The 144179-nt window shown below is 45.1% G+C and overlaps 1 protein-coding gene across 1 annotated transcript; it reads left to right on the top strand.

The window, feature by feature from the left end:
* The first annotated feature begins 25295 nt into the window (after nucleotides 1-25295).
* PWWP2B (PWWP domain containing 2B) lies at nucleotides 25296-139074 on the top strand. Its single transcript, XM_078643464.1, has 3 exons — nucleotides 25296-26199; nucleotides 108525-110174; nucleotides 138571-139074. The coding sequence occupies exons 1-2, from the start codon at nucleotides 26033-26035 to the stop codon at nucleotides 110152-110154; spliced, it is 1797 nt and encodes a 598-aa protein (XP_078499590.1). The 5' UTR covers nucleotides 25296-26032; the 3' UTR covers nucleotides 110155-110174; nucleotides 138571-139074.
* Nucleotides 139075-144179: the final 5105 nt, after the last annotated feature.

The raw sequence follows: 144179 nt of genomic DNA, 5'->3' as shown, positions 1-144179 counted from the left end.
CGGGTCTGTCTAAAAGAGTTGGTTGAGGGTAATTGGGGGGCTATTATTGGCAATGTTAAACAATCACTAGAGAGATGGGAGTGCTTACACCTTTCATTGGTGGGCAGATCTAATGTCCTTAAAATTAATATATTGCCTAGAGTTCTGTACTTTTTTAGATCGGTTCCATTGGACTTATCCAGTGGATAACTTCAATATTCACAATCACTTTGTGCCAGATTCCTGTGTGCCCCGGAGAAACCACGTAGAGCTGCACACTTTATGACTCTTCCTCGGGATAGAGGTGGGTGGTCGGTTCCCGACTTTGCACTCTAATATTATGAGTGTATTTTATCAAATATACGTCTATTACTGACCGGCGAAGAAGGGAATAATCTAGCCAAGGCTCCTTCAATATATCAGATGGTCTTGGGGACCGGTGTTAAAAACTGTGTGTTTAAAAGAATAGATGCCAGTTATAAAAAACTTGCTTTAAAACTTTGGGTGCAGTTTTTAAAGTCTGGAAAATATTGCAGAAAAACTTGCAGATTCCAGGGCTAGCATTTTATACACCCACCTCCGCAGTAGGGCTACTTCCATAGATTTTCTGGGATCACATGGTTGGTAATTGGAGACTCAAGGGCATCACGCAAATTGGTGATTTTTATCAGGCTGGGGGCTATGCTCTTTTACAAATACGGGATGTCTTAGCTAAACAGTCAACTATGATGACACCGCACAAGATAGTTGAAGTTATTAGACTCAGGAAAACATAGGGTGTCATTATAAAGTATTACTAGCTTCTAGGGTGGATGATTTAGACAAGCATAATTCTAAATAAGTAAATTGTCTGGGAGAACAGTCTTTGTCTCTAGAGAAGTTGATCGATATTGCAGGGAATATTTTCCATGCAGCAAACCTAAAAGCCCAGCACTATAAAACCCTGTTTAATCTCTACCACACCCCTGCAAAGATGATGAAATGGGGGGGAGGAAACGATGGGAAATGTTTTCGGTGTAGTGCAGACAATGCTGACCTCCTCCATATATTCTATTCTTGTGCTAAATTGACTCTTTTTATAGGATATATAGAAAGGTTTTTATCAGAGTGTCAGGGGCTTGGTGACGCTGACGGACAGGGTGTGGACTTTAACATCTGTTCATTTCCACCCCATCCACAGGACTCCTACGGCCCCTTTAACTCCGCTTGGATTTCCCCTGAGACACTGCCCACAAACCTGACGTCACCCGCCGGGAGCCAATCAGCTGTGGAGGAGGCGGATAAGGAAGCTCGGCCAGGATCTGAGAGCGCGAAAGCCGGAGGAGGACCGGAAATAGAGGATCCGAAGACGACCCGCATTGCTGACTTGGAACCCAAGAAGAGGAAGGACGAAGACTCGGAAGACGGCCAGACCAGCGAAACCAACACGCCAGGAGGCCACCGTCACCACGAGTCGCCCCGCCGCACTTCTGGAGAAGTGTGGCTGGACACGGTACGGAGCCGGATATGGGGATTTGTCTTTTCACGGGGTGGGACGGGGTAGGGGTGGTTGAGGGTGGTCACGGGACTGCTTGTGTATATCGTTTTCACTTTACACACTCCTGAGCACTTCTTGAGTGTTTACATTGTGACGGTTCGTCAATACGGGTGATAGTCCCTGGTGATCCACTCACTCCCCTGCCCTCCTCGTCCTTATTTAGAACCCAGAAACAAGCCAGTAACCCTGGGGTATTTTTTTTCTTTCTTTTCTTTATTCCTGGCTCGGTGGAGAGTTATCCGGAACCCCAGCGGAAAGCACTGAAGTTGAGAGAAGAATCCAGGAAGGACTCTGACTACGCTGGTCCTGACCGGTCTTGTTAAAAACACCTAGGATGTGGGTGTTAATTCTTTTTATTGGCATTACCTTAAAATAAATAAGCACGTAAGACGCTCCATATGTGGTCACCTCCTTATTCATCCTAGCCCCCCATTACAACGGTCACAAGTGGCGAGCCAGATAGGAGCGAAGGAGTGAACCACTATCCGATACAGAATGGAAAACTTAATCCATCAGATGAAGGCGGAGCAAGCAAAATTAGAGTGGGCCATAGAACAGAATGCTACACAGGCAGAAGTTGATCAAACAGCCTTCACCCAGGCTATTCAGAACCAAGCTGATAACCTCTTCAAGTTGGCGGAGGGACAGACCCAGCTTATGACGGTCCTGGGACAGGGAAGGACCAATGCTCCACCCCCTGGTACAGTGGTCCCCCTACAGGAATTCACCTCCGGAGAGGATCCCTTGGTTTTTTCCTGAATTTTGAAAGGGCTGCTAGGGCCAGCGCATGGCTCGGGGAAAGATGGCCATTCTATCTAGCCTCCCTCCTAACAGGGGAGGCTCAAGCAGCCTATCAGATGGTAAACAGGGATGGAACAACCGCCTACGCCTTAGTCAAACAATATGTTCTGGATCGACTAGGGGTGGACGAAGAAACACTTAGATTAAGGTTCCGCCAGGAACGAGGGACCCACGGAGATCTCCCCAAGACTTTATTCTACAAACTAAAGGAAGCGGCTGATCTCTGGCTTAAACCCCAAGACGGTAACATGGAAGAAGTCATGAATAAAATGTATCTAGAACAATTCCTAGAGGCTCTTCCTTATGGCACACAACGCTGGCTAAAACAACATGCAGGCTTAACATTAGAGCATGCTATAGAGATGGCCACCTCATATGCCCGGGCGCAGGGTAGGCCCTATATGAGGGAACCCGAGAAAACAACCAAGATTACGACATCCCTGAAGTCAGACAAAAAACGCAGAAAGGGACAGCAGAAACACCACATCTTTGCTTCCATCGACCAGAAGTTCTCAGCGTCTCTGGACCTCAATGTTACGACTGCGGAGAAAGAAGATGAGCTCAGGATGTAAGCTATGCTCCCCGCTCTATTCTGTATGCCCAAGAAACGGGGACAGTGTTTTACGTAAGTGTGACCTTAAACGGGACTTCCATTAAAGCTTTATTGGACTCTGGATGCAAGCACTCAGTGGTAAGACAGGAACTGGTTACACCCTCTTGTCTTATACCTGGAAGAACTGTCCACATCCGGTGTGTCCACGGAGACGTCAAGGAGTACCCCGTAGCTAGGATCACACTCTATAGTGCTTCAGGGAAGGGAACTGAAATAGTAGTTGGGGTTTTGTCCGCCTCCCCGAGCCTGTCATCATAGGGATTGACAATCCATCTTTTAATTCCTTTATGCTAGAAGCACTCCAACACCTAAGGAACCCACATGATTCCCTCCTTTCATCTGAACCCTGGGCAAGAGACACACACTTCAGAACTGCCCAATTGAATGATGCTAGTCTTACAAATGCATGGCAAAAAGCCCGTGATGGTCAGGATCCCCTATCCCGAGTATACCCCACTTTCCTCGAAAAAACGGTCTTCTCTATAGGTTGGCAAAACAAGATGCAGACCCTCAGTTGTTGGTTCCAACTGGCTTTCGAGATCAGATCCTGTTCTTTGCTCATGCTCATTTGCTGGCTGGCCATTCCGGGGCGGAGAAGACAGGACAGGCCATATTACAACACTTCTTCTGGCCAGGGGTCTATGCACAAGTCCAAAAGTATTGTCAGGAATGTCGAATATGCCAAAAACGCAATCCATACACTCCCCACCCTGTACCCTTGAATCCCTTACCTATCATAGGCACTCCCTTGGATAGGTTGGGGATGGACCTCATTGGGCCCTTGCCCAAATCAGGAAGGGGGCACCAGTACGCCCTAGTATTGGTGGATTACGCCACCCGCTATCCAGAGGCCTTTCCCCTCAGAGCAGCCACCTCCTCAGCTATGGCACAGAGACTGGTAGAAGTTTTTTCACGTATGGGGTTCCCTAGGGAGATCGTCACCGATCAGGGTACCCCGTTCGTTTCTCGGTTGATGCAACAGGGATGTGGAAAACTAAAGATTAAACATATAAAGACGTCTGTTTACCATCCCCAGACAGACGGGTTGGTTGAGCGTTACAACGGCACCCTACAATTGACCCTAAAGAAGCTATTGTCTGGGGATGGTAAAAACTGGGACCAGCTTTTGCCTCTAGCCCTTTTTGTTCTCCGTAGCCAGACCAAGCTAGTTGAGGTACTTCCCCGTTCGAGCTGTTTGGACGGAAGCCGAGAACCCTGCTAGAGATAACAAAGGATAGTTTGGAGACCGAGGGGGCGCAAGAAGCTGAGGCCCTTTTGGACTATACCCGCCAATTGCAAACGCAACTCCACAAACTAAGAACCCTCGCTCATGACCATCTGGCCATTGCCCAAGCAAAACAAAAGACCTTTTATGACAGAGGGAAAAAGTGGAGGGAACTAAGCGTAGGGGATTGGGTTTTAGTCCTCCTACCCACCTCTACCCACAAATGAAAAAAAGAATGGCAGAGACCCTTCAAAATCATACAGAAGATAGGGTGTACTACTTACCTACTGCAATTAGGAGGGAGTAAAACCCAAATGTATCATATAAACATCCTGAAAAAGTGGCTTGGGAAACCCCCACAAACAATCAACGCAGTGTCTACAACCCTAACCCCTCCTCACACAGTTCGAGATACCCCGATCAACTCAGACCTCTCAACAGATCAGAAAGAAGAGATCCTTTCTCTCCTCCTCCGTTTTTCCGAAGTATTCTTGGATCAACCCGGGAGACTCACCTAGCTGAACACTTTATTCCCACCCCTCCAGGGGTTGTAGTAAAGCAAAAACCTTATCGCATCCCCGAGGCCCGACGCTTAGCCTTTCAGAACGAAGTGCAAAGCATGTTACGATCTGGGATAATAGTTCCCTCGCATAGTAACTGGTGCTCGCCGGTGGTCCTTGTCAGGGACTGTCCGGGACTATGTGGGGAACAGTCAGGGACTTGGACAAGGACTGGGAACTGGGTAGAAGACGTACACAGAAAGGAGGAGTACAGTGCTGCCCAGGATCATACAGGGAGTCAGAGGAGAAAAAGGGATGCAAAGGGGAAGCCTGTACAAGTGCACAAGATGGGTAAGACTCAGAAAGGAAGGGCACTCACAAGGCAATTTAGCATTCAGAATAACTACACCCAGGACGAATGTGCAAGACATATATATGAAACAACATTAACAATAAAGGGGGTGTGGGGTAAAGCACTCAGAAGCTCCACACGGTAAGACTGAAGCTCAGTAAGTTTCTTACCCACAATTGCTGTTACAGATACTGACTGCAAATATCCACATGTAGGAAATGCATCCAAAAGCAGGGTCTGTGGAGCTTATACCTATGGTGATGTTATAAATGTAACTCAAAGACAAAACTCACAGTGAACAAGAAACACCACCTGGGTAGTCAGCTGAGCCCACGGATCCTGGCGATCAAACAGGAACTCGCAAGGCAGTAACAGCAAGGAGGTAAAACTAAACACAAGCACAGTAGACAAGGAGCTAGCAAGGAGGAGTGCTTAACAGGAAAGGAAGGAAATCACAGGGCACACTTGGCAGAAAGCAGGTAACAAACATACAAGGCAACAGAAGCAAGACAGCAGAAAAGAAAGACAGCAAACTAGGAACTGGAACCAAGGAATTGGGAAGAAAGGCAGGGACTGGAAAGGGATATACAGAAGGGGAGACTACAAGGGTATACTAGAATAGTGCAGGTTACCGAATCAAGAAAACAAAGTAGCATAGAAGGCAGAGTTGGGGCAGGAACAAGAATGGAGTTAAGGTTCAGGAGTCAAGGTCAGGGAAATACTAAAGGTTCAGGAGTCAAGGTAGCACTGCAGGCAGTGCTAGTTCATGGAGAGGGAAATTACTATAGCTCAGGGGTCAAGGTAGCACTGCAGGCAGTGCTAGTTCAAGGAAACAGGGAATAGCTACAGCTCCGGAAACAAGGAGTCAAGAGAGCACTGCAAGCAGTGCAAATCAGGAACAATAACCAGCTGAAGCCCAGGAACAAAGAATAACTATAGCGCAGGAGCTCAGGAACTTAGGAAACAAGAGCACTGCAAGCAGTGCTAATTCAGGAGAAGGGAAACTGCTGCAGTTCAGGAACTAGGAATACTAAGGATATGGGGTCAGGGTAGCACTGCAGGCAGTGCTAATTCAGGAACAGGGAAAACAGCAGCAGGTCAGGAACAAGGCATAACTAAAGCTCAGGAAACACTGGAAACAAGAATAGCAAAAGCTCAGGGAACTCTGGAAACAAGGATTGGTCTCACCGGTAACCAGCTACAATGACCAACCTTTGCCTGAAGGGAGCTGGAGCTTAAAAGAGCTCACAGTAATCACATGCAGCTGGTGTGAGCAGGCTAGCAGCAGCCAGCCACAGGTGAGCTGAATTCCTCCACCCATCCTTGGCCTGCAGGGGTGGAGACAAAGCAGTGAGCAGGAAATTCTGGGTAATGGAGTTTCAGGCATGAGTAGGCTGGCTTTAAGTCTAAGCAGGCTGGCTTTCACAAAACCCGGCATGGATTGGGAATGGATGTCAATTCCCAAATAGTGTCCAAATGGCTGGAAGTCAAGATATGCATGCAGGGCAGTGTCAGGAAGCATATTAGAACACTGGAGAGTCCCACAGTTCAGCCCCCTGGTGGTGGACACGAGAACACAAGGAGGGAGCGAATCGTGACAGTCCTTGTGCCAAAACCGGATGGTAGCATCCGGTTTTGCATAGACTTCCGAGCCGTCAATCGAGTTTCTAAACAGAATGCCTATCCTTTACCTAGGGTGGACGAGTTGCTAGAACGCCATGGTGAGGCCAGGTACATCACAACAATCGACCTCACCAAAGGATATTGGCAGATACCTCTAGCCCCCGCTGATAGGGAAAAGACAGCATTCTCTACTCCATCTGGCCAGTTTCACTTTACAGCCCTCCCCTTTGGGTTGCATGGGGCCCCAGCAACTTTCCAAAGGGCAATGGACACTCTGTTATCCCCTCATCTGAACTACACTTAGGCTTATCTAGACGACATTGTCGTTTTTAGCAAAACCTGGGAGGACCACCTTATTCATTTAGACAAAATACTCTCCAGTCTGTGGTCTGCCAATCTACATATCAATGCCAAAAAATCCCGAGTTGCCTTTCGAAAGGTTAAATATCTCGGCTATCTTTTGGGGGAGGGTCTTATAGAACCTCAAACCGAGAAGGTGTAGGCCATCCAAGCTGTACCCTATCCTACCACGAAAAAAGACCTCCGGGCTTTCTTAGGCCTGGTAGGTTATTACCGCCGATTTATAGTCCGGTTTGCAGACCTGGCCGGACCCCTCACTGATCTACTACATAAATCACACACCTCTCCCAAACTGCCTACACCCTCTGAAAAATAAATCGCCGCCTTTCAGGCATTAAAAACCGCCCTCACCTCCTCCCCTGTACTCATCTCTCGTGATTTCCAAAAACCTTTCATACTGCAAACAGACGCCTTGGGGTGGGAATAGGGGCAGTTCTCTCTCAACAGGATGAAAAGGGGGCAGAAAGGCCCATTCTATACATCAGCAGAAAGCATTTTCCCCGAGAACAGGCCTATTCAACCATCGAGAAGGAATGCCTTGCTGTCAGGTGGGGGGTGGAGAAACTCCGTTACCACTTGGAAGGCAGGTCCTTCATTTTGTGTACCGATCACGATCCCCTGTCCTGGCTCCAATGTAACCGGGGTCACAATGGACGCATCCTACGCTGGTTCTTGGCCTTACAACCTTATCAGATTGATGTCCGACATCGAAAGGGTATGGATCAGGGGAATGTGGACTTTCTTTCCCGCTTTCCGATTTCCCCCGATCAAGAAAATCCCGGGGGTGGGATGTGTCAGGGGCTCGGTGACGCTGACGGACGGGGTGTGGACTTTAACATCTGTTCATTTCGACCCCGTCCGCAGGACTCCTACGGCCCATTTAACTTCGCTTGAATTTCCCCTGAGACACTGCCCACAAACGGAAATAGAGGATCCGAAGACGACCAGCGTTGCTGACTTGGAACCCAAGAAGAGGAAGGACGAAGACTCGGAAGACAGCCAGACCAGCGAAACCAGCTCACCAGGAGGCCACCTTCACCACGAGTCGCTCCGCCGCACTTCTGGAGAAGTGTGGCTGGACAAGTTACGGAGCCGGATACAGGGACTCGTCTTTTCACGGGGTGGGACGGGGTAGGGGTGGTTAAGGGTGGCACGGGACTGCTTGTGTATATCGTTTTCACTTTACACACTCCCGAGCACTTCTTGAGTGTTTACATTGTGACGGTTCGTCAATACGGGTGATAGTCCCTGGCGATCCACTCACTCCCCTGCCCACCTCGTCCTTATTTAGAACCCAGAAACAAGCCAGTAACCCTGGGGTATTTTTTTCTTTTTTTTCTTTATTTCTGGCTCGGTGGAGAGTTATCCGGAACCCCAGTGGAAAGCACTGAAGTTGAGAGAAGAATCCAGGAAGGACTGTGACTACGCTGGTCCTGACCGGTCTTGTTAAAAACACCTAGGATACGGGTGTTAATTCTTTTGATTGACATTACCTTAAAATAAATAAGCACGTAAGACGCTCCATATGTGGTCACCTCCTTATTCATCCTAGTCCCCCCCCCCCCATTACACAGAGGTCACTGGAGTGTCTATAAAAATCTCAGCCTCCATGATGTTGCTAGGGAGTGGGGAAGATCTACGCCAAGGGATGTGATACATACATTTTGTTATTTAATTTTTATTGCCATGGCAGTAGCACGGTGTGTTCAACGTCCACTTGGTTACAGCCCGATGCACCATCTTTCGAAATGTGGCATGCCAGTTTCTACAGTACCTTCAATCTGGAGTTTAGTCTGTATTCTGTTAAAAGGCCCAGACAGCGAAAATGTGGTCTGTATGTATGGGGTGCAATGATTGGTCAAATGACGGGCTGACATTAGCGTTTGGACGGGGGAATGAATTAAATTGCTACTGTGCTCTGACTTAAGATTTGTTTGTACTTATTTATTTTTGATATTTTGGGGGAATTGATTGATCATATGATGGACTGACATTAATGTTTGCACAGGGGAATTATTTGAATTGTTATTGTGCTCTGATTCAAGATATTTGTACTTATTTATTTTTGGTACTATGGATTTTTAATTTAAAAAAAGCAACATTTCCAGATTAACCTTTTGTTGGAAATCTGCACTTTCTGCAGGGTCATCCCAAATATTTTTGCCTTTCTGCTGAACCCTAATTTGCCTTCCTATAGAACTCTCTGTGCTTTACCCCTGCTAACAAGTAGTAAAGTGCTCAAATGATATACTCCTGATTGGCATCTTTCTCTTACCTATTGGTCCCTATTATATGATGGCAAGGGAAACTCAGAGCATGTAAGTTTAAAGTTACAAATGGACTGTAGCACCTATTGTGCCATCCATTATGGTGACAATATAAAGATGTCTGCAGGCTTTCTACCAGTAGGCTGGCTGTGCAGGTTTTTACTGCAAATTTGACCTGTCAAAAAAACTCATTTGACAGGCCTAAACCTTCCATTTAAATATTTAAAGGTCGAGGGGTGTGGCTAGCTTGGCAACCAAGATGACAGCATTGCACAGGGCTCGTCTTTCCCACTGCAGCAACACATCAGCCCTTAGCAGTAGAGACTGCAATGCAACATCTGTAGCAACCCACGGAGGATCTCAGCAGTTTGGTGAGCCAGTAGAATGGCAAGTGGAGCAGGTTGTTCCACCCACAGCTATGTGCATGGCCTTGCTGCCTACCCGCCGATAAGTACACAGGCAAGACTCTGAGGCCCGGCCATTACGGGGGCCTCTGGTGAGTCTGAGACCATCGGCATAGCTGGCCGCCTTGACGGGCAGCCCCAGATAGCCTGGCTGTGCTGAACATCTTCCTCCAGGACTGTCAATCGGATGTCTGCGTTGGGCCGTTGTGTGACATCTGTGGGGTGGACAACCCTTGAAATGAATCTGAGAGTGCAGGAACCATCCTGGATGCTGGCCTGAGGGGTTTGTGTTGGTGTGTGGCCTTTGGGTGGGGCAAAGGCTGGTCAGTTGTGCTCTGCTCTGAGCAGAAGGGAGTTCAGACTCTGTTGTGCACTGACGTCTCCTCACATGCGGATCAGCCGAGCGGTGGGGGGATAGGCTTTGGCCTTTTCCCTGCCTGGTAGTGTTCACTTCTCTGGGACTATTGGTAAAAACCAATCCAAAAAAAAGAAAGCTGGCATTCAATCAAAGCCATAATGCCACTCGGCACTCAGTTTACCTGCATCAACGATGGAAAGGAGTGACAGGGGCCCTTTGTGGACAAACTTATGCATGGATTCTATTCTCCAGGACCTCAAAGGTAGCCTATAGTTGATTGGCCGCAAAATAGATTCAGTTAATACCTGCTTGGACAGGCTAGTGGAGAGGGATCGATAACCAAAATGTCAGGACTGACGGTAACACAATGCGAATTTAGGACTTGGAGGAGGGCTGCACCACAACTGTGGGGAAATGACTTTAAATGGAGAAGCTGGTCAGTGCGATTGCAGCAAAACATTAGGACTTCAAGGCCCGCTCATGCTTCAACAATATTCAAATCCTAGGAGTGGCAGGGTCGACAAATATGGTGAAACCAGAGGAATATTTTTAATCTCTACTGACAAGGCTTTATTGGAAAGGCACTCTCCCACACCTCTTCTGTGGAGCACACCCATCGATCCATGGGCCCCAGACCTCCATTGAGGGCCCCACCATGACCAATAGTGGCCCAATTCCATAATGTTCAATATTTGTGAAATTATACTTAGTTTGCTTGTGAAGAGTGTCAGCTGCAGCTTCAGGGTGTGAACATTTCAGCCTAAGTGAACTTTACCTTTGCAGTGCAAGAGGCAGGCATAACTTCATTCAACGAAAGCAATTTCTGCACACCCAGGGATATAAATATGCAATGCTACATCCTGCCAGGCTATGTGTCAAGCTGGTAGAAAAGCCCACGTCTTCTTGTACATGTCTGAAGCATCTAGGATCTGTTGGAGATTCTTTAAGGAGGACGCATCATAGCAGCAGCATCAACGATACAAGTCATCCATACGATGAGTGATGTGGAGAACAGTTGACACCATGAACTTTTTTACTATTTTGACTTCTTGGTCAGTTGATTCATGATAGAACTTCTGATGCAGTGACTCAGCTCAGTGAATCATCTCAAACTATGGGTGGCTGACTGAGTATAACAATGTACATTACTGGTTCTCGGCTTATGCTCTAACTCATAATGTTTGGTCCCCTGGGACCCATTTGCTGTCCTAGTGCATATGTAGGAGGGGCTTGGCTGCTGTATGTTCATACCCTTAGATGTGTATCACTGCTTTGTTCTTGACTATGGTAGATTACTACATGGAAGGGATCTATGGTACTGGTGGTTGAGTGTCCCAGTGTGGGTGGGGGGGGCTGGGAGTGGTATTTTCAATTGCACCTGTTTTTGTGATGGTACAGGATATAATATGCAGTTGGAAGTAAAGAACTATCGTCCAGCTTTATAACCGTTAACTCATTCTGGCAAAGGACAAAAATACATATAAGTCCTTGTTGACTATTCCACTTGTTATCCTCAGGACCTCCTCCTCAGAGAAATCGATACCACAAAAATAGCTGAGGCCATGATTGAGATTTATTTCCCTTATGGGTTTCCTTTAAAGCCTCGTGGTATAATGTTCACCATTATCGCCGGCTAGATGTTGCTTTTGCTTTATCGTGTAGACAGTATGTTAACGGACAATTGTTTTGGTTTCCCTTTACTGATTTCTTAGATCTCTTGGGTAGAAATCAGGTTCATTCTGCACGTTTGGAAAATTTTAAACCACTGTGAATTGTATTTATTTTTTTATCTCTGTTTTTCTTGACTAAACGTATTTATTCTTTATATCACGTGTATATTTTACATTTGAGATGTTTGATTAAGTAATGCATATTGCTACGAGATCTTCAATTGTTATTATCTCTTCCTTGTTCCCCCTCCTTCCTTTCCCTACCCCTCCCATTCTCTCTTCCCTATAACTTTAACTAAAATTGTAAAAAGCTTCATCTTTTTTGTAATTTATTTTTTGATATTGATGACTTTACATTTATATCTGATGTCCTTATTACCTATGCTTATATTTCTTCGTTTTTAATAAAAATGCCTACACTAAAAACAAACATTCTTAAGTGTGAAATATTCATCTATACAGTTCTCTGTTTCTTTCTGAACTAAGGGGTCCATCAGGAGGGACGCATGTAGACACCATCTAATGCGTGGATTTGTACTGGGTCCTTACTCTGCGCTTATGGTAACAGAAGCATGGTGTGAAATTGAAATATAACCAATCACTGATGAGGTGACAAACAAGTTCAGTCCATTTCTTGTTAGAATGTGATCTATTCTGGAGTACCTTTGATGGATGTTAGAAATGGGGGTCTCTAGTTGGCAGTGGTATGCACCCTGTCCAACTAGGGACCCTTCCTTCTAGTCAGGACAAGGGGATTACACACCCATGATAACTCCTGCTCACCCCTTGTTAGCTTGGTACGAGCAGTCAGGCCTATCTCAGAGGTAATGTGTAAAGTATTTGTACATAACGCACACAGTAACTCAGTGAAAACACTACAAATGGACACCACATCAGTTTAGAAAAATAATGTATCTTTATCTAAACCAAATTAGACCAAAACGTCAAAACTCCAACATACAGAACTCAAAATATGACTGTTTAAAGGTTTCAAGCCATTCTTTCAATAGAACTCTATAAATGCTGTGTTTTTTCAGAGAGTACCTTAGATGCGTAAAAATCGACAAGGCAAAACAACCGCAGAGGAGGGAAGCATCAGAAAACACAGCGATGCGTCAGTTCCTGAGTTCACGGGGAGGCGATGCCTCAGTTCTGCTGCACGCAGGAGAAGTGTTGCGTTGAATCTGGACTGTAAGGGGAAGCGATGCATCAAAATCCAAGACGGTTCTTTTCTGCGGGTGATGCGTCGGAAAAACTTGGTGCCCAGGTGCGGGCGTGAAAATCCTGATGCGCAGGAGGTCGATGCGGCGAAGGCAAACAGGCACTGCATCGATGTCTTCGGCCACAGTCATAAGATGCGTCAATTCTTTCAACTGCACAGCGGGGCCTGTGTCGGAGTCAGTGCAGGTGTCTCAGACTTTGGAGACACAGAGCGCTGAACTTGAGCAGTAGCAGTTTCTTCGGCCACTGACAGGTGAGCAGCCTCCAATGGCCCAGAACAGGATTTGGCATCCCAAGGCAGGTCAGAACTCCAAGCAGTGGAGATTAGAGGGGCTGCAGATGAAGTCTTTCATGGCCCTCAGACTTCCAACAGGAGGCAAGCATACACAGGCCCTTTGATAAAATTGGAAAAGCAGGATACAAAGCAAAGCCCAGTCCTTTCACTGCCCACAGACAGAAGCAGCAACTGCAGCCCAATCCAGCAAAGCAACACTCAGCAAAGGGGCAGTACTCCTCCTGATAGCTCTTCGGCTCTTTTTCTTGGCAGAGTCCTCAGTTCCAGAAGTGTTAACTTAAGTCTGGGTCTTTATGTCCAATACGTAGACACGTTCTTGCCTTGATGTAGGCATTCTTCAAAGGTTTGTCCTTGTAGTGCACAAGTTCTTGTCTTGCCTGGTCTTGACTCCAGACACACTCAAGGGGGTGGAGGCAGTATTGTGAGAGGCCAGGCACAGCCATATTTAGGTGCAGGTGACAGCCCCTCCCACCAATCTAGCTCAGGATGGCGCATCAACCTTTTGATGGGCCATTAGGTTATGTAGGGCACAACTTCCTTTGTGTGACTTTCTAGACTGAATGCATAAACAGGCCCCTGTCAGTCTAAACCAGACATTGAATCCATAGGCAGGCAGAGGCACAGGAGGGTTAAACAAGAAAATGCCCACTTTCTAAAAGTAGCATTTTCAAACACACAATTTAAAAAACACCTTTACTGAAAGATGTGTTTTAAAATTCTGAGCTCAGAGTACCCAAACTCCAAATCTCTAGCTGTTCCCAATTAAATGTTACAAGGCAGCTCCAATAATTGCCTATGGGAGAGCTAGTCCTTGCAAAAGTGAAAAACGAAATTGGCAGTATTTCACTATCAGGACATGTAAGACACACCGGTACATTACTACCTTTCACATACACTGCACCCTGCCCAAGTACATACCACCCCTCTTGGTCTTTGAGTGAGTCTTCTATCTGAAAGAGGTTATCTCTATTGAAAATGAGCACCACTCCATTATGTTTTTTAGTAGCTGCGGTATGTAATGCCATAGGATAGAGCCGCTGCTTCCTTGTGTGGTGGTCAAAGCGTGTCAAGTGTGTCTCCTGGAGGCATAATATAGCTGGAAGACTGCACACCAACTATTTCCAGACTCTCTTTTATCTGGCCCTTAACATTGTACGACATGACCAATGCCATGATAAACACAGGGATTTGTAAGATACTGTGGTGTGAATTTCATGAGATATGACTGTGCCCTATATTGGGAACTATTGGGCATTGTCGACCTTGTGTCAAATGCAATGTCAATGCACATGACAGTAATGTATTAACAGTTGGATGGGTAGAACAGATAATAGCCTAGTAAATAATAACAAAGTATAACTATAAAAAAAGTATAACCATTTTATAACTCCTAAGAACAATCATGTAGGTGTTGTACTATTAACCCGGGGGAGATAAATTCCCTGAGTCACAAGCAAGGATCATACCCAAAAGACCACCCTGCATGTGATTAACTCCTTAGGGAGGAGTGGTACAAGTCCTCAAGCTTCCCACATCCTCGTCCGGGCCATCTCAGTCATCCAGCGGAAAAAAGAGAAGAATCATGGCAACCAAGAAGTTGCAAGAAATGGTGTGCAATAGTCATCCCTCATTCTAATGTAGCAAAAAAAGGGAGTCAAGGAGCTCCACATGTAGTATTGATTAGAAAGTACTCAGGCACTCACACTTCCTCAGTTTGGAAATCCAGACTTGAGAAGGTTCCTTTGTAAGGTTCAAATCTATATCTACATAAAAGTAGATGCCAATCAAAAAATGGGCTCACCTCCTTCTAAGCAGTGCCCCTCTGTGACCACTCATTCAATATCTGGTGCTGTTTCTTTGTCTGGTTTGTGAGTTTGTGCTTTTGTTTTGTTCCATTGCAATTCAGCACTACATCTCGGGAGAGAGTAACTCAGCTGGGAGTCTGAGAGAATGCACCTTGAGTCACCCCCTCCTGAAGGACCAATCCCAACACCACTAATTGCGTCCTCTATATTCGTAAAGTGATATGTTTTGTTGCAGAGTATGCTGAGAAGAAAAGTCAATTTGTATTTGATGCTGTCTACTTCGAGTTGGTCTGTTATGGGTCAAAACTCCTGCTCCCATTGCAGTGTCTCTACCAAGATATTATGATAAAGCTGACAGTCATAGCCCTGAAAGACGATATCATTTCTGCCTCATGCAGCTTTCATTATTTCTCCCTTGACTGTAAAATAATGGAGCTGGACTAAAATGTCCCAGGGTCATTTGTCTGTGCTAGGTCTTCTTTGGCCCACTCTGTGCTCCCTATCAATTTTGGTGGCACACTTTTCTCAACCAAGAGGGAAGAGAAAAGGCCTGCAATAAATGCTTCCCGATCAGGCCCCTCCAAACTGCCTTGCAAGCCTCTGACATGGATATTCTCCCTACAAGAGTGATTTTCAAGTACTTCACATTGAGCCACGGCACTGTTATTGCAGTAGACATTTTCTCAAGTTCTTTTGCCATTTCTCCAATGGAAGCTTCTTGGGACTTCATCTGAGCTTCCACGTCTACAGTTCTGGTTCTCAATGTTTCCACATTCATTCGTAACATATCCAGTTTAAGGATCAGATCACCACGCAGATTCGGGAGTCTTTTGTGAAGATCTTCTTTAAATATTCTTTAATATCTTTGTGAAGTGTTGCCAGACTGTAGAGAAGATCAGCTTTCGCGAGTGTCATTGTGTTCCATAGCTAACAGTGTTGTTGGTCTTTCTGCTGCAGTGACTGTGGTGTTCCGCACACAAGATAGTTGTGTCGATCCCTCTGGGCAGTCTTCTTCAGTGGCATTCGTTCTAGAGAAGCACAAAGTATGTCAAAGAGCTGGTTGCAGCCTGAAGATGCTGCCAGTGACTCTCCAAGACAAGATGGTTCTGGCAGTAAGTCGAAGAAGCAGGTCAAACTTCAGCAAAAGTGATTTTAAGGTGTGTAATATGTCAGCAGCTTTCCCCCTCAAACCAAGCACCTGCAAGAGGCAGTAGCAAAGAAGAGGTATGGTTATCCCCGATGTCTCTTGTGCAGCATTCGAACTCTCCTGCATGGGTTTCTAGTATCACTGGAGTCAAGCTATCCTGGCTGAAGACGGCTGATAGCCAGAAACCGGTCCTAGGATGCTTGATTCCGGTCCAAGGAAGACATGGCTTGGCAGTTCGGGCTGGACTGTTCCCATGAGGTACAGGGTCAAGGCTGATTTGCATATGGCCATGTCTGAATTGGGGTGGTGTGGTGAGCAAAAAAACGATGGATTTAGGCCCAGATCTCTGTACTGGGGTGAATGTATGACATTGTTCTGCATTCTGTCCATCAACTGTTGTTTTGCATTTGTCACCCCGAGTGGGACGGGTTTGCTCAGACATGAGTCCCGTGCTCTCCATACCACTGGAGTCAAGCTATCCTGGCTGAAGACGGCTGATAGCCAGAAACCGGTCCAGGATGCTTGATTCCGGTCCAAGGAAGACATGGCTTGGCAGTTCGGGCTGGACTGTTCCCATGAGGTACAGGGTCAAGGCTGATTTGCATATGGCCATGTCTGAATTGGGGTGGTGTGGTGAGCAAAAAAACGATGGATTTAGGCCCAGATCTCTGTACTGGGGTGAATGTATGACATTGTTCTGCATTCTGTCCATCAACTGTTGTTTTGCATTTCTAGTATCATGCCCATGCTCGACGAGTCTCTAATCGGTCCTGTGACAGAGAAATCAACAATGTGCACCCATGTATTCAGTCCAAATTGAAGAGAGGTTTCCAGCTGTACCTCACATGGGACTGTGTTGTATCAGATACAGGTGTATGGAATTGGAGGGCTAGAGACACCTCACCACAGAGTCTGATGATTCAATCTTGGCACCTGATAAACAAAACAAAGGCAGCAACACTTCAACAGAGCGATTGTCCCCATAGAATTTCTCAAAGGGGCTGCTCTGCTGAGAGTGGCAGCTTTTGAGTAGATACAGGGGCCATTGCACAGACGCCAAATGCCACTGCAGTCCGTCTCTATGCCTTCGGTAAAAGATGACACTTGGGGGCCATTTACGATCTCGTTAGGAAGGCCTCCAGACGGGTTCTGTAACGAGCAAATCTGATCTTCCCCTGTTCCGAACGACCAAGTACGATGAGAAGATCTCACCCACGTCGACCAAATCGTTTCCGACCCCGAACCTGTCAGTCCGACTCATTTGCAGCCGAATCGTGCTGCGTAAAGGAAGCCAGCTTCAGAACGAGCGAGTACGATGCACGATTAAGACAGCCGTATCGCCTCAGTCTCAGCAAAACTAAACGGCTGTGGAAATCAGACTTCCGGAGGCTGTAGCAGGCCCGCCTTCACTCGGGGCCCTCCGAATCGGTTCCGTGGGGGTACCCATGGGTCCCCCTTTCCATGCATGCACAGGGTGTAAGCTTTTCCCCACCCACCCCTTTTTTATATGGGAGCCTGTGTACTCGTTCAGTATACTGGCTCTCATGGAGTTCGGTGGGAGTCAGAGCAAACCGAGTCCGTCACCATACGGGTGCATATGCATACGAATTGGTCGCTCAGACTCGCAGAGCGCAATTCGCTAGGAAAGCCCTCCGGATCCAAGTCATACGGAGGCCTTTCCTAGCGAGATCGTAATCGGCTCCTAAGAATGTGTCTCTCTGCTCCACACACAAGGCAACAACGAGTTTTGTGTCCCTATCCCCTCACTGTGGGGATAGGGACACGAAACTCGGCGGGAGAATACACGAAGGAATCTTTTTCTAGAATGTTGTAAATCAGGAGGAGAGAAGGTTTAAAAAGAATACGAAAAGACCGGGTGCAGTTACCGAGTGACGTTGACATGTCCACACTTATTATTTAATATTCCATTAACCCCTGACGAAGGGACCCAGGTCCCGAAATGCATTGGGACTGCTGATGGAATTATGAATACCATATTGTTTTATGTGTTATGTAAATCTGTGATTGTAAACAGATCAAGGAATTGTTTTTGAACATATTTATCATGTAATATTGTACAGAGCTTATACTGCTTGAACATTTGAGCATATAATAAGGTTCACATCTAAAATATAAAAATATTGAAAAAGTAATTTTTTGCATATTTGCTACAGTGCACATTGGCGCAAGTATGAGTACTTGTTGATATGATTTTAGGTATTAAATGGGCATGCTGGACAACATGCCTTCTAATGTAGCAGGCAGAGTTTACAGGATTACTAGTTTATAAGTTAATTTTGAGTGCTCCAAAAAAAGTTACATAGTTCAAAATGCTGACCCATGCCAACAAAGCCCTCCATGACGAGGGTCCAGCCTATACCAACCACAACCTGAAAATCCACCAGCCCACCAGACATCTGCATTCCGCCTACCCCCCCTTGCTTACGTTCTCCTCAACAGCCGGAGCCACAGCAGAGGTTGTTCCTTCTCCTACCTCACCATCATGTCTTGGAAATACCTCCACCTATGAACAGCACCCTCTCTAGTGGACTTCAGGAAAGGACTCAAGACCTGGCTCTTCGACCGGAGAACTTAGCGCATGGATACCCCTAGGGATGATTAGCCGCTCTTAAAATACTGATTGATTGATTGATTGATTGAGGTAAATTGCTCTCTTCATTACAATTTGAGCCCAGTATACCACCTGCCCTGAGTCTCCAGAAAAAAAACCTAAACCAAATGACAAGCTTTTCTTCTCTGTTTCCCCTTCTCCTGGATGATTGTAGATTTTTTTAGCTTCTTATCGCTCCCTTTATTTAAGTTTATTTTCTATAATTTGATAATTTTTTGTTTATGAAGTGTGAGTGGTTCCACTGAGAATATTGCTTTCCTAGGCATTTCAAGATTTCCCAATAATATGTGATACTCAAGTTGTGTGTGGTAAATCAAAGTACTTAAGGAGAGCTTGCAACAATCCCTTGTGTATGAGGTGGAGTGGGCAAATGAAATGAGAAAGAAAAGTGTGAGAATACCACCTGACACTGCACGCCACCTCTGGTTTATCCCCCCTCAAATTACTAAAGGGAAGGATTCCCGGTTGTGAGGCAGTTCATGGACGGGTGAGATAGAGAAGAAAGGAAGTGGATGATCAGGTAGGAAATGTTGAAGGGTGTGGAGAGAGAGAGTGTGAGTGAAGAAGGTGAGAGGTAAGGGGCACTAGGATGTACGGAAGTTGTTAAGGTTACTCTGGTGCAAGTAGGGGATTGGATAAAAATTAAATCCCCAAGGAAGGAGGGTAAAGCTTCCATATTTAGTGAGCCATTCAAGGTGTAAAACTGTTTAAAAACACAGTAAAAACAAGTGATCAGAGGAGCTGGAATCTGAACAGGGCGGCCAGATACTATCCCATGGAGTGTGAGCATGATAGGTCTTCTGTGGAGGAGTTATCAGAAAATCAAAGTGTGACACCACAGTGGATTAGGAGGAAGCCTGTGCATCCACAAGATTATGTTAAGATGTATAATTCTGTTCATCTTTCTTATCCAAGTTAACCCTCTGTAACAGCTGTATCATCCCTGGATTGTAATGGAGACCTTCTAATCTTGGCAGTTGTGCCGAGCTAAGCTGCTTGGATGCAAAGAACTTGTAGATATTCTCATTTATGATGTAGATTTCAAGCGGTCATCTTGGAAGTTATTTGGGGTTGCATTGGGTGAGGGAGATGATGTGTGTTCTGTAAATAGGGGATGATGTGGTATTCTGTAACCATTGCATCATCCCTGGAATGTTATGTTGGGTTCCAAATGGCTGACCGTGCCGAGCGGAGCTGTCTGTGGCTGTTGTGTGATTGGCGTCGCTGATGCGGTTAACCTAATAAAGAGACTTTGGCTCTTCCTTGTTTGTGTGAAACACCCTTTTTTATTTGACTTTTACATTGTTCTAGAGACAAATACATCCTTTCATTTACAGATAACTTTGTGATTTACTATTTAGTCCCATTTACATTTGTGGATCACATTTTCATGCTTCCTTCAATTCAAAATATGTCTCATTCCGAGAACCCTCTAATTTTTTCTCATTTTTTCCAGCCTACTCCAGAACATATTTTATCTAGAACCTTTCTGTTTTGCACAAATGTCCTTGACAAGGTCCTGATGAATACCCCTTCCCTTGTGAATTATGTTTGTGGCTGAAGCCCTGATATTTGTTTCTGTTTTGGACTGTTCTACTTGCACCAAGCGAGACTGTTCAGAGACAAAAAAACATAATTAGCTCAATGTGTCTCCATTTCTGGAAATCTTTTACAGACCTTGAGTATTTATTTAGGTCTTGGACACATTTAGTTTTTGTTGTGTGTGGGCGGACCTGTTGTTTCCAATCCTGAACATACACTTAAAGTGAGCTTTAGGTCAGCCTCGGGTGCATGATTGGATAACTTTGCTGCCCATCTCATGTGTCTTATGTATTTTTTTCGCTTTTCTACACATTCTTGCATTTGTCTCTCCCTAGAGAATGTTGGTCTCAGTGTTCAGATTGGATTAGTTGCATCTTTGCACTGCATATTTGAGGGGACTTTTTTTGGTATTCGGCACTCCATTTGAGAGCATGTTTTTTCTTGCTCCTGTTTATTCTTTATACCACATGCACTCTCCTTCCTGATGTTTCCCATGTTAAAGATATATATATATATATTTTTTTGTTTTCTTTTTACCAAGGGCCTGCCAGCTGCAACGTTCTACTTGGCCACCCGCTTTCTTTTTTTGAGTGGTTTCACACTTTTTGCTTACTTTTAATGTATCATAATCAATCACCATGCTAGACCAATAAATTAAAAATAACAAGATAGTTGATGTACATCATGGCACATGTGCATGCATGCATCACGACACACATGCACACAAACATTGTGATGCAGGCATATGCTTTTGAGGCCACCTTGAAATTGATTTTCATTCAAAGAAAACCCATGGCACGATTGCCATCTATGCTTTTGCATGTCACAATGCCTGTGTTAGCACGCAAACAGCGATCAAAAAGGCATTATCAAAATCAATAATCAGCCTTTTAGAGTAGAAAACCTAAGGCTTGTTTTTGTTTAAAGCTCATCTGTCACTCGTTTTGCACAGTTCCACACCTGAGTGCTGCACTATCGCCACAGAGTATATGTTGCACCTTGTGCAAATTTATAATACAAATAATGCCACCAAATGCATAGGTCAATAAAAACAATTGTGATCAATGTTTCTGTTTGACTTAAGGTTATTACACCTTTGCATTAGTTGAGTGTCTTTTTCTGAAACTGTTGCTTGACTAGTTCTGCCTTGGCACAATTTTTGTGGGCCTCCTTTATTTCGTTGAGCCAGTTCTCAAACAAATCTGAAAGAACCACAGTGTGTCCTGTTTACATGTATAACCCAAGTTCCTGGTGACTGTGTCATCACATGATTTTTGTAAACTGTCTGCTACTAAGCTGTGTCTTACAGTCAGGCATTTGACAAATTGAGCTCATTTCTTGGAGGTATGTATTTTTGCTGGAGTGGAGAACGGAGGAATACCACCTGAGCCTCTCCCCATATCTTCTCCCTTGTTGGGGAAAAATGCTTCAGAATTATGTGGGAGAGTGGTAAAGGGATGGTATGTAGCTAGTGGTGAATTTTGGAGTACACAGTTTCAAATATATACTAAAGCATGGTGTGGTAGCTCACTGTCATTTAAAGGTAGTACATTTTCTTTTGTAATTGCTTTTACATTTGCAGACATTTGATAAAACTACATGGAACACAAACAATACATAAACAAGCACTGGCGTTGCCAATAGGTCTCGCAGTAGGAAAGTTGGAGCTATTGGTTATGTAAATGACAAAGGCCTTTATGTTTTTAAAATGAAAACAAAAATAAAAGGCATTGTTATTTGCAATTGTAATAGCTCCAACTTTCCTACTGCGAGACCTATTGGCAACGCCAGTGCTTGTCTTTTTATATGGATCATCAATGCCTCAAGACCTGTAAATAGATTAGAAGCAGTATTAGCAAATGAAGTTGGAAATGCATTGTGTAATTCATTGGCATAATTCATCATACACCAGTGGTCATCCTGGTTTAATCACGAGTGCACTATAGCAGTTCAGTAACTAGTGAGGTGGCAAATATACAGTGGAAGCAGTTGTGAATTTCCCTCGGAGTCACATGTACATTCCTGGCTGTGCCTAAAAAGCCTATCAGGGAAGCGGTTAGGAACGTGATAGTGGCTGGGGGGGGGGGGGTAAGGCCACCTTGCCACCTCAGCAGACCACTATCAAGGTGTCTACTGCAAGGCGATCTGTCTCCATCATGGCACCTATGCTGGGCATTGCATGAAGGGGCCGCAGTACGCACAAGCACTGTAATCGGGCTCAGCCCTCTATTACAATAAGGTTCCATACACTCCAGTGCACACAGCCAGCCAAATGACCATTGACGTCATTGTTAATCCATTCAGGAATCCCTAACATTAACAACGCTTGCATTAACCTTCCTTCTAGAAGAATATGCAAGATCAGGATCCTACAGAGACTCTAAACAGGTTGCTTGCCTCATATTCCGCTGAACAGTGCACTTTCAGCAATCGCACTTCCTTCTGAGCACACACACATATATATGAGAAGGAAGACTAATCACAGAAACACAAACATATATGCATTCCTAAAAATCAGACTGTAGCGCATGAAAGATTATGTGGTCCGTGCATATTCGTTTAGCGCTTGCATCAGCTATGAGACACTTGCAACACTGCACACAGGGAGGATATGATCAAGAAGTCAGCCATGACTTCCGCGTGATATTTTAAAATGTGCCAATACATTGCATAACAAAAAGTAAGCTTCGTCCGCTTTCACTTACAAGCTAGTTGCCCACTCTTGCTTGCTGCCCAGTGCTGGTGGTTATCCTGATCCTTAAACTCATGCTCTGCTTCTGGAACGGATGCAGACGGTTGTGCAATTCCTCTTGCACAAGGATGTCGCAATGAAATGATCAGTAAAACCATCACGAGACCCCAGCCCATGAGTAAATCAGTCACCCCATTACTTTAAGGGCTTGGATTGCGATCCAAACTCTGCAGTCTGACATATAGTGTCATTAAAGCTCTTAAGTAAATGTTCTTGCTATCCAACTGTAGTGACATCATGATTACTCCCCTACACGGCAATGACACTGGTCACCTAAACAAGCTAAAACCGGGAAAGCAAGAAAAAAAAAAGCAGAGGGGACAAGGAAAGCCGTAGGGGGGGGGGGGGTCGGGAATGCGAACGAGGGGAGAAGTGTGGCAGGCAGATGGCTGCGCGGAGGGAAGCCGGATGGGGGCGGGAGAGCCTGGTGGGGGGGGGCGGGAAGGTATAGAATGACGAGCAACGTGATGAGAAAGGGAGGGGGAAAACAAGAAAACAATGGGAATCGAAAACTAGAAACGAAAGAAAAAATGACAAGCTAAAAAGAAAAAATGACAAGCTAAAACCGGGAAAGCAAGAAAAAACAAGGAGAAACACGAGAGACGGCCTGCGGCCGTCAAAGTGAAAGTACGAGGAGAAATGCGACACGGCGGGCAGGGGAGGGGGCGGAGCGGGGAGAGCGGCAGGAGGGTGTGAAGCAGCAGGGGCCTGAGACGAGGCCGCCTTGCCTTTGATGTGGTAATGCGAGGCAAGCGGCTGGTGGCATTGTGCACGCGCTTTCACGTGCACTGCAAGAAATCGCCTGGGAATCGCCTGATCTCGGTTAGCTCTGTTTAAGCCCCTATATATCGAGCTCCCGCTCAATGCGCATGCGCATGCGCATTGAGATAGGTCGCTCGACCTAAAAATGAAGAACAGAACGACCGACCAGGGTCCAGCTAGACCAAAACACATGTACCCTAAACAATCCTAAGTTTGGTGCAAAACACTTCCCGCACCCATCGTCCCAAGGTGCAAATCAGCTAAAAATGTTCATCGAAAGGTGGAAGGTGCACTCGTTGAAATCAAACGCGAGCTCGCTTAGTCCCCCCCAAAAAATGTTTTCTGTATTCTGGTAATCTTTAACAAGAACGGCACACAGCCAACGCGTTTCGTTCCCAAAAGGCACTTCGTCAGGGCTGCAATGATCACAAAGAAAACAGACATTTACAAACTACATATATAACATCCATAAATAGGGACACATATCATACATTAAATCAAAATTTAAAGACGAATGGCCCAAAATAACAAACAAAAAGATAAAAACATTCTTTTACACATGGATAATTACATACATGTATAGAAAAAACACTAAAACATTACATTTAAAAGACCAACAATATAGAAAAATCGTTGACACAAAACTTCATTTAACATACATTTCTTAAAGCTAATACCAAAAGTTAAAAACAGGAATATCATGTATGTAGATTAAGAACAAATGATGATGATAAAAAAATGTTATTGGACTAAGCGAGCTCGCGTTTGATTTTAACGAGTGCACCTTCCACCTTTCGATGAACAAACAATAAATAATGTGCGGGGTTTCAGCAAATATTTATCATTTGTGCATCACAACGTAAAGTGCTTTGGTTTGGTTTGCTCGTATTAAATCTTTGTTTCCATCACACTTCAGAACTACAAAAAATGTGCTTCATTTGTGCTTTCCTAACTGCTGAAAACGTTTGAAATAGTTGTGTAGTTCATTTATAGGTATTCAAATATGGTTTGTGTGTTCAGAAAAAATTGACATCCTATATCCTTTCCTTTCTCAGTCCTTGAACACCAGCAACATTACCACATAATTCACTGTACAAAATCCTCACACTTCACAGAAAAAGAAAAGTAAACACCAGCCTCTAACTTAAAAGAATAACCAGCAATTTGTCAGAAGACTTAGGCTGACATTTGACCTCTGACTTTAAATATAGAGTAAATGGGACAACATAGTATCAAAATGTAAAGTAATCTTTATTGTTCATTGACCTTCTCAACTCCAGCAAGCACCCCTGCTTCCAGCGCCTATGTGGATAGGTAGAGTAATTTATGATTATGTATCCACTATCTTTTCTAAATCCATGCTTTCCTTTACACTTTACTAGGATTAATTTGTGTCTTTTAAAATAACGGTTACTATGCACACACCAATCATTTTCCATGGGTCCGACTGTCAAAATGTTTTTCCAGTTACTAGTTTTAATCAGCTGTGCAACATGCGTTTTTGTCCGTGAAGCCTTAATTTACTAAAATGTCAGTAAAAAGTGTTTGTTGCTTGAGTGGGATTTTAGGAGTACAAAAAAGTTGCGTTTTAAAAAGTACAGCTCCAATGAGTGAGCCTCTCTTAAATTCAGAGTGGCCACCAGGTAAGAGCTTTACTCGTGATCCCGCATTATTAAATTCAGAAGAGGCAAAACCTGTTGGTGTTAAGAAAAAATATAATTCTTGATGTAGGCGCGTATCTTAACCTTAACACGCCAACCTTAATCTTTATTTGGTAAACCAGGAACGTCCTTGTTATTTCGAAAAAGGGACTCAGCATGTATGGATCTAAACACTAATACACATTCAAAGCACCTGAGCTTCTGAGCGCATGGTGTTGACGCAGCTTCCTGCTCCCCTGTGCATTGTCTCCACGGTCGATTTGAGCTTCACAGTTTGCAACCAAGTGTTGCACGGACCCCCTGCACCGTAACCTGCCACCCCCACCCGGAGTAGCTCCCGGAGTGACGTCACGCCCACACCAGCTCTTCCTGTCAGAGGTGACCTCGCCTCCGTGACGTCCCTGCCCCGCCCGGCTCGAGTGCCCCGGGAGCGCAGGAGCAGAAGGAGGAGGAGGCGGGGCGGCAGAGGCCGGCTCCGGAGTGACCTGTCGCCGCCGCCGCCACTTGCACTACACACAGGCGGGCCATGGCGACGGGGGAGGAGGAGGCGGTGGGGTGCCTCCGAGCCGGGGAGCTGCGGGCCGGCTCCTGGATCTCCGTGCTGCTGGAGCAAGTCGTGAACGAGGCGCTGGTGGTGAGCTTCCAGTGGGGGCGGCGGAGCTTCAGCGGGATCCTGCTGGAGAGCTCGCAGAAGTAAGAGCCCGTGCGCCGCGCGTGCAGAGGGGGAGCTCGGCCTGCGGGGCTCTGATGAGCAGCTGGAAGCTGGCCAGGCCCTAATCCAATTAAAGGGGCTGCCTCCTGCCATGATTAACGAAGCGGTAGTGTGCGCAGGCACCCCCACCCCCCTCACCATTACAGCTGAGCGTGCAAGTCACAAGAGTGTGGGGCTCAGAAATTGCACTTTACCAGAGCGTATTTGCCCCCCTCCCTTCTGTGCTCTGCACCGTACCCCTGAGAGCACCCTTCAAACTTATACACGCCGGCAGCCCAAAACTTTATCCTGAAACTTTATAAGTGCTATTATAAAGGAAGGGACGTTAAGCGCCATCAAATGTGAAATTCAAAAAATCGTGTTTAATAAGTGCATCTTGTTATGTTAAATGTAACATTTGTCGCTGTCGGATATTTTTACACGGAAATTAGAGGGCGACTTTAAATATTGATCTATTACTTCAACAGTAAAATCCCAAGTGAACTGGGCTTTATGTTTATTTTTATTCTGGTGTTTACTGGTTACGTGCACGGTTAAATAACAAAAATATTTCATTTGTGGCAGCACTGTTCTGTAAGTGGGCGGTACGAAGAGGAGGCGCGTAGTTTTGCATGCCGATTTTTTTATTAGCATTCTTAATACTGTTAGCCAGTGCAGTTCCTCACGGCATAATACACAGTTTAAAAAAAAAAAAGGGTACTATATGTCTAAAGTACTTTGGCATTTAATGGTGTTAATTAAATGCACACTTCTAAAAATTCATGCTGGCAAAATCTGTTGACGTTAGTGTTGTGTCCTTCAGACAGGTTGGACCAACTCAGCTAATCGGCACTAGGCCTGACACGTGGCCCTAGGAATAAAGGATGCAGACACGGGAAATAACTTGTTGGCTCTCCGTGCGCCCGTCTCAGAATGGCGTACGTGCGTGCGGAGCCTTTCTTTATTATAGGCGGTCACATGACTTCCACACTACACGCCCCTTACGCCAGGGGCGGATTATGAGCCCAAAACATAACATTCCTCCTAAAACAAGAAAAACTCAAAACAACAATTCTCAGACAGCTGCACCCTTCCGTCTTGAGGGGTAGTCTATTGTGCTAATCTTCATAGACTTCAAATTCACTTTCAAAAACTGCTCCCCACCCGTAGGACACATTACGGAACATTGTATTTAACTCTGATACATAGAACAGTCTTACGTGAGATAATCGCGTAGTCGACAGGAAGGCGTCGGGTTACGTCTCAGCCTTTGATCCACGCCCCTCTGGCTTGAACAGTCTGTCTCTGGGGCGGAGCCGGTCTCAGGCGCCTCCAAGTCGGGCTCCTCCGGATCTGACACCCCTTCCTGGGCCTCCGCACCGCCTTCTGTTTCCTTGATCACCATCCTCGGAGTGTTACTTTGTGTGATCTCGAGACTGGGCGTCGGCTCCCTGCCTGGCAAGTCCTGGGCAGTTTCAGTTTCGGTTACCAGAGGTGGTGAATCCGAGGCGCTCAAACCCCCATGGAAATGTTTAAAGTGCGACACATTCCTGGTTACAGTCTCCCTTCCGCGGACCACAGTGATGCGTGTTCCTTTAACACCAACCACTCGCCAGGGTCTTCTCTCATAATTCAAACGAAACTTTCCGCTCGTCACCCTGTTACGGAGAAGCACCACATCTCCTCTGCTGAATTGTGTCACCATGGCTCTTCTCTTGTGGCTGATTTTAGCAAATGCAGTCTCTCGCTTGCGGGCAATTATTTCTTCATTCACGGGGGCAGGGGCCCATTGAGGGTGGTGAGGAATGGAATCGGGTACAATCCGTCCCATTAGGAGATGCGCCGGGGCTATCCCAGTAGTTGAATGGGGGGTTTGTCGGTAGCTGCGAAGAAACGTGAAAATGGCCATCTCCACGGACTGTCCTTTGTCATGAGCAATGCGAATCACTTTATTAAGAGTCCTCATGAAGCGTTCCGCTTCCCCATTCGCTTGTGGCCATCGGGGAGTGATGCGTCGATGCCGAATGCCCAGAGATGACAGGTAGGTGGCCAGTTCCTGTCCTTGAAATGGGGGTCCATTGTCTGTGCGGATTTCGCACATAGCTCCATGGGTGGCAATAATCTTCTCTACCTTCGGGATCACACACTCTGCGCTGGTGCTGGCTATTATTTCCACTTCCGGATACTTGGAATGGTCATCAATCATGACCAGCGTGTAGTTCCCATCCGGGAGGCTGCCAAAGTCCATGCTGACCTTGTCCCATGGCTGTTGTGGACGAGGTTCCACGGCAATCGGGGCTTCCCGAGGGGCTTCCCCCGTCACCTGACACGCAGCGCATGCCCTCACCACCTGCTCCACCATGTCATCCATCAGAGGAAACCACACCTTTGTCCGTAAGCGTGCCTTGGTTTTGACCATGCCTTGGTGACCTACGTGCGCTAACTGTATGACTTGATCAGTGAGGGCTGAGGGTATCACCAGGCGATGCCCCCGCAGAAGACATCCGGCCTCATCTTCATTGAGCTCCTCTCGGACATGGTACAGACTCTCCATTATTTTCTGAGCTTCGGGCGTGAGCATCTTCCACCCCTCCTTGGCCCGATTCCAGTTAGTCGTGTGAACAAGTTCTTTGGCCCTCTGGAGGCAGGCGTCCTGCGCTGTGACACTCACAATGTCGCTGAGAGAGATGGGACGAGGGCAAGATCGCGCCACCACCCACCTGACATAGGCCTCTGTTTCTTCAGCTTCCTCCATCTCCTCAGCCGTGGCGGGTCTGGGATGTCGGGACAGATAATCTGCCGGGTTCTTGGCTCCGGGCTGATACTCGATTGTACAGTTGTACTCCTGCAGTTGAAGCAGCCACTTTTCTATGCGAGGCGGGGGTTTGGATGAGGTTCCCGCAAACAGGGACAGCAGGGGTTTGTGATCGGTCACCACAGTGAATGGCTTGCCATATATGTAGAGGTGAAAATGTCGGCACCCCCAATGAATGGCAATCGCTTCCTTCTCAATCTGCGAGTACCTCTGTTCCGTGTCCGTGAGAGATCTGCTCGCAAAAGCAACAGGCGTCCAGTCGATGTCGTCTCTCTTCCTTTGCAGGAGAACCGCTCCCAGTCCAGCAGGCCCCGCGTCCACAGCGATGAGCGTGAAGTTGCGGGGATCAAAGAAAGCGAGAGTGGTGTTGTTGGACAGAGACTCTTTGATGTCTCGGAAAGCTTTCTCTTGCTCAGGTCCCCAGTGCCAGGGAGTGGAGTCTTTGGTGAGGTCCCGCAGGGGGAGCGTGAGGTTAGCCAAGTCTCTGATGAACCGACCACAATAGTTGACCATGCCCAGGAAACTCCGGACTTCAGTAACGGTCTGCGGGGGTGGCGCATCTTTAATGTCCTTCACCTTATCCGGGTCCGGGTTGACACCCTCGGCTGAGAAGACGTAACCAAAAAACCCTAGCCGGTCCCGCAGGAATTCACACTTTTCTCGGTGGAGCGTTAGTCCTGCGTCTTTGAGTCTCCGAAACACTTGGGCCAGCCTTTGATTGTGCTCCGGGATGGTGCGGGCATGTATCATTATGTCATCACTGACATTTATCACTCCAGGTATTCCAGCGATTAGCTCCTGGATGACATTCTGGAACACCTCCGCTGCACTGGAGATTCCGAAGCTGAGGCGAGTGTATCTTCGAAGGCCGATGTGAGTGGAGAAAGTAGTGATGTTGCGCGACTCCATGTCCAACACCAACTGGTGGTACCCTGACCGCAAGTCCAGCTTGGAAAACCAACGGGCACCTGCCATCTCTCCGATGAGGTCATCTATGGTGGGCGTGATGTGGCGCTCCCGTTTTATGGCAGCATTCGGGAGGCGCATGTCCACGCATATCCTGACCGCTCCGGGTTGCTTCGGTTTCCGGGTGACCACGATGGGCGAAACCCATGGGGTGGGACCCGAAACTTTTTCGATTATGCCTGCCGCTTCCAGTTTGTGCAGTTCTTCTTCCACCAGCGGCCGTAGATGGAACGCAATGCGGCGGTGTCGCAGAGCCACCGGCTGCACCGTTGGGTCAATGTGCAGATGAATTTCTCGGCCTTTGAACTTGCCAATGCCCTCGAAAAGGTCCGGGTACTCCATGAGGAGATGTTGGACAGATTCCTCGTGGACCCCGAAGGCGAATGTCACCACTCCCAGGTCTTCCGCCGCTCTGCAACTCAGCAGCATGCCTTGGCCTTCTTCTGACACGAAGACATTGGTTTTGATCGTCTTGTTCCCATGGCGGATTACCGCTTTGAACTTTCCTCTAATCTCGAGAGGGGTGTCTTGCCCATACGCGAAGACAGTGATAGGGGTGGGACGCAGTGCTGGAGGCGTGGTCATGGTCCTGTAGAGGGAAACACTCATCAAGTTTATGGATGCGCCCGTGTCCACCACGGCTATAAGATCTTGGTCCGCTACCTGTATGGCGCATTGGGGCAGGGGCCTGGTGCGGCGGGCAGCGGTGCCAATCATGTGCACCTTGTGCACCGACCGTTCTTCTTCTTCGTCATCATCCATGTCACTGTGACTCTGTTCCCCCTCCACTATGGCCTGCACAGCGGGGCGTGGTTTACGGAAGTTCTTCGATCGGCACACCTTTTCAAAATGATTCTGCCGGCCACATCCCGAACACCGCTTGCCCCGTGCTGGGCATTCTGCCATCTGGTGTCGCGGACCTCCACAATACCCACATGACTGTCCCGACGCTCCACCCTGAATGGGCGGTCTCTTGGGCCACTTGGTGGGCGTGTGTGTCTGTATCTTGTTGACCGGTTCCACTTTGACCGATGCCTGCAACGCAGCTTCCATGTGCGCAGCCCTAGCTTTGGAGAGTTCTTTCGTGCGGCCAAGAGTTAGGATGTCCATCAGCGGCTTGCCAGACTCCTCCAGAATCCGTTCCCTTAATTTGGCCGACGCACATCCCTGTATGATTTGCCCCCGAATTTCCTCAGTGGTATCTTGAAACCCACACGTGAGCGCCAACCTCTTGAGCCTGGTGTGATATGTGTCCAGCGATTCCTCGGGCAGCTGGCGCGCTTGTCTAAACACAAATCGTTCATAATCTTGATTTGCCATGGGCTCAAAATGGGCATTGAGGGCATTAATCAGCGTGTGATGAGTTCTGGGGGTCGCCTCCGGGAGGGTCCGAGCAATGGAGTGTATGTCCTTGCCGCCGAGATGTAACACCATGGCCCGTTTCTGTTCCTTGTGCGTCTTCGTAGCTTCAAAGAACACTAGTAATCTATCCACCCACTCCTTCCATTTGGGAGCGAGCGCAGAGGGCGCACCCTCCACCACAAAGGGTTCGATGGGCGGAATCGTCGCCATCCTCCCAGGCGCGCTTGCGCGGAGGTGGAGTACGCCGCACGGCACGAGCACCACGAGCCGAGGGACAGGCTCGCGGCCGCCACACGGGGCAGGAGGCAGGTACTCTCACCCAGCGAGGATCCAGCAGCCACCCTCGTCGCCAATTGTTGTGTCCTTCAGACAGGTTGGACCAACTCAGCTAATCGGCACTAGGCCTGACACGTGGCCCTAGGAATAAAGGATGCAGACACGGGAAATAACTTGTTGGCTCTCCGTGCGCCCGTCTCAGAATGGCGTACGTGCGTGCGGAGCCTTTCTTTATTATAGGCGGTCACATGACTTCCACACTACACGCCCCTTACGCCAGGGGCGGATTATGAGCCCAAAACATAACAGTTAGGTGATACCTGTATGTCATATCCTGGGAGGACCAGGTCATCCTTTGACCCTTAAGAAGTTGATACCCTGCTTACGAGATATATATAATATTCACTACACATGAACAAAGTAACGGTTTAGGCAACATAAAAAGGTATTGTCATTATCATCTATTTTTATTTTTTGGTTCTGTTTTTTATTGTAAAGTTAAACATCATACCATACACGATCAGTGTTAAAGTATCACTGTCGGCAGGCCTCTTGCTAGGTTCTAAAACAAATTAAACAAAAAAAATGACGGTGCAGGCCAAATGTAATGAAGAGAACAATTTCAAAAAGGATTTCTAATGTAATAATAATTATAATAATAATAGAAACGCAGAACCCGGCAAAGTTGCATTGTTTTTAACTTTTTTTTGGGTTGAGGCTACCAGAAAGTGCAAGCTGTCTGGTTGCAAAAGACTTATTGTCAGTTTGCTAAGATCTTAGAGTGGGCTTAAAGTTCACCTGTTGCTTAGCATTGATTGACATTTATAGTCATTCTCATTTGGTAACTTATTGAATGGCTTGCCCTCTTGTATTTGTCTCCCCCCTGGAGCATATTAACATTACTTATCGTTCCATTGCTTACCTTTAGGGAACTACTTTTTATTAGTAGTGACTCTCTCTTGTGGTTCCTCCCCTCCCCCGCTCTGTGTTGCTGTTGGCAGTCTGGTTTTCTCCTTGCTCTTCTCATAACCATATGCTTCTGTCATTACACACTGTGTTGCTTCCTCCTGCTTGGTGCACCCTATGAAGTTTCAATTACCATCCAACACCTGTGCCTTTTTTTTCTTTTTTATTAAATTGGCTTTTCGCTCTGAAAAATATATATTTTTATCTACCAATACAAGAAGCATCGGCAATCTTGGATCAGTAAATACAAAAAGAATGCAAATGGCATTTGCATGCTGGCGCGCACATATGTTCTGACACAGGCACACACCAGTGGAATGAGACAACCTTCATTGCACCCTTTTTCATTTTTAGGTCACGCCTAGCCCAGCTCGCATGCGCTGCTCTATGGGTGGCTTCCTGTGAGCACTCCAAAACTTACCCGAAGCTTCTCCTTGTGGGTCTGGCAACTCCCACACATTTGATTGGCCTGTGTGTGTGGCTTTCAATAATGAAAGAACGCAAATGGCCAAAAGCAGGTGCATGTCCCACCTCTTTGTTTACTGGTCACTTCCACAGCGTTTTGCTTGCGGGATCAAGCAGCGGCGTGCAGGGTGGTACCTGCATTCCTTACATTCCTTGTTATGCGCGCACCACTCAGTCTTCTTGTCTTTCTCGCAGTCTTCCTGTTATAGGCAGATGCGATCTTATGTGTGGAGTCCAATGAAAGTGGAAATACAACAGGCTGACGTTTCCACTGAGGCATTCAGTTGTAGCCAGACAATAGCGCTTAATCGGATGTCAGCAAGGGGCACGTGTTACACAGAAAAGCATATGGCTGACAGAAATGTTCACATCAACAGTGCTACTGTGTACCTGTGAGTCTACAACATCATTAAATGAATCATTTTGTTATTTGAACTCGAGTGGTAACATTTTGCGCTGCTTACTTATTGTACAGTAAGCTGCCTATTCAGTGTTCTGGGGGCTGATTTGGGATGGCTTGCTCGGCCTTGTGCATTGTGAAAAAAGAGATAGCAATGTGTATTTTTGGTACTGTTACCAAGTGAGTCTGTCACCAAGGATGTGATGCTGGAAACTGAGCAAGTCACGTTAACGAAGACGACAATACCAGAATGCATTACTCCATGAAAAGAAAAGCCGGATCTGTCTCCCTGTTCCTTTGTAATATGGAGTCATCTTGTAACCTATATTAAGTCCCTTCGATTACTTAACCATGGTAACTGGGAAAAGCTGCAAAGTAGCTGGCATCCTGCAGGTTTGTCAACTTGTCTTTATCTGTAGAGCAACTAATGGTGAAGAGGGTGACATCCTGCAGTGAAACGGCGTAAATCTAGCAGGAAGCTGTCTCTAAAACCATTATTTGTACGTTGCATTCAAATCTGCCAGCACACCCCAGGTCTGCCTTAAATGACAACGTAGCCCCAATAATGCCAAACACTACAAAAATCTGATAGAAATATGTACATACCGACATGAGTCACATGCCATGTGTTTGGGTGTTGGTGTGCTCTCGTAAGCACTGCCCATTAAAACTTACCACACTCCAGCGTTTAATTGCGCACATTAAGATAAAGCTCTGAGCATTCAACCCTCTTGCTCCTCATCTTTTGCCAGCTTCACCTCTTTTACCCCTCCTCTCCCCTTATCTCTTCTCCCCGCCTTTTTCTTGCTATCACCTACTCGTTGAAATCCCTTCCTCTTTTATGCCCTTCCTTTTCTCACCACTACATCTTTCTTTGCATTCACAGCTCTCCATTTTCCCTCCCTCTACATCTCGCTAAAAACACCTACTCCTCTCTTCATCTCTCCCGCTTTATTTGGCTCACTCTCACACTTCACTGCCTGTACCCCTCCCCATTCCACTTCCCCTGTTCTCATTGCAAAGCTCTATTATACTGCATAATTTCCACTTGTTCTCCCTCTGGCCAGACTAATTACAGTGGTCTCCCTCCTGGCATATGTGTCATGCATGGGTTATTCTTCACTAGTAACCAGAGATCACACCATACCAAAGCACGCTGGCCCCAGAGCAATCCAATTACTGGCATCTTTGGTTTTTTCTGTGTACACTAATGTGCATGCGGAACTCCAGCCACAACTCTCGCATAACAAAAGTTTAAAACACTGCATCTGCTGTCAGGTGCCCAATTAGACGCAAACTTTAGGGAGGGGGGGGTAATTTTAAACTTGGGGGAGTGGGTGTGGGGGTCTATCTTCAGAACCAGAGGGAAAATTATTTGCGGGGTTCCTTTCAGTCTTGTGGCACACTGCGTAATAAGGGATGTTCTTTTCTGTGCCCATATTTGGTCAATGATGCACCACAATCCTTTAGCATTAGTGTCAGCTACTCATACTTGACAGGGGTCTACGGTTTTTCTGAATGAGTTGTAACAAAATTAATGAAAAACGCTTCATATTAAAGACTTTGGGCCGGCAGACCAAAAAACTTTTGGAACCTCAGATTCTTATGTCAAGGACAATCAATGGCGCATTCTTACAGCCTGAAAGACTCTAGGTGTTGTACAGGGATATTGTTATCTCTGTGATTGGAGGTACTCGGAAGTTATTTGTATGAAACCAGCAAGTTACGGTTATTTGGTGCTTAAATAGGCCGCACCCAGTGCTGGCCACTGGTATGGAATTTCAACATTTCATCCCTTCGATATCGCAATATAATTGCCATGCTGATATTACAAGTGTACAGTGTTAAGCTTAGAGCAGGAGGCACAAAAGGCTCCAGTTAAGTCTTAAAATTGTATCCGTTATGTTTGTTCCCATTGCATATGTAACTCGATAGACAGCATTGCATTTGTCATTGCTATTTCTAGACCAGGTCTAGCTGCAATTTCACATAGCATATGAAAAGCACTTCACAATATACAAGTTCATACTTCCAGTTACATGAAAATAACACTTTAAATACGAACTTCTCATATCGTGCAATGCACCACATCTCACAAGAAATGAATACTCTGAAACGGGTTGGAATTATCACCGATCCAGGGCTAAGGAAATACGATGTCTTATTGTTCTTTCTCTAATAGTTGTATTGCAAGATTGACCCCTTATTAGGTCTCGCTCCTGCGATGCAGCGCGAAGCGCTGTCTCACAGCGAGACCTATAGCCGTCAGCTATGCATTCAAGGGCTTAAAGGGGGACAGGAGATGGGCACGCGCAGGCTGCAGGCCGATCGGATCGGGACGTGTGCGTTCACCACGTTGCACATCTCCTGTCCCCCTTCAGTCTAGGCAAGGCAGCTGCATGTGGCAAGAAACACACACGTACACACGCACCAGCCGCCCCAAGCCAGTGCACCCGTACTTATCTCACTCAACAACAGAGATAGACACACACACACACACACCAGACGCCCCCTGCCGCTTTCTCCTCTTCCCTCCTGTGTTTCATGCCAACAGAGACGCACACGCACATCAGACGCCCCCTGCCGCTTTCCCTCCCTCCCGGCATTTCAGGCCACGCTCTCACCTAAGTGCCCTTCTGATGCATGGTCCTTAGCCCAAGCTTTCCGACTCTGCCCGCTCTATTTCTACTTTAGGCACTTCGGCGGCCCCCTCCCTACGCCGCACCTAGTCAAGCGCTACCACGGTCACGAGCTCCATGTCACGCTGACGTGCACACCGTACCTACAACGAGCGGGTGCACTTTCACTTTTTTTTTTTGTTTCGTACTGAAGTCCATACTTGTTTTTATTGTTGCCTGTATAATTTTTACCACATTACTGCACACTAGCGCTTTACCATACCACAACTTCTGCTCCCTTGTTACTCTGTTTGAGAGGGAGCGGGTGCCGCGTGACCTGCTTGAGGAGAGTGTCCTTGCCACGCTCCCACCTCCGGAGTGCCACCTCTGCGACCCCTCACCTGGAGCACCCCAGGAGCGAGGACCCTCAGCAGGACAGATCGCAGCTCAGATTGGCATCAGCAGGCGAACGCGTGCTGCTTGGGGTCAGGCTCCATGCTGGATTGGGATTCTACACATGCGGTGATGCTAGACTGAGCGATAGTCTTCAGTCGGATCGGTGAGATAAACGCTTCACGTTACTCCTCAGTAAGCACGACGTGGAATCAACTTATTAGGAGTGACATGATCTGGATGCTGTCAGTGCGCGCCCGTGGACGCTGCTCCCCGCACGAAGAGGTAAGAAGAATGCGAGGAGGATACCGGGACAGAGGCAGTGCCAATACCTCGGGACAGAGAGGTGACACAGGTGACACATGCACAGGGAGGGTGCTGATGCCAGCCCCATGCGCAGGCTGCGTTGCCAAGAGGCACTGTTGACATGCTTGTGGTGCATGATGGGAGATGTGTGCGAAGGGGGAGCATTAGAAGGACAGTTGAAGGGGCCTATGCAATTGTACACACCATTGTTCTCATGCGTTTCCATTATATAGGGGTTTGTGTTCATACCGCTGCAAGTTAGTGCACAATTCTGTGGAATGTCTGTAGAAACGTCTCTGCATTTGACTTATTTTTGTACATACTTCTGTGTGCGTGTCATGAGTCTCCTCTTGTCTGTAGATGACAGCGTGTTTGCACGCCCCCTGCATGCAAGTTTGTGTGTATGTCACGCTGTGTGTACAGCGCCCTTATAAGTGTGTCTGCATCACTTCTGCCTACTTATTTTTTGTTGCCATGGTGTTGCTTTTAACACATGTTTAGTGGTCTTACACATTCACAAGTTGGGATAGCTGAGCTTTCCCTCAGTGTACTTAGATGTTGAGACTTGAGTCAGGCTTTTGACAGCAGTACTGTCCCTCTGCTCACACGGATCTGACAGCACATGTACGCATTCCTCTACTGGACAGATACAACAGTAGGAACTGTTTCTCATGTCACACAGATGCTGATCTTATAAACTCTACTCTTCACACGCAGTCTAATTCATCTTAGCCTATCCTCCTCGGCCGCAGAGATCTTAAGCGCTCCTGGCTTACACAGCAGAGAAGCCCCCTTAGGTTGCAAAGATCTTATGAGATAAGGCCTCAAAGAACAGCGTTAACCTCTGTGCATTCCCATTTCTCTCGGGCTCAGCTGGAACAGCCCTGCCTGATGAACACATCTGGCTCCGATCTCAGACAGAGGAACTATCTATCCCACAAGATCGTTCACGCTCTGACCTTAACTGAGACCAGCATTTGCAATGCAATAGGTCTCGCATTTACGCAACTTTAAGCTATTGGTATTGTATATGACTATGCCTTTCATTTATGATTAAAAACAAAAATAAAAGGCATTATTATTTGCCATGTCAATAGCTCAAACTTGAGTAAATGTGAGACCTATTGCATTGCAAATGCTTGTTTTTTATTAGACATAGTGACTCCCTCTATTTTCTTTTGTCTTATATTCTTTAGAGTACACTGTGCCTGGATCAGACTGTTCAGGTATATAGGCCTATGTACTCTTGAGTAGCCTTTTCCACCATGATAGGTCTTGCATGCTTCTGAATGGTGTTTTTATTTGTTCTACTTCTCTCCGGCAATTTTATTCAGGCAAAAAGTTGAACACTGACTGCATGTTTCAGAGTATTAATTTCTTGTGAGATGTGGTGCATTGCAAGATCATTTTGGTCCAACATGTTTCATGTTTGTGAATATGTTTAAATTTGTTTGGAATATTGTAGTGTAGTTCCTATTATCCCAATAGGCTCTGCGCATTGGAATAATATCTTCAATAGTATAGACGTAGGACAGAGGTTAACTAGGTCTTCTACTGTCGATATTAGACTTAAAGTTTAATGTTTGCCAGCTAGCTCAGAGTTCACTAGAAACTTTCTCGAATAGACAAGGAGGAGTTTAACCTCCCTGGATAGACAAGAAGGGATTTAGTTTCTGACAACCATAGAACATGACAACTTTGCTCTCCCCTAATCAAGAGTGTATCTCTAGAGTCGTGTGAAAACAAAAGACAACTTATTTTACTCAGTCAGTTCAGTGCATTCTTAGTTTCACCAGATTGTAGAGAAAAGGAAGAGACGGGCGTGTTCAATAAAAAGATGTTATTTATTGATCAGTCTCTTTTCTCATACAAGAGAAATGAATCGCTATTATTGCAATACTTTATTGTTAAGTAAAGTGCATACAGTAATAACAGAATTATAAAATAATACTGTAAAAGCATTGATATGGTTTCTTAGCCATATGATACTTAAAATGGATAAAATAGATACATACATATATACATTGACTAATCGTACTCAACTGGTGCTTCTAACTACGCCTACCCCAATGTACCTGACCTAAGCCTAATACGTGGGCAGGAGTAGATAAGTAGCAGTTTAAGTTAAGTTTGCTTTGCCAAGGGTCTGCTTCAAGAATTCTCTGCAAGGGTTTATTCAGTTCAGTACCTGGGATTTAGAAGGCGGGAGGGCTGGTATCTCTATCTCAGGTCTTGATATCCCAGCTGCCTGCAAGGGCGGCCGGAAGCGCCGGAGCTGGATTTCTCGGCAGGAGAAAAGGCAGCGTCTCTCTCTCAGTGCGTCAGAAAGGAGGGGCAGCGTCTGTGGGCTTCTCGGCAGGTCTCGCTGCTCCAATCTTGTCACCACCTCGTGTGTTTGCTTAAGGCAATGTCGGTATTATTTATACCTGAAAGGTGCCGAGATTGACGTAAGGATGGACATAAATACGTCAATGTCGTAGGATGTCATACGAACTGGTCGTTCGCACATTCTTTACTGAAGTTCTCGGCTAAATCAAAACAATGGCTGTGGGGATTTCCCAGGTCGTGGTAGGTTTGATTTGTTTTGAGAACACCGTATGCCTATTAGGGGGCTGGAGAAATAGTGCTTGCCTAATGAGATGGCATGCGCTATGACCTAATCAGATAACGGGTTTCTGTGCCGTTGTATGGCTTATCAGATAACGGGTTTCCGTGCAATTGAATGGCTGCTAGTTAATTATTAACCAGACAAGGGTCAGAAATAGGGGGATCGATACAGTACCCATAGTAAATACATCACAATATGATAGGGGTACGCCCCACACCAAATGTTGTGGGTTTCTTTTCCCTTATTTGGTCTCCACGAGTGATGGGTGGTGTTAATTTCGTTCTATAGGAACATGTGTTCCCCATTTCTTGTCACTCTTTACCGTGTTCTCAGGTCATGTTTTGTATTATTCCCAGCCCTGAAGAGTCAAAGACCACTGTCTCTCTGATGAAACACGTGTCGGGTGGTTGCTGTGTTAACAACTAATTAAAGAAATACCAAGATATCTACGTTGGATTTTGCTCTATTTTGCTTATATACATTTGCATTGCTTGTTTTAATACTGTATGTGTGCACAGAATAGATGATCTAATCACTCAAGACCCCACAAGACCAAATAGCCTAGCTGGTCCACACCCCCCTCAGGAACCAGAAACAAAGACCCAAAAAGAAACAGATCCGCAATGTCCTCAAGTGAAGTGACGGAAATAAATAAATATAGCCGCCTCGTATGACACGTCCACTTCTGTCCCCTCTAGCTCCAAGATACAGGTTATCACTGGTTCCAGGAGAGATCACCCTTCCCCCCCCCTGACTGCCACTATTAAGATGAGTGACAACAGACAATTACTCTGCCACCTCTTATACCACCCGCGAGGAAACACCTCCTCTTTCGGAGAACACCTCTCCGACCTGATAACTCATTGCTCACTCCGTGACTCCAACTACATTATCCTAGGTGACCTCAGTCTTCACTGGAATGAAGAAAACAACATGTTAATCAAAACCTTAAACAATCTCCTAAGCAACAACAACCTCACCCAATACTGCACAGAGAAAACCCACAACAGAGGCTCAATCCTCAATGCCATTATCACTCAAGCAGACTCAGTCTCCATCGACCACACATTGCCTGTCGACTGGTCTGACCACCACATCATTCTGTTCCAAATGAAGCAAAAGATCCAATCCGAGCCCCGCACAAAGGACCCCCCCATGTTGGGCGAGAAATCTAAGTCCAATTCCCCTTGCAGATCTGGAGGAAAGGGTAAGCTCCCTTCTCCCCAACAACTCTGGCAAGCTCTCAACAACAGAACTCACCTCCCACTACAACATTACTATGACTTCCATTATGGACCAAATAGCCCCCATGAAACTAAAGAGTCGGGAACATACCACCCAGATCATGGTTCAACACAGACATAAACTCTCAAAGAAGAGAACTAAGCGAGGCAGAAAGACTAGCAAAAAAACCCGCCCTCAATCCTTCGAGCTAGACTCAAATCAAAAAAAGTAAATACAATAATCACATAGAGTGAAAAAGCGTCCTTCTTTTGCAATGCCCTTAGCAACGCAAAAAAAAGACCTAGAGAACTTTACAATCTCATCAGACAACAAACTTCCAAGTCCCCTTCGACTCAAGTTGTGGCCTCCAAAGACCTGTGTAACAACTTTGCCAATTTCTTCAATGACAAAATCACCAAGATAGTACTCTCCTTGCTCGTGCAAAGCAGTCCCCCTGACAGCCAGTCGCCCCCAGAGACAGACGATGATACCACACTAAAGCAACTCCCTAACTTATGGAACTCTTTCAACCCCATCTCCGAAGCAGAGATCATCAATATGATTTCCACCACCAAACCCTCAGCACATGCCCTGGATCCCATACCTGCCCAACTGGCCCAAAAACTCAAACACTCCCTAGACCCGCACTGGACCAAGATAATAAACAGCTCCTTGAGTACTTGAGCCATGCCAGACTGTCTCAAAGCGGCCAAGTCTCACCTCTACTGAAAAAAACGGGCGCTTACATAAACAATCTGCATAACTTCAGACCCGTCTACAACCTCCGACTCCTAGTGAAAATCCTGGAAAGATCCTAGGCCTTCGACAATCAGATTTCATAAAAGGATGCAGTACAAAGACAGCAATCCTAAATATAATAGATGATATGCAAAAATCTCTTGATACAGGCCAATGCTGCCTACTCATACTCCTGGACCTATCAGCAGCCTTCTACACGGTTGACCACAAACTACTCATTAAGGCACTTCATGAAAAGGCTGGAGCAGAAGAGATGGTATTACAGTAGTTCACCTCTTTTCTACAGAACTGCACCCAAAGTATCAAAATCAAAAACTTCTCTTCGGACCTACACCCTGTTAGCAGGGGTGTCCCCCCCCAAGGATCAGTACTCTCCCCACAACTTTTCAACATATACACGAATCCCCTCACCACCATACTAAAAAGAAATCCAACATTCCCTTCCACCTCTATGCAGACGATACCCAGATCTATCTGGAAACCTCCTCCATTGAAGACATTCAGAGACTAAACAGCGCTTTAAGAGAAGTCCAACACTGGCTATCACTCAACCACCTAAAACTCAATCAAGACAAGACAGATATCCTCCTAATCCCCAATGATGAGAAGAACCCCCAAATCTCAGAATGGCTAAAAGCGATTGATACGCTCCACTAAAACCCTACATTGGCTGACTCTGCAAAATCGCTGGGAATCACCCTGGACCCCAAACTCAACATGAACAAACACATCAACACCGCAAAGAACGCCTTCCTCAACCTAAAACGTCTCAACAAAATAGAAACCCTTCATCCCTCAGAACAATCTCAAACAAACTACTCAATCCCTGGTGCTGTCCAGACTGGACTATGGGATTGAAATCCTCACAGGATCAGCTAAATCTCACCTAGCTCCCCTCCGATCAACTCTGAATGCAGCAGCCAAAATGGTCACCGGAGTAAAGAAATATGAACACATCTCCCCTGCACTCCGAGAGCTAAAATGGTTCCAAATCGAAATGCGGGACAGCTTCAGAACTGCCTGCCTCACGCACAAAGCGCTGCACACAGGTAAACCCGCTTACCTGGTCGCCAAACTCCAGAAGGCAGGTCAGACAAGACGCCTAAGGAGTATCAACACCATACTCCTTATCCCTCTGAGAACTCGCAAACAAAAAACTGCATCCCGAGCATTCGTAGGAAATGCTCCCAAAATCTGGAACTCCATACCAGTCCATATCAGGACCAACCCCTCCTACTTACAATTCAAAAGGCAGATCTACTCTACTCTACCTCACTCTCCCCAGGACTATCTCCTATATCCACCCCCCCACCTCCTGGTCCAATCCCGTCACGAGTCGTTTTGCTATCTTTGACGTCAAGGCCTTGTACATACTATTGTGATAACATACCCTGCGAGTGCCACTGTTCGCTCTATGACGATCTCATGTGATACGTTGTGAGCCATTGTACATACTATTATGTTTATGTATCCTACAAGCGACCATGCTGTAAAGCGCTCCGATATCTACTTGTCTGGCAAGCGCTATATAAAACTCTTAAATAAATAAAGCTGTTTCCCATGCTGCACAGCACCACTGAAAGTAACTGGCAAAGGCAATAGGTCTCAAAGCCAAGACCTATTGGCTTTGCTAATGCTTTTTTAAATAAACACTTGCATAGTGCATTATTATTTTCTACATATCTCTGTTCTTTGAACTGTCTGCTTGATTGACTCAAAAGCTCTGTGAACTTAGTGGAATTGTACCTTTTGGTCAGGATAATGCCAGGACAGTGTTGGGACAGTAATGCCACACTCATGGTGCTTACGCGAAATAACTAACTGCATGTGAAGCTGGTATCCTGACTTAACCTTCTCCTAGCTAACACTGTAATCTAGCATGTCCATTGAAGCCTAGACCTATCCATAATGACTGAGGTCCAGAACCTTCCATGTTACTTGGGAGTGGTGCAGCAAGCATGCCCACTGTTTTGGCATGGGCCAAAGTCCATATTACAGGTTGTTGACGTATAGCGGTGGTGACAGCATCCTGGTTTTTAGGTCTCTGCCTGATCCAGTGCATGCGCTGATCTGGCCGAGACATTTAGCAGGCTGCTTGGGAAAGTGCTACTTTCCCGGCGACCAGCTTACCATCGGGCGCATAAGCACGCGTGCGATGTGCAGAGCACCTTTGTCCTGCGCGCGCATCCTTTGCATGTTCTAGCGTCCTCGCGATCGCTTTCACAGCGATGGTGATCGCGATGAGGCTGCACTGTAGTCCATCTACACCAGACTTCGTTGAAGTCCTTTTACTATGACTACTATTGCTGTCAACAAACAGTCCTACTTCCCTGTCCATTGTTTGTCCAGACTTCGTTGAAGTCCTTTTACTATGACTACTATTGCTGTCAACAAACAGTCCTACTTCCCTGTCCATTGTTTGTCCCAGTTTCTGGTTTTTAAAAACATAGTCACCATATCCCATTAAGATGCCGTGGCGCGGTTTTGTCTTTGAAGACGCTGTGACCCGGCCAGTAAGATATGGCTGAGAGTTAGAGGGTGAACACAATGAATGCGCCTGCATGCTTGCCAGCACATCACATTCCTACAAGAACTCTCATATCCAGACACTTACAAGTACCCCACCTTGCTACTTCAGGCACATATTCACAGCCTTTCAGGCACTCCTCCAGGCAACCTTCTCCGCCACCCCAACTTCTTTGCTGCACCCCAAATCTCCCGTCACTTCCCCAGCACTCACGGAACTTGCTGGCGGTGGTGCTGATGTTGAGGGCAGTTCCGCATTTAGCTGTCCCGCTCCCCGGGGGCTCCCCGTTGGCGGGCACGGTGCCCCCTTGGTCAGTCCTGTCTGCTTCGCAAGGCTGCCTCTGCCGCTTCCAGCTGTTGTGGTTCGGATTCTCCATGGTCTCGTTGTCCATACTGGCTTCCTCCATGCTGCTTCTCAGCCTCCCGGCCGTAGGTCGCACGCCATGCGGCTCATGCTGCCCCTAGCCTCCTCTCACTTTTCTCTCCTTTCAGTGTCTCGCCCTCTCATTATCTGTATAGTAATTTCCGTTTGCATCCGCTATTTTCTGTCTTTTCCCCGCTTCTATCCTTCTCCTACCCTCTTTTCTCTCTCCTTTTTCCGTTCTTTTCTTTCATTCTCTACCTCTTATTCCTTTCACTTACTTCTGCTTTGCACCCTCTCTTCTGTCGCTTTCCCCCTGTCACTTCCCCTTGTCACTTCCCCTCTCTCGTACCCCGTTTCTCTTGCCACCCTTTTACTCTCCCTATCTAGCCTTTCTTCTTCCTTGCCTTCCATTGTTTCATTGCCTCTTCCTCTCTTTCTCTATCCGCCAATGTCTGCGTGTCCTCCTCTCCCTTCTCTGTCTCCTTCCCCTCATTTTGTTACCCCCCGTCACCCTCCTCGCCTTGTTTTTAATGCTCTGTATTTATTACATTGGGTTGTGTAAATCAGTGGTAAAGCCTGGCCGCCTGCTCTGGATTCTGTCACGCAACATCGCATATTCTGTACACAGAGACACCTGATAATCACGTTTGTATTTGGGAGCAGGACTGCTCCTCTGGAGGCGTGGACCTTTCAAAGGATTCTACAGAATTCCTCTTGGCCTGGATTTTATTCCTGGAATCCACAGAAAAGCTTCCTCTCCGAACTTGCTGAGTGGTTTATGAGCATGAAGATATATAAGCAAAAATGTGTCTCTACACACTAATGTATTAAAAAAAATACAACCATTGCTTTTTAATAACCTTAAAAAAAAAAAAAGCAGTTAGTCGTCGTAGTGAAACTTATTTCTTTTGATCAATATATTTCGTGAACATGGCATTTCATTGCACTCATTTATTTCTTAAATAGGCAAAATTGGTCACAAAATGATAAATCAAATGCAGTTGAGTCGACTAGAGCGGAGTTTAGGAGAGTGGAGTACAGCGGATTCTAGTAGAGTAGCATGGAGTGGTGTGTATCAGAGTGAAGAGGACACAACAAGGAGTCAGCCGTGTACAATCGCTATGAAGTACAAGCTACCGGAACTCTGCCCCCAAACACAAAAGGCAAAACAAGCATTTGCAATGCAATAGGTCTTGAATTATTAAAGTTTGAGCTATTGGTGCTGCTTTATTTAGCAATGCCAATAGCTCAAACTTTAATAATGCGAGACCTGTTGCATTGCAAATACTTGTTGTATCTTATAGTAATGAACAGACTTTGTTTTTCTGGTGCAGACTGAGTCCGATTTCTATTGGATAAGTCTTCCTTATATGAAACCCAGACCTTTGAGCTGACATCCTGTGTACTTGTAGAGCATATATGTGTAAGGTATGCATGGTTGCTAGACTCCATGTTGTTACTCTTATGGTTGCTTGAACTAGTGGAATGTATTTTGGATAGCCCTTGCTTTGATATGCTACAAGATGGAGGATGAAGTACAGCTTTACCAGGCAGGTGAAGCATATTGCCTGGATTTTTAGAGCTGAAGGGTGGAGCCACCTCTCACACTAAAATGTAGGAGGGTGAGCACAGGCCTACCATAGACATTTTGTGAGTACCTGTGAGCTGAGGATTGCTGATTTTGTTCTTCCTCAACACTGTTTGATGGTAGGAGAATGGGCATGAGTCGGCAAATTATTTTTTTAGGGGCATGTAATTTTCTAGGTATGGTACCTTTATGTTTTTCTCTTAGTGCTACTTGACGAAGCTGATGCCAGCCAGGTGCAGAGTATTCACACATTATTGTGCTCGTTTTTGCTACTCCTGCATGGAGCCCACGTCAGTACTATCTGCTGAGAGAGCCGCCACCTCCCACAAAGACTGTGTCTGCGCTGCGGCCCGAAATTTGAAAAGGAACAACCTGAGATTGGTTCCTCAACTTTAAACAGTTGACCAGCATCCCCTGTTGGAAAATCACTATCAAGATGGTCCAAGCCTTATAATGTTTTCTCAGAGTTAAAGCTTCCTTGACTAAGCAACGGAGTGCTCCGTGATGAACATGAGAAGCTATTGTGATCCTGGCTGGTGTTTCACCCATACCTAATCTCTCAACGGTGAGGGGACATCACCTGAAGTCTGGGGACTTGCTGGAGAACTAATGGTCTGCCTAGCGACCAGAAGCCAGCTTGCCTTTAAAAAGAGGGAATAAACATGTCTGGCCCTGCAGGAGAAAAGATTGTCCAGGAGAACTCCAGCCACCTTCCTGGAGTGTGGAGCACACAGATGTGCGTGCTTGTTACCTGGGTGTCACCGTCTCCAATCTGAGCTGTGAGGGATCAACTAGCCTCTCTGCTGGGTTCACCTGGTGAACTACGTCTAGTAGTGACATACCCCCAGAGTGACAGCGTGCCGTCCAGCATCACCACAATGTGACCGGTTATGCTGCTGCACAGTACTCCCTCCCACACCATACTACGAGGCCTGAAAACATAATCGTGAAGGAGAACCCTTCACCGGCCTTGCTGTGCTGGTGGTTCCCAGCTGCAAGATCTGAGATTTGTTGCGCTGCTGACTTCGAATCCAACCCTGCTCACTGTGTTGCAGACTGTGCATCCACGAAGGGCACACCACCCAACCTCCATGTCATGCCACGTCCCAGAGGACAGTTAACATGAGTTACATCTTGGCTATACCAGCGACGGCAATTTGCTTTCATGAGCCATTTGTAAAACACCTACGGCTTTGAACAGGAACAGGTCTGTCTTGAAACAGGAGCCGGGTGGTTGCCAGTAGGCAGGCCTATAAGCAGGCATTATGTAAACGCAAGGCTATTTTCCAGGCCGTAGCCCGGGATGAGTTAACCCAACCCAGTGAATCTAGAAATCCCTCTTTTATGGAATGTAATGAAAAAAACCTTTTAGCAGATGACACTCGACCAGCAACTTGCACCCAAATATCGGAACAAAAGTGGGGAGACCACTTTGCAGGGGGTCTACAATTTTGGCAAGACTGCTGAGATGGAGAGGGTGAGGGTAAGAGAGATGGGTTATGATACCTTGGTCTTTACCTTGGAAGAAGTAACATGGATAATCTCCAGTGTTATCGCCCTATCGCTCTGAAAGACGCAGTGGTTAAGGTCCTTGGGAGAGTTATACTTAACAGTTTGATTGCGTGGTCTGATGCTAAGGGTATTCTAATGGAAGTAGAGCACGGTTTCAGGCCTGGCCAGTCTACGTCCGATTAATGCCTGAATCTGTATTTAATTATTAATAAGTACACTGTTGCTTGCCCGGAGAGTTTACATCTGGCATTCATGGACTTCGCTTTTAACATGGTCAAACGAGTGAAACTATGGGCCCTGTTGATCGAGCTACGAGTGGAGCATAATATAGTGACTCTCCTGGAAGACTTGCTTATGAACACCACAGCACGTTTCTTGCCCAAAGCGGTAACTACCAGGTCTTTTCCACACTGGGGGTGGGGGGGGTGGGGGTGTCAGGGGTGCATCCTTGCATCCTTGCATGCACAATTTTTGTTCACCCTATATGTTAACAGGATTGAGGAGGCCCGCCTTGCGACTCAGGTAGACTGCCCCAAGGTTGGCCAAAGGCCAACGATGCGGTCCTGATGGCCTGCACTGGTAGGGGTTGCAGATCCTCCTTGATAGATTTGCTGACTTATTTTATGGATAGTGTCGACCTGGCCTGAAATGTCTATAAATCCTATGTTATGGTTGTAGCACCACGGTCAACTAGTTCCAAGACTTTCAAGGTGGGCCAGCATACATTAGTAAAGTTTTAGCCTTTCTTTACCTAGGGGTACTTTTTGATGCTAAGAACATCTCGAACAACCTGCTGGAGAGGAAAAGAGCAAAGCTGATTAAATCTATTGTGGGGTTGGCTTAATTCGCTCATAGGCTGCGTTCATGGTCTCTGCAGGTTTTGCCAAATATTTATGTGGCGAATTGTCTCATAAGCCCTCCTATGGTAGTTTGGTCTGGAACTATGTGAAGACCGACGCAATCCAAATAGAAGAAAACACATTTCTCAGATGATTGGTACAGTTAGCGCAATGCACACTGGCTTGGTCTGTATGCGCTGAGCTTGGAGTAGGATTTCTTGCTGACCTAGTCACCCATAGCCCTCTACTTTGTTTGGTAAAGGTCTGGACCAGACAGGACCTCAAACTAAACAGATTTATTCTCTTAGATTGTTTGGCTTTGGATTGTGCGTCTAGAATCACATAGATTGCCTATGTTAAATCGGTACTTGCGGCATTGGGGAGAACAGACGCCTCTCTCTTACCTTACTCTCTGAGATCACATGATTTATATAGTTAAAAGGCACTTAGATGGGCATCCTTTAACAGAGCAGTAGAAACGTTAAAACTTCTAGTGAGGGGCCATGTGCTTGCAAAGTCTGTTCAGGGAATGGAGCAGTATTTGGTGCAGGTACCTGCAGGCATGTACGATCTCTTTTGGCCAAGTTCCGTTTCAATCAAATTCAGCATTTACTGGCCTCTCCTGTGGGCTGGGTGCACTCTGCTGATAAGTTACCCTGCGGCTGTGACAATAGGTGTCCGCAGGACACCTTACACTTTGTTCTGTTTTTTAATTTCTACAGTTGGCCCAGAAAGAGGCTTCTGTTACCACTGCCGAGGTCCCTGAACTTTGATCAAGCACGTCCTGCGCCCCAATGAACATGTTTTACTCACTGTATCAAGCTTTTTACAGGCAGCTCTGGCTTCTAGGCGCTCGAGGCCTGACTAATGATCTTGTATTTATAGTTGATATCGAGCTACTTATTTTGTTTTTACTCTGCATTTTATTATGTTTTTATGTTATTATGATCTATCTTATTTATACTTTCTTTCATTTGTGATGTATGCTGCACTTTTTTGGTCACTTTGTCTGACCGAATAAACATTTTATGATGATTATCCTTGTCCACAAGGTCTCTAAATGCCTACGCTCTTTTAAAAAAACAGGACAAATGCAGAAGACCTATATGATAGATTCCTCCAGTTTTTACACCTTCTGCAGATCTTGTCTATACTATAGACAGACCATTTCAGGACAAAGTCTATGGTGGGAAAGCCGTCATGACAGTAAACCATAAGCTTCCACTTTAGAAACTTTGAATAGCAGCAGTCTAGATACGACTGACAAGCTAAGCTGCTGTAAGAGCTGATGACCATCCATACATGTGACCGTTTCACCAGTGTCTTTGTCATGTTTCAAAGAGATTTTCCGCATTTTGATATTTGTATGCGTCTTGAATTCTCCCAACGACAAAGGTGTAATCCAGAGGATAAGTACTTGACGGTTGTATAAACATTTGTGTAAAAAGTCTGTGTTAAATTCCTATAGGGACTAGACATTTTGAACCATTGCGAGTGATGAAAAGTTCTTTCCCTAGCCATTTTAAATTTAAAACCCATTTTTACAAAGAAGCCTTGTTTGGTAATAGCTTGCTTAATGAGGCTGAATTCTAGTCTCACTTGAGCTGGAGATGCATTTTGTGGAAAGCGATATTTAAAAGAGCTTGCATTTACTCAAGTATTTCTACTTCACACCCACATATGACTTCGCATCCATATGAAATGGTTAGGAGTTGATGACCCTCAGTGTAGGCAGCAGGGGTTGTCTTCATAAAACCTTATAAAAAGATAAAAAAGCTGAGGTCAATGCCCGAGCCTTTACTCTGATTGGTTCTGTGTGTGCAGAAAATTTGCCCCTTTTATTTAAATTCTTTTTACTGGAAAAGTATGTGGTTATTGAGAAACCACGGCCCAGATTTCTTGGTTGAGATTAATTTCAAGTTTATTAGTTGTATTTACATCCTGTTTATGAGCCTTTGAAGACTAACTTTTTTCTTGCTCACTATGAGTACTTCGTCCTCATAGAATAAACGCGGTCACGTGTTTTCCTCCCAATTTAAGCGAATGAGGTTTAGCTTTGTCCAAGTCAATTGCTAGGAAAGATATGTAGATGTTGAAAAGGGCAGGTACCGAAACACGTCCTTATTTCCTCCTCCTTGTTTATAACCTTACAGAAGACCTTTTTCTGTCACCAATTTTTACCCAGACCCATATTTCAATCTGAAGCTGGTAGAGTCCTCCCAAAAGCTTCTCTGGCATTCCTCATGTGGCAGGTTTTGCCAAAGCATCTTTCTGTCTATATGATCAAAAACCACCATAAACTCCACAAAACGGCTGCGTAGTGTAATATTGGCTTTAAAGGTTCTGCTAATCAGCATAAACAATTCTGTAAGACTGGATATTCTCCCCATTCCCGGTCGAAAACCAGTCTGATTATAAACTATTTAATGTCGCTCCTCTGCCTGTAAGTTACAATCATGTAAAGCTAGGCAAACTATTTTGCTTTATTATCTAGCAGAGCGATTAACCTAGATTTGATTTGCAATCCCCTATATGTATTTGATGCGTTATCGTCTCATACAAGGATGCAAGTGCAAGTATCTGTTAGTTTTTCATAGCGTAATTAAATTCTTTGGCCAAAATACGGTGTTCTTTTCGAAGAGAACTTGGAGCAGACAATTTCCTCTCAATGTTAATGGTAGCGTGTTTGTTGAATGGCCTGGAGGAGGAAGTTCGTTCCCTGTGCCTTAGCCTAAATGTTGTGAGGCAGTATAATGAGTTTAAAGATGGCTTACCCACACCAACTCGGTGATGTTTGCATTATGAGCTCTCCTTTCAAGGTTCATAGCAATATTCTCTGGAATGTTTTTATCTCTACTTGCATAGAGGGTCTTTGCCCACAATTGATTATGTATCCTTCTGGATGACCATACTGCTCTGTTATATTCTTGCCTTGATTTTCTGAATAAAATTACTTTGCCTAAGTTGTTTTGAGTTTTATTGTGGGCCCTATATACTTGTTTTTTTCTTCCTTTTCAACACTTTGAGTGCCAGCGTAAAACCATTTTGATTTGTGACATCCAGCCCAACTGTCGAGCGTTATTTCAGGAAGAATTGGGATTTTTGTTTCTTTAAGTATCTTTTCTATAAAAGACCGTAAGGTTGAATGGAGTTGATCCCGGGCTGCTGTACTGTTACTGATAATGTGTCACAATCGGTCATTATTTAATTTGACAGGGGTGCATCCCATTTTAGTATTTTTGAGCATACTGAGAATGCTGAGGGTCCATGAACTATTTGCCTGCAGATGGAGTGGCGCCTCGTTGTAGTGGATCATCTGAATCGGGTGGTCACAAGAGGTTTTATCACGCCTCCTACTGGTATGACGATCTGATCTTGGACCTTCCATTCATGCATGATGGTCTTCTTTGTGACCTTGAAGGGGGGTAGGTTTGAATTAAAATCACCTGAAAGTATGTATTTAGAATTATTATGCTCTGCTTTTAGATCTATCAATAGGGTTTTTTTTGGCCATGATGTCATATTTCTCCTTTGCAGCAGGGTCAATATAGATGTTTAAAACAATTATTACATAATTCACATTGTGGGACCACTTCTGAAATTTCACAGCATGAACCCGTGTAGTATCTAATTGTATTGAGTGGCCTAAACATTGATTTCTGAGATGTAGGTGGTCAAAACACCCTTTGGGTGCTCTTTTGCCTTAATGTTTACTGCAAATGTGTTATATTCGTTATATCCTAGTAAGGGGATGGGCAGTTGGGCCCATGTGTCCTATTGTAAAATTAAATGAAAGGCTTTTAAAAATACCATTAGTGTTTGTCATGTAACAGATTTGCCAGACCACCCACCTTCCACAAACAGAAAAGTTAACATTAAAACATTTGCATATCCTTTGGTTGGCTCGATACCTTGACCCTATTTCTTTTCATTGGCTCATTGGGAAGGGCGGTGGGTAGCTAAGTCCCATCAGTTTGTTCAGTATCATTACTATCTTTCTTGACATTAGAACCTGCGTCTTCAATTGACCCATTGCCTCCCATGACAATGTTTTTTCTTTTGGGTTTTTCAAGATAAAAGGACAATATTTAAAGGTTAACTGAATAAAGAAACACAACTTTATTAAGGACAAGGAGGCTAGCATTATGCATATTCTTTTATTCACTACTGAGCAGCAATACTTGAAAGCTTCATGAACCAGAACACAACTTTTTTTACAATGAAATAGAATCTTCAATCCTAAAGTAGTTATTGTACTCTATTTCCTTTATCTTTTTGTTTCTCTTGTACATCATTTTTTCTTCTTCTCCGGACCTCTCCACTCTTCTCTTCATTTCATTTAAAAAACAAAGCATCTTTATCCTTCTGTTTCTTGACAAGATTCCCTTGTAAAATCATTATTAAACAACACTGTACTTCTTCTTTGACCTTCTAAACATTACTGTCTCGTGACATGAGCAGTTATTCTCTCTCAACTTCCCTACCTCCTTACCTTCCTCATATTCATATGGGAAGGGAGGGTGGGATAATGTTAGTCTCACTGTCTTTAATAAAATTGCGATTCTTTAGTCAGTTAACCTTTTTTAAGAATTGTCATTTTATGAGAAGACAGGAGGCTAGCATTATGCATGTTCAAAGTCTTTCGAAGCGTAGCTTGAAACATGTTCCACGGCCCTAAAATATAAGCTTCTAAATGTTTCAGCATTAAACCAATCTACCTTTAAAGCTTACTCCAATCCTCCTCCTGACATAAAAACCTTACTAGCCATGGTACCCCCCCCCCAACAGAATGTGCCGTAAACTTGGATAGAACTGCACTTGCTTCCTTCATAACTGACTTCACCCAGCTTGCAATCATTGCATTTGTTACACCTTTAAATGGATTTACATAAGAAAACAGCTCACCACTCCAGCATATATTTTATCCATCATTCTAGATTCAAATTACTTTATACACTTTACGCTGGGACTACTTATGGGATTGAAGATTCTATTTGATTGTAGTGTGTTTCTGTGTTCTAGTTCTTGGAGTTTTTAAGTGTTGCTGCACAGAAGTAGTGGATAAAAGATTATGCATAATTCTAGTCTTCTGTCTTGCCATAAAATGTGAAGCTGGTCCTGGATGCATTAGTTGTACCCCCTCAGTTTGGTTGTTCATCAGCGGGAAGGGGTAGACTTTTCTTTTGAATTTAGTGATGTTTAATCCCCATTCTCTGAAATGACTGCCCATTAGATGGATGTCTGCTGCTTTCTCTTCTGAGATCTAGTTTATCAAAGTTAACTGAGTTTTTTGGAAGCCACATAGGACAATGAGTTCAATATTGGAGGAATTCATATGCCTTAGCGATGGAAGGGACTTGATCAGTGTAATATTATTCACCCGATTCAAAATGTTGTTTTGCCCTCCTAAGACATATTCAGGTGCCAATAAAAGCTTTGTGATTTTTGATTGGGTCGAATCACTGCAATTCCTGTACGATTGTTGCTCTAAATGAGTGCCTTTATTGGAATCTGTGGCTCTGATTCTGGGAGTAGTAGGCATATGATTCTACTCGCTTCTGATTATGCCAGCAGCTGACATTTTGTAGATGGCCATGACTTTAGTCACTGACTATGCTATTTTCAATCTTGCCATCCGAATCCACCTAATTATTCATTCCTGATTGACCCTTGGGCATTATGGCAATGATGAGTTTTTTTCCTGACATAGAGCTCAATGTGTGTGTCATTCTAGTGCTGTTCGATTTGTTTAAAGTTTGTTTCTACTGGCCCGCTCCTAGCTGTTATTGGATTTGAGTCAATGAAATCTGTGACCCCTCCTTGTTCCTCCTGATTGGGTTGATGTTTACTTTTATCTCCACTTGCAGACTCCTTTTTATTGTTTCATTTGGAATTATGGATGCTGGAACACATTATATATAGGTGGTTATTCCGAACTTTGGGGGAGGTTTACTGGTTGTTAGCCAATTCTCTCTTTCTCCCTTTCTGGTACTGCCAGCATATCCAGGGGTTTGCTATTAACGTTGTCTAGTGAACTCCTTTTTGTTTTTGTGTCTTTTGGGGGGGGAGGGGCGGGGGAGTTTGGGGAGGTTTTGGGGGTTACAGTTTCTGAAACCCATTCTGTAAGTGGAAGATCTATCAGTTTGTTTTGATTGAATTAGTTTTCTGGGCCTAACCAATTATCATTGGTTGTAGTTAAAGGTGCTGTGGCTCAGGTGTTGGCTTCGTAATCCTGTGTCTGTTTGTTTTATCTCGGGCATTGTATCTCTGTTCTGTGGTGTCATCTTTTTACAAAATATTGAAAAGAATTTGCTATGATGCGATGTGTGCATTTCGGAGGCCTTGCTCTTGGTTGTTAATGTTGGCTTATTTCTGCCTTTACAAAATCTTTTGCATTGGTGCTTTGTTGCCGTTCAAGCTTGGATCTTCTTGAGCTTTTTCCAACGACCTTTCACTGTTTGTAATAAATTATCAAAAATTTAATTGCTATAACGGTTTGCCAATTGCATGGTGGTTCACCGTTATGTGTTATGGGCGATTCAACCAAGTTGACCACTGAGTCTACAAATATGTTTTCATTAAGCATCTCTTTAGATGATTTGTTGGTATTTTATGATGTTGATATTTTGAGAGGAGAATTGGCAAATCTTTTTCACAATGACTGACTGCAGTGCATATCATTTGTTGTTTATCTTTTGGCATGGAATGTGCTTTTGTGTGTCTTTCTGCTAATCTCAACTGATTTTGATGGAGTGCTAGCTGGTGTGGCAGTCGACACTGGTGAGATGATCTGCGCAGATGCAGTGGAAGCAAAATTTGAGATTTTCTGAATGGCTGTTTCCCCTTTCAAACTTTGGAGAGGCAATACTTCATTTTGTCCAGCAAATAGTAGGCGGTCACTTCAAGCTTTTGTTCTCCTGTTTTACTTTTGTACATTGACGATGGGCCATTAATGGTTGCTCGGGGTTTTTCGGTGACCTATCATATGAACCCCCACCCCCATCAAAAGTCACTGATGCTTTGATGGTCTTATTCTTCTCCCCCTTTTTAGGTCGAAGCACGACCTGCATTTAATGCGTAAGCATTGATTGCAGTCTGCTTCGACAACTAATGTCACCCGTTTTTGGGAATGTGGACAGGAGAGGGTGCACGAGCACAGATTTGCTCAGTTTTGACCTCGTGAGCGCGCACGGCGCCGTGCCCCTCTCGTGCCTCATTCCCTTGCCCAAACACACTCCACACTCACGCATGCGCACATACACAGCCATACACAGGCACACACACGCTGCATACACACACGCAGACCCACGCGCACACACACAGACAGACACATTCGAACACACACACGAGCGTACACCCCCATCCCCCCCCCCCCACCACTCAAAGGGCTCTTTCGGCGTGTTCCGTGGGCACTCACTGGGCTGTTGCTGGGGATCGGGCTCCTCTCTACGGCAGTCTCATCTCGTCGCGGCACCAGGGGGCAGGACTTCACTTCCGGGGCTCCCTCCAGCACCTGGGAGCCCCGGGCTGCGGAGAGGCCATCAGTCGGCCGGCTTCACTTCTTCCTCGGCGGCGGCGGGCGGGACTTCCTGCCGGATCGCAGGCCCCGCCCCCGTCTCGGCCAAAAGTGCCTGACTTCCGGTTTTCACGGAGCAGGGCTGCGGCGGTGATTTCTTTTTCTTGCTTTCTCGTTAGCTATTTGATTTGCTAAAGGGGTTCACTTTTATTTTGGTGCCCGTGGCAGTGGTGCCTGCTTACTTACGTTAACCTGATTTTCATAAAAGTGAATGATATCACACGTTCACTGTCTCTGCGCGCTGTAAATGTCAATCGTTACTAATTTAATGACAGTAAAGACAGTGGAAAGATTTTACCATGATTCGAACGTGGCTGCGACGAAGGTTTAACTCTTTAGCCACCTGCACCATACACAGTTTGGCGAGAACCGTAACTCCTCCGCTCCCATTTAAAGCACCGTGAGACCCCTCTTTAATCTATGAATCATGAAGTCTGGCTACGTGAAGAGAACTGTCACCGGCTGCAAGGCGGGCGTTGCAGCGTACAGGAACGGAGGAGTTGCAGGGCCTCGATAACGCCTACATCCCTCGAAAGGGGCTGTTTAATTTGGCTCCTCCCTCTTGCTGTCGCCCTTATTTCTGCTGCCTTTCCACTGAAGGTTGGAAAGCCGCGGGGCGGCGGCAACTTACATGAATCATCAGGCCTGACCCACCTCTCCCATTGCCCGGCAGCGCTTCCAGAGGAGCTGCTCCTAATGTAAGTTTATTTATGTATTGTAAGTTTCTTTATGTATGGAATGAGCATTGACTCGAGGGAACATGGATCCACCCGACCGACCCTTTTTACCGGCCACGCGGTTGGGAAGGACGTAGTTGACAGAGAAGATGACTTTTTTTTGTTTGTTGTGGTGTTGGCGAGGCACATTTTTACAGCTCTCTAGTTCTCGCACTGTTTGCATTGTTAGTCATGGACACCTAACCGCCAGTCTTCCAGGCGCGGACCGTCACACTCCACTTTGTAAGCCGTAATATTGCTGATTGCCGGAGTAGCCTTTTATACAAGTAGCACGGTCATGGTAAAATAGAAATCTTTATTATACACTTGACTTAATTACTCCGACGAAAACCCAAACTCAGGCTTTAAACTTGAAGCAGACCGATGTATTTTTCAATTACATACTCCTTTTTAATCCAAATATAGACTGGAACATAGCCCCGAATATATGCTTTTGGAGGCATGCCAGTCCCCCAGTAACAATAGCAACATAATGGGTGGTAGGGAGAATTATTCCGAACTTTCCCCCTTAACGCACGCGCCCCAGTGAGCTTTTACAGCACATGCTGCATTTCACTGTATTGTCAGATTGTGGATTTTGTAATGCTGATAGTGGACAGAATCATGTAAGAAATAATAATAACGTTGGTAATCAATGTCATTTTGCAAATTAGGCATTGTGCACGGCATGGTACCTCTTGTATTTTGTTGGCTCACGATTGTCATTTTTGCTTCATTTAATGTAACGTTTGCTTTTGGATTTTGCTCACCTGTATTGTTCTCATGTATCAGTTCTGTTCCTATTGTGAAGCGCTCTGACACCTTCGGGTAAAGTCCGCGCTATACAAAAACGCATACATAAATAAATAAATAAATGGAAAGATAATTCAGTGGGGTAATGCAAATCTTGCAGAGAGGTACGTGTACCATGCAGGTTCCAAAACTAGCAAGATAATACAAATATCTAATCTAAATAGGAATCCTAGTAAAATAACTTATGGGGTTAATGCACTTGCTGCAGATAGCCATTTCTAACTTGGAGGTTACTTATACCAATCCCAGATAACACAGCTAAAAGCAATGTAATTTTTGTTGACATCATGTACAACATCAAGGTCAAGGGTTTCAGGTGAGCGTGTCTTTGTATGTGTCACATTTATATCACAGATTACAATTCTATTACGATATACTAGTAGGCTAATGTGCCTTGTGTCCAGAACTGTATGTAAAGTATAGGTCGCAGGTTGACATCATTGTAAGTCAGCTCAGTATATTAAAATAATTGCAGTAAGGACAGACTGCCTTAACTTTTAACTTTCAGTGTAAAATTGCCCAAAGCCCCCCTCACACCACCCTTTGGCAGTGCAATTGGGCGCTTCTCATTTTCACCCTCCCCAACTCTAACCGAAATCATTATGCTCCTGTACACAATATTGAAATTACCTGTCACAAAGTCAGCAACAGCAATAGCACTAAAATTCTAAACCCAAAGGTGCAACCACTGTCCTGTCAGATCTGGACTAATGCTAGACATCATCACCAGGGTCAGACACTCATCTGTCACAGATGTGTAATCCTCCCGTAGCGGATCCCTTAGTACCCTTCCCCATGCCAGGCGCCTTCATCTGTGCCCTCCAGGGTCCGATCCCACATAATCCTGCCCGTGCCAGGCAACTAGAGCAGACACCTCTACCTATGTCAGACTCCCTGAGCTGTCAGACACCCTCGCCTGTGTGACCTCTCACATGTCGACACCTACATCCGTTGCCAGTGCTCCAGAACTCCTCCCGGTCAGCTCCCCTGGAATTCTGCCCATGCCAAGCACCAGTGCCAGACACCTTCACGTGTGCCAATCATCTAAACCCCTTCATGGTCAGAACGCTCAGTATCCGGCCCATGCCGGAAACCCCGACCTGTGCCAGACACCCCCGACCTGTGCCAGACACCCCCGACCTGTGCCAGACACCCCCGACCTGTGCCAGACACCCCCGACCTGTGCCAGACACCCCCGACCTGTGCCAGACACCCCCCACCTGTGCCAGACACCCCCCACCTGTGCCAGACACCCCCCACCTGTGCCAGACACCCCCCACCTGTGCCAGACACCCCCCATCTGTGCCAGACACCCCAACCTGCGTCAGACACCTACACATGCCACAGTGATCCAGAACCCTCCAGCGTCCGTTCCCTCGGAATTCTGCCCATGCCAGACATCCCCAGATGCCCCCACCTTTGCCAGTCATCTAGAGCCCCTCCAGCGTCAGATCTCTCAGTATCCTGCCCATGCCCGAAACCCCCACCTGTGCCAGACACCTACACCTGCGTCAGAGATCCATGACCCCTCCAGGGTCAGATCCCGCAGTATCCTTCTCATGGCGGGCACCCCACCTGTACAAGACACCTACACCTGGGTCAGACACCTACACCTGGGTCAGACACCTACACCTGTGCCAGTGATCCAAGACCCCTCCAGCGTCAGATCCCTCAGTATCCTGCCCATGCCAGAAACACCCACCTGTGCCAGACACCAACATCTGCACCAGACACCTACACCTGCGTCAGAGATCCATGACTACTCCAGAGTCAGATCCTTCACTCTCCTTCTCATGGCATGCACCTACTCCTGGGTCAGGCACCTACACCTGGGTCAGACACCTACACCTGTGCCAATGATCCATGACCCCTCCAGGGTCAGATCCCTCAGTATCCTTCTCAAGGCGGGCACCCCACTTGTACCAGGCACCTACACCTACACCTGTGTCAATGATCCAGGACCCCTCCGGGGTGAGATCCCTCAGTATCCTGCCGTGCCGAGCATCCCCACCTGTACCTGACACCTACACCTGGGTCAGACACATATGCCAGTGACCCCGCCAGGGTCAGACACTTACCTACACCTGTGTCAATGATCCAGGACCCCTCCAGGGCCAGACACCTACCTACACCTGTGCCAGTAATCCAGGGTCAGACACCTACACCTGCCTCAGACACCCTCACCAGTGACCCCTCCAGGGTCAGACACCTACACTCACCTGTGCCAATGATCCAGAACCCCTCCAGGGTCAGACACAGGTGATGATCCAGGACCCCTCCTGGGTCAGACACCTACACCTGCCTCAGACATTGTTATTTGTAATATTAATACATCTAAGTCCTGTAAATACAACACAGATTGCATTACAAATGCTATAGGTGTCACGTTTGCGAAAGTTGAAACTATTGGCATTGTAAATGACAAAGCTATTAATATCGCTATTTACAAAACCTACACATAAATAAAATGTTTGTCATTTACAATACCAATTGCTCAAACTTTCCTAATGCGAGACCTATTGCATTGCAAATGCTTGTTTTCCTAGTCTTTGAAACACTGTCTGCTAGGAGTCAACAAGGGACCACAGCTTTGTATGAAGTAGGAGTTGACTAAGCACTCTCAACTCTTTCTCCTTCACAAATCGCTGTCTCTTGCTGCAATTCCATGTGCGACTTTGTGCAGCTTGCTGTACTTTGTGCAGTTGGCAATAAGCTCTTTACTACGGAAGGGATGAAGACCAGGGCTGGGCTTGATTGAGGATCTGGGAAGGATCAAGCATATACCCCCATGGGTCTTGGGGCCAGTGAGTTTGATTATGACTGTGCCAGAGCCCCAGACTTTAACCTAGCCTTCTTCCCAAGCTGGGAGGCTTTTACTCCGCTCGTGGATGGCCACCGTTCGCCCTCCTATCGTCTGGGTCTCATCTTCTCTCGTCAGTACCATCCACCAAAGCACCTGCTTCCCGACGGCGAAGTGGCTGGCATTGGTGAGGTTTGGTCAGGAAGATTGATGTCTGTGGTCCTAGCCGTATTAATTGAAGTATGGTTTTGCCATAGTCAGGCTGCTGGCATCCTGGGTGGGCGGACAGGTGCAGAGGCAACCAGCAGATTCCGCATCTCACACCCTACATGTGTCTGCTCATCGCTCACTGCAGGTGCTGCTCAGGCACTCTGCTTCTCTAGATTTGACTCCTGCTGGGGAGCATTGAGGTGATGCTGTGGATGTATGATGCGTTCAGTGCGTATGATGGGGGGGGCTGTACGTATCGAAGGCACAAGCTGGGTCAGCTCCTGGGTTGACTGCTTTTGTCCTCCAGGCGGCAACACCTTCTATGCTTTGCCTCTTGGGGCCCTAACACCGCCTCAGGTGAGTCTACCTGCGAGCTACCAGCTCTGAATCCCCGGTGCATGTGGCATGCTGTACGTCCCCACCCCTCTAATACTTTGCCCATTTATATTAATATCCTTCTCCTTGGGAGCTTAACATCCCTTTCTGACTTCCAGTTCGTTCTCGAAAATGGAAACAATAATTTGTATGTCATAGACAGAAGAAAAAAGTTTGAAACCAAATATATGGACTAGGGATGTTGATAGGTAGGTATATATGGAGTTGGACTCAGCGAAGACCTGGAGGGACTCTTTGGTGTAAGAAAAAGAGGAGGAAGGGATAAAATAAAATTAATTGTGTTCAGAGTCCTGAGATGCAATTGTCTTTTGATTCACAACAGTGGGGTGGAGCACAGTAAGCTTGGCAAATTTTGATAATCATAGGGTTTAGAGTAGGTCTAGCTGACTAGGTGAAGTCAGTGACCTTCTGCTTAGTAGTTGCTGAAATTCTTTTTAAGACATTGGGAGGGAATCCTTCTTAAAGTGTCCAATAATGTGAAGGCACTTGAAAGTTGAGGCAGAATAACATAACCATAAGGAGAGTTGAGATGGTAATTGTATGAAGTGAGATGAATAGATAGTTGCATGTTTTGTGAGTCCTGTCAGTGTACAATAGAGAAACCCTCAGGAATGGCAATATAGATATCCAGACCATGTCAAATGTAACCATGTTTTTGTAAGATATGTTGCATGAGGATTAATACAGTTAAGGAAGTCCCTGAAATTTAGACTGTGCTTTGGGAGCGATCTAACATTTATCCGAAATTAGTGGGTGTGCCCTTCAGAAACGCCACCTTATGGTGTCAAAGGAATAATGTATATTAACAGGTCTTTCTGATTGCACCTGTTGAGCTGGTCCACATTATCAGTAATAGCAGATTTGGGGCAAGGATACGAATGGCCCTGCACAAGCTCACCTCCTAGATTGGTGCCCAGCCAAGTTGATACATAGAAAATACATAAGGTTTTTGTAGGGTGTTAATTTTAACAATAGTTGTCAAATAGTGCATGCGTATAAATTGCATAGATTTTCAATCAAATTTATTTAAGGCCTACCACCACATCAAAAACCATTGTTACTGCAATAACTCAACATTTCCTTTAACTTTCATAACACCATGAGAATGTACACATTCAATGCAAAAGGTTTAAATCCCCTCATGCATAACACCCTCAAAACTGAATCCCTTTTGATTGCCCCCAAATCTTTCGGTCCCCGTAGAAGATTAGATCAAACAAACTGCTCTCAGCTGCCCCCCCATTGTTTAATCTACTCGATCTTTAGGCATTATTCTCGACCACCATCTTAATATGCAAGATCATATCCATGCAGCCATCAGAGGAGCCAATCGCCAAATAAATATATCTTAAGATAAATCAAACCCTTCTTGCCCCCAGTGGATTTTTAATTAGCGCTACAATTTTGAACATCTCCAGATTAGATTATTTACAGGAGTGCCACTCTTGCTGAACTTCCCAATGTAAAGTTGACCCAGTTAAAGGCCACATTGAACTCAGCGGCCAGTTTTATAACCGGTTCCAGGAGAATTTATCACATTACTCCAGTCTTAAAACATCTCAATTGGCTTTCATGTGGAGCTAGAATCCAGTTAAAGATAGCTTGCATGACGCACAACGCCCTCCACCACAATACTCCTGTACACTTGGCCAAAAAATGTGAGTTATCCAGGGGCAGGCGTTTCTTAAAGAGCACTGAGTCCCTTCTATGGAAACCACAGAAGTAAAAAAAAAAAAAATATAATAAATGATTGCACCTCCTCTGGCCTTGCTCCTAGAATTTCGAACACCCTACCTCTGGAAATCAGGACAAATCCCTTATCTCTCTACTAAAGAAGCAAAAAAGCTCTTGATATATAGATTCCTTCTCCAGGAGTGATGATCCTTCTTCAGCGTGGCTATCATTGGGTGGACTCCAAAGGATCTTAGAACTGATCCTACTGTATATATGTACTTCATGATAATTTGTTCTCTAATTGTCACTTGTTGTTCTGTTTTACTGTTATTATATGACTTGATGGCTATTTGTATAGCGATACCCAGAAGGGTCATGTTTGCACTATATAAAACTTCAAAAATAAATACAAAATAAAATTAATAATGACGAATGGGTTATTCTTGAATATAGGATATTTTCAGCAAGTGTGTTACCTAGTGTTTAGTTGCAGATTCTTCGGTGCTGAAAGTTCAAAAACAGAGAATGCAACAATTTTTAGTCCATCTACACATTCTCAAATGAACCATAACTTTTCAGTTTTCAACAGAAACCTCCATGGTGTCTCCCTATAAATGGGTTTGCATTTGTGTTCCAGACATCAATTTTCTAATACGTTAGCAGCATGTTAACTCAAGTTCAAAAGTACTTTATTCGGTTTTTTTCATACAAAAACCATAAAAGTTCATAAGACAAAATATAAACCAAATATTTCATAACCTTAAAATCCATCTATAAATGTTAAAAAAGAACGTCTTTCAGAGGTTTACTTATACAATTCTAAGTATCCAAAAGTGTTCTGTACTTCATTGAACTTTTTAAAAAGCCGATCACATAGGTATACATTCCGAATTTAACAACTGTAAATATAGTAGGGCAGGGCTAGCTTGTACAAATTGCAATCTTTTTAAAATAGGTTTAAGATAAAAAGCCATAGGGAATTCATAATATTTACAGAAAAACAAAGTGCAGCAGATCCCGTTGAGACAAATTGTCGCAGCCACAGGGTGCTAACACTGTCCCTCTGTGACACCCCCTAGGGACTGCTATTAAAAAATGAAACAAATTAAACCTAAACCTAATTAATAAAAAGCGCTCTTGTGCTGTTAGTGGCCAGAGTAAATATGGTTCCTCACCTGGTGAGGTTTTGAGCGTCCTATGGAGACGTGCACTGGGCTTCAACAGGTCCTTTTCCTGCCTGTCCATTGATTTTCATGTAATGAAGGACTGTTTTATGTATGCTACATCATTTCTGTTGATTCCTTCCGGATTTAAAAACAAGTCCAAGCGACCTTCCTTCCCAAAACTAGTTTTAAGAAATTTCATCCAGGGAATCTTGGTCATACAATCTAGGCTCAGTGTCTCTTTTAAAAGACTATGGGTTAAACCTAGCTGTTTATTGAGCCAGCATTGTAGGCAAAAAATAAGAGGGCGCATGGACAGGGTGTCACTAATAAAAGGCATACCAGTCTCTTCATGCACGGACATATTCGGTGTCCCCTGTGGGACACATAAGAGCTGTTTTAGGAATTTATTTTCAACCATCTGGAGGCCCTTTAGGTTACAGTATCCCCATAGTTCACTTCCATAGCTGGCTTTCGAAACACTCTTTGCACGATAAACCTTCAACATCGCCCCCACTGGTCTGTTGCCCATTCTCGCAGCAAAATCAAAGAGCGCTGCGTTTGCCCTTATAACCTCCCCCTTTTTTTTATTTAGCAAAGAGGCCCAGTTCAGCTGATGATCCAGATGGACACCAAGGTAGGAAAAAGAGGTACACTAAGGCACCCTGGTGCCATTTACCATGAAAGGGTACTGTTTGTTTTTTTTTTACTCCTTTCCCCACCTGCATAACGTAAGATTTTGTATTATTTATGGATAGGTCGCGACTATCCATAAACACATAGAAGGCGTCAAGTAAGGATTGTAGCCCTTTCGGGGTGCGGGCTATGAGGACGGCATCGTCCGCATACAGCAGGACGGGCAGTCCCCGACGACCCACATAGGGGTAATCTGCCCCTGTATTAACCAATGAGTCTTCAAGGTCGTTTATATAAAGATTAAAAAGAAAGGGGGCCAGGATACACCCCTGCCTGACCCCCCTACTAGTTCTAAAATTTCTTGTTTCCTTCAGATCCCTGGAGTATCTTACGTTTGCCTTTGTGTCTCTATGTAGATCTTTTAAAAAATCTACCAGCTGTTGTTCTACCCCCATGGCCTCCATGGATTGCCACAGCCTTCCCCGGTTGACGCAGTCAAAGGCTGAGGAAAGATCCATGAAGGCCATGTAGATGGTACCAGGGCGTGAGAGGGTATACTTGCCCAAAATCAAGTAAAGGTTTAGGCATTGCGCCATGGTTGAGTGCCCTGTGCGGAACCCATATTGGATGTCAGAAATTATCGCTTTCTCCTCCGCCCAGGTAGTCAGCCTCTTAAGTATAACGCCCCCTAAGACTTTTACAATAGAATCAATTAGGGAGATTGGTCTATAATTTAGTGTACTATTACGGTCTCCCTTCTTGAATATGGGTACAATTGTGGACAGTCCCCAGGATGATGGACATCCCTTAGCCGCTGCAGCGTTTCCTACTGCTGTCAAAATTGGGGCCCAGAATAGGGTGCAAGATTTAAATAAATCTGGGGGGAAGCCATCTGGACCGTGGGCCTTCTTATTTGAGAGGTTATAAATTCCCTCCATCAATTCAACAACTGTAAACACCATAGGGGCCAACACCTGCTTCTCTATTGGTTGGGCTGGGCATTTAACACAATCCTTAAAAATGGTGGTAAAGTGGGACACCCAGTCTTCCTCCGTAATATTTGACCCCACTTCGCTGGCCCCTGACATTAAAAGGGGTGATCGGTTAATTGTGGACCAGAATCTTGAGCAACTTCCCAGTGTCACAGGATCTAAGAGCTCATTCCAGAGCTAATTTTTCAGCTCCTTTTTCCTTTGCCCCAGCACACTTTTGTAGATTAATCGCTGGGTAACAATCAAGGATCTGTCCCTGGGAGTTGTTTTAAGGGCCGTCTTCAGGTCTCTGGCTGACTTAGAGCATCTATGACTAAACCACCTAGGGTCGCCAGATGGATTTTTTCCCCCCCGGGGCCTGTAACATCTTTCCTACATGGAGGGCTATAATATCAAAAGCTTTTAAAACCCCCTCACCTACTGGTTCAATGCTCGTACAGGTTGAGAACTCAGCAGCACAGACTTTTTTAAGTCTATCAAGGAAGTCGGCCGGGGTGACCTTATTCCATTTAATGCGTCGCCCTCCATTTATAGCTAGCAGGCAATTTCCGCCTACAACTTTATCCTTTAATTTCATTAGATTCCCTCCTAACAGCACACAGACAGGGTTGTGATCACTGTGTGCGCTCGGTAATATACAGAAGGCCAAGAGGAGATTCAAAACGGATCTGGAAACTAAGATAAAATCTACAAAAGTCCCAGCACTTCTACCCTTATAAGTAGGTTCCTTCTGTATAGATAATGGTGGTGCAATACTCATAGTAAATGAAAGATCCTGCTCATCCAGCATACAGTTCAGCGCATTTCCTTTTCTGGTATGTTCGAAATGAAGGCCCGTTATCATGTGGCAACCCGTGGTCACAAGAGTGGTTAACATAGGATCGCCACAAAGGTGTACGTTGAAGTCTCCTGCGAGTAGCAGGTTTCTTCTTGTTGTTCCGCGGCACTGGGTAATAAAGTTTTGCAATTCTAAAATCCTGCACCCCTCGCCCTGGGTACTTGCATTATAGAAATTTATCACACACAGGCTACCATCTTTTTTCCCCAAGATAATGGCCTGGATGTTTCTATTACCCGAGGAAAATACCCTAATGCTGCATCTTAATGCCAGGGATGTAAAGATGGCTAGTCCTCCCGAGTCACGGCCTCTATTTGATCTTGTTGCTGGAACGCAGAATGATTTATAACCTTCCAATGAGGTTGTAAGAGGGCGGGTTTTATAAACCGGCGTGGAGGCGGTAGTGGTGAGAGTAACCCTCCCAGGATAGGTAGAAAAGACATGGGACAAAGACTGTAACTTCTGAATCAACTCTTCTTTCTGAGGAACTGGTAGTTCCATATCAATACTCTGTTGGAACAAAGGGTCTGGAGAGTCTACCACATTCACTGTCGCTGGTGCAGGTCCCTCCCATTTTTTAAGCAAATTAATGTGATATATCTGGGTTACATGTTTGTCAGCATCAGTTTCAATGCGATAGGTGACTGGAGTGACCTGAGCAATGACTTTATAAGGACCCTGCCATTGTCCCAACAACTTTTGGTCTGAGGTAGCCATCATGAGTAAAACGAGGTCTCCTATTTGGAATGATCTACTCTTAGTCCCTTTGTCATATTGACCCTTTTGGGCACTCTGGGCATTTTCCAGGTTAGTTCGTACGATATCCCGAATTTGTCTCAAATGTGTCTTTAAGTTAGAGACATATTCCAGGAGAGGTTTCGTATTGTTAGGTTCTTTTTCCCACTGTTCTTGGGCCATGTGAAGTAAGGTGCGGGGTTTATGTCCATATAACAACTCGAAAGGAGAATATCCAGTACTTTTCTGTTCCTTGCACCTAATGGCGAAGAGAGCTAGAGGGAGAATATCTTCCCACTTCCGTGCTTCTAACGCCAGTAGTTTTTTTAACGTGGTCTTAATGGTGGCATTGTATCTTTCGACTAAGCCATCTGTCTGGGGGTGATAGGCTGCTGTTTTTATTTGCTTCACCCCCAACTGAGTACAAATGTCTCGCATCATTTTGGAGACAAAAGGGGTTCCTTGGTCCGTCAGAATCTCTTTGGGGAATCCTACTCTAGAAAAAATTCCAATCATAGCCTTGGCAATGTTGGCAGTGTCTGGACGGCGAAGGTGTATGGCTTCGGGAAATCGCGTAGCATAATCAACAAGCACCAGAACATAGCGACACCCACTACGCGAGGGTAGCGGGGGGCCTATTATGTCCATGCCCACTCGACTGAACGGTTCATCAATAATAGGGAGGGGACGCAGAGGTACCCTAGGGGGTTGATATCGGCTGTGTTTCTGGCAAATGGGGCATTCCCTACAATATTGTTTCACCTGATGGTATATCCCTGGCCAGTAAAACCTCTCTAGAATGGTTTTCTCCGTTTTATCTGCCCCAAAATGTCCCCCTAAAAGATGGCTATGGGCTAGGTATAACACTTTGTCTCGAAACTGCTTAGGGATTAGCAACTGGGCTTTCTGATTAGGACCTTCTTTTCTATATAACAAACCCTGTTTAACAAATAAGTAAGGGCATATGTTAGAACCCGGGGTCTCTGGTTGGCAGAGGTAAGTACCTTAGACCAAGTAGGGACCCTTGCTTCCAGTCAGGGCGACGGAATAACCCTCTGAGATAACCCCTGCTCACCCTCTAGGTAGCATGGCGCGAGCAGTCTAGGCTAAACAGAGGCAATGTGGATAACATTTGCACTTAACACAACAATAATCCCCAATCCACCACAAACTGAGCCCACACAGGTAAGTATATTTTATAAAAATATATAGCTTTATCTAGTTTCAGCAAGTAATTAAAGCAGTTGCATGATAATCACTTCTTTAGAAAAATGTTGCATTCAATCTTACGGGTTGCACTTAATCTTTAGGATGGTACTTGTAAATAGGAAGTTCTTATGGAAAAAAAATAATGTCTCAAGTCTCTTTAATCAGTCGTGAGAAATAATGCCACGGATTTATGTTCACTTAGCTCTAAAAACGAACATTAACGCTACTGCCCACGTGCCAGGCTACGTGGGGGCTTCCAGCGCTGCAAATGCGCTTTTACGCGAGGCTCGGGGACTCTTTCCCTCCCCAGGTGCAGCCTCGCGCCTTCTTGGGCCTCACACGCCCCAGGCCGTGCAGTTCGCACGCGTCCCCGCCCCGGCCGGTCCCCTGTCCTCTCCCGTCCGCTCTCGACAATCCAACGAGCGGCGGGGGAGGCGGTGCTGCTCACCTGGTGGGGGACGGCTGGCCAGGGGTGCGGGACGCTTCAGATTCCCTCGGCGAGGTCGGCTCTCGCTGAGGGGTCGTCTCCTCTCCTCCTCCTCTCCACGCCGGGACCAACCAATCCCGTCGCGGCGTTGGGTCGAGCCTCCCGCAGCACCCGGGAGTCAGCCAATGGCAGTGCGGCTCCTGGGACAGGCCAACGATGACGCTCCGCTCCTTCGGCCAATCACGGCCCTACACCACTGATGACGCTGCGCCGCACGAGCCAATCCCGTCGCGGCGTTAGTGAGGGGGCTCGGCTCCCTCAGCCAATGGGAGCGCGGCGGCTTCGTTCTTCGCCGCTTCAGCTCCCCAACGATCGGCGACCTTCTGGGGGGTATTCCTGGCCCCGGGCCGCGATGGGGATTTGGCGGCAAAGGGTTTTCGAGGGCGCTGGTCACGAGGAGACCCCCCTCTCGGCTCACAACCCCTTGGGAGCGGATTCACGAGGGGAGGCACCACAAGCCTCCAACCCTCGCTGGGAATGTGCCGATGAGCACACCGATCCCCTCCTCACGCTCCCCGGTCGAGTGCCACTCGTCCAAGGTCACCACAGCGCGATCTTTCAGCTGTTTTCTGGGACAGTTTTAGGAACCTTTAGCCCTGGGTTCCCAACAGGAGGCCAGCTCTTCTCAGGCCCTTGGAGATTCAGTTGTAGACACAGCACACAGCAGAGTCTTGGCAGTTTCAAGTAGGCAGGGTCACAGCACACAGCAAAGTCCCTTTCTCCTCCTTAGCTTCCAGTTGGACAGTAGAACAGGTCAACCCTTAGAGCACACAGCAAGGCAGTCTTCCTTTAGTTCTCTAGCTGTCCTCCTTCCAGCAAAGGTTCCTTCTTGCTTGCAGAATTTCGGAATCTAAACTTCTGTAGTCAGGGGTCCTTTCCTTATACCCCTCAATGTCTTTGAAGTCCTTTGAAGTCTTTGTGCATGGAGGCCCTGGGTCCAGTCTAAACCAGTTCTGGGGGTTGCGGAGCACTGAGGTGTCTCTGGTTTTCTTCTCCCTGTCAGCTTCAGGGCCAGAGGTGTCAGTTGACCACCAGGAGGGAGCTAGCATGGGGGAGGTGGCCGGCACAGCCCAGTACTTATCAGGCATTCCTTCGTCCCACCTCCCAGGCAGGCAGATGTGCCCTTTCATCCCCGGGCTGGCTCCGACCCTCTCCTCCGGGGGCTCTGCAGCCCCCCTGTCACACCCAAGCATTCCACAAACCCAGGCACACAGAAAGGTTTAGACAAGACAACAGCCACTTTCTAAAAGTGCTATTCTCCAACACAGGATTTAAAAACACCCTTCACTAAAAGATGTCATTAAATTCTGTGTTCAGGGATATCTTTCACTTATGTCCCATCTTGTTCCTATGGGAAGATAGGCTGGCATCACATGGGGCCAGTCTCCTCCATGTTACTCTATGGAGCAAGAGAGCCTTACAGCAGTGAGCACATAAAATGGCTGCTGCCCACTACCAGAGCATGTGACCTGCACTAGTACATGCTCTACCTTAGCTATACACTGCACCCTGCTCAGGGGGGTACTTTGAGCCTTCCATAGGGGTGGCTGATGTGCACAGACAGGGAAGGGTTAGGCCCAGCCAGTGGAGACACTGGCCAGGGGGACAGGGCAGTCCACTGACTGCACACAGGCCCTGCGCTGGCAGGCCTGAGTCACTATTTTAAAGCTACTCATGTGGGTGGCGCAATCTGCGCTGCAGGCCCACTAGTAGCATCTGTCATCACCAGCCCTGGCACACACAGTGCACTTTACTAGGGACTTTGTGGTGATACAAATATGCCAATCAGGTATATTCAATCAATATCACAATTTACAGAGGGAGCACTTACACTCTGACACTGATCAGCAGTGGCAGAGTGTCCAAAGCATCTTAATCAGCAAAAACGAAATCCAGCACAGCATCAAAACACATGAGGCAGAGGCAAAAAGATGGGGGAAGAACCACGCCAAAAGGTGTCAGGTCTAACAGCATACATGGTGTGGTTCTTCGTTTTCAAGGGCCTTGCTCCATCCTTCTTGAAGTAGAGGGTCCTCTCTTTGGGCAGCATGGAAGTTCCTGTCTGTTTCCCATGGATTCTCTTTGGGTATAATGGGCATTACCATGGGTTCTCTCCCTTTTTCGGCCCTTCTTTGCTTTCGACTTTTCCTTGGTTTGGCTGAAGGCCATTCTTTCCCTGTGTCAGTGGAAAAAGGAGCGGTGGGCAGCCATTCTTCTTCGGGTACGGGAGCATTTTGCAACAACTGAGTCAACTTGTGATAATCATTTCCTAAGATTACTTGTTCTGGAAGTCGGGGTATAAGGCCTACAGTCATAGATGTTCCAGCATCATGAGAATGTTGAGTCTGAACCTGAGCAGTGGGGTAGCGTTTCGTATCCCCCGTGGACACATTTAATGGCCACCATTCCATCTATAGGTCCTACATTTTTACCTAGATCTTGAGGCCTGACTACGCTATGTAAACAACCCGTGTCAGCCAAAGCCGTTAGAGGTTGTCCGTTTACTGAAACAGTGCACCTATATGGAGGTGGCTTATTTTCGGTAGGTGAACAGTAATAGTTACAGGCCATCCCGATCTCCATGGGTTCCTCCTTCTGTGTACAGAACCTAGCTATATGTCCCATCCCTCCACACTGAAAACATTGTGGGCCTGCAGAGGGTGGACGTGGAGGAAGAGGAGTACTAAGGGATGGAGCGCTTGCCATGAAAGTCAGGGATTCAGGTTTCTTTACTAGCGGTGATCGGGGATGTCTTGGTCCTATATGCCCTCCAGTTTTCCCAGTTGACTCGTCTTTTCCTTTTTGAAAATCTAAAGCTCTATGGTAGGCACTAGCTATCTCGACAGTGGTTTCCAGAGTAATGTTTGCTTGCTGTCGCACCCATCGTTGGATTGGATGGTGTAGAGAGGTTAGATATTGTTCTAGATAGATCTTGGCCATGATCCCATCCTTATCCGTAGTAGCAGGTTTTAGCCACCGATCTGTCATATGTTTTACCCTGAAGTATAAGGCACGAGGGGTTTCTTGAGGTCCTTCCTTCATTTGCCTTAACTTCACCCTATATGTTTCATCATCTATTCCTAGTCTCTAGGATACATATCTTGATATCAGCATAGGGGACTGCTCCTTGTAGAGTTGCAGCTTGGTATGCGGCTTGTAAGTCGCCGGATAACAAAGGTCCCAGATATTGGCCCCAGTTTTCGGCAGGCCAGGATGCTGCAGTGGCCATTCTCTCGAAATTATTAAAGAAGAAATCAGGGTCCTCTCCGGCCACATATCGTTGCAATACTACAGATGGTAAAGTGGTAGGACCTCTTTGTTGTCCTAGTACGTCAGTAAGTTTGCCCATAGCTGCTTTGTGTGTTTGTCCTTGTCCGGTGATGACCTTTTGAATCTAGTCCCAGTCTTCTTCCACAACATTCAAAAACCGTTCCATGATTTTCCCCAGGTGTTCTTGGTTCTCGGCCATCTTTGCCATGGCAGCCTCCATCTTGCCTTGTGATCCCACTTCTGACACCACTTGTACGAGGGCGGGTTTTATAAACAGGCGTGGAGGCGGTAGTGGTGGTTTAAAGGAAGAAGGTTTATTGAAAACAAATGATGATGTGACGGGGATTGGTAAAGGTTCTTCGGTATTTTCTTCTTCTTCTGATGTCTCCGGGGAAGTAGGGGGTGATGAAGGTCCTCGTGTGATCTTCGCCTTGTCTTCAGGACGTGGTTGGTCTCCCCGGTGGCTCATAAGAGAAGGGGGAAATAAATGAGGGAACCGTGAGAATGGCAGTAACAAAATGGGTAGGATGAGTTTCCCTTCACCACACCTTTGGTGTTCTGTGATGATCAGTAGGAAGGTGACGGAGCACACAGTCACTAGTGAATACCGAGGTAGATTTTAGGCTAGGAAAGTAGGGACTATTGTGCCTAGGGTAGGGTGAAAAGAGTGCTCACAGTTTGCATGTCATGAAAAGAAGCAGAAGCATGCCGTGCATTTACAAGGGTTATACAGATTCACGACCCAGCCCACGCTGCACTGTCGGTCCGAGTATTTTCACCACTTAGACAACGCGCGGCTGGCACCGATAACAGAACCAAGATAACAGAACTAAACAATCCCTCCCAGTCTCCTTTCCCACCCGCTACCCCAAATCTCCCTAGAGCCGATGTCACTCACCGACCCCGCCGTAACTCTTCCTAGAGTCACGGCCGCTCTACAGCATCCACCGGACACCACCAGTCCTCGCACCAGCTGTCTTCGTCGACGTCCTGGTTGTGGGTTGTCTCTGTCTCCTCGGGTCCCGCATCTTCCTGTACCGGGTCCGCGTAGTCTTATAGGGCTCCTGCTTCCTCTACGGGTCCCGCGTCTTCTCTCTCCGTCTCCGTCTGCACACTGCTGCTTCCGTCTTCGGCGTGTGTTTTTGATTTCTCCACCCCTTCCTCTTTTGTAGTCGCCTCTCATTCGTCCCGCCGTACTGTTTCTGGGTTTTTCCTCATCCACTTCCGGGTCAACCCCGTCACCACGTCCGAGGGCCTGAGGAGAGACAGCAAAGGAGCGTGGTTGCTGAAGTCCGTTTTCAGGGCAGCGAGAGGGTGTTACTCGGGTATAGTTCTCCTCTATTCCGGTATCCTCCTCACAGAGGTATTACTACAGTTGGTAGCCCATGTCTCTTGGAGACAAATGATAGTGTTTGCTTACAAACTGCACCCACAGGGATCTAAAACCTTTCCTGATAGCCCAGCGACATTCTATGAGACAACGTTAAATGCTGGGTTATCCTCTATGATCAACTGAGCACATTTCATAGTTGGAGCAAGTTTGGTTATTCCAATGTGGTTAATCTCACGAGGTCATACATCAACTGACGGTACAATGTTAGAAGTAGCTACAACAGGATTATTATAGCCATTTGCCAAACTGACCCGGGGTGGGGGATACACGGGCAAGATATTAAGGCCATCCTGACGGGGATAACTGGACGGGTTGCCACTCAGTCAGTCACAGTCGTTGAGGCCCGATAGAGCGTTAAATCTATTTGTGACTTCTACGTCTGGAAAGACTCCCTGACCACATCTCATCTGAACTCCATTGGATCTCATAGGTATTATATTCCACCCTCCTTGACCCCTGAGATAATGAGGTTTATTAACGAGCATCCTGTTCATGTGGTTTAGGTTACTGAAAGCGCCCTGTTGTCCTGATCTATAAAAAAAACCCTAGGGGCAATATTTCTATACCCTGTCCCCCCCAACAAAGTGCTTCCCTCTGCATCCCGGAGTAACCTCGCTACTGGTATCGGGCTGTTAAAATTTATGACAATACAGTCACCTTCACTGGTTTTTCTCGAGTATCCCAGCCATGCAACTCGACGGGCCATAATTATGTTGTGTACTGCCATATGGCCGCCTGCGGTATTTCGGGAAAGCCAGTATGTGACCTTGATTTTAAGCTGGAAGAAGTCCTCTCTTTCTCCTTGACGGAGAGGGGGGACATTACCCACGATTATCACTAGCGGGGTACTTTGTGGAGGTAGATCTAGGATAGATCGATTACATACACACTGGGCCAACTTATTAGGCTGTGTAGGTCCAGTCGCCAATGGGGCTGGTTGTGAACCCTCTTCCTGATGTGTCTGGTGAGCCCCCACACAACTCTGACTTCCCTCCTTGCCCAAAGGTCTATCCTTTATATTCACTAGTCTTTTGTCGCTATTGGTCAGGATCCCTTTAGCTATTGACAGTGCAGGTTCATGTAATATAGATGCTGGGGGTTCGTTAGTATCTAGCCGTTTGCTTGTGTATATAGTATGTCCTTCCTCCTCCTTATTGTCTGTTAGAGAGTGTAACAGTTTAGTGTTATCAGAGGTGGCCTGTTGAAGTTTACCTAGATTTTCGTTAATTATTTTCAATCTCTCGATGAGAGGAAGTATAAGGGACTTAACTATCTGTTCTACCTGCCCTATCAGCCCGCCATCTCCTTGTGCAGTCATTAATGGTCTTTTCATTGGCTGCAGTTGGCCATTATTTAACGGCTGGGGGTTACTCTTGTTGTTCTGTACTGGAGTATCGGCCTGTTTGTGATTTAGTGTACCCAGAGGTTTTGCCCCTTTATTCACTAGTTTGGGAATCTTTGCCCGTTTACCTTTCTGTCCTCCCCCTCCTCGCTTCCTTTTACCTGTAGATATATTACTTGTGGATATCGATTCAGCTGTGGGACAGGTGGGCTTATTCAAGGGGGGTATCTTGCAAAGCCCGTTTTCCTCATGAATTGAGCTACCTATCTGTGTGTTCTGTGTGCTATCCCCCAGTGAGATATTGCTATATGTGTCTGACCCTATGCTAATCTCTGGCAGTCCTAAATCGATTAAGCGTTGACTTAAACGATTCTCAGGGGTTGTGCAACACTTAATAGAACCCAATGAGGACCGTTTTGAAAATATTTCAAATGAGAACCTTTTTTCGACATCCACTATCTCCTGGTCAAGGGCGGCTGTAACCCGGGTGATATAGTTATCTAAAGTTCCAATGAGACTTCCACTGGTGAATTTAGATCCTAGCTTTCCCCCTTTATCTGATTGTATAGACATTTTTTTATTTTTAGGAAATAGCCCGTGATTATGGGATCCTTTAGTCCCTTCATTGAACAAGTCCTTAGTGGGGTGGCCCAGCCCGGCCCCGTCTCGCCCCGGACGGCCACAGACGGCCCGTCCTCTGCCCGGGCTCAGCCCGGCTAGTCCCGCGTGTGTCCCGCGATGCGGGTAATACCACGTAGTTTTAAAGCGCCTCCGGGCGTGTTTAGAGGCGTGGAGTTAGTGAGGGCACCTGGGGATTGTAGTTCAGTGCCTCTCCCTCTCGGCTGCTACGCCCGATGTCCAACGGCCCACCAGCGGGGAGAAGCGGCAACAGGACAAAAGCGGCGAGCAGAAACAAACGTGGGTCCACACCAATGTACATCAGGGATTCAAACAGCAGCAGCAGGTTAATTCATCAGCCTCAAATCCTAGTCCACATAAGAATGAGCTCCTTGCATCGCATATCTCCTACACAATACTCTTTTTTTGGTTACAGCTCCCCTAACTATACACATTTCTAGAGTGCAATGCAAATTCTAGATATTAAATGATTATATTAGAGTTGACACTGAGTATAACATTTCCTAGCTATTGTGAAGGAAAGTTTCAACTCTATTGAGGACGCAGAAGTGAGGATTATGCTTTTCTCCCTTATTTTACTGCTCAGCAGCCTTAAGGAAACATGTAACAACAAAAGACTACAAGTCCCACGAGTCTTTGTATAGTTCAGAAAACAACCATACAGGTAGTCCCATATAAACATCAAGGAACAGCACTTCTCTTTCTTAGGGCAAAACACCTGATTCCGCTTTTCCATTAATAATCTTGTTTCTGTTCGGACCCTGAAAAGACAAGGAGTCAGCGTCTGAAAATTGATAAACATCTGGTATCCCTGTAACAGTGTTTTAAAGAAACAGGTTAACCAACAGTCATATATTCACAATACATAAGTTGCCTTACATAGGCATTATCCGGTAACCCTCCAGACTTATGATACTTAGCCAACGTGTAGTTTGCAACTTCGAGGAAGGGTAAGAATAACTAATTCACTGGGTGGGATAATCCTTGCCTCTGCTTCCTCAATAGAATTGAAACTCTTCTTCACAATAGCTATGAAATTTCATATTCTATGTCAGGACTGGAGGCTCAGATTATGCTACATCAAAGCTGATCGACCACCAGATAAGCCATGCCCAAAATAGGTTTAAAGTAGAAGGCCTTAAAGGTGGAGTCCGAGGACCAATCCGCTGCTCTGGGGATGTCCTGTAGGCATCCCCAAGGGCAAAGGCTTTCTAATCCATGGCTCCCCCTGCTGAATGGGCTCCAAAGGCTGCTGTATCAATGCCAGCTCAAATCCAGCTTCCTGTAGCACCCATCGGGCAAATGTGGTGACTCTCACTGCTTTTAAAGGCTTCTTGAGCGAGAGAAAAGTTGTGACATCCCAAAAGGCCTGTATTCTTCCATCATCATCTCATATGACCTTGGACAACGTACAACACACAACTCTGGGTGACCCAGGAAGGCTGGATAGTGAACCACTCTAGCGTTAGACTTTGTACATTGAGCAACTGTGAACGACATTTCGTCCGGTGTGAACACCTGTGCCGTAACCTCCAAGGCCCGGACATCTGATACCTGTTTACACGAGATGAGACAAAGGAGCATCGCTAGGTTACCTGTCAACTCCTTATGGAAAAGGTAAGAGTTATCCTGCTAAGATTGCAGCAGACATAGCACTGTATTACCGTCCCACAAGGAGGAATACCTTGGCTGAGGGAGAAACGACCGGCGTATGCCTCTCAACAATCTACATACCAGAGGATACTCCCCCCCCCCCCCCCCCCACAAGAACCTCCTGACTGTGCATATGGCCTGCAGATATTGCCGACCTACTTACATTAATCAAACGATAGGCCAAACCTTTTGTCTACCAATTCTGACAAGTAGTTGATTACATGGACAATATCGACACCCAACGGGATCCAAAGCCCCTTGCAAACACCAGTGTAACCCCTTTCTCCAAGAAGACCTATACCGCTTGACTGTAGATTCTGCCCATTCCTCCCTAGAAGGGAGTAAGCCCTCACCGAAAGGCCAAAGTCCCCTGTAATCTTCCAACCCCTTAAGTTTAAGGCTGTCCTCCTGAACCAGAGTGTAAGTTGCCCTGGGAACCCGTCAGCAGAAGAGGGGTCTAGGGAAGTTGGAGTGGAAAATCCGTAGAAAGTTCCATAAGAACTGGATACCAGACTTAGATCTCCAGTGCGGCGTCACCAGTATGACTTCTGCCTCCTAACCAGTGCAGTGAGCCTGGGTATCATGCCAAACGGAGGAAACGCATAGCCCTGGAACAGACTCCAGTCTTGCAGGAAGGCATCCTTTGTCTCCGCCAGAGGGTCTGAGTGCTAGCTGACAAATCGGGAAATCTAGCAAATGATGCGACGCGAAGAGGTCCACCTGACATGGACTCCACCGAGTCATCAGGCTCTCAAAGATAGCCGGATCCAACTTCCAGGAACTTGATTCTGTGCCAGTCCACCGTACTGTTGAGTGATCCTGGAAGGTAGTCTGCCATGACCGATAATTTGTTTTTTAGGCAGTAATGCTAGAATTCCTTGGCCAAATCTGCCAGGAGCTTGTTCCGCGTGCCTCCTAACCGGTTGATATATCTCACTGCAGAGATAATTGTCCATATTGATCTTGTCGGCCCCCAGACTCCGAATTGCGAAGGATCCAGCCAGAAGCTCTAAGCAGTAGATAGTGTAGCGATTGCTCTTGCGCAGACCAAAGCCCACCTGTAGTACAGTCTCAACAGCGGGTGCCCCAACCCTGACAACTGGCGACTGATTCGATTACCAGATCTGGGACCGATCCGAAAATGGCCCTTTCATTGCAGGCTTGCATATGCTCGAGCCACCAATGAAGCGCAATACATGCTTCCTGTGAGAGGAATATCTCCTGTGTGTACATGAGACCACGATGCAAGTGCTACATCTTTAGACGCTGTAGGGCCGGGTAATGCCGCGGCCCCGGAAAGATCGCCTGTATCGAAGATGACAACAACCCAACAATCCGAGCTAAGTGGCATAGAGAGAACTTATCTGTCACCAGGGTTCACCGCAGTTCCCTCCGAATGAGACAAATCATCTGCTCGGGCAATCGGAGGCACTGCTGTACTGTGTCGAACTCGAAGCCCAAGAAGCTCATTTGTTGTGCTGGCACATAATCCGATTTCTGGTCGTTCAGGATGAAACCCAGATTCTGTAGAAATTTCTGATTCAGTTTGAGCTGAGAGATCAAGGTAAGCTCCACCTGGTGCATCAAAAGAATGTCATCCAGGTACACTATGCGGTGCACACCTCAAGGCAGGAGCCATTCCATGGCTGGCCTCAGCACCTCATTGTAGCACCAAGGAGCTGACGACGGCCAGAGCGGCAGACAAGTGAACTTGTATATGAGCTTGCCTCATTGAAACTGTAGAAACCCTCTGTGGGGTGGAAAAATTGGGACTGTAAGGTAGGCATCTGTTAGGTTGAGCCGAACCAGCCAATCGTTTGGCAGCAACACATCTCTGAGAAGGTGAATGCCTTCCATTTTGAAGTGGCGGTACACCACCCATTGGTTGAAGTCTTGGAGGTTGATCAACGGCCTGTACCCCTTGTCCTTCTTGTCGACAATGAAGGTGTTGCTCAGGCCCCTTGTCCTTCTCGTCGACAATGAAGATGTTGCTCAGGAAACCCTTGGATGCAGGGTGGTGCGCATGCTGGCCCCTTTGCTTAGGAGAACTTGTATTTCCCGGTCTACCACCTGCACACTCATTTGAGAAAACTAAAGGTCTGGAACGAGAGACTTGATGGGGAATCCTATGTAACTCGATATTGAAGCCCATCACGGTTTGCAAAACCCAAGCATCCTCTGTAATTGCTGCCCAGTTGTGTCGAACCACTGCAATCTTCTCCCCACCTCTGGTATGAAAAAAGGGGCAGTCCTTACTGGTGGGTCCAACAGGTGCGTTGTTGGCTCCTCGGGGGTTGCCTCTTCCCCGGCACCCTCTACTGTGGCCTCTCGAGGCATAAAACCCTCTGAATTTCCATTGGTCCTGCCAATGCATGGATCGCCCATTCTGGAGATTGTGGGGGTACGAGTTGGAAGGACGGCCGAAGGCGAGCCCCCACCTCTTCCAACCCCCCCCCCCCACATTTTTTTTGCTGGCTGAACACTTTCTTTATTGACTGGTGTGCCTTGTCCAGGGAGGAGAAAGTGTTAACAGTTCTTTAATAGGTCTCCAAAGAGATCTCCGTTTGCCACGGGCCTGGCTTTTGTAGAGGCCAGCTCGCCAAGTCTGGGCTCAATCTTGATCAATAGAGAGTGTGTTGATAATGCGCGATTCGCGTTGCCAAGGAAACATAAGGCTCTCTGCGCCTATCCCGAGAGGATCGCAGGATCTATCAAGTGGCATGTCTCTTTGGCATCCTCAGCCATGTCTCTTATTACGACCCCTGCACATCCAAGACCTTGTCTTGGCAGAGCTGCCAGGAATGGTCGAGACCCTTCTAAGGACCTTTGATGAACTTGCTGATAAAGGTGGCCATTCTGGCGTAAGTCTCCGAGTACTCGCCACTTTATTCAGCAGGGATGGTCGTGGGCATTCCGCCTTTAGAAGGCCGCGGACCTCCTGGTCCATCGGCTTCCGAATCTGGCTAGCCACATAGGACGCCATGATGGACGCCGTTACCCAGACCAGAGAGCTGGGATGATATATGGCCTCCGGGTTAAGCATACCCGAGATATCTGCAAAGTCCTGGGTTTGAGGTACATCCATCCGGGGCTTTTTGGCGCCTCCTTACGGTCGCCAAGGTCTGCTCGGACCAGGCTCTTCATCCGAGTCACCGTCTAGGACGTCCGTGTCTTCGCCGGTACTGTCATCTGTTCCTCCTTGAGGGCAGAATTCTTCTTCAGGGTCCCCTCTGGCTGGGAATCCTCTTGCACCTTGAGAATATTCAGGTGCCTCTTAAAGGCCTGGCGCAGCCTCTCATAGGCATCTGGAGAGGCTGCAGTCCTAGGAGCCTTGGCATTGCCTTTGCCCTTTGAGGGCCCTTTTGCACCAGCCATGGTCTCCCTCCAGTCTTCCTCAGTAGAGGTGACCACCGTGCCCTGGACGGTGAGTTCAATAATGTGGCGACGCAAGGGTTCTAGTGCCAAGGATACCGCTTTCTCCAGGGATGCATTAATCGCATCCACCAGTCCCATGTGAATGGGGAGGAGTGAGGACTCCTCTTCTGCGGGCTCCCAATAATTGAATTCACTCGCCATAGTACAGAAGACCAAGATGAGCCCCTTATAAACTTAATAGCACAGGTGCAATGCCCCCAAATAGTCTCAGAACAGGTTAATAATACAGGCCCAGAGAGGCTGCCGGTGCACCACGATGCGCTCAGGAGGAAGCAGCACCGCATGGGAAGGCCCCGTCCCTAGACCGGAATGGTCGCCAAGCTCTAGCGCGATCGAAGCGCTCCACCGAGGGAGAGACGCAAGGCATCTGTTTCTTAAATCCGAGCGCGATCGAAACGCTCAACTAAGAGAGAGACGCTAAGAATCAGACACGCTCATCAGCGCGGCCACATACCCCCCACCCCCCACCCCCCCCCCCGGGGAGCTCGCAAGTCACAAAGTCGGCAGCAGCTGACAAAGACGCTCACCGTGGGGCAAATGAGGAATTATACAAGAAAGAACACCAAACTTGAATAAAGTTTTCTCAAGGAATACACAAAATCAAGGAAAGGCGGCACTTATCTGGCTGCTGAGCAGAGAAGAAAGAGGAACTGCCGTTCCTTTATGTTGTTTATATGATTCTGCCTCTATGGTTGTTTTCTGAACTATACAAAGTCTCATGGGATTTGTAGTCTTTTGTTACATGTTTTCTTAAGCTGCTGCACAATAAAATAAGGAAGAGAAAAGCATAATCTGAGTCTCTGGTCCTGACATAGAATTAAAAAATACTCTCAGAATGACACAAATCTGGTAGCAATTGTAATCATTGTATAGTGGCATTGTCCCCGTTCCTGCTTATTTTAGTATTCTCTAGATATTATTGCAAAGAAAAACCCAAGTCTGATTGAAAAACTAATCCATCCTTTCTCATATTTTTCTAGTGGTAGGTAACTATTTGTGGTGCTATTCTTACCCATGTTTTACACCAGTAATTATCCTGATTAATGAGCTTCTAATGAAATCCTCATCTTTCGATAGGCAAAAAGATAAGTGAAAAATGTCATATAGAGGCCATTGAGATGCTAATTTCTCAATCTTGTCCCACTCTTATTTGTATTCATACCTCCAGTACTTTAAGAATAAAAAAGTCCCTTTGGGTATACTGACAGTTATTTTAGCAGTTTCTTGTTTTTCCGGATGCCTGCTTTATCCAGATAAATCTTTATATAGGAACTCTTAGTTTTGGTTGAGTCCACCCTAGTGGTTACCATCCTATTAGGGTGTGGATAGGTACTGATGATGAAGCATGCCACTAAGTGGGTAAACTGGCGTCTATTTCAATATTGTTGGATCTCCAAGTAGTTTTCTTGAGTGGTTTCTTCTCTCTTTCCACCCCTAATTGTCTTTCTGTGTGTAAGATATCTGTTAGGAAGATTGCGACTAGGGACCTCTCTCGCTCTCCAAGTGTGAGACCCAAGATGTCTACTGCCATAAGGCTGGGCACTATAGATTGCATACTGTACCAGCCACGAGCATCCACTTTCTTGTCAAGATGTAGTAGTGTAAGCATTAAGACGCAACTAGTCAAACTCTTATTGCTTCCTTGCTGCTTCTTGTAGCCTCCTCACTGAGAATCATGAGCCAATTGTTTTAAGACTCTGTTGACTATTGGTCCTGATATCTCCTCAAAATAGCCTTTGCACAAAGTCTCTGCAAGTGTGTGGGATTTAATAAAACATCTACTTGTCAAAGGGACAGGTTGCTTCATAAATCTACTTGTCCTGTAAAAAAAATCCACTTGTTCCTTTGGTGCCACTTAGTGCAGCGAAAAAGTGTGGCAGCAATCTCATTATTTAAAAGCCTTTCTGGTTATGCCAGGGGTCATACTCTAGTATGGTTTTAATTGTAGGACTTTCCTTATTTTGCCACCTTTACACAGATGTACATACTCGGCCTGGAGGTAGCGTTAAGCAATAGTTACAAGGTTGAAATGTCCTTTTGAGTCTGTGCAAACCTACTAAATTACTTGTTTTAGGGTTTTTTGGCAGTTCTTCTCTAATCTTTTCTCATACTGAGAAAGGTTGAAAATGTACTACACAAAATGGCGGGAGTGAGACTTCTTCCAGGGTTGGGGAAAAAAATAGTTGGAGGGAAAGTGAACTTGTAAATATTCAACTAATGTATGAGAAAATCTACAACTGCATATATGTTCGTGCTAAAATGCAGTTCACAAATGTTTTCTAGGAGTACAATTTTCCTAGCCTACTTCTGTAAAGTCTTTTGATTTCATGAAAGCCTTAAATCTGCACTAATACAAGGATATATACCATGGACGCATTGTTGTGACTTTCTTTAAGAATTTGGCCCCTAAATAGGTCTGGGTTTAACCTTTTTGTTTTTTTATTAAATATCTATCTATCTATCATGAATAACTCCAGAAAGGGAAAGCATGTTTTAAACTATTTATAGCGTCATAAAGCTGATATTGTGTTTCTGCAAGAAACCCATTTGTCCCCTACTTTTGCCTCTAGTTGGGAAGTGCATCGTTACTTTGTGCGCCACAGCACATATTCTATTTTAATACATAAACGCTTGCCGTCCAGCTACATAAGGTGCATAGTGATAGGGAGGGTCGCTATACTTTTGTCACTGAGAGATTGATGGGTTACGGCATTGCTTTGCTATGCATATATGCACCAAATGTTGATGACCCGGAGTTTTTCCATAGCTTACACGCGCAGATTATACCTGTATGGGCGGAGACTTCAATCTTCTCCTCAGGCCCGGTAGGGACAGCACAGCAGACTCCCCCGGGGTCAAACCCCGGGCTCGCCGTGCGCCTATTGATATTTGTGACTCCCTGGGTTTGGTAAATATATGGCGTGTGCAGCCCGAATTATCGGGCATTCACACACTACTCTGCACCTCATGACACCTGGACGCGCCTAGATTTCTGGCTTGTCTCACATAGCATGGCCCCTTGGTTCAGGTCTGCTACCCACTTGCCCAGAACATACTCGGACCACTACCCGGTGGTATTGCAGGTGCAGGTCCCTAGGCCTGAAGGTTGTGAAAGGCAGTGGAGATTTCCGGGACAGGCATTGAATGACGCGGCGTTCTCAGCAGAACTGCGGGAAGCTATATTGGGATATTTTGAGCTCAACGTGGACTTTTTTAGCACATGGGCGACCTCGTGTGAAGCCTTTACAGCCTACACTACAGGGGTGTGCATCGCAAAACGCTATGGGATATTGAAGTCACTGAGAAGCACTATCTCCTGCAAAGAACAGCAGCTGAGTACATTAGACTAAGAGCCACTTGAGCGCCCTGACCCATCCCAACTAGCCTGCCGATTGCTATTGTTGACTGAGTTCAGAGAAGCTGCAGATAGCAAAACTAATGTTCTCTGGAAATATGCCACAGCCAGGCGTTATGGCGAAGGTGACAGACCGGGGCGCACGCTAGCACAGCTGCTGAGGCCTTGCGTTGGTAAAGCCTACATATCATCCATCCGCTCTGGGACCAACCAAATTCACACTATCCTTCCCGACATTAGAGATGAATTCCTAAAGTACTATTCTAACTTATATTCCACTAGTATAAAGCATAACGATGACGACTGCAGGACATACCTGAAAGAGATAGCTATGGTATGGCTAGAGAAATTCATGCAGCAATTTTTAGCTGAACCCTTCTCCAAGTAAGAAATAATTAGTACCATAGAGGCCCTGAATAGCTCTACTGCCCCTGGGCTTGATGGATTCACGGGCATATTTTATAAAACATACAATGACATATTAGCCACATACCTCCTAGAGGTGTATAACGAAGCCCTAGAAAAAAAGCTACTACCTCCCAAGTTGGGTAAAGCGGTAATTGTTCTCCTCCCCAAACCTGGTAAGAACCCACTGTGCTGTGGATCTTATAGGTTGCTATCACGTTTAAATTTACACTATAAAATACTTGCTAAAATTATTGCGCTAAGATTGGCGGTGCTTCTGGATCGAATCATAGCTCTGGCTCAGTCTGGATTTGTTCCCCACACGCATATGGCACTGAATCTGCGCACGCGGTTCGCAGTATTGCACAGGATAGCGCCTGAAGTTCCTGCCTCGGCGGTCTTGTTGGACACAGAAAAGGCCTTGACTCCTTGGAACGGTCTTTTATGTTGGCAGTGATGAGAAAATTGGGTATCCGCAAGGGATTCATCAACCTGACGGCCTTACTCTACATTGCTCCCACTGCAAAACTCCATTTGAATGGCACATTGTCCCTTGTGCTCGCTCTCACGCGTGGAACTAGCCAGGGATGCCCAGTATCCCACCAACTTTTCATATTGGCCCTTGACCCATTAGTTGGGCGTTTCCAGGAAAAGCACCTTCATAGAGGCATACAATTCAACACAGGCCCGCTCCAAATCTCCTGATACTCGGACGATATGGTACTGTATGTCCGCTGCCCCCAGGTTAATTTGGATCCACTAGTCAGAAAAGTCTTCAGATTCGGGAACTACTCTGGGTTGGGCATCAACTGGAGTAAGTCTGAAATTCTCCCTATGACGATGGCCACAGCTAGATGGGATTGCGAATTTCCGCTGGCATGGTGCGAATAATCAGTCAGGTACTTGGGAGTTCATATACATCGAGACACGGAACAGATTATCCGGCGGTACTATGGTCCAGCAATACATAATTTAGAAATGCAGATTGAGCATTGGTTGAAACTCCAACTATCTATGGCAGGTAGAATCGTGTTAGCGCAACATCCCTATCCCACTTTCAAATAGATTCTTCGACACTCTCAAATCACATCTCATCAAGCTGCGTGGGCCAGAAAGAGACCTAGAGTACGCTGGGACACTATGACACTACCATACGAGAGGGGTGGTTTTGGCGCCCCAGACTTCATGCTTTATTATCTAGTCTCACAATGCAGCTTCGTTCACAGTTGGCATCACCCGGACGCTCAAATTCCCTATATTAAACCAAAGACTGACCTGGTGTTTCCAACCCCCCTACATGCTTTCCTGGTTCTGGGGTTTCTGCGGGACCCCCGTGACGTCCAGACAGTGTCAATGAGTTGGGCATGGCGTAAATGGTTGAGGATCACGGGGGTCCAACCCTCTACTCCTCTGAAATTCCAATTGGAAATAATCTGTGGCTTCCCGTTCTGGAGGACAAATTAGTTCTGCGCACATTGTCATCCCGTTCTATCACCAAGTTCGGGGACTTGTTCCAGGACGGACATGTATTTACTAACACGGGGGGGGGGGGGAGATTTGGTGAGGCGTCCTTTATGGACCGATTTGTTTTTACTAGAGTCCGTAGTGCACTCCGCGCCAAAATCATGGAGTATCCGCTGGAGCCTGAGTCCTTTGCTCCTCTGACGCTTTTACTGTCTAGCATAAGTGGGGACCAACTAATCTCAAAGCTGTATAAAAACAAGCGTGGCCCTTGTCCCGACTCACGACACTAATATTCGTGAGGCATGGGAGCGAGATCTAGGACATCCAATTTTAGATGACCAGCGGTCATTCTGCTGTACTCAGAACAGAGAGGTATCACTCAACAATAGGCATAAATTAATTCATTTTAAATATTTATGGAGAGTTTATATGTCGCCTGCGAGACTCCACCCCATTGATCCCAGTCGCCCCCATAGGTGCTTAAAATATGGAAGCCCACATGCTGACTTTGCCCACCTAACGCCAAACTGTCCTAAGATCGGGGACTTTTGGGAGGGCAATATTTAGGTTAATTACTCAGAAGACGCACTTGGAGATTGATCCCACTCCAGAGGTTGCGCTACTAGGCTATGTATGCAACATGCCAAAGAACTGACGTAAGTTCATCGCCCCGGAGCTATTACTTGTTAATCGTGAGATTACTCTTAAGTAGGACAGCAGGCTCCTACCTACTACTAACGCTTAGCTATTGAACCTTACTTTCAGCAACACTAATTGTGAACTCTATGCCACGATGCAGCCCCTATCATCCCGACCAAAAGACATATGGGGGCCTATTAAAGATTATCTATAGAGTTTAGCTACACACTCTCCTGCATCACAACCTGCGGGGAAAGTCCCGACTGGGGTGGGCTAGTTTGGATTGTGTGAAATAAGATCATTGAATAAACTTCCGGAAACACATTGGGACTACAGACAGGTTCGATATGGCAGGGGTGAGGGAATAATTATAATGGAAATGTGAATGATACATAACTATGTCTTTTTTTACTTCTTGACTATATATGTGCACAATGTCTTGATGCAGATATGTTGATTTGTGATTGAATTGTTTTGCAGTGAATTACTACAGCCAGATGATGTATATGTCAGAAAGTGATAAAATAAAAGTTTAAAAATATATATATCTATATCTAGCAGTTTTGTTCAGTGCCATGGACTTCTGTGACAATGTGTGCTTTTGGAGACCCACCAATATTATTGCTTTACGCCATTGTTTGTTTTAATGGTGAGGGCCTGGCAGCTCCCACAAAGTTTACAAAAACCATATCAAAACTAGACACGCAGTGACCTAACCAAAAGTCTGACCATCGATATCAGTCCAGTTGGCTTTGCCAATGCTTGTTTATTTTTGTTTCCCATTATCATATTGAAACTGGTTGCACTGATTTTCCATTTTGAATTTTGTTTGTGAAATTCTAGCATGCACCAACCCATTTTAATAAATGATGCTTCAAAGATATGTTACCTACAATTTCACAGTCGTTAAGCAAAACCTTTTTTTCCTAGTTGCTTAATTTTGTGAACATTTTATTTTGAAAGTAAAGGATCATCAATCTTGCTTTCAGGCTTCTCAACATTCTTGCATCTAATTAGAGAGCATTGTATGTAACCTCATATTGGTAAACTTTGCAAATTTGCAAACTTGTGTACACATTTTCACTGGAACCACTGTCAGTAGTGCAGTCCGAGCTAACATTTCGCTAGAGCGCTCACCCATATAAGAAAGGCTTTGAATTTATGAACCATAAATACAAGTTTGAACGGCATTAACATATGGACACAAGTATTACCGTACTGCTGACCATGCCCTTCCTGATCAATACTGGTTCTGTAATGTGGCAGCAAAAGGGTTTGTGCTGCAGGGTGTTGGACCTAGTTGTTCCAAGGACAAAGTAAACATGAAAACTTGGGTACATAGCAATGTCCTTGACCCCAAACAAAATGTGCTGGGAGTCGGGCTATAGAAATTCCAGACCCCTGCTTCATCTGACAAAAGGAAACTTGAGATTCACCATTAGTGAGTGCAAGCCTCTAGGGCATATTCTTCCCTGGTTCTCTTTCAGGATGAACTGGAGGCAACAGTTTCTTCATCCAAGCACACATTTCTTGCGAACCATAACGAAAGAATCAGAGTACCCCAAGAGATAGGTGGTTTCTATTACACAGGGATTATTGATTAAAGAACATAGTATGACTTGGAAGCAAAGTCTCTTTAAGTCTAGGACCCCCCTAATCCAAAACACCAAACGAATTATTCTTTGGATTACTCCTTTCCAGTATTATCTGCCAAACTTTGGAACTCCCCACCTCCAGGCTTTCACATTCATTCATCACTTTTGACTTGGAAAAAAACAAAAAAGCTTTTCACTTCACTTATACCTTAGTTAGTGGTCTTGCTGTTATTTTCATAACTAATTATATTTTCTTGTAAAGCTCTCTTGACATTTTTGTCTTTAGTACAATATAGACAACACTATATAAACAAAGGTGATAATGGGCAATCTGATACAGAGGTCTAGTAGCAGATTCCTTAACTTAGAATATCCACGGGCATCAGACTGGATCTGTAACACTTTCTGCGGCAGCACCTCTGCACGCCGGGGGTGGCGCTGCACGACTCCGCCGTGACGTCGTCCACGGACATGACGTCAGCAGAGCCATATATGTCCCTTCTGGCGCGCTGACGTCGGTTTTCTCCTTTTTTCTGCATCCCAACGCAGATCCTGGAAAACCAGGAGTTCCTTGGCCGGGTTTTAGGCCTTCTCGACACCGTCCGTGTCTCTGTAACAGTGTGCAAAGCCTTCATGCTTTAAGGCTTGTGAAGCCTATGCACGTCAGATGTCTGGCACTGACCCGCACCTCATTTGTATGTGGTGCCTTGGCGTGCACCATGACTCTAAAGACTGCGACGCCTGTAAGAGGATGAAGCCCAAGTCCCTGAGAGAGCGTCGTATGGAACTGCTGGTCACACGGCTGTCCGGTCCAGCACCTTTGCGTCGCCACTCTCCCTCTCAGGATCGGGGTTGTTCCATAGGTCGTTCCCGCGAACATCGCTCAAAGGCAGGTAAGCGCAAACACAAGCGTCAAGCACGGAGGTCTTCCTCCCAAACGCGTACTGCTGGCACCCGCTCCTCTCGCTCCAGGCCAGGTAAGGGCGCCCGGCAGTCGCTTCCTCCACACCCTCCTTTTCCGGGGGTTGGAGCGACGCGTGCCTAAATGGAGGCGTATTCTCTAACCCTCCAGTCTTACTTTGGTCACCCCTCTCACTGGTGCACCTTCGGGTCCCAAAGAGGTGGAAGGCACCCATGTCGGGTCCTCACCGGCAGATTCTTCCTCTGCACCGGCTATGTGCATCGACTCCGGTTCCGGAGCCGGTACGACGCAGTTGGGACACGACCCTGTGGGTCCTCCCGGTCGCCCGTCCAGCCACCCCGTCAGTCATCGCATAGCCCTGCACCGACAGAGGCAGCGCCAGCCCCGACACCTGGCTCAACGCACGGCTTGCCCAAAAGGGCACATTTTGCGGTGGGATCAACGTCGGACGGCGTCCAAGTCCAGTCCCCTCTGGAGGTCATCAACGTCCAGACGACTCAAACCCGGTGTTCATCGATGCCGGAGCCAATGCCCACGCCTCCCCACCACCTTGCTGACCACCCCCCCCCCCCGACTCCTCGGACGTCGCTGCGACCTCCACACGGTGTCAATCGACGCCGGTGCCTGCCACAACAACGACTCCTTGTCAAGAGGTTGACGTTTCTCTGAATTCCACGGGTCGGGCTGATGGTGCAAGTGCCTTGTGTTGCCTGGCCTTCGGGTCAGTCTCAGACTCCTCCACTTTTGTTGTCAAGTGGACGGCTTAGTCTCCAACCGCCTCCTACGGACGGTTTATTATCACCTAACCAGATGGCACCTGAAACTAGTGCTGCTTACGAACGTGCTATTCGCAGAGCGGCTGCTATTCTTTGATTTCAACCTCCTGTTGTCCCCCTGCTTTCTGATCCTTTAATGGATCTGCTCCATATGGAGCCTATTGAGGTGGAGCCTTTGCTGCCATTTGGCGGCTGTTTATTTGACATTTTGCGACGCACATGGGCAAGGACCTCTTCTCGTGACCCTGTTGATCGGGCTATTGCTTGTAGGCACCATCCTGCTCCAGGTGATCCACTCTGCCTGTCCAGTCACCCTTCGGCTCAGGGACTCGTTGTTCAGGCGGCCTTCGACTTAGTCTTCATCCGCCGTGCCATTATTATCTCCCAGTAGGGAGTCTAGGTGGCTGGACGCGTGTGCTTGACAACATTTTGCCCCTACCAGTGCTAGTATCCGCGCATTGAATACTGCGTGTGTGTTCACACGTGCATCCTCGACCCTTTGGGACTTGGTCGAGAACCTTCTCCCTTCTGTTCCAGAGGAGCTGCGGTCACAGTTGCTTCGGCTTCTGCTTGATGGCAGGGGTATGGCGCACATTTCACTACTTTCTTCCCTTGATGCCACTGACTCTGTGGCTTTGCTCTGCCAGGCATAGCTGTGCGACAGTCGTTTCCCGGATAATGTTCGGGATGACCTCAGAGATCTACTGTTCAATTGTGTGGACCTTTTTGATCGCCACATGGATTCAGCAGGCTTCCTGATTACAATAAATCTTGCACCTTTCTCTGCCTTATTTTACTACACCTATATAACACACGGGTATAGTAGGTCACCCGGTTGATGTTGTGGGTGTTAAGCCAACTCTTATTTGTTAACATTCAGCCATAAGGGTGGTTTGATCCTCTTTTCAGTCCTCTGTCTGTGTTTTGTGCCCAAGAGGATCCCCTTATCAAGGGTGGACACTTAACCTATGTGGGGTATATGCTGGTACTGGGCAACTGCCTTTGCCTTAGTACGCTCCTATGGAGTATTCCTTCCGGACATCCTTCGGGGAGTTCTTCTCGGTCTTTTATCCTGCGATCGCTCTATTGCCCTTCGGGTGCCTTTTGGTCCCGCTTGTCTCCAGTGCTTCTGACCCTGCTTTTACAGCTCACACCTTCTACGCTGCTATGCGGCAATGCTTAGTACTATTAGTACAGCCATGGGCATGCAGTCCTACTAGATTACCATTTATATCTCCTACAGCAGTTTTTTTCCACATGAACCGGGGCACTTACATTGATCCTGACTGTTTCCGCTGTTGTGCCTGGTTCTCTCCCACCCAGCTTGCAGGGGACCGTGGTTCCTCCTAGGCAAGGGGAGGATGTTGCTCATTACCTTATCCAGTTTCTTTCTTTCTCTTCTGAATCTGCTCTGTCTTACACAGACAATGCATGCAGGCTCTTTCCTTCAAGGGGTGTCCGTGGTCACTAACCGGGTCTGTTTATGCCACCACCTCTATGTGGTGCCCGGCTGCCTGGTGCCCCTTTTGGGCCGTTACCCTCTTGATATCATGCGCTTCTGAGCTGTTCACGCTGCCCTGCAGGAGGTCTTCCTTTTCTGCTTGTGGCTCCGTCGCCCACACGTTGTGCTTAGGTGCCTTCCGGTATGCTTAGATATCTTTGTGTCGCTCCTACTTTGCCACTAGGATGTGTGCCATTAGCCCTTTCGCCGGTTGTAACAGACCGCCTATGTCTTGCTGTGTCTTCTATTTTGCTACCGGCCTTCTGGCCATGGATTAGATGTCTGCCAATGTTGTCACATGTATCTATCTGATGTAGCTTGACCAGTGCTTCTTCCCCTATTCTACATACTGGCCCGGGATGCGCTATCTGTCATACCGGTTGCCATCTCTCTGGGGTTTGCTTACAAGCGACACATTGCATCTGGTGAATCTCTCAAACCCCAGGTCCAGTTCCACTTCTGGCGGTGTCATGAGATTACTTTTAATTCCAGCATATCTAGTATGCATTTTCTTGTTCCATACTGGCACTTGCTGGGCAGGAGTCATCCTCTTGACTCCGGTACTCCATGTATCTTTGCAGGTTCAACAGTGTTTTTTCCACTGTTTTGCCTGGTCCACAGATAATTGCTTTTTGCTTTCTGTCGACACCTCGGATCCTGAGGATCCCTCAGGCCCTAGGCTTGGTTCTTTTTCCCTTTTCGAAGTTGTGGACTCTTGCTCTAGCACTGGCATTCTGGCTCTGGGCTTTCCCTCTCTCAACCCGATATACACAAAAGGTTTTCATACTTTTCTTGTCGGCTTGTGGTACCTTTGCCTTCCGTTGTTCTCCGCTCTCTTCAGAGCTTCATTATCTAGGGGTTAACTGCTCTGACATTACTGTCCCCACTGTGCTTTGTCGGGTATTTGACGGCACTGTTTTAGTCACATTGATGACGGCTAAGTTCTCTCTGGGACTTGATGGGGGTCAGTCGCAGACCCGCCTCCTCTACGGGTACTTACCTTTGGTACCTATGTATCTGGAAGAGACTGTCTAGCCGCAGACTCCTTAACACCCGCCCGTCCTCCCCGTTCTGGGAGGACCTTGTCCGGTTTGGCTTTCTATACTCTCCTCCCTCTGGGTGGCTTAACCTTCAGCAGGGTGACCTTTTCTTTTGATTCCGATACAGAATGCTTCATCTATTTTCATTGCTGCTCTTGAGATTGGGAGGTATGCTCATACGTCATGTGTCTTTTCAAGCCCTCTGCCTGGATTGTGCAGTGTTAAATCTTTCATGTTTTTTCCCTCCGCCCGCTCTCCCCATTCCCATCACCTTGGGGTCATATACCACCCCAGCGACCCATTGGTTCAAGTCTATTGGCTCTGCCACATTCTATAGGTCTCTTATTAGGATTACTAAATCTCTCTCTGGTGACGTCTTGTGGTGCGTTATCCTTAACCCTGTGTTCCGGACTTGTTGTCCTTCATGATTATATATTATGGGTGTGAACCTTCTGTCGTCTGCCAGACTGTTTTTTTTACATCCTCATCTCCCTCCACAGGTGATTTGGTCTTCGCTTTGTGGGGTTGTTTTTCAGAGCGGGGCTCTGCTCTTCCTTTTTCTACTTTTCAACATCCAGTGCCTGGCACTGTCCTTTCTGGGGCTGTTTTTCACCTTTCAATTCCTTTTTTCATCATTTTTGCACACTGTTCCCATATTCTCACAGTTTTTGGTGATGGCTCCCCTTTGTGACGTGGAAAAGTTTCCCCGAAGAAAACTCACGTCAGCGCGCTGGGAGGGGCATATATGGCTCTGCTGATGTCATGTCCGTGGACGACGATCGGGCGGAGTCGTGCGGCGCGTCCCCCTGGCTCGCAGAGGTGCTGCTGTGGAAACTTTTCCAGATCCAGTCTGACACCTGGGGATATTCGAAGATAAGGAATCTGCGGCTAGACTATGTCTCTACCAGATACATCGTTACCGAAGGTAAGTAACTTGTTTGTTGTATCTATATACATGTTGGATTAAATGATGTGTTCCCTCTTAAAGAGGTCATGGCCTAGCAGTTCAGGCTGCACTGTTCTGTTGGAACAGAACCAATACCGATTCTAATATGGTGGGTCTTGGTCTAGAGTGGCATAATGGATAAAAACAGATTGTAGCCTGAGTGATTTCATTACAAGACCGGAGGCTACCATTATGTAATAAGCTTTTATTGTTGCCCCAACATGCAACCCTCCACAAGATAAGTGTTTCTTATGCCTTTAATGCTTTATTGATATCTTCTAGCCTATAACTTTTGTGCTTGTGTGTATAGGTTTCTCTTTTGTCCTTCCAATTTATGGTTGTGCTGGGTGAGTATTAAGTGTAGGTTAATGTTATCCTTTTGTTTTTCTCTCTCTTTATTATTTTTAGATTAAAAGGTTTCGTCCCTTACCTAATCATCCTTTAGTCAAACTGGCCTTTTCATTATCTTCGGCCCCTTCGCGGCAGTCATTGCTCCGTTGGAGAATGTGCTTTTGAAAATATTTCTGGAGACAGGGCGCGGAAGCTTTTGCTCCCCTATCAGACCCTCCGTCTCTCCAAATTAAAGGGATTGTCTCCCTTAATCTTCCTTTTCTGTGAAAGTGGCGGCCTAGCAACCTCCTCGTTGCTGACGGGGGCAGCTGTCCTCCCTGTCTCTCTTATCCAGGTGATGCGCAAGTTATACTTATTGCCCGGATACCGCTGCCAGGCAGTTACATACTCTGTTATGTTTTGAAGTTCGGGGTTCGGCAGCTTCCTTTCGACTGAGGGCAGTTAAGAAATCATTATACTTGAGCTCTCCCTACTGACTTCAGTTTGAATGTATTCATTTATTTATGAACTGTTGACAACAGGCTGATGGCGGTATTAGTTACCGGTCCAAAGTTTTTGTTGCACCTACGTTACGTTCACAGACTGCAAGGTCATGGGTAATGTGGGACTTTGCTGCTCTGTATTCTCTGCCTTGTGGTGCACATGGTGTTTTTTTCCCTGCCTGATTCTATTGATATCCTGATCTTCCTTGGCAAATCAGGAATGGATGGCTATAACTCCCAGTCCCATCCTGTGGCTGATTTCTTGGCACAATCCATTAAAAAGTTTTGGAAGAGGAACGCGGGTCGTCTGTGAAAGTGGTGGTGGACGTCGCACTGGCTAAGAGAAAGAGGGATGCCCCTTCAGAGTAGAATTATTTTTCCGTCTTTGATGGGGACTCACCTTCAATCGCTGAACTCCGTGGAGGGGGAAAAGGTTTCCCACAAGAGGAAGCCTACCGAGAATGTAAGCCACGCATACAGCAGAGGTAGCATTTGCACTACATTAGAAAGTGGTGTTCCTAGCAGCACAAAAGGAAGGGGCCACCTTGACGGGGCACAGCTAAGGTTTTTCTTAGCTGCATGCTTGGAAAAAGTGACCTTCATTGCAAAATGTTGCGGACAGGTTAAAATCCACTACAGATAATACAGACTATGATGACATGGAATCGGACGAATGTGTTTGATTCGCAAGACCGCTGTGAACTATTAAGACACCTGGATGATGACCTGGAACAGGCTTCTACTTCTAATGAGGTAATGGAACCCCTCTGGGGAGAGATGTTTAACTCCACCAGGTTAGAACCTCAACGCAGTGCGGAGTGGTGGCCAATGGACTACATTGCTAAATACCTAAAACATTGGATCAGAAAGTCCTTGAACAAGGAGATCCTCAATTTGCCGTTGGCAGAATGCCATAGACCCTCTACTGATAAAAGACCTGAAATACTCCTAACCTAGACCCGGAACTTATAGCATTGTTGTTTAAGTTCGATAAGGACCCTAGAAAGGGACTTGAGAAGTGCCTGAAACGGTGTCCGGCCAATGTCCTCGACATCCTGGGTCCTCTCACCCGCATCCTTGATATGGCCGAAAAGGTCAGGGACAAGAATGGCAGAGTTAATTTAGAGCTGTTGAGAAGTCTTACCAATGCGAGCATCATAACAGAAAGGCATAAATCAGTCCTTATGAGGATGACTCCCAAGCTTGCGGACCTGTCCACTAGAGAGGACATGGGTGACCCCAAATGGGGGAAACCTTCGTGAAGTCTTTAGGAAAATGCATTGCCACCTCTACTGCCTTCAGTAAAGCACAATCAGACATGTGAAGGGTCTTTGTATCATGGGCTGTTTTTAGACTGGCTGACAGGAGGCGGCTGACTTTCAGCCAGGGAGTCTACAAGTCTTAATTTTTCGCACAAGATTTAAGGAACTATGGCAGGGGCTACTGCCCCAATTAAAACTTCTATCCCTAGAGAAGGAGAAGCTCAAGATCCTGTTGTGGAAGATCTAGGCCTTCAGGCTGCTGGCCACAAGGTGAGGAGTGATGGTTCTTCCCAGGTAAAGGTAGGGGTAAATTTGAATACTTACCCTCAATTGGGAGAAAATTGCAGGAAATGCTTGGGTTTTAGAAAACGTTTTTGGTTTCAGGATAGAGTCCTTGGATTTACCTCTTCAGGTCATGCAGCCCAAGGAGTTGGCATTGGATGCAGAAAAGATGTCTCTGATCGATTCAGATAGTTCCAGATGTTAGAAAAAGGGGCTTTGATTTGTCGCAGATCAAGAAAGATCAGGAGGTTTGCAAGTAGAGTTTTTCTACTAAAGAAAAAGGACAGATTGTGACGTTCTGTGATAAATTTTGTGGGAGCTGAACACATTTCTGATATAAATTTTGCTCTACAGGCACTTGAAGATGGAGGGTGTCCATCTCTTAGGAAACATTTTGCAGTCGATTGATTGGTTGATGAAGTTTAATCTGAAGGACGCTTACTTCACAATACCCTTGGATGGGGACAGCCAGAGGGACCTGCGATTCAGCTGGAGGGGAGTTCTTTAACAGTTCCTCAGTCTCCCTTTCAGGCTGTCCTGAGCTCCGGCGTTTTTCACTGAAGTGTTGCATACAGTGGTATCTTCGTCAGACAGAGGGGCTTCTGGTTAATAATTTACTTGGATGACATTTTGTTAATGTCCCAGGACAGACTAGAACGTCTAGAATATTTGGCTAGGACGATCGATCTCTTGGAGAGTCTGTGTTCCATACTGAATATAGAAAAGTCTGTCATGGTCCCCACTCAGTATCTAGAATTCTTGGGTTTCTAGGAAGATACTCTGTTGTCCCAATTGGTTCTCCCACAGAAGAAGGTGGCAAAATTTAAAGGAGGTGAGAGAGTGTTGTCAAAGACTGTGCAAGAATTTGGGGATTTTGTTTGTCGCTTCAGACCATTTCCCCCAAACCCTTATATTACTGGGGTCTCCAGAGGTTGAAGAGTTGGGGACTGATGAAAGGTTTATGGTATGGGGATTTCCCCTTTTAGTGGACCCTCAAGAGGATTTAGAATGGTGATTGAGGAATATTGAGAATTGGAACGGCAAAGCCATCTTCAGGAATGTCCCCGACCTAGTCGGGGAATCCGATGCCAGCAATTTGGGCTGGGGAGCACGTTTGAACGATTAACAAACAGGCCGAAAGTGGTCCAAGGAGGAACAGTTACATCACATAAATTGTTTAGAAATATTAGCTGGGCTGAATGCTTTGATGAACTTCAGGGAGTTGTTTGTAAACTCTGTCACACTGAATCGGCTAGACAAAGTGCACAGCAGTATCTTGTATAAACCGCTTTGGCGGTTCGAGGTCAAAGATTCTGGTGGATATGGTATGACTAATTTGGTGTTTTTGTTGGGATCACTAGATTGTGTTAAGAGCAGTACTTATTCCAGTCCTTCAGAATGTATGGGCAGATTGGAATTTCAGATATGTCTGAGACTCCAGCGACTAGAAGTTAAATCCAGAGGTTTCGGTCTGATTCAGGGATTATGTGGTCCGGTTCAAGTAGATTTGTTTGCAAGCAGGTTTACCTACCAGGTTTCATGGTACGAGAGTTGGAGGCCTGATCCGGAAGCAGGGGCAGTGGGCGCCATTCTGCAGGACTGGGGAGAGACCAGAGGTAATGCTCCCCCCCACCTTCTCCATGATTCAGAGAGTGTTGAGCAAAGTATGGTTGAAAGCTTTCAACATTATTTTGGTGACTCCTTTTTGGTACCGAAGGGATGATGGATCTCGCAGTCGCCATACCTCCGTTGGTCTCGGTATCTTTGGCCATTCTGGTGGATTCAAATGGAGAAGAGCATTCTTTGGTTTTAAAGGCGAAAGTGAAACTTCTTGTCTACAAGATTTCCGGGTTTCAAGCAGATATTCAGACCTTTTAAGGAGAATCTAAGAGTCTACTGGATAAGTCTTGATTCCCAGGAACAAGGAAAAGATACAGAGGTGTTTGGAAGAAATGGTGTAGTTGGTGCCAGGAAATGGGTTTCGATCCTGTGGAGGCTCAACTACCTAGCGGTCATGTTTATGTTTACATATAGGACAAGTTACTGTTGAAGATCTGTCATTTCCGCTGGTCATGCTATGCTTAATAATTTCACCATAGGGAGTGATCCTCTAATAAGAAGAGTGATGAAGGGTGTTAGATTAAGGCGACATACCAAGGCTCTTTATGAATTTCTTTGGATGGACATGTTTACATTGCTGTTATAATAATCTGCTGATCTTTGGTTCCATATCACACGAGGGCTACGACAATAAAAAATGTTTTAGTGTCATTTTTATTCTGTATCTGAATTATGACGTTTTCATCTTGGTGGTACGTTCCACTCTTTTAAGGATTTTAACAGATCAAATACAAGTATTTTTATCATTATCTTATCGTTGGATGTCAAATTAATTTTCAAGTTATTTACTTCATAGCCAGGTAATGATTACCTTTATTTTGAACAAATCTCCTGCAAGCTTTTTTCTGTTTTGATTTCCTTCAAAAGAGTTTTGGCTTTTAAAACTTTAGAAATCTCGAATAGCTTTTATTCTCCAGTATGGGTGCACCTTGACATTTGAAAGAGAATAAAGACCATGTATAATTCAGTTTTCTACCCTTTTTTCATTGAAAGAACAACTGCTAATGTCTTATGGTAAACCCTAAAGGGCAGTGTTTACAGCTACATTAGCGAGGTGGGTGTGTATGGTTATGAGTTAAGCAGGTTTAGATCTTTTCAGGTTTGGTGCCCACTCTTCCAGGGGCACTATGGCCAGTAAGGTTTTCTGGGCAGGAGGTTTATTACCTAATATCTTAAAAGCAGCAGATCGGTTGAATGCAAATACTTTCGCAAAAACATACTTATCGTGGTGTGAAGCAATAGATAAAAAAAGGATGACTGCGTGCACTTGATGTATTATATGTGTTATGCACATTCTATTGCTTTATGATGTTACTTTTCTTTAACGGGCTGCATGTTGAGGCATCAATAAAAGATTATTGCATAATGTTAGCCTCCGTTATCTTTATTGAAATCAAGATTCTTTTTGCATGTTAATTGGAGGATCGCCATTGCAAGTGAGCCAATCATTTCCTCAGTCGTGTTTGTTGGATGATTGCTTTGTTGGGCATTTGAGAGGGACTAAGGAGTTTTACTGTTCACCTGCCTAGTCTGATGCAGAAGTCTATTTCCTAAGATGTGGAGCGTTCTTCAGCTCAGATACCATTGCTCAATTGAATGAAGTTGATTTGTTTTGGAGAATATAAGGGACTTGTTAAGTTTTTTTTATTCTATGTTACTGCTAAAATGTGTAGTTGCAAGACTAGCTGGGTCTACTTGATCCTCCTCCCATTTATTAGTTTTGAGCTTTCCGAATAAGTATCAGCAGATGTGTCCCATGTGAGAGCTGGTGTAAGCACTTCAAAAATGTGTGTCGTATAACTACATACCTTGGGAATTAATCTGCAAGAGAGTATGTTTCTATTTTGTTGGCCACAGCTCTTTGTGTAAAATCAGTTATATTATTGGTTCATAAATCAGTCTTGGAAGCATCTCTTCAGACTTCTGTAGAGTGTATCTTTCTTTGTGATCATGCACCAGTGAACTCTCATTATGGCTTGATGTAGAGCTATCAGAAAACGGGCAATAGGATTTAACTATTGTTCACTAATTACTAGGAACTTGTGTGATTGTGAAGTTCATATTTGGAAAATGTGTGACATGATAATACTCAGTGGATAAATAAACAATTTGTGAACTATTAATAATTGAAGAAAACTAATGGAGTCGGTTTCATTTAACAAAAAGGAAGGACAGTTTGAACAAGAAATAGCAAAAACATTGAAAATATGGAAAATTAAATTGAAGCTTCTTGCAAATGATGATGACCGTGGAAAGGAGGCCATTAAATATCATGATCCGTAATATGTGCTTCTCAGTCAAAGCAAAAAGAGCTCTGTACAAAAATGCAGTTTGCAGGTGGGCAAGCTCTGGTGTACAGGTTAATAAGAATGGAAAATAGTCTGAAAATTAGATTAAATATCAATTGACCAAAGTGATTCCGTATTGTTCAATAAGGTTTTTCAATTGTTTGTAGTGATCCAAATAAGAAGGTATGAGCAGATCAAGATTACATTTTGAAGACAGTGGCTTCGGAACGTTCTTGTCTCTACTCCGTATATGTCCTCCACCATACCCTAAACACAGAACTTTTAAACATTAGTGATGGATGGCTTTATTAGGCAGATTTTATTACATTTTTAAAGGAGCCATCTGGTGACTGATGTCCCAATAGATCTAAATATGCTTTGGTAAATGCATGACGTTTCGCCTGTGTGATTAATAATAAGCTGTTTTTTGTTGTAATTTGTAGCTTGGTTAGCAGTTGTGAAATGAAAGTTACTGAAAGGTAAAAACAGTTTAATGATATTTACTGACTGTGACATTTTGTACGTCATCTGCATCTATGATTACCCTTTTAAAATAAAGAATTGTAGAGGAAGGCGAGTGAGTTAAATGAGACGGGAACATTAATCACCGTTATTATCTTTACATTGTTGTTACTGCCTGAAGACTGCAGGACATCCAAGGAAATGAGCAACACCGAATTTCGAAGCAAAAGGTTATTTTGAACACAGCCACCCCACTCTCACTCCCCACACACCCCAAGGTCAGTGCCAGGTGTGACTGCACCAACTTCCTAAAAGTGGCCCTGATTGAACACACACAGCAATGGTATAGGCCATCATGCATAATGTGAAACAAAGAAAATATTAAAGGAGTAGTAGTGAGCTTTTGAAAAACTGCAGCATCCACCAACTTCTTCGTGCCGGTACTTGAAACCGTCTCCCAGTCCGATTGGAAAACATAACAATTTCATTATTTTATTTTTAGTAGCCTAAACCGGAGGCCGTTCCAGACCTGAATGTGTAAGGGGAAGAGGTGAAGGCGGGGAGCGAAAGATTGCAAGCATGGCTGCACCGTGGGGACCAGACTAGTTTTACCAAGGCATTTGTACAGTACACTTACTAAAATCGAATAGAAAAGCCAATGCAATCCTATATTGTGAACAAGGGCTTAGAAATCATCATACAATAAACCATTGTTTCCTGTTACATGTGCGAGCAAGTTACAAACCATGTAGACTCACTGAAATGTAAACCTTTCTGTGAATCGGAGCACCACTGACATGAAAAACAAAAATCGTGCCACCTGCTCCGGGCTCTGCTAAGGCATACTAGAGGCCCATGGCAAGACTAACCTGTAAATCGTACCTGCGCCGTAATCCCACCGCTCTAAACGGCAATCAAAAGACCATACCTTTCACAGCGCTCAAATTTAAAGGCCTTGGCTGGTGCCTGGGTGTAGAGGCTATGTTCGGTTTTCATTCTTCGGCGCTCGTTCCATATTGGGCCTAGACTGAAAAGTTTTTGCCCCTTTAATGCCGAAGGTTAGAGGGACCATTTCCCAAGGCTTTTGGAGTTTAAACAACACCACCTCGTTGAGGTAATTGAAAAAGGCAGGGACAAAGGATCGATTTGTCGTTTTAAGGTTAAACTAAATATGCCCCTTTTTCTTGCTTCCAGAGCGGCGCTTTCAGATGCAAAGGTTCTGCTAAGTGAAGTGTCGGAGGCATTGCCCAGGTGTTTGCTTTCGAAAGGAAATGGGCATTAATTCACGGTGCCAAATACCAGTTTAAGACTCCCTACATTGGGAAAGTGCTGTTGTGTAATTTTTTTCCTCTTTCGACACTCTTGTAGCCCTCTTGTAGCTCAACTGAACACAGAGTTCCAAATACAAATGCTATGACAAAAGTATCACTGGTTTTTATTACGCGACGAGCCAATCAAGTCAGTAGAAGAACGGTAGGCGAAAATTAGATTTAATTAGCAAGTGTATAGTTTGCTTAACAGATAAATTCACAGTGTTAAATCGTTTGCAAGCAATCTACACCAACTCAGACTATTCTGATGGGCCTATCAGGACGAAAATGCGCCTCAACTCGAGGACAATTGCTACTGATTTGCCTGCTGTTCAGACAAGAGCCAACATCCTCTGTGGCAAGGGTGTTAAGGCGGACTATAAATTAATTCAGAGGCCATAGCAGGTTCATGTCCATCAAAACTCTTAATGAAGACTTATAATAAAACACATCTCCGGTCAAACTACAATGCAACGCAACAACTAAGCAGCAACAAAAAACAGACCAAACATGAACCAACAGATTTAATTTCAGTTATTCAAAATTCTTACACAGTTTTCCCTACAGGCCCTCTGTTTGCACTTTCTTTGCTGCTGCTATGCAAATATGTGCCGGCCTCTGAGGCAGTGCTCTGGATTGCAACCAAAAGGGAGCACTAGAATCAGCGCCACTGGTGAGTGCACTGCTTGGTTTCCAAACAAAAGGGAGCACCATAATGTAGCCCTGCTTCGGCCCAGAGGAGACTGGCTTTCCACAGAGGTGATGATATGCTTAAAAGAAGTTCCAGCTCTTATGAAAACAGTACTTGGGCCACGGGAGACTGATAAGAGAAACACAACGAGGAACAACAGGAAATAATATGCTACAGTCAATAGAAACAGAGAAGTAAGTGGCAAGTACACAAACCAATGAAAAGCAAGGGCCAGATGTAAGCACATTTTAAGATTTATATTAAATACAATATATTTCCAAGCACAGCTCAAGCACAGTACAGGTGAAACCTAAAAAAATGCATATCTCAAGAAATTAACAATCTAGAATCGTTTCTGTTGGTGATTGTTAGTGATGCATGAATTGGCAGAGAACTGTTAAGTTTTCTCTTCACCGAATGGCCCTTTCAAACCAAATGTGTCCTGGTTAATTGAGAAGCACTCTACACAAGTATGACAGCCAAATGCCTCACTGTAAGCATTAAAATGTCAGCAGTCATAGCAGGGAAGGTTTTTTTGGGAATATAATAATTATAAACATATAGTTAAGAAATGTAGACTGTAAGGTTTAGTTTAAGACATGGGTGATAAATTGTATATTATGTTTAAAATACTGGTAGATGCACACCATGCTAGGCTCTGCAAAAATTTGTTAGAATAATATCCGGTATTCTTGGCATTGTGAATTTACCAGAGGTCTAATTACACAACATGTTCTTTCAAATGTACATAAACAAAAGGTGATTGGCTGCATTGAATGGGGTTTCCTTCGGTGTGAATGGCATAAACCTATTTTTGGGACATTTTGCTTTCTGAATTAGTGGCACAGAAGGAGAGTATGAAACATGATTGTCATAGCTTTTTTTTTATTTGGCAAAAACACTTGAAGGACCAAAGGATAGAATTATAGCTGAGGGGGGAGATTCTGGAGATTTAGGCAGTGAAGTTATTGTGGTATTGAAATGACTTGTTACCTCTTTCAGTCAGGGACATAACTCTTCCATGTTTCCTAATGCTTATTATTAGCCAGTTGAGAATATTTTCTCTCTACTAAGGTAACTGTGAGAAACCAGTATTTACCTTTTTATAGAAGTACATCTTTTATTTTTTTAGCAGTCCCAAGTAATCAGACTTTTAGCTACTGATCTACATAGCAAGATTATTGGCAGTAAATGTATGTGCATTCCAGAACTAAGTTGGGTAGATGGGACAGATTATGTATAGGTTTATAGGAATTAATAAGCATAACGAAATGTCAGGCTTGCCTAGGTTTTCAATCATTTGTTTGAGATCTGGATTCCAAATATTAACAAATAGAAATGCTTTTCTGCTAACTGTATGAGTCCAGATTCCAGACGGTTGATAGATACAACTATAGATTACATCTGCTAGGGTAGGTTTTTTCAATCTTGGATTTTTTTTAATCTGTCCTTTATTTTATAACAGTTGAAAGCACAATAAGTTTGTTGGCATCATGAATGGCTCACTCTGTATACATTGATTTTCCGCATTGTGAACGGCTTTGTCAGTTTGCATTCAGTATGTTCTAAAGACCTTACTGGTTTTGGAAAAAACAACAAGGTGATGGATGGAATGCTTGCATTAATCTCTGCCATTGGCAATCACTCACGTCGCATCCTAATCCTTCATTTTTCGCCCACCATGCCACCTCAGTTTGGACCCAGCCATATACAAAATAAGTCTTGACCCTGTTCTTCATAGGAACAGCCCAGCCCGAACTGTCAGGCCAAGTCTGCAGGACTGCAGGTTTTGGCAGCATGTTTAGTTCTTTGTTTGAGATGGTTAATGTGGAAATTGTCATAAAATTGGTTTGACAGGAGCCTGCCTCAATAGTAAGGTAGTGAAATGGAAGAGATTGAGGCTAGTCATATTTAAATATTTGCAACAGTGGGAAAGTTCTAACAGTCCAGAATAGGAATTATTACTTGAGAAGAGTAGATCTGATTAGACATGAGTTTAGGTAGGTGGACTCAGTAGACTCATGGAATAGGTATGGAACTGATGTGCACTAATTGGACCTGATTTAAAATTAAGGTTGGTGCATTAAAAGACACGTTGGAGATTATTTTGGTAATGCTGAATTAGGAAAACTGTTGGAGGTGTCTGGCAAGGTTGTCTGGATTAGGTCTAGTTATCTTTTTGTGTCCTGTCCAGCCATGAAGCCCTTATTTTATTTTTCATTGTAATCTTATGTGGCTTGCATGTGCACCAATGTGGTTTCTTGGCTCTAGGGAAAGCAGAACAGTTGGCTTTATACTCGAAACGTACAACTTTGCAGCGGTATGTTTTAAAAAAAGACTAAAAGTAGGGCTCCATAAGGCGGTGTGGACATCATTGTGCAGGGAGTTCCAAATAATTTGTGTTTGGATGAGGAATATCCTAAATCTAGGAATGCTTAGAAGAGCTGCAATAGTGAATCTGAAAAGGCGACCTGACCAATACCCATGGTTCCTATTTTTATTCAAGGTTGTAGTACAACTGAAATTAGTTATTTACAGTGGAAGTACAGTCTTTCGAGCACACACCTTGTTTGTATCTTTGGTTTTTTTCCAGTTAATTGCTAGTTAATTTTGAATGACAGCCTGCACCTATACAAAATACGGAAGCATGAACTGTGAAGGCTACTATGGTGTATGAGAACTATGTTACGTAATTTGAAATGTTAGGTGGTTTTAAACATACTTTGCTGGGTTCAAGAAATGGTTTAGGTGGTCCCTATACACATTGTTTTTTAAATCCAGAGATTATCTGGTAACGTTTACGATCATTATGGCTCATTTCTTGCCACTGTACTTCTAACTCTCTGAATGTGCATCATTTTATAACCTATATTTTTAATTCCCATTTAACCTGCCGTATGCTGAGCATTTGTAGAACTATATATAACCTGCCACCATAATTGTTTTGACAGATTTTTGTGATTTTCTGAATTGTGTTGTGGATATATAGTAATGTACTCCTATGAATGTTTAGTACTCTTACTGTAGACCAGGTTTGTTTAGTGTAGTGGTATAGTTTGTTCAGTTTTAGTTCTATATTTGTGGCTAAAATACAATATTGTGGGAGATTTTTGTGAGCTCTCAATTCGTCTTCCTATTTTAATTCATAGAGTTAGTATTTACATGTCTTTGCAATGTCTACTTAAACTCTTATTTACTGTAAACTGGCCTGTACGGACCATATTGTGTACAGTGCATTTTGGGGTTTCCTTAACTTTTTTATGTATAACATTAAGAAGAAAAAGCAATGAGAAGGAAAAGGTGTATATAGAGGGCAAAAAGAAAAGTGGGGGTTTACAAATACATTGTTCATGTTTTATTTCCTGGAACGTAAATGGCCTTAACAATCCATTCAAGACCAATAATATTCTGTATCTGGAATATAATACAATCCACTGTATCGTGCCACCATTGGTGCTAGTAATCGTGTCTGCATGACTGCCATTCATGCTCTGCACGAGCAGCCTGTCTGCTCGAGAGTGACTCTGCACACACCATGTGCTGCAGGGCCACACCACTGCCATAATATAATTAAGTCATTCTTAAGGATGTCCTCCTAGGCCCATACGGTAGAGTGAATTATATTAAAGGAGAAGATATATATGTTTATACATATGTATCCTTGCAGCAATCCTGTAAAGTAAGGTATTACTGTTATGACCGGTGGTCCATAGAGTAATATGGGCTGGCTACCGAGATAACATGAGGTAGCCAGCTCCATTATTAAACCGAATTGTGTTCTGTTTGGTGTCAAACACAGTCTGTTTTCTCCCCAACACAATTCTCGTGTCTAGGGTGAACTTGCATGTACAGGGGTGCCCCCTTGAGTGGGTGCCCTCTAGCATACAGTGACCCAGTGCTTTGGCGGGCTCCCTGAGCCGGTTGCTGCCAAGACTAGAGTCTGCCCTCCTGCTGGTTATTCGAGCTCATCCACAGGATGGGCGACAAAGGACCTTTGCAGGGCGCAGGTCACACCTCCACCCTCCCGCAATGGCTAGTGAAAAAGCTATCAAAGTGGTGAGTCTTGAAGGCATCAACGCCGTTGCTATGTAATGAACTTCCCACCCTGTCCATCCCGACAGGCTGTAAAGTTAAGTAGTCTGGCCACACCTTTAGGATGGGTTAGGAGGTCTGTACATAGCCAAGGAAGGACTCTGTCATGTTGGCAGACCCTAAAATGGAGGACTATGGGTAGGTGATGTAAACCCACAAGATGTTGTCACCTCGGGAGCAGCTTAGCTGCGGGGACCAGTAGCCCATTGGCCTCTGGCCCTCACACCCTTAAAGCTCCCTAAGCTAGGATTTAAGGGGCTCCACTGGCACCAGAACCTCAGTTCTGATTTAGAACCTGAGAAGAGGCACAAAGACCATGCAGTCACCAACAACAGGACTGTGAACTCGTTCTCCATGTGAAGATAGGATTCTTAGGTGCCCTGAAGAGACCATATGCTGGAATTGTGTGCTCAACAAGTGTCCGTGGCGAAAGCTTGTTGCTTCCAGCAAGAGGGGCTACAGTGGACACCAGAAACCGAAGCAGACTCCCTTGGATTGGTGGGACCAGTCCTCTGCAAACTGCAGGCAAATCAAAGTGCTGCGTGACAAGAATTGCGATGGCTGGGCCTGTTGAAAGTGAGCCCAAAGAGAAGTGGTGTCCTGCAAGCCCAGAGTTGTAGCTAACCTTTCTCCCAGTTTCAAGCCACTTCTCCACTCCTGTCGAGCTCCAGCCAAGGCTTGGTGATCGGCAGTTGGGTAATCGACCCCTGGAGTGACATCTCCAGACTGATCGCAGTTCACAGCAACAGCAACTGACCTTATCAACTACCCCGCTACTATGTTCCTGCATCCTGAAGTTGAAGTTGTCAAGTGTGTGTCAAAACATCTTTGGCGTGACCTGCCCAAATGATTGACAGCTTCCAACTACCTATGCATCTGGAGCTGCTGAGCAAGGTATAAGAATCCAGCTGTTGATCCCTGGTCCCAGGACTCCAAAGACCTCTACTCCCCATGGGTAGAGTGGAACTCCATCTCCAAATGTGGCTTCGTCAAGTGCTGCAAGTTTGACCGCTTCTGCATATCCCGTTTAGTAAAAAGGACAGCCAAGTCACCTCTGCACTTGGACTCCCTGGGCCAGTTAACAAAGTAATGACTGTTGGAACTTGGTCAAGGGACCTGCATGACCTTATCCACAAGAGGGTTCTTTTGAACGCACCCTGCAAGTGAACAAATGTCACCTTGTTTTTTTCCCCATTTACTTCAATGGGACCAGTTTAAAAGACTTATCCCTTTTATTTTTTATCACTTCAAAAACCCACAAATCCGGTTATATGTATAATACAAAGTTCATTTTGGTGCCTATATTTATATAAAAATACACCCTATTTCTATAAATTGGTGTCAAGGTTTCTTTCAAGTCGTGTCCCTTACTTATTGTCAATGTTGGTACTGTGAAATGCTTAACACATGTTCCTCTAAGTACGCCTGACTGCTCTGTGGCACAATACCAGGACTGAGCTAAGGCTGCTAAGAGCGAATCAGAGATCCACTTTTGTGTATTGTGTTAGTATTACATGATAAGACCCACTGACTTTATTACATAATGCTTCCACTTTACAACAGTTGCCCTTTGCTATACAGTTCTAGAACAGTAGAATATTTCAGCCACTATTCAAGCCTAGGTTTCCTGCATCTTTGGCGTAGGAGACGCTAGCGGCCGACGTGGGATAGGTTTTAGAGGGTGTCTCCGAACCTTGCAGCCAACTTGTAAGTGAATGAACTCCTAGAGTGCCTCAAAAAGGTGTTGGTGCTGATAATTGCACTTGCTCATGTGGCCATCATCTAGTAAGAGGCTACTTCGATTGTTGTGAGTGGTTGGTAGATTGTGAGTTTGTTGTGTGGCCGCCGTAGGATGTGTTGGTGGTCATGCATGAGGCCTTCAGCTATGTTGTAGTGAACTTGTGGTTGCTCTAAATCATCTTCTGGTTGATGCTCACATTTCTGTTCCAGTGCAGATGTCTGGTTGATTGTGGTGTGTACTCTAGTCAAAGTGGGGAGAGAACAATGTCTTCTGTGAGGGATTTCAATCTTGAACTACAGTCTTGTGGCTTCGTCTAAGCCTTGTGTGCAACAGAAGACTGAGGGATAGAGTAAGACAGTGTCTGTAGTCTCCTGCAGTGACCTGGGCAAATGGGATTGATTTGTTCAAGATCACCAAGAACCACCAACGTGTAGCGATAGGGGACCAGTGTGTAACAGTTTTTCCTTATCTGGCTTTGTTTCTAAAGTCTTAGGTGTAACATTATTGTTGATTCTCTGTGGTGGCTCTGATGTTCTTGGCAGCACTGATTAGAAAAGAAATCCTTTCATCTAAGAAAAACGTTAGTTTCAGTAGTAGTAGTCTATGTACATATTGACAGCAGTATCTTTTAACTGGGTGATGGTAATAACATTCCTTTAGAAGAATGAGACTGCAAAGTAGAGCCATGTTTCTAAAACTCATTTACACATTCATATTCTGCTTTGAATTCTGTTGCTAGGTATTAAGGAATGGAGTACATTTTCTTTAAATATGACAAGTCTATGAAATAAATTATGAGAACTGTTATAAGTGCATTGAAGTAATTATTGACTTCTGAATTGCTTTGATGTGGTATTTGCTTGCAATGCAGCAAATAAAAGAGACATATCAATCTGAAAATTGTTACTTAAATGTTTATTCAGTAAAAATGTAAGATGCATTCCATCAATTCATTTTTCTTCTTCAAAGTGAATATTTCAATAAAGAGACTACATGACTTGACCTTAAACTTAGCATGAAAAGTACTCATTTGTAAACGACCAGCAACTGTTCTCCATTTCTTATAATATATATTTTTCGTATCAATTAATGTGTTCTAAAGACTTCTGACTGCATGTACTTCTTTTGTACTGAAATAGGTCCGGGGTCTTTTGTGTCACGCCGCCTTTGCTGCCGAAGCAAGATGATCCTCCTCCTAGCAGTGACGTTAATGGGATTCATGAAGATGGAGACCTCGAACAGCCACAGCTCGAAATTCCATATCCTTCAAGTGGTGCCTTCCAGAAGAGAATCTGTGATTCAGATCCTCCATCAGTACCACCACCAGGAACACCTTCGACTTATCCTCCCTATTTTGAAGGAGCCCCATTTCCTCCTCCAATATGGCTAAGGCATTCCTACAACCAGTGGGTACCTCAGCCCCCTCCAAGGGCTATAAAAAGAACAAAGAGGCGGTTGTCCCGAAATAGAGATTCTGGGAGACTAATAATGAGCACAATTAGGCTGCGACCACGACAGGTACTTTGTGAAAAGTGTAAAAATACTTTAAATCCTGAAAATGATGACCAGGGTAGTCCTAGCATGCAAACAGTTGGAATGCTTGACATTCAGGGCAAAGATCAAAAAAGGGATGAAGAATTGGAATTTGATGACAGAAAAGGTAAAAAAGAAATTAAAGAGGTTGAGCATGTTTCTCAAGAATTAGTGCCAAGAAGTCCAGTAATAAAGATATCTTTCAGCACACCACAAGGGAAAGGGGAAGTGGTGGAAATCCCATCACGGGCCATTGGGTCCATTGAGCCATTTTGCCCAAGACGTATACTTCAGAATGGAGGAGGTGACCAACCCAAAAAAATTGACTTTGAACGGATTCAAGAAACCAGCAGTTGTGTGGAGAAGTGTGAAAGTAGTGAGCTAATTTCCATTCCAAAACTGAAACTGACAAGGCCTATGCATTCCAGCACCGATGCACCACCTCCTAAAATCAGACTAAAACCCCATCGTTTGGCAAATGGAGGAGGTGTTTCAGTGTATAAAGCAGAACTCATCAATGAACTAAATATTTTTCAGTCCAGTAAGGAGTCTGAGTCGGCACCATTTTCCACAAATATGTCATTGGATAAAAATGCTTTTGCAGAAGTGTCTTCAGGAAGCTCTGGGGAAGATGATGACTTTAAGGGATTCCCTCACTGTAGAAATGGACACAGCAATTTAAACTTACTTATGAACTATCACAGAAGAAACTTGGATTCCTCAAGCATTTCAGTATGTAGCAATGACAGTTTAGATGATTCCTCAAAGTCTTCGAGTTCGGAACTCACATCTCCTGTGTCTGACTTTTTAACCTGCGATGATGTGTCTTCATCTTCGAAAGATGGACATAAGACTGTGCCACCATTAACAGTAAGGTTGCACACTAAATGTGTTTCTATGTGTGTCAGTGATGAAGGAAAAACATTTACGATAGGAGATATTGTGTGGGGTAAGAACCATGGTTTTCCCTGGTGGCCTGCAAGCATTCTCAGCATTATCACCAGCCAAAGGGAATGTGGAGAGCCCCCCTGGCAAGAAGCAAAGGTTTCATGGTTTGGTTCCCCAACAACATCATTTATATCTGTTTCAAAACTGTGTTCTTTCAGTGAATTTTTCAAACTGCGGTTTAATCGAAAGAAAAAAGGGTTGTATCGAAAAGCTATTATAGAAGCTGCTAATGCTGTGGAGCATCTTAGTCCAGAAATAAGGGAACTCCTTCTGCAGTGTGATACGTAGCAGTTTAACTGTGAGGAAAGGTGAGTATTTTGTGGACTTTGTCTAATTGCCTTCAGTGGATCACATCAATTAAGTATATTCTGAAAAGCGTTAGGTGCAAATTACTGTTATCCATTGTTCAGCATTACATATTTCAAATATTGTAATGTGGTATAAACATCAGGAGGGCAGATTATGTGACTGAGCGAGAAAATTCCAGTTGTGTTTTCTTTGTTCATTTGGTATTAATATTGTAAAGAATCCAATAGTAAAATGTTGATTCCCTTTGTACAATAATCAGTATGAAGTTTAATTGACACTTGGATCCTGCTGCAGTCCTACACAGACAATCCAGCTATTTATTTTAGGTAAATCTGTTTTTGACTAGATAATGACTCTTCTGTTTCACCTTGGGGCATAATCTGTTGAGTTGGCAATCTCAGCTATTGTGAACACTGGAACAGTGCTTCAGGAGAAATGCATTCGCTTGAAGTATTATGCATCTCCTACACTCTACGCTTCCCACAGTAAAATGTGTTTTTCCTATCAGACTGTAGTTCTGGCAATGATAGCTGGACTAAGAGACCAATATGACAATCTGTTTTCCAGCCACAAATTTGGAAAATCTACTTACTTTAAGTTGTTTCTTAACCCCTTTAATTTTTTGGCTCCACCCAGTGCTGAACCTTTTTTTTGTGGCTATTTGTGGTAGTTCAAACTTAGGGCACCATAAAGTTTTTTCCCCATAAGGTATCCACCGCAAATGTGTGTCCTTTTTTCCCAGCATCCTGGGAATTCTAAAAGTTCACAAAATTCCAAATTCAGCAAGGGCTCATATGTTTAGATCCCTCAATGTTTTCCCAAAGAAACTGACAGTTGAAATAAAGACATTTTGAAAATGAGTATGAAAAAGTGGCCATTTGTGACTTTTTCATCTGTAACCTTTTTGTCACAATAGCTGATTTATGAAAGCAATATACCATTACGTTCACTAGACCCTTCTGGTTGTGGGGGTTTTAGGTTCTCCATTAACCCACAGTACCCACAGCCAACAACTGAGCTGCATGCACTCTTCAAAGGTTTTCATTGTGCACCAAGCATAGACCAATTCATTTGGTAAAATATGTAGAGAGAAAAATTAATAGGAAACCTATGCATTTCTGAAATGAGCACAAGATATGTTTTTAAGAGCTGTGGTTATTTGTCCCTCTCCGAATTTGTGAGTACCCCTACCAGCATATGATTTAGAAGGTATTTTTCAAAATGTCTTCGTTCCTGCGTAGTGGCTTACATTTGGAAGGCACAATTGCAGCAAAATACAATTGGTAATAATCTACTATTCTCTGCTCCCACTTGCCGTCTGATAAAAATGGTACCTCACTTGTATGAGTATGCCTAGTGCCTGCGAGAGTAAAGGGGCCAAAACGCAACATGACACATCACGTTTTTCCTCAGAAAAATTGCAAGTTTTTTGCAAGATCGAGATTTCTAGATTTTTGGGCTTTAGTTCAGCCGGCACCTAGGAAACGTTCACATTTTTTAAAACTAAACCCCCGGGAATTCCAGGGTGGGGTAGTTTGCGTGGCTCTCACAGGTATTTCTATCCAGAATCCCTTGCAAACCTCAAACTTTGTAAATAAATAAAAAAAAAAAATTCCTAACATTTTTGTGATGGAAAGTTCTGGAATCTGTGGGCAGCCACACACTTCCTAGTGTCCACAACAGGAAACTGCCCAAAACGCAATATTGATACGTCACATTTTTCCTCTATGAACTGAACTTTTATTTTTTTTATGCCACGTGGGTAGCTGCGGGTTTTGGGAGCAGATTCCAGACCCAGCTCTCCCTTGTATTGCGTCACTCCTGCCACAGTAGTCTGCTTTTCACTGGTTTCTCTAATTCTTTTCTCCTTGTGATTCTTCTTTTCCCACTTTTTTATTGCTTTTCTATCCTGTTAACATGCTCTTCCCTCATTTTATATTGCTTTTTTCCATGTTTGTTTCCCCTCCTGCTCCTCTGCTGCCTGTTTTCCTGCCCCTGGCCAAGCCCGCCCTTTGCCTCCCAGCATCCCTCCCTCCCTTCTCCCTGGACCTACTTAACGGAGCCTGCAACGCGACCCCATTGAGCAAGTCCCAGACCCAGCTCTCCCCCACGTTACTTCATTGCTCTTTGCCTGTTTCTCTATTGTATTTGACCTTGTACATGGCCTTCTTAAGGGAGGCAAATGCTCTTTGCCAAGCCTGTGTCCAAATCACATTTCTGTGCTGCTTCTTAGAGTCAGCTCTGTCAAGGGGGCCTAAGTGGTACTGTATCATCATTTGACAAACCTCCTATCGTAGTCAGTGGGGCCCAAGAATGCTCTATCCAAAGTCTGGGTTTTTTTCTTGGGGGGGGGGGGGGGGCTTCATCTAACATTCCATTTTGGCCTGAGCGGCTGCACCTTACCCCTGCCCATTAGGTGTCCCAAATATACTATAGACCCCTGCCATATCTGGCACTTCCTGGATTTGATAGCCAGGCCTGCCTGTTGCTGAGCCTGAAGCACTTCATGAAGGTGAAAAAGGTGGTTCTTCCAGTTGCTACTGTAGATAGCTATGTGCTCCAGAGAAGCAGCTGAGAAGGCCTCCATACCAGCAAGGACCTCGTTCACCAAACTCTGGCAGGTGGCAGTGGCATTTTGTACTCCAAAGGGTGTCACCCTAAACTGGTAGTGGCCCTCTAGAGTGGAGAAGGCTGACCTCTCCTTGGCTCCTTCTATTAGGGTAATCTGCCAGTACCTGACGTAAGGTCAACGGTACTGGGCTGGCCCTAACCGGTCAATCGGCCCAGGGCATGGGATGATCATCTGTCTTAGTGTCTGAGTTTAGCCCTCCATTATTCACACAGAACCTGAATTCAGGTGTGGTGCTCAGTGGGGTAGCCTTTGGTGCAATAATCACAGGACTGGACCAGGGGCTACTGGAGGGCTCTATAACCTCAAACCAAGCATTTTAGAGACTTCACTCCTAATGCTGACACACACCTTATCAGACAACCTTTAAGACTTATTTTGACAGGGAGGTTGTGTGCACAGGTGGGTAGTCCTAGGGATAAGGGAAATCCGAGAGAAGTAATGCCCTAACATGTGTTGGCAATCCCTCTGCTGTTCAGAAGTCAGACTAGGTGACAGGATTACTCCCTCCACAGAGCCATCTTTCTCCATGTAGTGTAAGAGGTCAGAGAGGATCACTCTCCTCCTTCTCTATCTATCCATCTCCATCAGCATGGTGAGCTCAGACCTCTGAAATTGGGGTTTGAGGCGATTGATATGGAACACTCTGTGGGGTTGCTTAGTGGTCTTGAGGTCCAACGGGTAGGTGGCCTCCCCTTCCGCTTGATCACCTCATAGGGCCCAGTTCAACTGTCCTGAAGGGCCCAAGGGATCCATTGGTTCCATCACCCACACTTTCTGCCCTGGAGTCAATTCCGCAGTGGTAGAAGTTTTGGTCATACCACTGCTTCACGACATCCTGGCTGTCTTCTAAGTTGTAGGAAGCTTGCTTCCTACAACTTAGCTACTTGGCTTCTGAAGGCCACTTTGTAGCTCACTTCATCCTGGAGAATCTTCTTCGGACCTTGATCCCACCCCTCCACCAAAATCAGAGGTCCTCTGACAGGTTTCCCATACAAAAGATCAAAGAGGCTGAAGCCTACTCCCTTCTTTTGTACCTCCCTGTAACCAAATGTGCATGGCAAGAGGATGGCAAGCATTGATGTAGTGAAAGTAAAATGGCCCAATCGGCTTGTTTTACTTTCACTTTAGTGTAATGATGTCAATACACTAAGGGCTAAAAAAAGACTCTGGAAGCTCTTCGAGAGTTTAAAATATAATAAAGGAATCCCTCTGGTGGACTGCATCAGAGGCCTCTAGATGCCGTCCCAGTGGCCGACATGCACTGGGGAGATAGTGTGGTTGTCAGTCTGTCTGACACTCGCATTGAAGGGGTTAAGAAAAAAATGTGAAATATTAATTTTGATGTCCGTCTCTTTAAAAAGTTAAATATTGCCTGCAAACAACCAATTGAGCTCCTCAATGTTAAGCCATGTGTGTTTCAAGATGCAAAGCAGCTCCTCATCAGGGGTTTACTAGAGCAAATGTCAACATTTTCTGGCTTGGTGGTGAAAATGCAATGCTGATTGAGATTGGCAAACAGGAAAATCTGTTTCCCCAGTGGTATACGAAATGCACAGTTATTTTAGTCTGGCGTTATTCAGTTAGAACTTAGTGACTGAGTGGCCCTATTCTATATGTGTTTAACCTGTTTTGGGGCGCATGTGAGGGGTAGGTAGACCAGGTGTGCTATTTATTTAAGGGTATTCACCCCTGGAGAGAGATCATTCTGCTGTACGGATATTGCATGAATTTTGTTCTCCTCCGCTTTCGAATCATCAGTCTCTTAATTCTATCTCCGCCCTCTTCTTTTTCACCCTTCTACCCCTGCATTGTCATATCTGAGGAACAAGTAATATTCTGTTACTGAATGTTGACGACGCACATGCCTTTGATGTTAATATTGAAAAGTTATATTTTCTGTGGTTAAGTTGTGATTTAAAGGTAAATCATTTTAATATAATACATTTACAACCCTCTTGGGATGTTAAAAGTGTACCTGCTTCTCAGTTGCTTTGGATCATGATAGAAATCCATAAAAGGTCAAGTCTGGATTGAATAGAAGATATGGCATTATTCTGAGCTGTTTTTGTTATCAAACTGCTCTTAAAAAATATATTGCAAACATTTACTTTAATATGCAGTATCCTCTACAATTGAGTACCTATGTGGTGTCTGATTTTTGCAGTCACCCAAGGGATGTTGTGTGGTTGCTAGTTAATTTAATCCTCCAGAGTGACATGGTACTTGAGTTTAAATCTAAAGATTGATATTTTCTGCAGGAAACCAAGAAACAAATCTATGTATGGTCTGGGAATAATGTTGCCTGGAAATGGTCACAAAGGCTTAAAAATGCCACTCTCACTTCTATTGATCTTTAGTTGACATGCCTTTCTTTTGAGAATTGATCACCCATTCATAAACAATTCCCAAATGAGAGCACATTTTCAGAACATATGGGGCCCTTTGTAATGTTGTTCCACCTATCACGAAAGTACAGTTTGTAATATAGAATCCCTATATAATTATTAAATCAAATGTGTATGAGATTTAGATACATAGAAAATAAACATTGAACATAAACACCATAGATTTAGAACATTGGGAATGAAAATGAAATGTCCTTGAGAGGTGTAGGGTACTTTTTAGGTTAAAACAGATGGGGGAAATCGTATCACATAGTGATGACTAATGTGTAAGTTGTTTATCATTAACATTTTAAGACATTTTGAGCACCCTTCACCAGGAAATTAGAAATGTTGTCAGATAAACAATGATCAGATAGTCCACACCATAAATATCATGCTTTGAGAAGGTTGTAGTAAGGTCCTCATAGGTATTAAGGTCTACAAATGTAGGAAATGGCACACCCAGCGAAAGAGCTTGTGATTCTGGGCCACTTACAGAGTGTGGGTTTCCTAAATTATAATTATATGGGTGTTATTTACTTCAGTGATGAAGAATTCCAGAAAAGAGTGGCTGCTCTAGAGAGTGACTGTTGTGGAATGTTGTGCGGTAGTGCTTTGACCTTTTTCCTCAACCGAATTGTCAAGTAAACTTATTTGACATCCTCTCGAAACTTGTTCAAAGCGTACAGGCCTGGAACCTTTGAGACCCAGATGTCCATAACTTGATTCTGATCTTTTCAGTGTTTGTTTCTCACATGCTGAGAAGGAATCATATCATTCCCTTCATCAAGCATGAAATGTGATGCTAAAAAAGATATTTGACTGTTCATTTTTGCTGATGAAGATCATGGATACTATGGCAATCTAACAGCGCAGGTAGTTGGAATTTTTTGTTGGCCAGATGTTTTCAAACATTTGCCCACCCGGCCTTGTGCAAGGAATGCCCTTGTATTGCTGGCCTCCTGGGTATCTATGATCAAATGGACGTCTTGCTGGTTGGTTTGTAAATGTTCTCGAGTATAGGGTGCAATGGTTATGTCCCTTGTCTAATCACGGTCTCCACAAACTGCTGTGATTCCTGATTCTGAGCTCTGTTACTGCTGTTTAATTGCACCGTTGGATACAGAAGCCAGGTCTTGTGTTGGAGTTCTTACTGGGCACAAGAGCACACTTTCTTTCACATTTATCAGATAGGTTTCCAAGCGAACTGTGGAACACAGGTAATACCTTGGTCCTTTTGATTTACAGTACATCCCTCTGTCTACACTAGAGTTTCACACTTAAATGGATCTTTATTGATTTTAGAGCAACATCCTCAATCTTACTGTGTTGTATCCAAGCTTTATATTCTGGACCACTGAGTTCAGGTTAAAAGGGATGCTGCTGTTTCTGCCAGGTTCAGCACTTGCCAGGGGTTATCATAGGAATGCTTTTATGTATCTGTTTGCCATGTATTTTAGGAACAGACTGGCAAATGGAACTTTCCTGCTAAAGTTATGTGGCTTGTCTCTTACTATATTTGAGTATGCAGACTACATTGCCCTACCAAAAATACATGTAGGGTTACAGCCCATATTGTTTGCCATCGAAGCATAATGTAATGAAAGACATTTGGCTGAGAGTAAATTTGACTTAAAACCTTTGAATTTGGGAAGATGAGTGACCGCCTGTAAATTCTTTTGTCTGCGCATTGAGGACAGAGGCGGCTATCTTCTGTATCTCTCATTCCGAAAGTTAAAGGGGACATAAACATTTTACTTTATATCCAAGGAGCTATCTGGTCCACCCTAGTGCCAATTTTGAGTATTCTCGAAGCTAAAAATACGTTGACTTTGACTTAGTGGAATGAGGTCTATTGAGGCAAGCTATGAAGATGGACATACCGGTCCCAATGAAATTTATGTTCAGTTACCCATTGTGCTGGCTCAAGCCAAAATTATGCTTAAACTTGACCTTTTGAAACCAGCATGTGCAACTAAATCTAGTTTTATGTAGAATCTGGGGTACGCCTTAGTCTATGCTAAAACTCATGTTGTGGTCTTGGATTGGATTGTTAAAGGAGTCCCCAGATATCCTTGGTGAGTGAACTTGGATTACACATTCAAGTTACTGTCAGCAGAAATGGAATAGAGGCCACTGAGTTTGTTGCCTTTAAAAAAAATAGTTGATTGAATTAGATTGATGTCTCTTGAAAATGGGAAAGAATATTACTGGGGTCCAATAGATCAGGTCATTGAAAGGTCCACATACACCATTTTATTCCTATATTTTGGAACGGAGATCCAGCTGGAGTAAATCTTTGACCCCCCAAGAAATGTCCCTCAGGTGATTCTTGACCCTTGGTGTGACCTGAGTGGAACTCAATTTAAGTTTTTTCGCTCTTTGCAACTGCGGAAGGGCCCATTGGTGCCAAAACCTTGTTACTCGCACAGCCCACCAACACAAAGTTCCGTCAATTCGACTCTTGGCGCTGCAGCATTACCGGCTTGCTGGGAGTGCCACTGTAAAGCTCTGGCCTGACTGTTGGTGACACCAGGCCTGCTCTTCGCACTATATCAACCGTCTGCGACACTTCCCTGAATCTCGCGGCCCGACCCACCTCTTTGGGCTGGTCTGATAGGTAGCTTTTCAACAGGATTAACCTGGTCCCTGTATCTGGCTTGCACTCCCTCGTAGTCCGCTTGAACTTGTGACTTTCTCTCGGTCTTACATAACCAGAAAGCTGTGTGCGGCACTTCCAGGGTTTTTGGCTCTATTTTCACTCAAATATTTAAACATGTATATCTTCAGTTCTACTTCTTGTATTTGTGTCCTTTTGGTCTTGATTTATTTACTATAGCTTGCTGTATTGTTCTACGTTGGTGTAGGAGTTACCTTTTGTTAGGTTTACACTTTATTACTGTTTGAAGCACTGCATAAATACTTTACACATTGCCTCTGTTAAATCCTGACTGCTCTGTGTCCAGCTACCAGAGAGCTGAGCACAGGCTAATTTGGGGGTTACTTGTGCCTCACCCTGAAAAGGATTGTGGTGGCTGCTTGTGTAGTATTTTACCCCCCTCAACCAATCTCCCAATTTCTCACACTAGTGTTCAGCTTTGAGGATTTGCAATTTTGTGCAGAGCCATACATAATTTTGTGTTGCGCTATCAAACTATTTATATAGGTTGATAGTGCAACACAAAATTACTGTATGGCACTGCACAAAATTGCAAATCCTCAAAGCTGAACACTAGTGTGAGAAATTGGGACCATTTTGAGCTCACTAAATTCTTTGTTTGGCTTCTGTTGCTTTTTTTCCAATCTATTCTCATTGCTACTACGTGACTGTCTCTGATCATACTTGCAGCTATAGAATTCATGATGGCCAGCTTGGAAAATTACACTGTGACTGAGCTTAAACAGTTATGCGAGGAGATGGAACTCCCCGCCAAGAAGGGTATCAAGAAGTTGAAGCTGCAGCTTTGAGGGACTGGTGGGAGGTTCACCAGTTGGTGTGTGATTTGACTTGTCTTGTGTTTTCACCTTTTTACTGTTTGAGATGCTTCTCAAATACTTTACACATTAAGCCTGACTTTTCGTGTACTAAGTACTAATAAGATAAGCAAGGAGTGACTTTGTTTGATTAACTTCTAAAAGTGGGTGGTTTTACACCATACTGCCCCCCCCCCCCATCCCCCGTATCAGTCTCTGCTTTATAGCGTATTCCTGATGTATAAAACACAATAGTCTTAAAATGGAGACAATTGATAGGGAAGTACTGTGTAGGTATCCTTGGCATAACAAAAGACCTAGTACTCGTTTTGTGTGGTTATTTGTGAATTTGCATGTAAAAGAACGTCATGAGAAATGATGTGTCCTGAAGCATAGATTCTGCTTCATCACCGTAGAAGAAAATCTATTATACAGGACCTTCAATTTTGGCAGAGCCTGGAAGAAATGAAGGAAGGCAAAGCCTCCTTACATTTTAGTATAGAATTGCTGAACCTGCTGTCTTGTTTTAGAAGTTCTGTATAAATATGTAGATCAAAGCCTATTCTCTTGAAAGATGTTCCCCTCTAGGGAAAGTGGGCCTTTGCTTGGAAAACCTATGGGTTGTTAAGATGGGAAATTAGTAAGATTTCTTCTGGGAAAGCCTAGGTTTAATGCACAAAGATGCTATCTTCAAGAATGTTTGAATCCAGTTTGGGATTTTTTGAGGTGCAGGCCTACTTCAAGAAAATAGCCTTGTTTATGATCCTCCGGTCCAGATGGAATTATTGCATCATTTGAGCTCTAAGAAATTATTTTTCACTGCGTCTTTTGCAATATAATACCAAAGTTTACTGATTCTGTTAACTCTTTGACCTGGGTCTTCTGTTGATACAACTGAGTGAAGATCTTAAAAATTCTTACTCTTAATTTTGAGTTACTTTTATCTCCTCCTTTATTCTGTGTTGAGACGGTTCATGGTCTTGTACTGCATCTCTGCAATATCTGAACTTGAGAGAGATTAGTGCCCTTGCCTTGAGCTGGAGTTTAAAATGGCTGTGACATACATCATACAGGATAAAGGTTTATTCAATCTGAATGCTCTATTTCTGCCTTTAGTAACTTCTCCTGTAAGGCATAATGAATACCTTTAATATTAACTCGCACCATGTCTTTCTAAGCATATTTTTTTTCTTGAATAGCGGAGTTTGTAGCCAGTTTAGAGTATTTCGCTGCTGTTTGACTCAGACTACCCCTTCCAAACTGAGGTTTTTTCAGGAAATCTCTTCTCTATGAAGCAAGTAGAATATCTACTACTGATTCATAAGGCTGGGTTTTTACTGGTAATGTGGTGTAAAGAAAATAGTTGCATGGTACACCCTGTATGGTCTGGCATCATTCACCTATTATTGCTTGTCACCGAGTATTCCCTCTTACCTCCATTCTGTTATTTGCTACGGACAGGGCCTGTTTTTGGCCGGAATCTGTCAACCGAAGATCCCTTTATATATAGAATGTTTTTGAGGCTTGATTGTTTAGGATGGTGGTACCCTACTGAAACTGTTAAATGAAATGATCATTTAAGCATTTTTCACTTAACTCTGTTTATTGTAGTTGGTACGATTTACAGAAGCATCAGCCTTGCCAATAGGTAATCGTTCAAGAAAGTACATGTGCTATATTAAAAGATTATTTTTTCCGAAAAATATGCTTGATATTTATTTCAAGAATCTAAATGGAAAGGATTTACATAGTTTGTAGTTATGAAAATCTGGTGTTGGTCTGGAGGTATGTTGGGCGCTCTGATCTATACATTTAATCTTGCTGTTCATCACTAATTAAATGTTATCAATATTATTTGGATTAGCAGAACATTTCCTCAATCAACTAAACATAAATGTGATTAGAAGATTATAATTTCCAAGTCAGAAGGTTGTTGCATGCCAGTGTTGTCTTCAAAAACATCTAAAACATCCATGAACGCCTATCTCATTTTTAAAGTTAATATTTATACACATTAAACTTTGTATCTCCAGAATATTTGATTTATTTGTGTTAATAGTCTCTATCATTGCATCCTCATTAACACTGAAATTCACTACCCAGTCCAGTATTTAGAAGCACTTTTAAAAAGTGAAAGTTCCAAACTCTCAAGATGAAAAAGTCTATGTACATTGATTCAATTCCATTCTATTACTTATTACAAGAAAGCTTAAAAATAAATATAACATTTATTGAACGTTACAAATCTGTGTGAAACAGACAGAATTGTGGACCCTAATGCTTTTTTAATTTACTGGCTTTTTAAGAGAACAAAAAGAAAATTATTTTGATTAGCAAGAGTCCTCGCGTGAGGCTTTGCTGCCAGTTTAAGCATCCAAAAACTTTCTCAAATCCAGAATGCAGCACTATAACAACCATTCATTTTTAGTTTTTTTTCTAGTTGTCCGTAGTACCTCAGAACACAAGGCTCTGACATTTCATCTACTATTCTCACATTAACTCACTTTGACATGGCGATTTTATGTTTTATTTCCTTTCATGCTGTATTTTTTTTTCACAACAAATTTTTTTATTTTATTGATCAGGTAAAGCATATATGCAGTCCTCCACAGTCAGGAGAGCCCTGCCAAAACATCAAAGCATGTATGAGCACAGTACAAACCCAATCAGAAACAACCCCACTCATCCCCCCCACCACCCACGACCACCCAACGATCCCTCTACCCACCCCTTATCCCTCCCTAACCCGGTGCACGTAATTACAGCCAGCCTCCAGCAACCATTTGTTATCAAGCAAGGAAACTAGCGTCTCCTCAGGCCTGGAGCCCATCTAGGATCCAAGGTCAAACCCCTATATTCCGCCCACCTCTTCCATATCTTGAAATGTTTTCGGGGGCACCCTCTTGCCTCGAACACCGGGCGCTCTAGCCCCATGTAATAATCCATCCCTGCTTTCCAAACGCTCATAACTCGATAACTCTTCCATGCCTGCGCCAAGTCCCGCTTGGCCACTACAAGGCCCAGCAGTAACAGGTGACGCTTGTAGATGTTTCCTCCAACACCCTCCAGCACATGGAGGAGGGCCAGACGATGGGTCCGGGGAAGATCCCATCCCAGTACCTCCGATAAACAGCTCCATACACCCCGCCAGAACCGGGTCAGACCAACACAAGACCACACAGTATGCAGCAGAGTACCCATCTCGGCTCCACATCGCAGACACTCTGGGGACCCAATCAAACCCGCTTTCCACAGTCGCTCTCGCGTATAGTAGGCCCTATGTAGATATTTGAATTGGACCAGTCGTAGGCGCACCGCGATTGCAGTCCCCCGCGGGGACTCCAAAGCCTCTCTCCAATTGTCTTCATCCAATGGGCCAATGTCCCGTTCACAGGCTTCCTTCAACTTAAGTAGGGAGGAGGAACAATGGGTGACTAGGGTTTGATAAATACGGGATACCTTCTTGTCTCCAAGGTCTCCCATGAAAACCTTCGCCTCTAGAGGGCTGAACTCCGGCAGCGAATCCAAACCCACCAAGCTGGGTCCAAGCGCGTGGCGGAGCTGTAGGTACTTAAAAAATTGAGTGTTGGGCATATGGAACTCGTCTTTAAGCTCCTGGAACGATTTGAGGGCTACGCCGGATATGACATCTCCTAGCGAAGAGATCCCTATAGAATCCCATCCGCCGAACCCCGGCAACGAGGCCAATGCGGGGAGTCTCCCGTTATTCCACAAAGGAGTCTCCGCTGTCAGTCTGCCTCACCAGCCCATGCGACGCAGCGCCTGTCGTCATATCGTAAACACCACTTGCGTGGCTCGGGGCAACCGCCGCCGTAGTCTAGCCGAATACAAGATCTTATGCAAGGTGTGAACCCCCATCAGCGAGCGCTCTAAGGCGTAGGCTGGGTCTCCTCTATCTCCATACCACCATTCATTCAGCACTAACAAGTGGGAGGCTTGGTAGTATGACAGTACGTCTGATGTCGCAAGACCACCACGGTATGTGGACAGGAAACATGTACGCAGCGCCACCCTGGCGGCACCCCCAGCCCACAAGAAGCGTTCCAACACCGAATTAACCTGCCGGAACCACTGGGGTGCGACCGGGTGTGGGTGGTTCTGCAGCTGATACAAAAGGCGTGGGAGCGCAACCATTTTAAAAATCGCAGACCTACTGAATATAGTAAGAGGCATCCGGGACCACATTCTAATGTCCGACTGAACTCTTTCCCAGACTGGTACAACATTGCGCTACCAAGAGATCGTCGCAGATTCAGACAGGAACACACCGAGGTACAGCAAACCTCCGACCGCCACCCGTAAGGCCGACGCCCAGGAATCCGCATACACCCCATCAACCAGCACCCACAAGGTGGATTCATGCTGTGTTTTAATACTGTTTTGCATGTGGTTATAACTGAATGTCAGCATTTATACTCATTGTTCTCTGCTTAGTCAATGGAGACTCATTTTTAGGTCTCAGCTACAGACCTCTTCAGCGGTCTGACCTATTGTTTGCAGTATGGAGTTGGATGTGGCACAGCTCTTTGGTCCGGAGTGGCCGACTTTGTTATGTCTCAATTGTCTGTCTAGATTCAGTTGCCTTCCTCCATATTCATGTGTTTGTTTCACACAGGAGCGTTTCTGTCTTGGGTATCTTGTTGGTTGACATTTAACCTTTCACTACTGACCTCTTTTCAGGAAATAACATTGTCATTTACTTAAAGCACTCCATGGCAGGGCATACGTTTCCTTGCTTTCTCCCACCATGTGCTACTTCCCTATTCGGCTTCACTTTCCATCCTTGCTCTTCAAATTGATCTTCCGAACTCGTCCTTTGTTACCTGCCTCTCCCATTCTCGCTCCTTTTGAGGTCTCGCCTGAGCCAGCTCATGCGCTGCTCTGGTGAGACTTCTAGTAAGGGCTTCAGAAAATGCCACCACTGTGGCGATGAGCTTGCGGTTACGCGCGCTCTTCAGTCATGGCTCATTAAGTGCATCGCTCCGCGATCACTTTCACTTTGACGGGCGCAGCTGAAGGCAGGATTTGCTGTTTCTCCGAGCAGCGTCCTCATCACCATGGCAACACTGGGTCGGCTGACAGTGCTGCACTCTGTCACCTACTTGGTAGCGAAGGTTCATAATGGCATCTCTTTCAGGCTCTTTCCAGTCCGTGAAATCGTCCAGATCTGAAGGGCCATAAATCTACGGACGGCAAGAGCACGCGATCGCGATCTTGATCAGTTTCACTTTCACTGCCCCGTCAGTTTCTCTGATCAACATCGCGATCGGGCCCTCCAACCCCCTTACCACAGTAATCAAAATAAAAGTACATAAAAATACGTGCACTGTAGCAGAGCGCGTCTTTTATTTTAGTTTTGGGCCGTCCGCACTTCTACTTCCTCCACCCCCCTCACTACAGTGATTCACGAGAAGCCCCCTCACCTAGCCAGGGGAGTCTTCAAGCTCCAGACCGCCCCTTTTTCAGGCCGCTGAAGTGCGCCTTCGGTAGTATTCATTGTGGGGGGCTTCCTGGCCTGACCACCCCCTGTCAATCGGACCTGCATGGCTGATACGGGTCACACTCCCTCACTGCTCCGGTGCTTGATGCATTCGCCAGAGTACACTCCTCTCTTTTCGGCCGCGAAGAGCAGCCCCCCACCTCTGCCGGTCTCGCTGCATTCTCGCCAGAACAGGCCTCCACCCGCCAGAGCAAGCCTCTCCATGCGGCCGTCAGCACTCCACCAATACGGGGAAAGCAGGGACCCACTGCATCATTGACGTTGGCGCCGGAGGGGAATGCAGCTTTCAACCGATCCATTATGTGTTTCACCAGCGGTCCGCCCTTGACTCCAGCTGATCATAGCCGGTTCACTCTGCTAACTTTGTCTGCAGGAGCATGCTGTTAGGCAGGCCACGCCTCTCGGTCTAGGCCGCCTTGCTCCGTCTCGTCCAGGAGGCCCGCTCCACTCTCAACGGACCCCTACCGATTGTACCGGGCAATGTCAGGTCACAGCCCACTGGATAACAGTGCAGGAAAAGGATGGTGTGACAGATGATAGGGGGATTCGCATGGCTGGCTGCTGGAACCCCTTCAAGATGCAGCCCTCCCAGTTGGCTGCTGGCGTTGCCCAAACAAATCAAACGTCTGATGGTACTGAAATTATGAGCACTGACTAATGCAGTTGGGTAATGCTGCTGAATCGGTGGCAGAAGTGTGGTTGCTGAAATTAAACTGCTGATTAGACTGATGGTCGTGGTGTTTGCTGTTGTGCCAGTTGTGTGCCAATGTGCTATGCAGATGAACAGGGAACTTCTAATAACGGTTGCCTTTGAAACTGCATCTTTTCAATTTCATTTGTAAACACTGTGTTCATGATCTCCCTCCAGTACTTATTGACATCCCTTATTAAAAGGTAGGAAAATCAGATATTGCAGATATGTAACCGAGCTCGAGATTAGAAGAACACTTTGGAGACCCCTATCTCTGTGTTTGTCCTGGGATATGTCTTAAAATGCAGTATTATGCTGCAGACAAGACCAATAGAACTTAGTGAATGAAAAACAATAAACCCCAATAAATTGATGGGGCAATGATACCCGTCCTACTTAGTGTGACATTATAAGTGTTTTGCCATGCAACAGTTGATGTTGTTGCACCAAGGATATTGTGCTGCATAACTAAATACTTATAAGGTCCCAAAGGCGAGACCTATTGGCTATGCCAATATATATATATATATATATATATATATATATATATATATATATATATATATATATATATATATATATATATATATATATTTTTTTATACTGTTTTTATCTTTCTCCCATGCTCCCTACCAATTGCTGCCTGATGCCCTCTGACCTCATCGCCCTCGCTTAATATTTTATTTTTCTACTTATTGGCATCTGTCGTGCTATTGGCAGTTCCACAACTGTTTGACCATTTCAAGATAGCTGCTCAGGAATGTGCTTGCACATGTATGCATGGTAGGCACCTAGGAATGGGTTTGTATCATCTAACCAAAATAATCAGGAGATGGCCACCTATGCCATATGCTCGCATCCACTGTGGCTGTCTTTGAACTGGATTTATTAAAATACAACATGCACCGTCAAAGGTTGCCGATGTGAATGCAAGCCTGTCAATGATGACCATTTTTAACAACATTTTTTTAAAACCTTACGGGCGTATTCAAAGATAGATTCTTTTTAGGTTAGATAGCTACTAATGTCATTGGCACCCCTGAAGTCTACAAGAAAACACACTGTTACCAAACCAAAAAACATAGGGATAGAATTGCCATAATCTACAAGGACATCACCCACTGCACGACCTCCTCAGACGACTCAACCGCTATAATAGAGCATCTCAACTTCCAACTCCACACAGACGGAAAAGGCACCATCAGGGGCACCCTCCCCTACAGACCATCAGGACCTCACCCCAGGTCCTGCAACCCCATCCCTGACCTCATCACCCTAGTTGCCATTAATTCTGAGCACTATATCTTCCTATGGGATGTTAACTTTCACCTCGACAACCACAGGGACACCAACTTCCTGGAAAGCATGAGCAACATCAGCCTCAAGCAACTTGTCATCGACCCTACCCACATTGCAGGACACACACTTAACCCCATTTTTATTTCCAGTAACCGAGACAAGTGCACTGATGTCTCACAGCTCACCTGGACCGGCCACTACAGCATCCACCTCACCATTTCAGAACCTACCAACACTGACACCATGCCCCCCAGCTCCGCGTACAGAAACTGGAAAAAGATACAGATGACCAGTGGAACAACACGCTCAACTCCCATCTCCCAGGCACAACATCCAGCCAAGAACAGGCTGCAAATAACTTCTCCCAGTGGATCACAGAATGCACCAACACAATCACCCCTGCGAAACCGGGCACATGCAGCGGATCTGCCAGAAGAGACGGCTGGTTTACAGCGGAGCTGAAATCCACCAAATGCATCTGACTGCAACTAGAAAGGAAGTGGCACAGCAGTAAAGAGACAGGAGGCCACACCACCATCAAGACAGCACTCAACCAGTACTACCGCCTCCTGAAAGAAACCGAAAAGAAAGCCCTAGTAGACCGCATAGAAGCCATCACAAATCGCATGGTGGAGCTCTTTTCCATCGTGAAAGAGTTCTCCAACCCCGCAGCTGCCGGAAACCACAATACCCCTTTCAAGATGTGTGTGTGTCACCCTGACTGACTTCTTCCACAACAAGATCTCCGCATCTATGACAACTTAAAACATCAACCCTCCATCGCCGACAGCCTCAGCCTGCTCTCACCCACGAACACAAACCCCGAACACCTGCTCACCCATTGTGACCATCTCACGACTCAAGGCACAATTTTCATCATGACGTCATGCACTCTGGAGCACCCAGAGACCACTGTCCCCATCACATCTTCAACCTCGGGAGAAAGACAATTGCCTACGAGATCAGGAAAGTCCTGAACACTTCCCTTACCTCGGTCTCCTTCCCTGAGGGCTGGAAACATGCTGAAGTGAGGCCCCTCCTGAGGAAACCATCCGCTGACCCAGCCGAATCGAAGAACTACAGGCCCATCTCTCTGCTCCAGTTTACAGCAAAAGTTCTTGAGAAGGCAATCAGCCAGATACTTAAAGAACACCTAGAACACATCAACCTAGTGGACCCCTCTCAATCCGGGTTCCGAGCCAACCACAGCACTGAGACAGCCCTGATTGCAGCCACTGCTGACATCAGAGCCCTCCTGGATGCGGCGAAATGGCAGCTCTCATCCTCCTGGACCAGTCAGCTGCCTGCAACACCATCTCCCATCACAACCTGTTCAAAAAGACTACACCAAATCAGAATCCAGGGATACGCCCTCATATGGGTCGACTCATAACTTACCCAAAGACCCCAAAGAATGTGTCTTCCGGTGTTCACCTCGGAACCCAAGATGATCTGTGGCATCCCCCAAGGATCGTCCCTCAGTCCCACCCTCTTAAACACGTACACGACCCCTCTGGCCAACATATTCAGATCAGCCAGACTTAATATATTCTCCTACGACAACACCCTGCTCATCCTCTCGCTGTCAGAAGACATCACCACCACTAGAGCCAACTTCCACAGATGTATGATGAACGTCACTGACTGGATAAAGTAAAACTTTCTGAAGCCCAACACGGACTAGACTAAAGTCCTCATCTTTGGGAACACCTCGCCATGGAACAGCGCATGGTGACCTGCTGAACTCAACCCATCCCTCGCCCTGACAGACTACATCTGCAATCTCGGCATTCTCTTTGACAGCAATGTATCCATTAAGAAACAGGTTAACACAATCTCATCAGCCTGCTTCCACACGCTACACATGCTCCACAAGATCTTTAGGTGGCTCCTAGTCAACACCCGAAGGACCGTCATGCAGGCCCTAGTCACCAGCAGGCCGTACTGCAGAAACATGTTCTACGTAGGAATCCCTGCATGCCTCCTGAAGAGACTACAGACAATACAAAACTCAGTTGCCAGACTCATCCTTGACCTCCCCAGACTAACCCACTCCACATCCCACCTCAAGAATCTATAATGGCTCCCGCTTCAGATGTTGACCCACACATACAAAGCCCTGCACAACGAGGGTTCAGCATACATTAACAAACACATGACCTTCCACCAAATGACCAGGCAACTATGTTCCGCCCCCCAGTTGCTCGCTTATACCCCACGGATCCGCAGAGGCAAAAGCAGAGGACGCCTCTTTTCGCACCTGGCGACTAAAATTTGGAACAACCTTCCCTTGCTGGACCCCATCATCGCTCCAGCAATTCGAGAAGGGTCTCTAGACCTTGCTGTAAGAATGAACAGACCACCACTGTTTGCTGTGCTTTAAAACTCCTTCCATGATTGATTGAATGTCATGCATCCATGGCAGCCCGCTTTGAATTCATTTGTAATATTTTATTAATCTCATACCATGGTGGCCACTTTAGATACTTGTGTATTCATAGCTATCTATCTCCCATAAAGTCTTGACAAAGCCAGTAGGTTTTGCTGCTGTGACCTATTGGCTTGTCTGTTATGGACTGTCTCAAACAGCAATCAGATGTCAGGAGACCTGTTTTGGGCTTTTGCAATGTGCCAGCTATAAATCTGCTTGGTTGCCATCTTATTTCTTGAACAAAAGAAGTAATATGTTGCTCTTTTGCTTACATTGCATACATGCATTGCATGTACTGCATACATTGCCTGATTCATATTATATGACTTCAGTGACGGATACAACGAAACAATTAAGCTTTTAACATCAAATGTGTTTTATACATTTTCTTACAAACTAAGTGCCCTTTTTGCCTCATGGTCAAACATATGAACTGCATAGCATCTTGTTAGTCAACACCCCTCCTATCCCTCACTTACCACACTTCCTCTACTATCTGATCTTTCCCCCTTCTTCCCTTTGTCCCGTCTCATTGATCCTCACTCTACCCCTTCTCTCATCCACCCATCAGCAGATCCAGATTACATTGTTAAAAAATAGTTGTTCTCCCATAATATAGAAAAATGTTTACACATTTCCCATTATTCTTAGCCGGTGCATCCACTCTGCTCATGGCCAGTGTGCATTTTATTTTTTCCAATCATTCGATATATGCGGTGCATTTAAATATAACCTATAAGTGAATGTCTTTGAAGGTCATATCAATGTTCTCTTTTGGTATTCACAAGCAAATCATTGAATAGTAACTTAATGACTGCACATACTCCGACATTGGGGCATAGAACTCCTCAAAAAAAGATATACTTGTGCTGAAAAGATTTACTGTAATAGATGGAGCCCCTCCATCATGAAACTGCGGTAAACAGCCATTTATTGAAGACGCTTAGGTTTATCACTGGACTCAGACCCTTGTCTTTTTTTACCTACCATGAAAAGATTTCTCAAGAACCCTCATGTGTGTAAAAAAGTAGGGGATAATCGGTCCCTTGTCCAGGAGAGCTGTTACCTCTTTGCTAATGAGGTTTTAGTTTGTTTCATAATAGATGGGTTTTTGGTTCTGGTGTGAATTGGAATTCCATAGAACTTTCTCTGAAACCTGGGGACCGTTTGCAGAATCCAAGCAACCTGTTATTTCCCTCCATCTGTGAATGAACAGCCTCAACAAACTTCCCACATGTGGTAGGCAAGAAGGAGTACGCCCTGCCTGTAGTTCCTCCTGGAGCGTTAGCTGCACCTCAGAATCTTTCTCTGCGTTTCCGACCAGCTCCTCTTTTCGGAAAAAACCTCCAAACTTTTTCCTGGTCCTAGAGTTATCTTGCTCATATCTTGATTTTTGATATCTCTGAGAGGCTGAAAAGAAAGAAAGGAAGGCTGGCTGAGCACCTGCTTTCCTCTACCGGCCTAACCAAAAACCTTCTTCATGGTTTGTTGAGCCTTATCCAAAAAAAAGTGGTCACCGATGTAAACAGTTCTTATATAAAGGGATTTCTGCAAAGACACTCATATGGCAGCAGACCTGCCTTGGAAATTGCCAGATCACCCAACTTGGGATTTATTTTATATCTGGAGAGAAAGAGCACAGTTTGTATTCCAAGAAAGCATATAGAACTCTGTGCCTATCCCGACAAGATGACTGAGGATATCAAGATATTCTAGGCCTCCTCTGCTTTGTTTAAAAGTTTTGTTAGTGGCCCCCAGATAATTTAGAAGCTTGACTTGGTAGACGTTCCAGGAATGAGCTATCCCTTATTTGGGGCCCTTTAGGAACTTGGATATAAAGGTCTCCATATTACCATCTATTTCGAGAGTCTGACCACTTTATCTTCAAAGATTGGTCTTCCCAATTTCGCCTTCAGCGGCCCCTAACCTCCTTGGCCATGGGCCTTCTTATTCTGCTGCTCATGTATGTACTGGGCCATATTTGCCACCAGTGCCCATTTGTCTGAGGGTAGATGGTAAATGTCTTCCGGGTCCAGCATGCTCACCTGCCCTTGGACCTCTGCTGCTCCCGCTGTAGGAGAACTCTCCCGCTGTAGGAGAACTCTCCAACCTGGAATGTGTGGGACCCTCCGGTCTACATGGTCTGCTAGGATATGTTCATCTTCCAAATCCTCATCCTGATCAAGGTCGGCAGATTCTTCCCCAATGTCGAAACCATCTTCAAGCAGAATACCTCTGTTTTCTGTTGGGGTAGTACAAGGAAATTTGTGATTAGAAGGGTACACAAGTGTGTTATTTTAAACATGCCTATTGAAAAACGCCTGTCTTGGGCTTTCAGAGTTGTATGAACGAGGGAAGGACCGTGCCTTGGTCTTGCAGTGAGTTCTTGGAGCTCTCTGAGGTTCAAGCAGCCCAAAGGAAATAGTGCCATCACCCAGTGGTGGGGTTCATGCTGCGCTTGGCCGTCAGCAATAGGATGTTCCTGCTCTAGAGCATGAGACATTGCTCTTTGGTATGACGCATCTGTAGAGTCGACAATATTCATCTTAAATGAAGGAGAAATTGCTCCTGCTAAATGTCTTCATATGGACTGTCTTTCTTTATTCCTGCCATGTTGATCAGGAGTGTATATCATTTTAAACTGGTGAGGAAAGAAGGTATGGCCCACAAACTTCTTTGTTAATGTAGGAAAATAACAGGATTTTGCCTGGGAGCACCTGTTTGATATATTGGGCTAATGTGAAAAAATAGGCCTTGCAAGACCAGTTCAGCCTCTGCGGAAAAAGGTCAAATCGGCACACTATCGTTTATGTCTGCTGCTAATACATGCAAGCAATAGTATTGACAAAGCTCTGGACTCAAGTGTAGTGAAAGAATGCACAATTCGGCCCCATGACACCAAATTATGGTGTGGAATATGTCTCCTCTCTGATACCTTAAGAGGAAAGCAGCAGGACTCCTGGCCGATCGAGCCTTCGCTCACAGTGCCCCTAGAGGTGTCAACATGTAACCATGCTTCTGTGACTCCGGGCTTCTGCGCAGCTCTCTGTACAGCGGGGTGGGGACCTGAAATACACTGCCTTAGTAGCGGAGAAATTAAAATTACTAAGGGCTCACAAAAGAGGTATGCGCCACAGCTGAAAGCACACATTTAAATGTTATGATATATGGAAATAAATTAGGTACAGCATTAAGCTTGCATTATTACTTGAAACAAGTACCATGTGGCATAGGCAGTTGAGGGATTTTCTTTTATAGTGTTGCATATCATACGGAAAGTCTCACAAACATACAGTACCACTGAGGACAAATGCACCATCCCTTCCCTGCAGCCCAGGTGAATACCAGACAGAAGAGTCAGCCAGACTACACTTCTTGGCCTTGCATTCTGGGATCTACAGTGTTGAAGCGAAAGGTCGTTCTTTTTCTGAAGACTGGTGTAGATAAATGCTCCACATTGAATGGGACTTCAGCTAAAGCCTTTCTAAAACTAGCAATCCGCAAATCCAACCAGTCTTACCTGTGAAATGCTTTTGACAACCTATTGACTTTCCCAGTGCTTGTTACTGATAATAAAAAGTCTGCAAAACCAAAAAAACAAGCTGTTGCAATGCAATAGGTCTCGCATTTACAAGAGTTTGAGCTATTGGCATTGTAAATGATAATGCCTTTAAGTGTTGTTTTTAAAACGGATAAATAAAAGGCATTGTCATTTACAATGACAATAGCTTAAACTCTCGATAATGCAAGACCTATTGCATTGCAAATGCCTTCGGCGCTCGTGCTATATTTTTTTTATAGAGTCCGAAGAGAGCGTTTTTCAGGCAGGACAAAGCTATTTGAGAAAATAGTGCTGGAAGGCTGTAATTAAGGCCTACGATTAACAACACCCGTAACAGGCGGTGTTGCCATGGGAAGTTACAAAATAAGACCAGGCAGAACTAGGGAGAGACTACTAAGCCTATTGACCAATGAACAGCCACAATTTACAGTGGATAATGACACAAGCAATTGAAAAATATGGGCAGAGAGTGGGCGGAGCTTCAAGTCCCTACATACAGCATGCCTCGCAGAGCTGCGCATGCACTGCACAGGCTCGACCTAAAAACTAAATGAAAATGGCCCTGTCCCATGGATTGGTGCAACACGTGTTTTTAGGGTCGACAATTTTCTTAATGTGCTGTTTTCCGTAAGGCTGGCCCCATGTGTGCTATTTGTTAGCACACAAGTATATTTAACATCATAGTGCCATGGTGGACACTTTTTCTGTTTATTAATTTATTGTGCCAAGATGTTGTACACTAGCGATTGTGATTGTAAGCTAAGCTAAAGAATGTGCTGAAGCACATTCTGATGAAAGAAAAGAACAACCAGTTAGCAGCTGCCATGCCTTGGTAAAAAGAAAAATATAACCGTTAACATAACTAACAGAGCTATCACTTGGGAATCACGATCGGGAGCAGTGGAGGAGCAGGGCATTGGGGTAGTGTTAAAGTAACTAAATGCTGCCAAGCAAAATTGTGAAGAAGCAGTGTTGTGGTCGACCTCCCAATTCTGAGCACACCCAGATAGATTTCCTTAGCCCCAAGAGAATAATGCATATTGCACCCCTTTCGAGAAAAGGCAAATGGACAGGTCTCTCACTGTTCTCTGACGAGTTATTCTCATCCAGATTCAGAGTGTTAGGAGTCAGAATCTTGCCAGAGAAACTCATCTGCAGGGTTCCATGATACTTGAACCCACACTTCGGCCCCTGCATACTTGAACCCACACTTCGGCCCCTGGAAACAGTAGACAAACTGGTTGTTTGGTGTTTCATAATAAAAAATTATTTAATATTCACATAAGGCACTGTGCAGATTTTGTGGACAGTTTCATTTATATTGGTTCCATTTGAAACAATTGTTTAGTTTGAAGCCCATTACCTCAGTATGAGTGGGGTAGTAGGCTGCCCTTTCTTTTTAAAATTATAATATAAGTCAGCATCAAATGATGATCATCATCTTGTTGCAACGTATGTCTATTTTATGAGCTCTTGTCCTATCAAATACTTTAATTAATTGAGGAGCTATAGCCATTGGGAAATGCTCCAATAAAATAAAGCCTAATTTAATCAATGAAATGTCTTGAAATGGTGGATTCTTTCCCATGTGTGGGAGTCATTTTTGATACAAGGCTCAATTGGATGCCCCTTTTTCACTGTGTTTATTTGTAAGTATCAACGAGGGAATCTTGTAGGGTACTAAAGTACACGAGACATGGGAGCATGTATTTTCAAACTGCAGTCAAAGTATATTAGGCAAAAAGCCTTGGCACTGTCCAATATAGTGCAGGCATATTATGTCGGATCCGCTTTTATAGATGATTTTGAAATTACATTTTGAAATGGAATATTAGATCTCCCTTCTGCTGTTAATATTTTTTTATTGCAACCAGTAGACGGGGCTGTGATACTGCGAAGATCAGATCAAATGTGCTCAAATTTCACTCTAGTTCTCTCCATGGGTTAACCCTCAGGCAGCAGAGTCGAGAGATTCTTATATACATGATCTGGGAGTTGGTGGAGAGGCAGTCATTGCATCTTCTCTCCTTCTTGAGTTATTTTGGTAAGGTTACTTGTTGCTTAGTGCTCTTTGCGAAAGGACCATCCATGCCAACTTGCCACAGCTGCTAATCAGTGAATTGCTAACATATACTGGAATCATGTCATGTGGGAAAAGGAAAAATGTGGCGTTTGGAAATTTTCAGAGAGGATCTATGTGAGAAATTAGGTTATATGCGGAGAGGGGTGGAAGCTCCACTGAATAAAAACCGCCCTGGTCAGGGTAAACCAAAAAAGTCACAAAATAAGCCTGTGCTTAAGCCTCCGGTAGCATGGCACAAACTAGTCCAGCTCATCTTAGAGGGAATGTGTAAAATATTTACGCTTCCCTTAAACCGTAATAAAGGGATAACACAACCCAAGAAAAATCCAAAACTTATTAAAATAGAGTAAAATGGAATAAATGGAAAAGATAGCAAAACGAGAAAAATCCAGTCAGTCGAACCGGAGCTATGAGTTTGGAATGTTTTAGCTGAAAACAGCGCCAAGAATCACAAAGCGCCACTTGCGTGTATCTGGTCGTGCTGGACTGGAGGAAAAATCCCAAGTTCAGGCTTATCGTGATTGAGTGTGCAGATGATATAGGGACCAGGAATACTTACTTTCCTAAGTCCGTGGAGGAGTGCCGTTTACAACGGCTGAGGCTGTGAGGAGAAGGCTGTCAGCACGAGAAGCAGAGCAGGCATTGCGGTTGATGCAGCGTGAAGAGCATGTCTCACTGGAGCTTCAAGTTGGTGGTTTTGCTGTTGGTATGAAGAGGAGGTCCTGCTGGAACCTCTTGTTGAGTGTAGTCAAGTGCTGTGGATTCTCAGCACTGAGAGGTCACTTGGTGGTCGCCAGGGTCCCAAAACATTTGTGTCTTCACCTTTTCTTCAGAAAGTGTACACTCTGAATGCCCGCGAGGGACCCAGGAGGCACCTCAAGGCTCCTCTTGTGTAAAAGGACTTGTGACAGCTGCACGGCCTAACCAGGTCCCGGCAAATCCAGTTGGTTCAGGTCAGTTGCAGGTAGGTCTCTGGAAGCAGGTCTTGTCCCAGTAGCGCAAACAGGAGGTAAGCCAACTGACCCTTACAGTCACTTCTGGGGAGCCTGGGTTCATGGGCTCAGGCAAGGAGGTCCAGTCTTCTTTCAGACAGCAGGACAGTCCTTCTGAATCTTCACTGGTACATGTGTGTTCGGATGAGAGGCTCTGAAGGTTCGTTTTATTCCTGGTGCCTTTGTGTGGGGAATTCCCTAACTTACCCCAAAACTGGTCCTGGTCAGTTCTTCCCCCTCTGCTGTTCCTGGGTCCAAACTGTCTGGGGTTACCAGGCAGGCCTGTGTCAGGTTCTTTTGTGCGTGCTGCTGGCGGTTCCCTTTAATGTGTAATGAAGGCAGGGCACAACTCCACTCATGTAAATTCTCACCCTCCACATCTAGGCTTCTTTTGTCTCTGTGTCTAAAAGAAATACACTAAACACGGGCGTGCCATGCACATTCATGTGACCCTGTACACAGACAGAAGGCACAATTGTTTTAGAGCCGAAAAATGTCAACCTTCTAAAAGTGGCATTTTCACAATAGTAATGTAAAATTAGACTTTACCATCAAAGAAGATTTGAACTCGAATTAATTTGAATGTAAGCAGCATTTCTCTATCTGTTCCAAACTGCAGTTATGACTTGTTAGTATGATAAGGGATCCCAGTGTTTGGCTATAGGAGAGATAGACTTACATCACTGAAAAACGACTTTGTTTAAAAGCAAGCTTACTTTTTAAATCCCCGGCACCCTGCTCTCTGCACCTTTTATGGCCTATTGTAGGAGTAAATTAAAAAGGAATGTTTAAGCTTAGCAAAAGGTGTAATTTGCCTGGTCAAAATATCAGGTTAAAAGTGCACTACACCCTAAGACCTGTTTTAAAAGGATGCTTTAGTGGGTAGCACAATAAGTACTGTAGCCCATTAGTAGCATTTGATTTACTGGACCGAAGTGCATGTGGTGCCATACACTAGGGACTTACAAGTAATTTAAATATACCAATCAGGTGTAGGTCAGTTTTAACATATTTAAAAGGACATCACAAGCACTTTACCCCTGATTAACAGGAGTAAATAGCTCAGACCCTGAAAGCCAACAATTACAAAGGAGGGCAGAGGAAGTTAAAAGTCTGGGGTGACCCTGCAGAAGGGAACAGGCTTAACAGTGTACCTCCTAAAGTCCTGTACTGGTCAAGAATGCAACCTGAACTGGATTCTGATATCATATTAGCTTCGTTTGGTGAGTCGTTTTAATAAGGTCCGATCAGCAGGCATGGTCAGCTTTCCTAAAACGAGAATGTCAAAGTTCTTGGCTCATGGACACCTATGGGATTTCTCTCTCTGCTCAATCCTGTGAGCTCTTTTTTTTCCCTTACACCTTTTTTATCCTGGCTAACCTCAAATATCTAAAACTTCATTCAAAATCTATAGGGCAGCAGCATTTGTCAATTTATCAACATTAAACTTCCCTCTATTGTGCTGTGCTGTTTCTAAATGTCTTGGGGCAGTCATCAGGATTAGAGAGAGCCTTATTGCAAAGTACAGGTATGGTAGAAATGGGATTTTGACGTGCCTTCATTATTTATTTTAAATAAAATTTGTGATGAGAATTATTCTTTCTCATGTTGTAAATGAACTGTTTATATTGCATTTAATGTGTTTTTATAACTTTTTGTTGAAATAAACTAAACTGGTTGATTGCTTACCCTTCCAAGTTACTTTAATAGTCTTTTACCAGAAGTTGGAAAAAATTATATTGAGAGAATGTCCTCAAAATTAATTTCCAAGGAAGCATTTTCTGATTATAGCAGTTGAATTATTTTGCCGTGACTTCAGATATCATACCTATTACGTGATAGAGAGTGGTCTGTAAAATAAGTCACCACAGTTCGGTATTCCTTTGCAAATGCTCCATGCAGATTTTTTTGGGCCTTTTTTGGTTTTCACTTTAGATAGAGCCTTTGGAAAATACCTATTGCAAGCTTATTGAGAAGATGGGGGGCATGTAGCCCACCCATTGGTTACCAGTGGTTAGCTTTCATGTCAATCTTAATTGCTTCTTATTTCATTATTTTATCAGCCCTGTGTTTGTCCCTCCGATAAGCCATAGCGTCCTTACCATCTCATTGATTGGCTGGCTTCTATGCATCTTCCGTTTGCTTTTACTTTTTTTTCTTTTTGTTTAAACACTCCGTTCGAGTGCATGGGTTGCCCAGCTGCCTCCTTGGTGTTTTCCTCCCCCACTCACTCTTGAAATTTGTTTCTCTTCCTCCACCTGCACTCGTGTTGCTCTCTCTAACTTGTGTGCTTCTGCTGCTTCCGCCACAACTCCATGTTGTTCATTCACCCATGTTCCCACACTCTTGTTTATTATCCTTCGCACTGTGTTGCTGCCCCCCATCACATCACATTTTCGCAATCCCCTTATCTTACAAAAATTATTTTCCGAAGTCTTTCGCAGTGCTTTTCCTTTTTGTCGATCCATCTCGGATCGCTAAGTAAGCATTTGTGTTGAACGTGTGTTCACTCCTACAAGGTGACGTGGTGGTGGAATCGCAGTTTTTTTGTTTTTTTCGTCAGCCATGCTGCACAACAGTCATGATGCTGTGCAGCGAGGCTAAAAATATTAGCAACGCCAATAGATCTTGTAAGCAAGGCCCCCTTTGCCAGTTTACTCAGTCTATCTACCTCATTACACTTGTATAGGTTCCAATCACGCGTAATTGACCCTCCTTTGGTGATTTTAATATCCGTATGCTGGGGCTGCATGGTTTATTGGTTTATGTTCAGCAACATAGAACTTGCAGAAGTTACTCAAAAGATTATCTGATTTTTTTCCAGTTGCAGTTTGGCTTGCATAAAAAATAATAATCATTTGACTGGACCGTTAGAGGCTCTGGAGGGCTCACTAAAGAATGAATTGGGGTGGAGTGAACAAGAAGGAACATTCTGTCTTGAGCGGTTGTTCACTCTGTTGTCATCACACGGCCTGTGAAAAGTTCAGGTGGTTCCTCTGTAAACATAGTAGTTTTGTAGGGAAAAAGTTATCAACACATTGGATTGATCAGTTCAGGTGACTCCTTGAAGAGCTTTGGTTTTGTAGGAAAAAAGAAACTGCTTTATTGTAAGAACACTCTCCTTTCAAAGGTTCTTTATTTCGTTTGAATTTTTTTTGCGTTCTTCTGAATGAGATGTTTAAAAAGCCAACCATGATATTATCTAGAAAGTTCCAGTGTGTTTATGCAATTAAATATAAATAGATGGAATGAGGAGTGTATTGGCAACACGCTTATTTTGTTATCTTCTTTAATGATGTAATCCATGTATTTTTCGTTCCTTAAAGGTAACGAATACCCAAGCACAGCTGTTATACTAAAGTTTCACTGTGTCTGCACACATCGAGGCGTGTCCTCAGCAAGTTTCTGGAGGTTGCCGTGAGGTCGGCCGCAGGACGAGTTGTTTTTCCCCAGACTGTACCGACAACTTTGAAGTACGAAAGTCACATCAGCAGAGCTAAGAGGCCTTTGGATGGTTCAGAGAAAAACCTCGATGGCATGTTAAAATAAATAAACCGAGTGTATTGTTCAAATGATGAAAACAAGGCAAAAAACGCACACAGTTCTTCAACGTTTAATGGGTTTGTTACTTTTCTCCACATTGCAATACGTCTGTTGCTGCTGTTTCTTTTGTTAAAATATTTCTCTAAATCTTGACATTGACATTAACTTGTTAAGAACGTAATGGGCGAAGTTGCCTTATGTAAAGGAGTTATGTGCCAATGATGGAAATCTAGAAACAAAACGATTGCTGTCTTTGCACTAAATAAAGCTTTTTTTGCGAAACACAATCCTAGTCATTACATTTTAACACCATATAATCTGTTTGTTAGCAATTGTAAGTGTTAACTTAATGACCAATGTTTCTGATAAATGGTAGGTACCGATTATTTTTGGTTTACTACTGCTTTCACTGTTCGTTCACCAGTTACAAGTGCTTTGAACCTTTTGCACTTCTTTCAATAAAATCACTCTCCCAAAAACATCTCCCTCATTAGGTTCAAGTCTCAAATAGCATTTTGTACAGGCATGAAGTGACGAACAACTCATATTTTTGTTATGTATTTTCATCTTTGCACTATGATTAAGCTTGTTCGTTCATAAGGTCTGGTTGCAGGCAACTTTATATTTTTAAGAGTTAATGTCAGTACAACAAACCATATGCAGCTTTGGGTCAGACCTCTTCATTCTTGGTTGTTTTTGGTCTGCGATTACCTATGTGTTCAGTCTTTTATATTTTGGAAGTGCTCACTGCATTTTGTTATTTTTATTTGCAGTTTACAATTTACATTGGTGATTGGCACTAAAATAATATGACCCCTGAGCTGACGGTGTGCTTCCTGCCTTCGATTTCTGGGCTTCTCAGGTGGGCCGGCAGGGATCTGCACAGAGCCTAGTTTTTTTAACAGTAATTTTTATTGATCTTTTCAACTAGTCCATGACATTCAGCACAGAGCGACATCATAAGCAATACCAAAGTGTACTATAGCCCCCATTTAACAGACATTTAATCCATGGTGCATACACGCATACGTTTACTATAAAGTGATTAATAACTATCTTAAAACAAGAAAAACACCCACCCATGAGCCCTTCAATGAGTCCGCTTTAGGCTGAAGTCATATTTTAGCTGCTAGCACTTGCTTTCTCTAAGCACTAGGGGTGTCAGCAGTTTAGTTGTGCGACTGTAGGCCTTAAGTTATGACGCCTGAGCAAGAGGGGATCTGAATTGCGTGGATCACGCTAGATTGTGACCTAAATGATGATACTGTGCCTGGGGCAGCTATCCTGTCTCCATCAAGTATAGATGGTCTATATCAAGATGCTTCATCATGGTCCCAGCTAAGGGCGCTTAGTATCGTCTGTCTGCACCTGACGGTGCTCGCATCAGGGCCTCCCAGTTATCTGAGACCGGTTTCTTACACCAGCATCTATTTTCTTCTCAATGAAGGCCTTTCAATTTGTAGTCTGCCGGTAGTTTTGGGCGATTTCCACCTCATTGTAACTGCCCTCTTTGACAATAGCAGTGCAAGGCAATACGGTTTGTGCTAGCCCTGGCTTTTTTCAGTCTGGGGTAAATGCCTAATAGCCCTCTACTGACTGGAAGTTGTTGTGTCCATTCACTCGTGTCCCCTCTCCCGTTGCCCAGTAGGTTTGTATCTTGGGACAATCCCACAACATATGAAGGAAATAGGCTACAGGACATTGAGGGCATTCTGCATACGAGGAAGGGATCTTCTCCAGTATTAGGGGTGTCTTTCATAGATTCACATGCCTGAATCATTCCCCGTCGTCGGAGTAGGAGTCCCACGGTACATAAAAAAGCAGTAATATGCCATTTGTACATAGCAAATAACAGTTATACTAAACCAGGAAGTAAAGTAGCCCCAGCTACCAAGGAAAAAACTTCCACATTAGTGACTATCTAAGTCATTATGTTAGACCAAACTGCAGCCAATCAGGCCACAGCTCCCACCAAAATACTCTCCCCAGAGACCCAGGCTGTCAGATTTTTTACCGCACGTCGTGTGATAGGGAGTCTCTCTGAGCTCTGCTCAGTTTTTTCTCTATTTTTGAAAGTTCTCACTTTCAAACATGTCTAAATCAAAGTCCTTATTCAGGGCCTGTGAATCCTGTGGCAAGGCAAGGCTGTTCAAAGAGGATCCGCATACTCTTTGCATCTACTGCTTGTATCCTGATCATCAAGCAAAGGAATGCAAGATTTGTCGCACTTTTCCTGCTAAAACCCTCAGGGACAGAGAGGGTCGCCTACTGCTGTGGATACAGAGGATTAAGGACAAGGATTTGCCACTCTCTGAGGTAGGAAGTTTGGCCTCAGTGTCTTCTATGGGCTCTAGGAAAAGGATGGCTGAGGGTAAGGTGACTACTCCTAAGGCGAAGGTGGCGAGGCAGGCCCAGCTCTCTCTGGACGCTGATGAGCCTTCTACCTCAAAACTGAAGAAATCCTCTGAAAAATCTGTGAGGCCACCAGAAACTAAAAAGACTGTGTCTTTAATGTCACCTCAGAGGCCCATAACCAAGGCAGCAACTTCTCTGCCGGTTTCCTGTCAAACAGCCACTGCAGTAACTTCTACCATGACTTTTTCCTCACCAAAACCCTCTTTGGTGATGTCCTCAGCGTCCTCTCCTACCTTTGTTCATGTACAGATTCGTCCCATCTCGTCGACGAAGAAAATTTCTCCCCCCGTCGACGAAGCATATATCAGCGTCGACAAACAGCTTGCCGTCGACGACAGCCTTACCGTCGACGAAGAAGACCGTACCGTCGACGACGAAGCAGCCGTCGACGATCCCATCGACGACGGAGACCCCGTCGACGGTCCCGTCGACGACGAGGAAGACCCCGTCGACGACCTCGTCGACTAAGTCGTCGTCGACGGTCTCGTCGACGAAGAAGATAGTTCCGCCGACGACCTCGTCGACGGCCCCGTCGACGAAGAAAATGGTCCCGTCTAAGACTTCGTCGTCGACGACAAAATCCTCATCGATGAACTCTAACAAGCCGCAGTCGTCAACGGAGCAATCATCGTCGAAGAGTGCATCGTGCACAGCGAAGTCTAAGCCACAAGACTTGCCAGTGCCTCAGGAAACTCCAATAACACCAAAGCTGTCATCCTGCACAGATCTCCAAGTCTGGTCAGCAAGAAGCGATGTGATATCGCTGCCATCTCCAGCCACCACTGCGGCGCTATTACAAAAGCACCCATCTCAGTCTGCATCTATGTCGCCACTGACGCTGCCAGACAGGCTCTTGGATTCTGAAGAAGAGGACTCTGGTAATGAATTATTTCAAGCAGCCAAGAGTCCATCTGACTTGCTTATACTGGTGAAAGATCAGGAAGAAGAAGAGCAAGTGACGCAACCGCCCAGGTTGGATACTACACCAACACCAGGAATGCATATGCCTATGGAACTTTTCCACAATTTACAGTACATGTTGAGCGATTACTATCGCCGTTTTCCGCCTTCAGAGTCTGGCGAATCTCAAATCTCTTCCCCACAGCCTCAAGTGACCCCGAATTCAATGCCTACTAGGCCAGAAGAAACGGGGCATAACCCATCCATACCGGAGCCTTATCACCAAACGGAGGATGAGAACACTGAGGAGGAGGCTCAGGAAGAAGGTGAATTAGATAAATCGGATTCGTCGGAGCATGAGGATTATCAAGCTGACACACCGTCTCCGGATGAACAACCAAAGGCTGAGTCACCACCGGTGGATATTGCGAATTTCCATAGGATTATGGATAATGCAACCAAGAGATTTCTCATTACCATGGAGACTAAACAGGATGAATGTTTCCTGTACGACTTTAAGAGTTTGTCTCGGAGGCAAAGCTGGTCTATTCCTATTATAGACTTTATTTGGAAGGAAGGTCTCAAGATTATGGCCACACCGAATTCTTTACCTGCGGTTTTACCGCGAGTGGATAAGAAATACAGAGCACCAGCATCTTCACCTGCTTGCCTGATTGGCCAAGCCAAGACGGAGTCAGTCATTTCACAAGCAGCTCAAAAGAGAGCAAAGAACCCGTTGTCTCAAATCTCCACTCCAACGGACAGAGACGGGAGACGACTCGATACCATCGGAAAAAAGGTATCAACGATTGCAGCGACCACAGTTAGGGTGGCTAATTCTATGGCAATTCTAGGCAGGTATGATAGGCAAATGTGGTCAGACATTTCGCCATACATTAAAAAACTGCCTGAACCGGACCGGACCGAAGCCATGAAAATCCTGCAGGAAGGGGAATGTGCTTCGTCGGAGACCATTGATGCTGCAGTAGATGTAGCAGCTACAGGATTCAGACAGTTGGCAGGCGCCGCTGTCCTTCGAAGAGAGGGATGGTTGAAATCTACGTCCTTTAGGCAGGAGGTGCAAGCCAAGGTGTTAAACATGGCTTATGATGGCGAGTACCTATTCGGCTCGCATGTGGATGAGGCTTTACAGGCCATCAAAAAGGATACAGAGACTGCAAGATCGTTGGGTACTTTGCAGTATCGGAAATCTTCCTTTCATGGTGCTAGAGGAAGAGGAACCTTCACAAATAGAGGAGGATATTACCAACAGCGTTCCTATACGAACACCCAAAATACACAGAGGTACCAGCCATATAAACAACAACCTTATGGCCAAAGAAGAAATAATTATTCACAGCCCCGAGGGAAAACAACATATCGGGGTAGAGACAACACCAGCAAAAAGTGAGAATCACTTCCTGCCGCCACTTTGTCCCAGCCAGAAAAAAATTGGAGGAAGAATATCCCTACATTGCTCAAAATGGTCAAATATTACCACATACAAATGGGTGTTGGATGTGGTTTCCAAGGGCCACATATTAGAATTTGTAAAAACCCCTCCAAATTTACCCCCAAAAGGGCCGCCCCCAGCACATCTCAAGGAGCTATTCATCCAAATCAATACAATGATTCGGAAGGGGGCAATCGAGAGAGTACCTCAACATCAGAGAGGAAAAGGCTTTTACTCTCGTTTTTTCTTGGTACGCAAAAAATCAGGGGAATGGCGCCCAATCCTCGATTTGCGGGCCCTCAACAAATACATCAAAAAATTAACGTTCAGAATGTTAACACTCCAAGAGATCCTCCAGTTCTTGGCAGAAGGAGACCACTTGGCAACACTCGACCTTCAGGATGCTTACTTCCATGTACCCATTTTCCCCAGACACAGGAAGTTCCTAAGGTTCAGAGTGGCTGGCAGGGATTTCCAATTCAAGGTGCTTCCCTTTGGACTACGTTCAGCCCCGAGGGTGTTCACAAAGATGTTGGCACCTGTAGCGGCCCACTTGCGATTACAGGGTATTCAGATATACCCGTATCTGGACGATTGCCTTATCAAGGCCAATTCCTACGCCAC

This window comes from Lissotriton helveticus, chromosome 5_1 (genome assembly GCF_964261635.1).
Source record: "Lissotriton helveticus chromosome 5_1, aLisHel1.1, whole genome shotgun sequence".
Taxonomy (NCBI): domain Eukaryota; kingdom Metazoa; phylum Chordata; class Amphibia; order Caudata; family Salamandridae; genus Lissotriton; species Lissotriton helveticus.
The sequence above is the reverse complement of the archived record's forward strand: the minus strand, read 5'-3'. Positions and strand labels throughout refer to the sequence as shown.

What these genes read in the sequence shown, in the direction of transcription:
- PWWP2B (XM_078643464.1), top strand. Translation starts at nt 26,033, where the DNA reads ATGGCGACGGGGGAGGAGGAGGCGGTGGGGTGCCTCCGAGCCGGGGAG. An exon ending in CTGCTGGAGAGCTCGCAGAA is followed by an intron (nt 26,200 to 108,524) that starts GTAAGAGCCCGT and finishes GTACTGAAATAG; the next exon opens with GTCCGGGGTCTTTTGTGTCA.